This window comes from Zea mays, chromosome 5, assembly GCF_902167145.1.
Source record: "Zea mays cultivar B73 chromosome 5, Zm-B73-REFERENCE-NAM-5.0, whole genome shotgun sequence".
NCBI classification, from domain to species: domain Eukaryota; kingdom Viridiplantae; phylum Streptophyta; class Magnoliopsida; order Poales; family Poaceae; genus Zea; species Zea mays.
The window spans coordinates 103,167,836-103,312,014 of record NC_050100.1 but is presented as its reverse complement, the minus strand read 5'-3'; positions in this window follow the sequence as shown (position 1 = coordinate 103,312,014).

Here is a 144,179-nt window from a genome sequence, read left to right as displayed (position 1 = left end):
TAATATTTTCTTTTTATAAAGAGAGAATAAAATAAAACTAGTAAGATGGAAAATAGATTTTTACTAGCCAAATAAACATGTTCGCAAATATAGCACCTAAATTTTTAGAGTTAGTAAGGTACTAGTTTATGTCAAAATAACCTGCTTATGTTATAAAAAGTCCAATTTGTAATTTATATGGATTTTTAGAATATTAAACTCATTTTGGCTATACTCAATAATTCGAGTTAGAAATAAAAAGGATAAAAGCTATTAATTAATTTATTTAAGACGATAACTATTATTGATGATGTTAATACGTATTAAGATTAGTTAAAACTGTATTTACTGCACCTACTCATAAATTCATCATTTAGGACTCACAATAATAACTATAATTGAATTAATAAGTATTTACGCGTTTAGGACGTATTTAAGGTGTGATAAGTGCGATATGTTAATGTGCATGTAATGTTGTATGTTTATGTAATGGTGCGTGTTTATTTATTGGTGTATGTTTTATTTTTGTATGTGCGATGTGCGACTCTATTAGAAGCCGACTGTGTGGTAGAGGATTCGAATACGTTCGAAGACGAACCACGAGACACGTTTGAGCAAGGCAAGTGGATTCTCCCTCTGCATATTCTTTTTGTACCCAATCATTGCATATAATAATGTTTACTTTTTGATATACTGCATAATTTGATGGGTTTTACCAATTTAAGGATTTCCTTGATTTACCAATTGCATTCCTTGTTTAACCTGGGAAATTATTAAGCTGTGCAAATTTGTGCTACCGCTCAACTTAATGATTTTAACGTCACTCATTAATTGGTATTAATGTTCCAAAATTTAAATTGGCAATTACGACATTAACCCGATGGTTAAAACGACATTATTTCAAATTAATTGGAACATGGAGTGACCACCCAGAATAACAGTGCAACCACGAGTGCTATCATGGCTCTGGCTTTGGTAATTAGTTTTATATGCTTAGTGCCTGGCAACCTTACCTGAAATATGGGCAAGAGGGGGAGCGGTAGGTGTTGGCAGCCCACGTTAACATGGGGACGTATTCTTGGCTAAGGTACCTCACTTAGGGGGCCACCACCATAGTCTTTAGAAACCTTAGCGGGTTGCTTCGTATTAAAAGTATTTTGTGAAAGCCTCATAATGGATCCCTAGCCATTCACCTCGGCAGTGTTTAAGGGTCTGATCAACCCGGGCTAGATGGGATACATGGCTTGTGGGTAAAGTTGTACCACCTCTATAGAGTGTAAAACTGATATATCAGCCATGCTCCCGGTTAAGAGCGACTTGGACTCCTCACATGATAATTGAACTTGAAGATGGAATCAAATTGAGATCTGATGATCTGCCAATGGTTTGCTTAAGAGGTTTCACTTAAGTGTTTTTGTTATATTCATATTCCTTTGTTAAAATGGGATATTTGGGATTCACACTTATTAGTAAGACAGGTGTTGTTAATAAAATATTGACCAACTAAAATGCTTACTGCTCAACCTTAGCCTCACCTTGTTATACCTGCATTAATTTTTCCCCCACTTGCTGAGCCCCGACCATAAGTGAGCTCACCCTTGCTAATATTTCGATCAGAGGGTGATGCTGGAAACTTTGATGGAGATTTTGATGACAAGGAATTCTAAGTCTAACGATGCACCGGTCATCTTCTTGTGGGAGATTGCCCCTGTTATTTAAATTCCGCTTTACTTTGATGTGATACATGTTCAAGATACAATGATTCAGATGATGTAATAAAGTATTCTACTCTCTTTACGCCTCTATTGCATTGTCTTTTGATATATTACACTTGTGACGTCAACATATGTGTGGAAATGGATCCTGGCACACATATGGTATGCACTCGGTTCTACCCCCTTGAACCGGGTGTGACAGTTACTTTGGGGAATTTATTAGCTAAGTGTGTCGCCTACTTTCGGGGACCATAATTAGGGGTACCCCCAAGACTCTTAATCTCAGCTGGTAACCCCATCATCACAAAGCTGCAAAGGCCTGATGGGCGCGATTAAGGTCAAGGCTCAGTCCATTCAAGGGACATGATCTCGCCTCGCCCGAGCCCAGCCTCGGGCAAAGGCAGCCGACCCCGGAGGATTCACGTCTCGCCCGAGGGCCCCCTCAAGCAATGGACACACCTTCGGCTTGCCCAAGGCCCAGTCTTCGCAGAGAAGCAACCTTGGCCAGATCGCGACGCCAACCGACCGTATCGCAGGAGCATTTAATGCAAGGATCGCCTGACACCTTATCCTGACGCGCGTTCTTCAGTCGACAGAGCCGAAGTGACCGCAGTCACTTCGCCGCTCCACTGACCGGCATGACAAGAAAACAGCGTCGCATGCGTCGCTCCGACTGCTGTGCCACTCGAAATAGTGAGGCTGACAGCAGCTAAGTCCAGCCTCGGGCGCCATAGGAAGCTCCGCCTCGCCCGACCCCAGGGCTCGGACTCAACCTCGACGCTGGACGACGGACTCCGCCTCGCCCGACCCCAGGGCTCAGACACAGCCTCAGCCTCGGAAGACGGTCTCCGCCTCGCCCGACCCAGGGCTCGGGCTCAACCTCGACGCTGGACGACGGACTCCGCCTCGCCCGACCCAGGGCTCGGACGCAGCCTCGGCCTCGAAAGACGGTCTCCGCCTCGCCCGACTCGGGGCTCGGACTCAACCTCGACCTCGGAAGACGGACTCGACCTCGACCTCGGAGGAGCCTCCGCCTCGCCCGACCTAGGGCTCGGACCGACCACGTCACATGGGGGCCATCATTACCCTACCCCTAGCTAGCTCAGGCTACGGGGAACAAGACCGACGTCCCATCTGGCTCGCCCCAGTAAACGAATAATGATGGCGCCCCGCGTGCTCAATAACGACGGTGGCTCTCAGCCCCTTACGGAAGCAAGGAGACGTCAACAAGGACTCGACAGCCCCGACAGCTGTCCTTCCGCAGGGCTCCAGCTCTCCTCCGACGGCCACGACATCACATGAACAGGGTGCCAAAACCTCTCTGACTGCCACGACGGCATGTACTTAGGGCTCTAGCTCCTCTCTGCTAGACACGTTAGCACACTGCTACACCCCCCATTGTACACCTGGACCCTCTCCTTACGCCTATAAAAGGAAGGTCCGGGGCTCTCGTACGAGATGGTTGGCCGCGCGGGAGAACGGGCCGACGCATAAGGCTCTCGCCCCCCCTCTCTCTCCCACGCGAACGCTTGTAACCCCCTACTGCAAGCGCACCCGACCTGGGCGCAGGGCAACACGAAGGCCGCGGGTTCCCCCTTTGCCTATTTCTTCCCCCCTTCGTGCTCCGTCTCGCGCCGACCCATCTTGGCTGGGACACGCAGCGACAATTCACTCGTCGGTCCAGGGACCCCCCGGGATCGAAACGCCGACAGTTGGCGCGCCAGGTAGGGGCCTGCTGCGTGTTGACGAACAGCTTCCCGTCAAGCTCCAGATGGGTAGTCTCCAGCAACATTTCCAGCCCAGGACGGTGCTCCGTTTCGGGAGTCTTGAGTTCATGTCCCTCGATGGCAGCTACGACATGATACTCCTTCCTCCGCCGCGTGACAGCGACAATGGCGGCCGTCAGCCCGCCCGCCGGCGGCGGAATCAACGACATCTTCCCCACGTGGCGGAAGAACAACATCCGGGTTTGTCCCGTAACCTCCCCCACCGACGGAGGAGGAGGCGGGGCAACCATGGCCAGGCAGGAGGCGGCACCTCGTCGGCTGTCGAGCAAGTCGACGACGCCGGCGCCCCAGCGGGGGACACGTCGGGCTTCGACCTTGCGTCTGAGACGAAGACGAGCGTCGTTTCCCCGCAACACGCCAACCCCAAGCAGACGAACGACGCCATCACGCTCGCGAAGGACTTGCTGGGCGTCGCCCTCGTACCTGAGACAACGGTGCAGTCCGCCCCTGACGCGACTTCGTCACCGCCTGTCGACCAAGAGGTACCGACCGATTCCCATCTCGTGCCTTTTGGATTCAGCTTCGTCCCACCAAGCGACCTCGCTTCGGTGGAAGCTTTCATAGAGGCATGTACCAACCCTCCGGGGTACCGTATGAGGTCGCCCTGGGACAGACTGACGGCCGTCTCGACCTACGGACCCTCGGGTTCCGAGGAAGATGACGAGCCCGACTTTTGTTGGGATTTCTCCGGGCTCGGTAACCCAGTGCCATGCGGGACTTTATGACCGCATGCGACTACTGCCTCTCCGATTGTTCCGATGGTAGCCGCAGCTTCAGCGACGAGGACTGCGGCCCAAGTCGTGAATGTTTCCACGTCGATCTAGGGGGTCCCGGTGAAGGCAACCATCTTGGTGTGCTGGAAAACGGCGATCCCCCTAGGCCTGCGCCTCACGTTGACGTCCTTCGGGAGCTAGCTGTGGTCCCAGTCCCTGCGGGGGTCAGGACACACAGCTCGAGCAAATCCACGAGATGCAGGCCAGGCTCGACGAGGGAGCAGGAACACTTGAGCAGTTCCGGCGAAACATCGGGCAGGAATGGGCAAACCAAGCTCCGGCCGGAGAAGCGCATCATCTACCCCAGGGCATCCAGCACCGCATTGCCGACGACGTCAGGGCAAGGCCGCCACCGGCTTCCAGTGGGGTCGGCCAGAACCTGGCTACAGCAGCAATACTACTCCGCGCGATGCCGGAACCATCGACCACCGAAGGGCGGCGTATCCAGGGAGAGCTCAAGAATCTCCTGGAGGATGTCGCGGTCCGACGGGCCGAAAGCTCTGCCTCCCAAAGGCAGGGGTACCCCTCGGAGCATCGCGCCGCGACTTCCCGATTCATGCGGGAAGCCTCGGTCCACACCGGGCGCACGCGCAACATGGCGCCTGCGGCCCCGGGTCGCCTCGGCAACGAGCACCGCCACCGCAACCGTCAAGCCCACCTTGACGAGAGGGTGCGCCGAGGCTACCACCCCAGGCGTGGGGGACGCTACGACAGCGGGGAGGATCGGAGCCCCTCGCCCGAACCACCTGGTCAGCAGGCTTTCAGCCGGGCCATACGACGGGCGCCGTTCCCGGCCCAGTTCCGAACCCCGACTACCATCACAAAGTACTCGGGGGAGACGAGGCCGGAACTGTGGCTCGCGGACTACCGACTAGCCTGCCAGTTGGGTGGAACGGACGATGACAACCTCAGCGTTCGCAACCTCCCCCTGTTCCTCTCTGACACCGCTCGAGCCTGGCTGGAGCATCTGCCTCCGGGGCAGATCTCCAACTGGGACGACCTAGTCCAAGCCTTCGCCGGCAACTTCCAGGGCACGTACGTGCGCCCTGGGAACTCCTGGGATCTCCGAAGCTGCCGCCAGCAGCCGGGAGAGTCTCTCCGGAACTACATCCGGCGATTCTCGAAGCAGCACACCGAGCTGCCCAACGTCACCGACTCGGACGTCATCGACGCGTTCCTCGCCGGCACCACCTGTCGCGACCTGGTGAGCAAGCTGGGTCGCAAGACCCCCACCAGGGCGAGCGAGCTGATGGACATCGCCACCAAGTTCGCCTCTGGCCAGGAGGCGGTTGAGGCCATCTTCCGAAAGGACAAGCAGCCCCAGGGCCGCCAGTCGGAAGATGTCCCCGAGGCGTCCGCTCAGCGCGGCACCAAGAAGAAGGGCAAGAAGAAGTCGCAAGCAAAACACGCCGCCGCCGACGCGGACCTTGTCGCCGCCGCTGAGTACAAGAACCCTCGGAAGCCTCCCGGAGGCACCAACCTCTTCGATAAGAACCCTCGGAAACCTCGTTGTCGACCCCGTCATCGGCAACGTCAGGCTCACTAAGGTCCTCATGGACGGAGGCAGCAGCCTCAACATCATCTACGCCGAGACCCTCGGGCTCCTGCAGATCGATCTGTCCTCGATCCGGATAGGCGCGACGCCTTTTCACGGGATCATCCCTGGGAAACGCGTCCAACCCCTCGGACAACTCGATCTGCCCGTCTGCTTCGGGACTCCCTCCAACATCCGAAGGGAAACCCTCACGTTCGAGGTGGTCGGGTTCCGAGGAACCTACCACGCAGTAGTGGGGAGGCCATGCTACGCCAAGTTCATGGTCGTCCCCAACTACACCTACCTCAAGCTCAAAATGTTGGGCCCCAACGGGGTCATCACCGTCGGCCCCACGTACTGACATGCGTACGAATGCGACGTGGAGTGCGTGGAGTACGCCGAGGCCCTCGCCGAATCCGAGGCCCTCATCGCCGACCTGGAGAGCCTCTCCAAGGAGGCGCCAGATGCGAAGCGCCACACCGGCAACTTCGAGCCAGCAGAGATGGTGAAGTCCGTCCCTCTCGACCCCAGCAACGACGCCTCCAAGCAGATACGGATCGGCTCCGAGCTCGACCCCAAATAGGAAGCAGTGCTCATCGACTTTCTCCGCACGAACGCCGAAGTCTTTGCGTGGAGTCCCTCGGACATGCCTGGCATACCGAGGGATGTCACCGAGCACTCACTGGATATCCGAGCTGGAGCCCGACCCGTGAAGCAGCCTCTGCGCCGATCCGACGAAGAAAAGCGCAGAGCCATAGGCGAGGAGATCCACAAGCTGATGGCCGCAGGGTTCATCAAAGAGGTATTCCATCCCGAATAGCTTGCCAACCCTGTGCTTGTGAGAAAGAAAGGAGGGAAATGGCGGATGTGTGTAGACTACACTGGTCTAAACAAAGCATGTCCGAAGGTTCCCTACCCTCTGCCTCGCATCGATCAAATCGTGGATTCCACTGCTGGGTGCGAAACCCTGTCTTTCCTCGATGCCTACTTAGGGTATCACCAAATCAGGATGAAAGAGTCCGACTAGCTCGCGACTTCTTTCATCACACCCTTTGGCATGTACTGCTACGTTACTATGCCATTTGGTTTGAGGAATGCGGGTGCGACGTACCAAAGGTGCATGAACCACGTGTTTGGTGAACACATTGGTCGAACGATCGAAGCTTACGTCGATGACATCGTAGTCAAGACGAGGAAAGCCTCCGACCTCCTCTCCGACCTTGAAACGACATTCCGGTGTCTCAAGGCGAAAGGCGTGAAACTCAATCCCGAGAAGTGTGTCTTCGGAGTCCCCCGAGGCATGCTCCTGGGGTTCATCGTCTCCGAGCGGGGCATCGAGGCCAACCCGGAGAAAATCGCGGCCATCACCAGCATGGGCCCCATCAAAGACTTGAAAGGAGTACAGAGGGTCATGGGATGCCTTGCGGCTCTGAGCCGCTTCATCTCGCGCCTCGGCGAAAGAGGCCTACCTCTGTACCGCCTCTTGAGGAAGACCGAGCGCTTCACTTGGACCCCCGAGGCCGAGGAAGCCCTCGGGAACCTGAAGGCGCTCCTTACAAACGCACCCATCCTGGTGCCCCCCGCTGCCGGAGAAGCCCTCTTGATCTACGTCGCCGCTACCACTCAGGTGGTCAGCGCCGCGATCGTGGTTGAGAGACAAGAAGAGGGGCATGCATTGCCCGTCCAGAGGCCGGTCTACTTCATCAGTGAGGTACTGTCCGAGACCAAGATCCGCTACCCACAAATTCAGAAGCTGCTGTACGCGGTGATTCTGACGCGGCGGAAGTTGCGACACTACTTCGAGTCTCATCCGGTGACTGTGGTGTCATCCTTCCCTCTAGGGGAGATCATCCAGTGCCGAGAGGCCTCGGGTAGGATTGCAAAGTGGGCGGTGGAAATCATGGGCGAGACAAACTCGTTCGCCCCTCGGAAGGCCATCAAGTCCCAAGTCTTAGCAGACTTTGTGGTTGAATGGGTCGACACCCAGCTCCCGACAGCTCCGATCCAGCTGGAGCTCTGGACCATGTTTTTCGATGGGTCACTGATGAAAACAGGGGCAGGCGCGGGCCTGCTCTTCATCTCGCCCCTCGGGAAGCACCTCCGCTACGTGTTGCGCCTCCATTTCCCGACGTCCAACAACGTGGCTGAGTACGAGGCTCTGGTCAATGGGTTGCGCATCGCCATCGAGCTAGGGGTCCGATGCCTCGACGCTCGCGGTGACTCGCAGCTTGTCATCGACCAAGTCATGAAGAACTCCCACTGCCGCGACCCGAAGATGGAAGCCTACTGCGACGAGGTTCGGCACCTGGAAGACAAGTTCTATGGGCTCGAGGTCAACCACGTCGCTCGACGATACAACGAGACTGCGGACGAGCTGGCTAAGATAGCCTCGGGGCTGTGACGGAACCTCCCAAGTAATTAGGCCCACCTACAGTTGTCCTTGTCCAACAGACATCAGACACCCTGTAGATGTTCCTAAGTCACTTGACAAGTTCGGTATCTTTCCTTACCTCACCAGGAACGTTTCACCCGTCTTGCAGACATTACAGAACATCGGAGATATAGAAGTGCGGAAGCAATTACATAAACTTACATTTATTTAGAAAGTAAGATCAAGTTACTTATTACAGACCAGAGCTATAAATGAGTGCTGAGTACACATATCAAGGGAGGCAAAAACTCCTCCCAAGTAATTATCAAACAAAAAGATCCTATGTGGAGGACCAAGTCCTCCCGTATCTTCATTCTTGTTTTTCTTCATTAGATACCACCTTGGAGCAAAAGCAACAAAACTTTGTCGCTTCCTCACCTAAAAACAACAAAGGGATAAACCCTGAGTATGGAATTACTCAGCAAGTCTTACCCGACTAAGGAAAAGACTCTCAAGGGTATGCTGGATAAATAGGAGTCAAGGAGAGGCTTTAGCAAAAATCAACATATACTTTTGCAGAAGCAGCTTACTAAAGTGAGTTCTTACTTTCAATCTTTTAACGCCATATTAAGTATTAATAGACTCTATTTGCATCTAGTCTAATTTCAACATCTCATCCATACAACATCATTTTTTATCCATAGTGTTCACATCCTGACTTTAGGTTGCAGGGCAGTGACCAAGTCTTCATAACCGCGAAGGTACGGCGATCCGAATCGATTATACTCAGCTGAGGATCTCCAATCACACGACATATGTAGCACTTAACCCTTGCATATGTCAACCCGCCACCGGGGTTCTTAAGACCGGATCAGGTTCACGCAAACCGAGAGCACAGATATACCACCGTCCAGCCTCTTGCCACGGAGGGTACACGCTACTCTCGCCACCGCTCCACGCCCATTTCGTGTTATCTTATTCCGGCCTTAGTCTGCCCGAGGCAAGGCTTACCCATGACGAGGCATGTGACCAGTTAAAGGGTCCTCGATCATCAAGCCTACATACGCGTTAATCCTTAATCAACCTGGGTAGAACATCACCTGTTCCTAACCCAAGTCTCGATTTACATACTTCCATCCTTAGGATTGTTTCTGTTCCCAAGGATGAAAAGAGCATCACAGGGAGCTTTGCAGTAAGATCCCACCATTGCTCCAAATGAAAATATTCTTGCAGGTAGAAGCCATCCTTTCTCGAGTTAAATTAAGGACAACCTCTAACCACAAGATCTAAGCAAGGCTAAGCATTTTTGTAAATCATATTTTGATACTTCACAGAAGTATCTATAAAGGTATGGATATCAAGGAAAGCAATGCATCAAAGGGTTTCAAGCAATTCCTATGAACCTAATGCACATTTCACTAGACTTAAGTGTGCGAAAAGTATTTAAAAACACAAGGAAAGGGGTTGCATGCACCGGGGCTTGCCTTTGTTAGTAGGTGAGTCAGGCTCGGACTCGCAGATGTCAAAGTAGAGCCAAGTCTCTGCCTGAGATTCCAAAGGTGGTGATGTCTTCTCTTGAGTCACTTCACTCTCTTCTTCGTTTTCTAAATATAACCATATAGGTATATATATAAGAATGAATGCCATGTCATGCTCATGAGAGTGCAAAGATAATAAAGATTTATTAACTAAGTCTTGAATACAACTTTCCTTCACGGAATTCCGGGAACTTAGGGTTTCCGGAGTCGGTAAAGGAGTTCATCGGGAAGGGGGGTGGTTTTGGGTTTGGTGATCAAACAAGGTCCAAAACAATTCAAACTCTACCCAAGGCTTCTAAATAATGTTTTAAGTTCCCATAAAAAGTTTGGGCATTTTTAGAATTACCATTTATTTTCTAAAAATCCAAAACTAATGTTTTAAGCTACTTTAAATACCCCAAAATTCCTTATTTAATCTAAAAATCATGAAATTATTTTTATTAAATACTATGAGAAATAAGGAATCTAGGAAAATTAGTTTGACATTTTTAGGATTTTTCTACCATTTTCTAGAATTTATTTGGCTCTGGAAGAAAAAGAAAAGGGAAATCTGTGAATAGTACTGGGCCCAATCTAATCCAGGACGGCCCAACCACAGCAGAAGTGCGCTCGCGCGTGTGCCCGCGTGGAAATCTTGCAGAAGGACCCTCGGGCTTTTAACTAACTGGGAAGGGGCTCGGTTACTATTTCTTTGCGTCACTGACAGATTGCAGAAAGGTCCTTAAACTTCTATTCCTTCGCAGACCAAGGTCCACGACGAGGAACAGCTCTCGCCGCACCCCGACGAGCCAATTCCGGCCGGCCAACGCCATGGCTGGAGCTCCCGGGCGACAGGAACACAATTGAACCTCCACCGAACACTTCCCCTAAGTTAATTCCAGGAACGGCACACAGAAACGCCCTGACCATGGTGACCGCGGGTAAGGCGGACGACCACAAGCGTTCATGGTGATCTAAGGCAACCCAATTCAATTGAGCGGGTCGACGAGCATGATGAGGGCCTAGGGATGCTAGAACAAGCGACAGAGAGCCTTGGACTAACCTGAGTTAGGCTGGCCACGGGGAGGTGTTCATCGCGGCGGCGGAAAAACAATTTGGGGGAAACGAGAAATTTGCGAGCTCTAGGGGGTGATTCGAAGCACGAGTTGCTTCACTGGTTGCGTAATTACCTAAAGGAGCGGATGGTGGCGGCAATTTATAGCCTCTAACGGCGGTGGCGCCCAATTTTACCGGGATGTGCTGGCGGTCGGAGAGAACAATGGTACTGGCGCGTGGAAGATATGGCTTTCACGGTGGCGGCTCCTCCGGCGATCACCGGCCAGGTATAGGATGGTTAGCTGCGACGTGGTAAGGTGTTTGGACACGCGGCGGACGGCGGGGATGACTCAATAGCGGTGAGACCTCATCCGCGCGATCGGTGAACAAGGAGAGGAGTACCACGGCTGGCCGAGGTGGTACCCAGCTCACCGGCGGCAATGATCCATTTCCCTGCGGCGTTATCCACACGGTCCGCACGAATCACGGTGACCCAATACGCGAACCCGCGCCCGGTGGTCGTCGGCGGTGAGATTTTTTTGGTCGCGGCGATCTGATCCCCAATTGAGTTACTGTACCATGGCGAAGTTCAGTTCAGACGCCTGACAGAGCCTTTTGAAGCTTAGTTTTCTCTCAATTTTGAATGGCAACTTAACCCAAAATCTGCATCAAAGTTGTAAAGCAACATACCCTCTATAATATTGCCATATGATGCTGCCACAAAAACTCATTGGATCATGCTTGAATCTAGGCTTGAAGTTGATGTCAGTTCATTATTAGTCTGAAAATTCAGACCAAACCAGTCTGACAGCCTGACTTCAGGCTTAAATATCTCTGGATTTTCCTTAACAAGTGAGCTTACAACCTTAAGCAAAGTTGTTTTCCATTAATTGGTCTACAAACTTGTTGTGGTGACCTAGGGCAAAAACCCTATAATTTGAAAGATGCAAAGCTCCAAAGTTGAGCCAATTCTCTGATTTTCAGACTTAGAATAGAACTCAAATGAGGTCCATTTTGCATTTAAGTCCAAAACTTAGGGTTTGGCTTTCAAGTCCACATATTCGTGAACCAAATGACTTTATATGTTTAAACATAGTAGTTTTTACACTTTAGTCCAAAGGTTCATCACTTTTGCACATAAGCCCCTAGGGTTTGGTTTTAGGGTTTTCCAGGGTTCCAATTAGGGTTTCTGGTATCCCAGGGGTATAAATGTGATTCAACTTTATTTTTGGGGTCATTTTATAACTTTTACCCTAAGGTCTTTAGGTTTTCTTATCTTAGGTTAAGTTTTACCCCTTTAATCCCTATTTAGGGTTAAGTTCTTTAACCAGGGTTCTATTTGCAAAAACATTAAAACAATACAACTTGTTTGAAATTTTTGCCTAGTGAATGCACTCTAGGTGTGTCAAACATATGCAATGCCAATGCTCATGATGCCATGCTCAAGTTTTAGTTATAGTAACACCAGGGGTGTTACATACTTCCCCCCATAAAAGAATCTCGTCCTGAGATTAAGATCCTAGGTTAGATAATGGTAAAGGAAACACATCACATTTTTATTTCCTAAGTTTTGGTGCAAGGCAGGGGTGATGTGGGGGTTACTTCTTTATTACAACAGCTATACAGGCTTTACAATTTACATGAGGCTAGGAAGCCTGGGAAATTCTTATTCAAGAAGTCTTGAGTTTCCCAAGTAGCTTCATCTTCAGAATGCTGGTTCCACAGTATCTTGTAGAACTTGAGAGTCTTTCTTCGGGTAACCCTGTCCTTTTGATCCAGAACTCGAATAGGATGTTCCAAGTATGTTAAATCTGGTTTCAGGACAACATCAGTCACTTCAACGGTTCGATCGGGAATCCGAAGACACTTCTTCAATTGTGACACGTGGAACACATTATGCACAGCAGACAATGTTTCGGGTAGTTGAAGTTGGTACGCCACTGGTCCACATTGCTCAATCACCAGGAATGGACCAATGTACCTGGGTGCAAGCTTCCCTTTAACCCCAATACGCGATACTCCTTTCATTGGTGAAACTTTTAAGTAGACATAATCGCCTACTAGAAAGCATAAGGGTTGTCGTCGTCGGTCTGCATAACTCTTTTGTCGAGTCTGAGCTTTCTTCATATTATGAATAATTCTCTGAACCTTTTCTTCGACCTCTTTCACCATATCAGGCCTAAAGAAGTATCTTTCTCTAGGTTCAGACCAATTTAGCGGAGTTCGACATCGTCGCCCATACAGAGCTTCAAAGGGTGCCATCTTGATACTTTCTTGATAGCTATTATTGTATGAAAATTCCGCTAAGGGCAAACATTTATCCCATTTCTGTGAGAAGTCCAGAACACATGCTCGCAGCATATCTTCCAGTATTTGATTGACTCTTTCAGTCTGTCCACTGGTTTGAGGATGATAGGCCGAACTGTGGAGCAGTTTAGTACCCAGGGATTTATGAAGTTCTTCCCAGAATTTGGATACGAATTGCAATCCACGATCCGGCACTATGGTTTTCGGAACACCGTGCAGACTAAGAATACGAACAATGTACAATTGGGCATAGACAGTAACTGGGTAATCGGTCTTGACTGGCAGAAAATGAGAAATTTTCGTAAGCCGATCAACAATAACCCAGATAGAGTCATACCCTTTTGTAGTCCTGGGTAATCCCATGATAAAGTCCATACAATATCTTCCCATTTCCACGTGTGCAACTTGCTTTTTCTGATGACACTGTACTATCTGAGTCTGTTGGGTGGCAATTATGCAACTTTACCCAAATAGAATCAGATGCACCATCTTGGGTAAAACACACAAGAAGAGGTTTACCAACAAGTGGTTACAGTAAGTTCATAGCACACGAGACGAGTGTGAATGTCGAATAACATCACGGTCAACTCGTGTTAGCCAGGGAATCCAAATTCACGAAAGGTGATATTGATTCAAGAAAAATCACCAGTGGAGGGATCTAAAAATGCGGACTTTGCAACTAGTCCATTTTATCCAGCACTAGTCATGGATCGGCATGACCATACACACAGGAAAAGCATGTGTGAGGTGGTCGAGGCGCGACTAGAGCGATGATTAGGTGGCTATTGGCTGACTTAATCTCGATTCTTGAAAATTCTTCCTTAAGAGGGGTTGTACAAAAGTGAGCTTAGACAACTCGATAAAACGATCTCTAAACTCAACCTTCGTTCACCAGGCAGTTGCACGTTAGTGAAACCAACTTGTTGAACTACTTTTGACATTGAGCAAGTCCTCTCAGTACCATCGGTAAGCTAAGGGTTGAGAGTTCACATTTGCAAGCCAAAGGTCATGCATTTGGATAGAAATCCATTTGGTCAGGTTGTTCATCCGTTTCTTCAAGCGAGATGAATTATCCACTTGGTTAGGGAATACATAGATTAATTAGGAAAGCGAATGAACAAACTCCTGCATTTCAGCAGCAGGGAAAACCAGTCTCCATTTTGGGAGCTAATCAGTTGTTATTCAACACTAAAAAGATCCAAGGCTTCACCTTTACACAAAGAATGCAAAGGGAACTTGTGTAAGTAGTCACTACCAAGATCAAAAGAAATAAGACCACACATGAAAGTGGTATGGCCTTTTGATCCAATGGAAATGACAGATGTTGCTTGATCTCTTTACAAACAACAAGAAACTGTTTTAAGGAAGGAGTCCACAGAAGATCACACATTAGTGTAGTTTCACAATGGATCATGACCAGAGACTTCGATACCAACATGCGCCAAGCAGCAGAATCCTGTGTGTACATTCACAGGAGGCTCTCAGTTTCGCCGCGGTACCATAAGTTCTTAACCATGACACCATTACAAAACTGGCACCAATAATGGATCTCACGTGATAAGAACGATTTGCGTAGAGATAACATATTGATATAATCTCATAATGGATTATGACTACTAACTGTGATACAAGTGTGCATCGAGCAGCACAACCTTGTGTGTATACCCACAAGAGGCCCTCGGTTTTGGCGCAGCATCATCAATTTTAGTCATAACGCCAATACCAGACATAACCAATAAGGAATCTCACACAACACAAATAGACTGATCAAGGATGACAAGGTACAAAAGAGACTCCACCTGTAAGTACGATCACAAGTAGAGATCCAAATAGATCATGGCCCAAGGAAGTGAACAAGGCATGGCCATAACCTAAACTTGATGAAAGAAGTATGATGGGAGACTGTTAGTTCAGCCCAAGCATATTTCTATGCCCATCATAGGAATCACAAGGTCAAGACTTAAGTTGGTATGCCTTCGATAGATAACATGTCTTTCCTAGGTTAGGTTAATAAGGCAACATGGTGATCCACATGGAATATCCAAAGGAATAGCCATCTTAACTCTTGAATTTTGAGAAACTACTATAGATATTAATAATTGCTTTATAAACCGGCAGTCGTTTCTTACACCATAGTCATATAAAAGCTCACATGTTACATGATCCAGGTGAAACAGGAAAACTCTTTCCAACAAAGTTTAACCTGTTTTTATTACCAAGCTGGTCTATCTACACCTACCTTATTACATGGATTTACTACATCTTCTCTAGCTACACCATCTGCCAGATGTTTGTTGCCATTCTTCCAAGGAACCCTTAGTCCGCCGGTGCAGGAGTAGGATAAAAGGCAACATTAAGCCTATGCACTGCTTGCTGCAGATGGTTGACAAGTCGTTGTGCTACTTGAAACTCCATGGGATGAGCACGATTCAATTCTTTGATCGCCTGATCCTGATGGCTTATGAAGCTCATGGTTTCCTTAAGGTCTTCTCTAACAGCAATAGCATACAGACAAATTTCTTCTTGTTGCTGACTCAAAATTTTTAATTTAGAATGAGCATTAGTTAGCTGATGCTCAAGCTCCTTAATGCGATTCTGATCAGCTTGGTGTTGCATCTGAAGTTCTGTCACCTGATGCTCTAGTCCAATAACCTATTCCGCTTGAACCCTCGTTTCCTCAAGTCATTCTTGTGCTTGAGTACAAGCACTATTCTTGGCTATTTCCATCATCTTAAATGCTGCATAACTCCCAGTGTACAACTGCTGCCACTTTTGACGACTGTGCCCTCGAGTAAGTTGCAACTCTAGCACGGCCATCAAAACTCGAGCAGATGGCGATTCAACAGAATCCTGCCCAATAGGAATGCTTTCCATTAATCGGGCCTGGTGATGATACACCAATGGGTCACTTAAGGCAACTGCAGGGAACAACCTCATAGATGTGGCTTGTATTTCTTCCCTTTTCTGGTAACAAATGGTTGTTAGTACCTCTAAGGCAGCTACCTGAGCACCCTCCCAAGGAGTCATTCCTTCGGCATGGAACATCCAATACGGCCAAGATGGTTTTCTAGCACGTTCTGGAATACGCACTATTACCTTATACCATGGTTGTCCTCTAAGAACAGTGCGTGACCACTGGTACTTGGGTGCTTCGGTATATCCGACCTCTTGAAGTAGTCGCCACAGGACCACTGGAACACCAAAATCTCGTAGAAACTCTCCAACTCCTGTAGGAGCTTCTTGTTGATTCATCTATAGAGAAGGGCAACAGATACACTCTATTCACTAAGGATGTATGAACAAGGTAGATGAATCATGTACTAAACTAGCTACGCAGGGGGTTTAACTTAAAGTTTGTATGACATGATGCATGTGTAATTACAGAATCAACCTTAGTTGATTCATACCTTCTATACATTGCACTCTTCCTATCTGGTCTTTAAGATAGACTCTTCAGAATACTCAGGTAAGAAGAGAAAAGAGTTTTTAGGTAAGACTTTTAAAAATCCTTTTGAAGATGCCTCATAATATCTACAAAGAAGGGCTACGCTCCGATACCAGCTGTGACGGAACCTCCCAAGTAATTAGGCCCACCTACAGTTGTCCTTGTCCAACAGACATCAGACACCCTGTAGATGTTCCTAAGTCACTTGACAAGTTCGGTATCTTTGCTTACCTCACCAGGAACGTTTCACCCGTCTTGCAGACATTACAGAACATCGGAGATATAGAAGTGCGGAAGCAATTACATAACCTTACATTTATTTAGAAAGTAAGATCAAGTTACTTATTACAGACCAGAGCTATAAACGAGTGCTGAGTACACATATCAAGGGAGGCAAAAACTCCTCCCAAGTAATTATCAAACAAAAAGATCCTATGTGGAGGACCAAGTCCTCCCGTATCTTCATTCTTGTTTTTCTTCATTAGATACCACCTTGGAGCAAAAGCAACAAAACTTTGTCGCTTCCTCACCTAAAAACAACAAAGGGATAAACCCTGAGTATGGAATTACTCAGCAAGTCTTACCCGACTAAGGAAAAGACTCTCAAGGGTATGCTGGATAAATAGGAGTCAAGGAGAGGCTTTAGCAAAAATCAACTTATACTTTTGCAGAAGCAGCTTACTAAAGTGAGTTCTTACTTTCAATCTTTTAACGCCATATTAAGTATTAATAGACTCTATTTGCATCTAGTCTAATTTCAACATCTCATCCATACAACATCATTTTTTATCCATAGTGTTCACATCCTGACTTTAGGTTGCAGGGCAGTGACCAAGTCTTCATAACCGCGAAGGTACGGCGATCCGAATCGATTATACTCAGCTGAGGATCTCCAATCACACGACATATGTAGCACTTAACCCTTGCATATGCCAACCCGCCACCGGGGTTCTTAAGACCGGATCAGGTTCACGCAAACCGAGAGCACAGATACACCACCGTCCAGCCTCTTGCCACGGAGGGTACACGCTACTCTCGCCACCGCTCCACGCCCATTTCGTGTTATCTTATTCCGGCCTTAGTCTGCCCGAGGCAAGGCTTACCCATGACGAGGCATGTGACCAGTTAAAGGGTCCTCGATCATCAAGCCTACATACGCGTTAATCCTTAATCAACCTGGGTAGAACATCACCTGTTCCTAACCCAAGTCTCGATTTACATACTTCCATCCTTAGGATTGTTTCTGTTCCCAAGGATGAAAAGAGCATCACAGGGAGCTTTGCAGTAAGATCCCACCATTGCTCCAAATGAAAATATTCTTGCAGGTAGAAGCCATCCTTTCTCGAGTTAAATTAAGGACAACCTCTAACCACAAGATCTAAGCAAGGCTAAGCATTTTTGTAAATCATATTTTGATACTTCACAGAAGTATCTATAAAGGTATGGATATCAAGGAAAGCAATGCATCAAAGGGTTTCAAGCAATTCCTATGAACCTAATGCACATTTCACTAGACTTAAGTGTGCGAAAAGTATTTAAAAACACAAGGAAAGGGGTTGCATGCACCGGGGCTTGCCTTTGTTAGTAGGTGAGTCAGGCTCGGACTCGCAGATGTCGAAGTAGAGCCAAGTCTCTGCCTGAGATTCCAAAGGTGGTGATGTCTTCTCTTGAGTCACTTCACTCTCTTCTTCGTTTTCTAAATATAACCATATAGGTATATATATAAGAATGAATGCCATGTCATGCTCATGAGAGTGCAAAGATAATAAAGATTTATTAACTAAGTCTTGAATACAACTTTCCTTCACGGAATTCCGGGAACTTAGGGTTTCCGGAGTCGGTAAAGGAGTTCATCGGGCAGGGGGGGTGGTTTTGGGTTTGGTGATCAAACAAGGTCCAAAACAATTCAAACTCTACCCAAGGCTTCTAAATAATGTTTTAAGTTCCCATAAAAAGTTTGGGCATTTTTAGAATTACCATTTATTTTCTAAAAATCCAAAACTAATGTTTTAAGCTACTTTAAATACCCCAAAATTCCTTATTTAATCTAAAAATCATGAAATTATTTTTATTAAATACTATGAGAAATAAGGAATCTAGGAAAATTAGTTTGACATTTTTAGGATTTTTCTACCATTTTCTAGAATTTATTTGGCTCTGGAAGAAAAAGAAAAGGGAAATCTGTGAATAGTACTGGGCCCAATCTAATCCAGGACGGCCCAACCACAGCAGAAGTGCGCTCGCGCGTGTGCCCGCGTGGAAATCTTGCAGAAGGACCCTCGGGCTTTTAACTAACTGGGAAGGGGCTCGGTTACTATTTCTTTGCGTCACTGACAGATTGCAGAAAGGTCCTTAAACTTCTATTCCTTCGCAGACTAAGGTCCACGACGAGGAACAGCTCTCGCCGCACCCCGACGAGCCAATTCCGGCCGGCCAACGCCATGGCTGGAGCTCCCGGGCGACAGGAACACAATTGAACCTCCACCGAACACTTCCCCTAAGTTAATTCCAGGAACGGCACACAGAAACGCCCTGACCATGGTGACCGCGGGTAAGGCGGACGACCACAAGCGTTCATGGTGATCTAAGGCAACCCAATTCAATTGAGCGGGTCGACGAGCATGATGAGGGCCTAGGGATGCTAGAACAAGCGACAGAGAGCCTTGGACTAACCTGAGTTAGGCTGGCCACGGGGAGGTGTTCATCGCGGCGGCGGAAAAACAATTTGGGGGAAACGAGAAATTTGCGAGCTCTAGGGGGTGATTCGAAGCACGAGTTGCTTCACTGGTTGCGTAATTACCTAAAGGAGCGGATGGTGGCGGCAATTTATAGCCTCTAACGGCGGTGGCGCCCAATTTTACCGGGATGTGCTGGCGGTCGGAGAGAACAATGGTACTGGCGCGTGGAAGATATGGCTTTCACGGTGGCGGCTCCTCCGGCGATCACCGGCCAGGTATAGGATGGTTAGCTGCGACGTGGTAAGGTGTTTGGACACGCGGCGGACGGCAGGGATGACTCAATAGCGGTGAGACCTCATCCGCGCGATCGGTGAACAAGGAGAGGAGTACCACGGCTGGCCGAGGTGGTACCCAGCTCACCGGCGGCAATGATCCATTTCCCTGCGGCGTTATCCACACGGTCCGCACGAATCACGGTGACCCAATACGCGAACCCGCGCCCGGTGGTCGTCGGCGGTGAGATTTTTTTGGTCGCGGCGATCTGATCCCCAATTGAGTTACTGTACCATGGCGAAGTTCAGTTCAGACGCCTGACAGAGCCTTTTGAAGCTTAGTTTTCTCTCAATTTTGAATGGCAACTTAACCCAAAATCTGCATCAAAGTTGTAAAGCAACATACCCTCTATAATATTGCCATATGATGCTGCCACAAAAACTCATTGGATCATGCTTGAATCTAGGCTTGAAGTTGATGTCAGTTCATTATTAGTCTGAAAATTCAGACCAAACCAGTCTGACAGCCTGACTTCAGGCTTAAATATCTCTGGATTTTCCTTAACAAGTGAGCTTACAACCTTAAGCAAAGTTGTTTTCCATTAATTGGTATACAAACTTGTTGTGGTGACCTAGGGCAAAAACCCTATAATTTGAAAGATGCAAAGCTCCAAAGTTGAGCCAATTCTCTGATTTTCAGACTTAGAATAGAACTCAAATGAGGTCCATTTTGCATTTAAGTCCAAAACTTAGGGTTTGGCTTTCAAGTCCACATATTCGTGAACCAAATGACTTTATATGTTTAAACATAGTAGTTTTTACACTTTAGTCCAAAGGTTCATCACTTTTGCACATAAGCCCCTAGGGTTTGGTTTTAGGGTTTTCCAGGGTTCCAATTAGGGTTTCTGGTATCCCAGGGGTATAAATGTGATTCAACTTTATTTTTGGGGTCATTTTATAACTTTTACCCTAAGGTCTTTAGGTTTTCTTATCTTAGGTTAAGTTTTACCCCTTTAATCCCTATTTAGGGTTAAGTTCTTTAACCAGGGTTCTATTTGCAAAAACATTAAAACAATACAACTTGTTTGAAATTTTTGCCTAGTGAATGCACTCTAGGTGTGTCAAACATATGCAATGCCAATGCTCATGATGCCATGCTCAAGTTTTAGTTATAGTAACACCAGGGGTGTTACTGGGGCGGACAACGGTTCCCCCAGACGTCTTCTCCCGGGACCTACATCAACCCTCAGTCAAGACAAACGACACGCCCGAGCATGAGAAGGTCTCGGCCCTGCCCGAGGCGCCCTCGGCCCCCGAGGGTGAGGCACTGCGCATCGAGAAAGAGCGAAATGGGGTCACACCTAATCGAAACTGGTAGACCCCATACCTGCAATATCTCCACCGAGGAGAGCTACCCCTCGACAGAGCCGAAGCTCGGCGACTAGCGCGGCGCGCCAAGTCATTCGTCTTGCTGGGTGACGGGAAGGAGCTCTACCACCGCAGCCACTCCGGCATCCTCCAGCGATGCATATCCATCGCCAAAGGCCAGGAGCTCTTACAAGAAATACGCTCGGGGGCTTGCGGTCATCACGCAGCGCCTCGAGCCCTTGTTGGAAACGCTTTCCGACAAGGTTTCTACTGGCCAACCGCGGTGGTCGACGCCACTAGAATTGTCGGCACCTGCCAAGGGTGTCAATTCTACGCAAGGCAGACGCACCTACCCGCTCAGGCTCTGCAAACAATACCCATCACCTGGTCGTTTGCTGTGTGGGGTCTGGACCTCGTCGGTCCCTTGCAGAAGGCACCCGGGGGCTACACGCACCTACTGGTTGCCATCGACAAATTCTCCAAGTGGATCGAGGTCCGACCCCTAATCAGCATCAGGTCCGAACTGGCGGTGGCATTCTTCACCAACATCATCCATCGCTTCGGGGTCCCGAACTCCATCATCACCGACAATGGCACCCAGTTCACCGGCAGAAAGTTCCTGGACTTCTGCGAGGATCACCACATCCGGGTGGACTAGGCCACCGTGGCTCACCCCATGACGAATGGGCAGGTAGAACGTGCCAACGGCATGATTCTGCAAGGACTCAAGCCGCGGATCTACAATGACCTCAACAAGTTCGGCAGGGGATGGATGAAGGAACTACCCTCGGTGGTCTGGAGTCTGAGGACAACGCCGAGCCGAGCCACGGGCTTCACACCGTTCTTTCTAGTCTATGGGGCCGAGGCCATCTTGCCCACAGACTTAGAATACGGTTCCCCGAGGACGAGGGTGTACGACGACCAAAGCAATCAAACCAACCGAGAAGACTCACTGGACCAGCTGGAAGAGGCTCGAGACATAGCCTTACTACACTCGGCGCAGTATCAGCAGTCTCTATGATGCTACCACACCCAAGGGGTTCGGTCCCGAGACCTCCAGGTGGGGCGACTTGGTGCTTCGACTATGACAAGACGCCCGAGGGCGGCACAAACTCACGCCTCCCTGGGAAGGGCCGTTCGTCATCGCCAAGATTTTGAAGCCCGGGACGTACAAGCTGGCCAACAGTCAAGGCGAGGTCTACAGGAACGCTTGGAACATCCGACAGCTACGTCGCTTCTACCCTTAAGATGTTTTCAAGTCGTTCATATACCTCATTTACATATGAAGTCTAACCATCAAGGAAGGGTCAGCCTTGCCTCGGCAAAGCCCGACCCTCCCTCGGGGGCTAGAAGGGGGAAACCCCCTCTGCGTCAAAATTTTCCTGGGAAAAGGTCTTTCTGCCAGAATATCTTTCGTGCTTTTCGACTACTTCGGTAGTGGGATCATGAAAACGACAGAGTACACGTAAGCAGGCAAGGCCGACCGAGCCGAGGGACTCCTACGCCTCCGGGATACAGATACCTCACTCATCGCCTTCTATGAGAAGTAACTCGCATTCGGATGAGCGATCCCGCTGACCGAACAAGCCTGAACGCTCAAAAGACTTTCTGCTGAAACGGTTTTTCGGGTTTTCTCGCTACGTCGATAGTAGAATCCCGCGGACGAGCAAGGGTACACGTAAGCGGTAAGGCCGACCCAGCCGAGGGACTCCTACGCCTCCAAGATACGGATACCTCACTCATCACCTTTCGTGAAAAGTAACTCTCGCTCGGACAAACAATTCTATTACCGACAAATAAGTCCAGATACTTGAAACAAGAGGAAAAGAAACGCAGCTTTACAACGCGACGACAGTATGTTTGGGCCTCGGCGGCCGCAAAAAACATATACATACTACAGGCGAACCGATCCTGCAGGCTCAGATGTCGATGGAGGGGGAGCAGCAGCACCCTCGGCGTCAACTCCACCTTCGGTGAAGTCCGCCCGAGCCTCGGACGGCAACACGGGCAAAGGATCTCCGCTCCGAAGGACGACGTCAGCACCACGCCCGGGCCATCGCCGCCAGGGTCTCCTCCAGGAACCCGGCCCGAGCAGACGGCTCAGTCGGTCGCCCCGAAGCCTCATCCAGCTGTCCCCCGAGGACACCAGCCAGGCTCATGGCCTCGGCAACTCGACTCCGGCGCTGGTCCCGCCAGTGGACGGCCCAGCCAGGTTCCGGCCGACGAAGCTTCCTTTTTCAAGCCAACTCTGCCTCTGTCCATGCTGACACCGCTGCCTCCGGCTCCGGCTCATCGCAGAGCGGCCGAGGGTTCCTTTAACTAAGCAAGAGAAGCCTCGGGCGGCAAGGCCGACCGAGCCGAGGGACTCCTACGCCTCCGGGATACGGATACCTCACTCGTCACCTTCGCACGAGGCAAATCACACTTGGTTAAGCGGTTCAGTTAGCCGGCAGGCGAGTTCCAGTGCTCGAAAATGAGGAAAAAACACAGTATTACCCCAAAAATACCTACATGTTCAGGCCTCGACAGCCACAATGAACAAACACTGGCCCTCAAGGTGCCATTACAAACGGAACTTCGGTTCCACCCCCACAGGTACGAACAACCCCCCACATTGGAGGGCCTGCGGGGCGACGAAACCCCAGGTGGCTCACCGCCGCCCGCTCCGGCAGCAGCGACAACGACCTCCGCTCCAGGTGGCCAAACAGCAGCAGCGATGGCCTCAGGGCGGACGCTGCTGCAACAAGGCCCTCGCCCACGTCCCCACTCATGGGGCGAGGACAAGCTATCAAAGCCAAAGAGCCGGAGGCCCAGAGCGCGGATGGTGGCGGTGATCCCGTCGGCGACGAGGACTTCTTCAGCCGCCACCACCTCAGCACCGACGACGGAAGCCATCTGCCCACCGGCAGATCCCCACTCGGATCCTCCCGGACGGGCGAGCACCGACCTCCGCGCAGAGGCGCCGTACCGGAGCAAAGGCAGGACAGCCCAAGAACACGAACGCCGCCCTAGCAGCGCGCAACGCCTTGGGCGGTCCTCCGGTGCGCGCGGCACAACAACCGCTCTCGCGGCGGGAGGGGGAACCGGGAGCCGAGCCTGAGCCAGCTGAGCCAGCGAGCCCAACATGCTGAAGCTGACGACGCTTGCCGCCGACCACCCCCGCGTTGTCGAAGTCCGACCCTCCCACTAGGCCAGTGAGCACCCTCTCTCCTGACTGCTGAAGGAGAGGGTGACCCACGAACCCGTGCGGGAGGTAGAGCTCCGGCTCGGCCTCGCCCTCCGCCCCAGCCAGAATGATGAAGATCCTTGAAGCTGAGGGTGGGGCAGAGGTCGCATCCTGGCTTGCTTCTCCCCACCATCAAACTGGTGGTCACCGTTTTGGGTGACCACCGGCGAGGGGATGTAGCCGGGCTGCCTGATGAAAATCCTAGAAGCCAAACGATGGCTGAAAGGTACCAACTTCCACGAAGTTGCGTTCCTCCAACGACGACAAGACGAAAGCAACGCGAGCGCTCCCCATCCGGGGGCTCGGAAGGTGGAAGGGTGCGATGCATGAGGAGAGTGCGAAGACATGGTTGCCATCCAAGGGGGTCACCCTCCTTTTAAAGGCGACTCTCCCCACTTGCGTCCTCAGCCGACGCGGACTGAGTCTTCTCCAACACGCTCCAAGGTCCTCCCCCTACGACACGGGGGCTGGGTCCCACGCGTCATGCAAGCTGGCCCAGGACAGAAGGAGCCAAACTGCCGCGCGCGGAGCGCACAACAACCCAGCGGTTACAAGCATTCCTCCACTATCGCCCAGACCAGCGGGTGAAAGGGCGGACCGCCATGCAGGCGGCATGCAACCGCACCAAGGGGGCGCACCCTTTCGACTTCGACGCGTCCAGCATGGAGGCCCAGGCCCACACATCATGTAACCGGCACGCCGGTTACTACGTGTAAGAAACTGCACCGCCACTCGCGCCAGTACCGCGCCTTCTCGACTGCGGAACCGGTACCGCGACTCGAGGCCACCCTGCGCATGACCCGACAGTGCCAACCGAGCACATCGGTCACGGGTCAGTCAGCCGCGGGAGAAGGCGCGACGGTCGATACGGCCAGAAATGGACCGGCAGTAATGGCGGTGGCAGGCGAGCGGAAGCAGCAGTCAAGTCGTCAGCAAGCTCACGCCCCCTCCTGGGACAGCGAGAGAACCCTCTCCCACGGCGTGAAGACGACGCGCCCGTGTTCCATTCCTCGAACGGCTCACGCACGCACTATGGCTGCCCCGCGAACCACTCGTCCCGTCGCATTAACTCTGCGGCAGGACATGCAGCACCTTTGGCAGGCGAAGCAGGCAACGCTTCACCTCCGCCATAATGACCGCGTCAAAAAAAAGGTGCGCCATGTCGTTCGATTTCGTATCCTTTTCCACTTCCTCTTTCTCTCTCTTGCCACAGGGACCGGGAAAGGGGATACTCCGAAAGGGATCCTTCTCCGCGAAGGAAGCGGGCCCTGAGCCCCCCTACTGATCAGAGGTTCAAAGGCTGGCCCCTCGGAAGGGTTCAATAGCCGCCTCAGAGCACTTGGGTTCCGCGCCCACTACTGGTCAGAGGTTCGAAGGCTGGCCCCTCGGAAGGGTTCAACGGCCGCCTCAGGCCACTCGGGCTCCGCGCCCACTACTGATCAGGGGTTCGTAGGCTGGCCCCCGAAGGGTTCTGATAGCCGCCTCAGAGCACGCAGAGCGAGGGATGACCCTGGGTATGTTCGATACATAACCAAGGCTCAGGCTACGCTCCCGAGGTACCCTAGGACATTTCCGAGACCGACGGGAACGATTTTGTAACGGAATCCCACCAGAGGGAGGCATCGAGCCCTCGGACCCCGTCAAAAGGGGACCGGGTCCGGTGAATCACCCGCAGGTACTTTTGGAGCGCGCCTCCGGGCCACTAGCCGACCCCTAACGAATGGGGCACGGGCGTCCACTCGGATTACCCATTAGCAACTCACTGGAGACACCATGTTCGGCGCCCTCTGAGGGCAACATGGCGCTTTCCCCCCTCCTCCTTGCGGAAAGGCGACGCAGGGGCATATGAAAAAAGCTGAGTCTGTCCTTGACTGTCCTCTCGCTCTGTGCGGAGGCTCGGGGGCTGCTCTCGCAAACCCGGCTCCGACCAAACCATTGACAGCGTCAACATACCAGCCCGAGAACTTGGGACTCGACTATGCACCCGGGCTACGGCCAGTTCGCATGAGGGAACAACCAGACCGGCCGAAGCATCACAAAACGCGCTAAGACCTCAAAGGAGTCAAACCACTCCTCCGAGGCCTCGGGGGCTACACCCGGCGGGTGCGCTCGCGCGCACTCACCAGAACGAAATGCAACCGAGAAGGGCCGGTCCCCTTGCAAAAAAGTGCGACAAAAGCCTCCAAGCGAGTATCAACACTCCCTTCGAGGCTCGGGGGCTACTGTCGGGGACCATAATTAGGGGTACCCCCAAGACTCCTAATCTCAGCTGGTAACCCCCATCAGCACAAAGCTGCAAAGGACTGATGGGCGCGATTAAGGTCAAGGCTCAGTCCACTCAAGGGACATGATCTCGCCTCGCCCGAGCCCAGCCTCGGGCAAAGGCAGCCGACCCCGGAGGATTCACGTCTCGCCCGAGGGCCCCCTCAAGCAACGGACACACCTTCGGCTCGCCCGAGGCCCAGTCTTCGCAGAGAAGCAACCTTGGCCAGATCGCCACGCCAACCGACCATATCGCAGGAGCATTTAATGCAAGGATCGCCTGACACCTTATCCTGACGCGCGCTCTTCAGTCGACAGAGCCGAAGTGACCGCAGTCACTTCACCGCTCCACTGACCGACCTGACAAGAAAACAGCGTCGCCTGCGTCGCTCCGACTACTGTGCCACTCGACAGAGTGAGGCTGACAGCAGCTAAGTCTAGCCTCGGGCGCCATAGGAAGCTCCGCCTCACCCGACCCTAGGGCTCGGACTCAACCTCGACGCTGGACGACGGACTCCGCCTCGCCCGACCCCAGGGCTCGGACACAGCCTCGGCCTCGGAAGACGGTCTCCGCCTCGCCCGACCCAGGGCTCAGGCTCAACCTCGACGTTGGACGACGGACTCCGCCTCGCCCGACCCCAGGGCTCGGACGCAGCCTCGGCCTCGGAATACGGTCTCCGCCTCGCCCGACCCGGGGCTCGGACTCAACCTCGACCTCGGAAGACGGACTCGACCTCGACCTCGGAGGAGCCTCCGCCTCGCCCGACCTAGGGCTCGGACCGACCACGTCACAGGGGGGCCATCATTACCCTACCCCTAGCTAGCTCAGGCTACGGGGAACAAGACCGGCGTCCCATCTGGCTCGCCCCGGTAAACGAATAATGATGGCGCTCCGCGTGCTCCATGACGACGGTGGCTCTCAGCCCCTTACGGAAGCAAGGAGACGTCAGCAAGGACTCGACAGCCCCGACAGCTGTCCTTCCGCAGGGCTCCAGCTCTCCTCCGACGGCCACGACATCACATGAACAGGGTGCCAAAACCTCTCTGACTACCACGACGGCATGTACTTAGGGCTCTAGCTCCTCTCTGCTAGACACGTTAGCACACTGCTACACCCCCATTGTACACCTGGACCCTCTCCTTACGCCTATAAAAGGAAGGTCCAGGGCTCTCGTACGAGAGGGTTGGCCGCGCGGGAGAACGGGCCGACGCATAAGGCTCTCGCCCCCTCTCTCTCTCTCTCCCACGCGAACGCTTGTAACCCCCTACTGCAAGCGCACCCGACCTGGGCGCAGGGCGACACGAAGGCCGCGGGTTCCCCCTTTGCCTGTTTCTTCCCCCCTTCGTGCTCCGTCTCGTGCCGACCCATCTGGGCTGGGACACGCAGCGACAATTCACGCGTCGGTCCAGGGACCCCCCGGGGTTGAAACGCCGACACCTACTAAAGCTAGTTCATTACCTTATGGTGGTACATGCTAAAATGCCCGTCTATACTATTTCAATCAATCAAAGAAGCAAATCAGGCATTGATCATCAGAACAATCAACCAACATTTTTAATAGAGAAAATAATTTTAATTTTCTTTGTCTTAGATCTCCTATCTCTTAAAAAGTTCATAAATGTAGGATTCAAAGGTGTGAAATTCTTGTCTTAGAGTAGAAAAGATAAGAATGATCAGAGTAGAACAGTAGAAGGTGAGACAGGATCAAGATAAGTATAGAGAGAATCGAAGTAAGGTAAGTATAGAATGAATCAGAAGAAGTTAAGTAGGTAAGGGTTTTGTCCATTTCTATCTAGGTTTCGTCCTACAGTCAACATTTCCTCTAATACCACTTCTGTCACACCTAGATTTAAGGGACAAATCCGGGTGCATCTCATATGTGCGCCAAGGAAGAACAACACACATAATAACAGAGTGCATAGAGATAAATGTCATAAATATCATAAATGTACTTATTACATAGCGGAAGTCTTACAAAAATAAATTATAAAGTAAAGCGAACTAAATATTATTCCCTGGCGCCACAAAGATGATTGGGAGACGCCACCTAGATCAAGTCGAATGCCTGAGTGTTAGGCGGCTCCTCTTCGACCACCTGTTCTTCTCCTGTGTGGGGTGTGAGACAGCAAGACTGAGCTCACATACGTTCATAGCTCAACAAGTCGTAGGGAATAATGTGCATGAACTCACCAAAGGTGGGAGTTCATGTGAAGTGTAAGACTGATCAATAAAATAAGGGATGAAGTTGAGCATTGCTTTTATAAGTTGGTCAAAATTTTATTAGCAATTACTAAGTGTAAGTAAATACGAAACCTTAATAATAATAAAGAAAAGTAATAATAAAATAATCCCAAATGCGATGCAAATGTCAAATTAAATTTAAGTTCCATAAATTAATCATGTGAGGGTCTGAGCTGCTCATGACCGTGAGCACGACTAGTATACCAGTTTTACACTCTGCAGAGGTTGCGCATCTTTACCCACAAATCATGTTACCCATCTGCCAAGAGACGGCCAATCCCATACACCTCTACCGAAGAGGCAAGGCAGGGTAACACTACGAGGACTTTACAAAGTTCCACTAGCTTCAGAAATCCCACTACACTTTATAGGAAGCTCCAGTGCAGGAATCACTTGCCTGACCACCATCGAAGCAAAATCAACCCAAGGACCTCCCTACACTGGCCACTCCCCTACTGCCCTTGCCCCTTTCGGGTAAGGAAGACATCCACTAGCTTTCCTAGTTAATCAGCCAAGGGCGTCCCATTAAACCCTTGTGGTAGCACTGTTTTCCCGGGTGGTCACAACATGTTCCCATTAACATAATGATCTTTACATGAACAGTAATAATAAAAAGATAATAAAAGAGTAATCATGAATAGTGTATCTCCATACCCCCACAATAAGCGATAGCATGTACTACCTAAAAATATTCAGTGGCAAAACAAGGTATAAAGATAGCCAAAACTGGGGTAACCTATTGGGTCCCATCAAAATTAACCTATGCAGATCATTATAATTAATAAGAACATGGCTGGGAAAAAGTAAGTGATCAAGGGGACAACTTGCCTTCAATGAGCTCCTGCTCAGCTACTTCTACATGCTGAACCTCAGGATCCGCAGTGGCTTGCTCGTCTACTCGCATCAACACAATACATACATAGTGTTGGGGGCCTTCGGCTTCCAAAGGTCCTCAAAAACATAATTTGACAATGTTTTCCAAGTGAAATATGTGAACAGGCATCTTCGGAATCGGGTCATGAGTATACAAGAGCTTGGTCAGGACGAAGCGTGAGCGAGACGTAAGGCGATTATGACGAAGGATAAGGTGATCACGAAGCTGTGCATAGAAAAGCTTCGGCATAACAGCAGAGAAGGGGAACCGACTTAAAGATGAAAAGGCAAATTAGACCTCGAAGAATTACTATAGAGTTATTGATAAATGTAAAGGGCATGAATGTAATTCTACATGGGCTGTGTCCCTTACCTATAAATAGATGAACAGTACTCCCGTAGTGTTCAGACTGACTTTGCATTTGCCCTCGCGTCACACTTGTACCCTTGCTTTCTCTTAAACCGAAGGTACATTTGTAATTTGTTATTGTTTGTACAAATATCATAAATAAAAATAAATTGATAATAATGTTTAAAGTGATTATGCCATTTTTTCATATTCTGTATATAAATTTTTCTTCATCATTTATCGTGCTTATGAAGGTACGTCCTTCATAACCTTCGTCCGAAATTCATTATATCCGAAGGGAGATAATGCTTTAAAGGACGAAGGGATTTAATGTTTAACACTTTTTATGTTGCCTTGTTCTTAACTATTAGCTTTTGAGAACAAGTCCCCAACACATAGTATAGCAAAAATTAACATCACACCAAACATGTAATTAAAATACACAATAATAATCTAGACATTAGAATAAGATCATAGGAACTAGAATCATTAAATTTGGAGTTATATATTTTAAGTTATGAATTTCTAAAGGTTTAATGTGCTTGAAATGGAATTACATGAGAAATAAATTTTCTTTCTTTTTTCATGTCAAAATAGAGACTCTAGGTGATAGAAATCAATATTACAGAATTTTAGAAATTAGAATGGATCGATTTGGATTAAAAATGAATTTTCTATGCATTTTACAAGTTTCTAGATTTGTTTTTGTATTAAAAACGAATTTCTATAATTATTTCTCTGCTTTAAATCATCTCTGGATTGGGCGCATAATTACATAAATCGACAGGGGTCTCGGTGCAATGTGTACTAAGACTTAGGCTACTATTCACTAGATTGCGGGTTGATTATTAAATAATACGGGGGCTTTTATGCAAAGTGCTATGGCCGAAGGGGTATTGTTTATTCCCAGCCGCCCGATCAACATTCTACGGTTAAGATTAGATTCTGATTTCATCGAATCGGTACGCAATAGTAACCATCGGATCGGAATTCAATGGTGCCGATCACATCGCCTTTCATAACTGCGCTGATCCGTCCGATCGCTGATCAGCGGTACATATTAGAGAACCCAAGCGATATCTGACCAACAAATCTGGACCCTTCATCCCGACACGGACGGCACAGGAGCCATAGTTCCCTCGCGACGCTCAACACGACGGCGCCGCCAGTCAGTGCGGCGGCGCCATGACCGGTGCTTTCCCGCCCGCGCAGCAGGGCATTAAACCCTAGTTTGAATCGTGCTACGCTACATCGAGAGGACAACAAACAAACTGGTACTCAACTTACTTCGGTTTACGGTGAAGATCCCTCCTGTCCTCGAGGTGGCGCGAAACTGCGGAAGGTCTTCAACCACGGCGAGAAATTCCCCCATTACGACCGGCTCCCAAGTTTCGTGACTCCACGTACGTGCTCCCAGGAGGTTGGTGAAGCTACGAGTCCGAACACCCGAGATGCGGATGCGACACAGACGGATGTCACCGGCGGCGACGTCCTTAGTGTCTCTTCTTCTTCTCAATAGACGACGGCGACTGCGGGAGCGATGCACTAGCTCGAGTGGTGAATAGAAGGGGGAAAGGGGGTCGCGGAGCCCTCGAGCCTTTAATCCCCAGCGCCTAAAACGCCCTGCTCACATTGCTCGGCCGTGCTGTGGATGCGACGGGTTCAGCCATGTAGGGGATCTCGCGTTCTGTTATGCGAACTCCGCGGGGAGGAGGAAGATCTACAGGGTGTGCAGCGGTTGACACACGGGACCCGCGGGTAGAGGCAGCGGTAGACTCGCGCGCGAAAGCAGTGACTGGCGCGCGGGCGCGCCCTGTCGGCGAGAGCAGGCGTGACAGCGAAGGGGAAGATGGGCCGTGCAGGAAATTTTTGGCCCACGCGGGGTGAAGGCAGGCGCGCGCAAGGTTGTGGAGATGGGCCGCGACTTCCGAAATCTGGCCCAGACACAGGCTGAGGTCCACTCTTCCTTTTCTTTTTATTTTCTTTTGCCCCTTTCTTTTCCCCAATTTTACAAGGATTCAAATTGAATTCAAATAATCCACTGAATTCAATTCTTTGTGAATTTGTAACTTAGGTTAAATATTCAAATCAATGATGCTAGTATGAGAAGGCACACTTATGTATATTTTCTTTATAGTGAATATAGAGTTCTCCTTTCCTTTTTCCTTTCCACTTGATTTCATAATTTGAATTCCAAAATTTGTTATGAGTTTTTCCCATTTATTTTAAATATGCAAATTCAAATACTGGTCTAAATTAGTTTCTTTATTTGTATTTTTATTTTCTCTATATGCTATAGTATTTTCCTTCTCTTATCAAATTATAGAATTTCCTTTAGAATTCAAATTCCAATTTGGGTACCAACAAAATTCTTTTTACATTATTTCTATATTGTCACAAAATGCACACAAAGCAAAACCTCAGCATGATGCATATTTCATTTTAGTATCTTTTATTTTAACTAATCACTCTTAATTATAGGTATGCTCTTGTTATGATGAATATATGGCATACAACATAAGGAGATTTACTATATCCTCATCGTATACATTTTTGGGTATTACAATGGGTGGCGTCGACCGTGTGTTACCGCCATCCACCGGAGTCATGCAGAGTGACCTATCGTTGTGGGGTGACCAACGCAAGCGTGGGGTTTGGGGTTTCAGCTGCACTCGGGCAGGACGCGCATGGCATCCTCGTATGGGATTGGATCGGAGGGCATGGCAATTCCTCGCCGTGATGGATACACCACCGCCGAGCCACCATACGACGACAACCGAGCATGGCGCAACATCATTTCAAGGTCGTGTCCCGGCGACCGTTGATCGCTTGATTCGTAGCGGCCGTTGATCGCTTGATCGGCGGCACTGATCGTGTCCCGGTACTTTATGTTGTGAGGGTCGATCGGGGCCATTGAAATCTGATCGGTTGGCTCATATGCCACGACACCTCTTCAGCCGACTCTTTTGCAAAAGAGCCCCTATTCTTTTGCATATTAAACCCGTCATCCCCACATGTATGAAGATAACTACACTTAGGCCCTGTTTTTCACGAGTTAGCTCCTGAGCCTTGGTAAATTAATAGAACTAAGTCGGAGATTGATTTTTATTGCCAAAATAATACTAAAACCTTAGAAAATGCATAACAAATCCATTTTAACTCCGATTAATTCATTCTGGTTGCAATAAATTTATATTAATATTGTTTTTCACCTAGTAACTTTATTTTGTTATGAAACCTAAACTGAAATTGTGTACTTAATTTCTTTTGTACATCACTACTAAATCTTTACAAATTCGTAACTTTTTAACCATAACTCTGATTTAACTCGTTTTAGTGGCGTTAGCTTCGTAACAAAATTATCTACACTTTGGTAACCTTATTTAATCACGAGCCATGTTGTAAATAATTAATTTGTTCATCCTATGTTAATTGGATTAATCTATGTTTATTGGATTAACTTCTTTAATATTAATATAGTATTCTGATCTTATGGTTATAATTTGACTAGATGATCTTTAATCAAATAATGACTTAGATTAAAGTTGAGATAATTATTTATAGAATGATCTCTCATATGATTTACACTAACCAATTTATAATATAGTTTAATCACATAGATTTTCTATAAATCATAACTCCTTAATCTAACCCTGGTTTTAGTGGTTCACGAACCCACGATCTCGTATCGACGCATAGATTATTATTATGCAGTTTATTCTTATGTTTGGTACCTGGAATCTCAAGTCCCACGCAAGTTGTGCCCTTGATCACTTTTATTTACCCAATAATGTTCTTTATAATCATTTATTCATGCATAGGTTTAATTTTGATGGGACCCAATAGGTCACCCTAGTTTGGTTATCTTTTTACCTTGTTTACCCCTGAATCTTTTGGGTAGTTTTGCTATTGCTCTGTATGGTTTTGGGATTAATATTTCATTATGTCCATATTCCAATTATTCTGTTATTCTATTTATTGTTCATGTCAAAATCATTATTTTTAATTGGAACATGAAGCTTAAATTGAGAAATAGGTGCCACCACAAGGGTGGAATGGGATGCCCTTGGCTGACTAATTAGGAAAGCTAGTGGAAGACTACCTTACCCGAAAGGGGCAAGGGCAGTAGGGGAGTAGGCGTGTAGGGAGGTTCTCGGGTTGATTTTGCTACGATGGCGGTCAGACGAGGGATTCCTACATTACTCTTCCTAGAAACTGTAGCGGGTTTTCAGAAGCCAGTGGAACTTTGTAAAGGCCTCATAGTGGAGCCCTAGCCATTCACCTCGGAAGTGTCTAAGGGCCTTGCAAACCCTGACGACATGGGAGACACGACTTGTGGGTACAGGGTACAACCTCTACAGAGTGTAAAACTGGTATACTAGCCATGCTCGCGGTCATGAGTAGCTCAGGACTCTCGCATGATTAAATTATGGAGCTAAATTCAATTTGTCATTTGCATTGCATGGGATTTATTATTAATTTTGTTCTATTATTATTATGGTTTGGTATATACTTACATCTAGTAATGCTAATAAAATTTTGACCAACTTTAAAAGCAATGCTTAACTTTAACCATTCTCTTTGGTAAGCCTTACACATCACATGAACTCCCACCTTTGGTGAGTTCATACACATTATTCCCCACAACTTGTTGAGCTATGAATGTATGTGAGATCACCCTTGCTATCTCACACCCCCCCCCCCACACACACATGTCAAGAACAGGTACCACAGGATGAGGCGCATGGAGGATGCTGCGATGTGTTCCTGAGAGGTCTAGGCCGTCGTCTCCCAGTCAACTTTGGGTTATTGAATTGTTGTCTCCTTACGATGTAATAATTTTTTTATTTTGTATAAAACTCCTATTATATAGTAAAGTTGTAACATCCGTTTCTGTACCATGATTCATCATATGTGTGAGACTTGGTCCCAGCACCCCTGGTGATTATGTTCCACGCCCGGGTCCCTAAAACTCGGGTGTGACAGAAGTGGTATCAGAGGAATGTTGACTGTAGGACGAAACCTAGATAGAACTCGACAACCATTATCTACTTACCTTTGCTACTCTGATCCTTTCTAAACTTTCCTTAATCTTTTCTCATCCACTACTACTTTACTCTGATTACTCTTACCTTTTCCTTCTAAAGACGAATATGGATTTCACACTTTGAAATCATGTGCCTAAAGTGACCTTTAGGACTAGGAGACCTACTCTTAGGAACAAAATCAAAACTATTTTTTTTAAAAAAAATATTTGTATGCTTGAATGTTAGTTCTTGTGATACATGTCTGGTTTGGATCTTTGATTGAGTGTGATGAGTTGTGGAGTAATGTCCACAATTACATCTGCATATACATAGGCGCATAAATATAAATATATAAAATTCATAAGATAACTAAACAACCTATATTATCCTCCATTAAAGTGTATCTATTTTAAATAGATCCCTCTTATCTTAAAGAAATCTATCTTAATAGGTTCATCTTATGTTAAGAAAACAATTATCTTATCCTCATAAATTGTTTATGAGATAAACTAGACCAACTAAGAATACCCCATTAGAATATATCAAGCCTAATAGATCCATCTTATCTTCAAAGACTCTCTCTTATCTTAATAGATCTATCTTATCTTAAAAGATTCTTTCTTATCTTAATTTATTCATCTTATCTTGAAGGATTCATCTTATCCTAACCACTTTACTTATCTCATCCTAAAGTGACAACCATGATCTAATTAATGAGATCTTATCTAGTCTATCTAGTCATAACAATCTAACCTAGATCTGATCTAATGTGATAGATTAATCTAACCTAACGAAGGCTAACCTTAAGTTGAGCTAATCTAATGTAAATTACTTAACAGGAGAGTTAGTACTGATGAAATAGATTAGACCTTACACCCATAAATAGGTGTTAACCTAAATTGGTGCCCTATACTAACTTGACCACATGCAACTACCTTAACCACCAAATAACTGCATAATCCCTCTATTTTAACCCATCAAAGAATCTGACTTACCTACACCATATAATTTATCCTATCTCAAAAGATTATAACATATCCTAATAGTATTTATTCTATCTTAGTAGATCTATCTAACTTAAACTAGTCTAATCTAGTTATATCCAATCTAATCTAGACCCTACCTAATCTAAGGTGATCCAATCTAAAGAGAGTTACTTAAACAAGTTAGTTAATACTGGTAACATAGATTAGACCATATTCCTATAAATAGGTTTTAAAACCTAAATTGGTATCTTAGACCAACTTGTCCATGGAACCACGACCTAGCCTATGTTATAGGTTGCCCAACCCATTTATCCCAAAAGAAAAGTAAAATTCTGTTTAATCTACCTACCCCATATACCCGCAATTATTATCCCAACTGGGATAATAGCATCTAACACCACAACCGATGGTCCCTAAATCAGACCCAAAAAGAAGGTTAACCTTGACAATGAAGGAGATATGTAGAAACTGAACTTCATATGAATCAAGATCTACCACCCAGAATAAAAGTCTCCCTTACCTAAATTTCTCTTACCCCAAATCTTCTCTACACTCACCTAATAGCTAAAACCTGGTGTGCCCTTGTTTTCTATGCCACGCCTGCCTATGGCATGAACAATTTTAGGTGTATAAAAAATACTAATGGGAAGTTCCACTTAGATAAAAAAGGATACTAGAAGTTCATAAAGATAAAGTCAGCTTGATATGCTTAACTGAATGATATTCTTAAATAGGATTATAGAATCTAGTGTGGTCTACTTAAACAGATTAGTGATACTGGTAGTGGAGATTAGACCCTACTAGCCAAGTGTTAACTTAACTTAGCACATTAGACCAACTCAGCCATGAGCATAAGAGCTAACCCAACCAATAAGAGTCATGATGGATTGCATGATCTGTCTATCCCCACCTGACATCAAACAAGATTTTGACCTACATCATGTAGTCCATCTCACCCATAACTATTTCAACCATATTTCCCAACCCCGATGATAAACACCAACCTCGAACCGATGAGACCAAGACTGGAGAAGGACAAGATCAACCTCGTCAAGGAAGGAGAGGAAGTTGAACTCGATTTTCGGATGCATTACCACTCAACACAGAGTTCTTCCTGACCATAAACTTTCTTACCCCAAGTTATTCTTGCCCTAACCTATCCATCTCTTATCCCACATAATATGTAGCTGGTTACCTATGCTCTCCTAATCACCCACTATTGACTATATAAAAAAACTAGACTCTGGATTTTTGAACCAATTATAGACTAAAAGCCGAATTACAAACCAATCCTTTTGTATTCCTTTCTTACAAATCTCGAGGACGAGATTTCTGTTAAGGGGTGTAGGATAGCCCAAAATTCGTATAAGGGAAAAATAATAAATAAATAAATAAATAAATAGTGAATTCAGATATCTCAAATCATACTTGAGTTTTGAAAATTGAGGACTGAATTTTGAAACCAAGAATTATTTTAGAAAAGAAGTAATAGAAATGTTTTCTATTCAACTAAATGATTATTCATTTCATTGAATGATACACTATAAACACTTATTTAAATGAGTATTGATATGTAAAGATAGTATTAAATTTAGACAACTCAAATCTAGACGGGACTTTTAAAATTAATTTTAAACTTAGAAAAATAAATAAATTGGAGGATTTTCTATTTATTTGAGTAAATACCCCCTTCATCAATATTATATTGAGAGGCATTAATTAAAGTAAGAAGTAAATAAACTTTGCACTCATGCTTGGAGTTTTGACTGTGCATTTAAAAGTTGAACTCAAACCTTGAGTGTGAACTTCAAGCTAAATTTGAATTTGAATCAAGAAAGGAAATAAAGAAAATAGAAAAGGATTAGAAAAAAAGAAAAGGGTTACCTGAGCGCTTGGGCCGATTCCAACTCGCTTGGCCCACTAAACCACGTTACTGCGTGGCCCACCTCCCTCCATCCCGCCTCGACCACGCTTGGCTCCTATCTAGGCGCTGAATGGTGGGCCTGCTTGCCTATTTCCCCGCTAGGTGGGTCTAGGACGCTAGACTCATCGTCCACCTCCGTAACAGAACAATGGAATCACCGCTTAGGGCCGGTGCGGACCCTGATCCCCATCCAACTCACGTTATCCTCGGCTCCCATGCAATCCTCGGGCTATATAAGGGCGTAGTCACAACCTCCTCTACTCGTCCATGGGTGGCATCGACCGTGTGTTACCGCCATCGCCGTGGAAGGGGGGAGGGCATCCACCGGAGTCATGCGGAGTGACCTATCATTGCGGGGTGACCAACACAAGCGTGGGGTTTGGGGTTTCAGCTGCACTTGGGCAGGACACACATCGCATCCTCGTATGAGATTAGATTGGAGGGCACGACAATTCCTTGCCGTGATGGATACACCACCGCCGATCTGCCATACGTCGACAACCGAGCATGGCGCAACATCATTTCAAGGTGAGAGCCTCTCCAATTGCATCACATTCACTTGAACGTCGCGTAGAAGCTCGTGAATTGAGCGTTTGGTATCCCTGTCATTGCGCCACTATGCTATGGGCGTGGCGCGCCGCCGTAGGTGACTGTGCCGCCGTGCTGGGTGGCTGGTGGGAGAAGATGGCTTGTGTTGAATCAGAGACCGATAGATCTGTGAGGAACGGTGTAGATTGGCCGATGTCGTACCCGTTCGCGTCGGTGTAGATTGACCGATAGATCTATGAGGAACTGTGAGGAACGTTGTGCTGTCCGATCTGGTGGACGGTCAGGATTTGATCTGCGCACCGATTCGTACCGGTCGTTGATCGCTTGATCAGCGGCACTGATCGTGTCCTGGTACTTTATGTTGTGAGGGTCGATTGGGGCCATTGAAATCTGGTCGGTTTGCTCACATGCCACGACACCTCTTCAGTCGACTCTTTTGCAAAAGAGCCCCTATTCTTTTGCATATTAAACCCGCCATCCCCACATGTATGAAGATAACTACACTTAGGCCCTGTTTTTCACGAGTTAGCCCCTGAACCTTGGTAAATTAATAGAACTAAGTCGGAGATTGATTTTTATTGCTAAAATAATACTAAAACCTTAGAAAATGCATAACAAATCCATTTTAACTCCGAGTTAATTCATTCTAGTTGCAATAAATTTATATTAATATTGTTTTTCACCTAGTAACTTTATTTTGTTATGAAACCTAAACTGAAATTGTGTACTTAATTTCTTTTGTACATCACTACTAAATCTTTAGAAATTCGTAACTTTTTAACCATAACTCCGATTTAACTCGTTTTAGTGGCGTTAGCTTCGTAACAAAATTATCTAAACTTTGGTAACATTATTTTATCATGAGACATGTTGTAAATAATTAATTTGTTTATCCTATGTTAATTGGATTAATCTATGTTTATTGGATTAAATTCTTTAATATTAATATAGTATTCTGATCTTATGGTATAATTTGACTAGATGATCTTTAATCAAATAATGACTAAGATTAAAGTTGAGATAATTATTTATAGAATAATCTCTCATATGATTTACACTAACCAATTTATAATATAGTTTAATCACATAGATTTTATATAAATCATAACTCCTTAATCGTAACCCCGATTTTAGTGGTTCACGAACCCACGATCTCGTAGCGACGCATAGATCATTATTTTGCAGTTTATTCTTATGATTGGTGTGATGTTATTTTTGCCTATACCATGTTTGTCTGTATTGTGACGTTTAGCAGTGAGGACACGAGTCACTTGAGGATCATCCTGTTACCTAGAATCTCAAGTCCCAGGCAAGTTGTGCCCTTGATCACTTTTATTTACCCAATAATGTTTTTTATAATCATATTCATGCATAGGTTTAATTTTGTTGGGACTCAATAGGTCACCCTAGTTTGGTCATTTTTATACCTTGTTTACCCCTGAACTATTTGGGTAGTTTTTGCTATTGCTCTGTATGGTTTTGGGATTAATATTTCATTATGTCCATGTTCTAATTATTCTGTAATTCTATTTATTGTTCATGTCAAGATCATTATTTTTAATTGGAACATGGAGCTTAACTTGAGAAACAAGTGCCACCACAAGGGTGGAATGGGACGTCCGTGGCTGACTAATTAGGAAAGCTAGTGGAAGACTACCTTACCCGAAAGGGGCAAGGACAGTAGGGGAGTAGGCGTGTAGGGTGGTTCTCGGGTTGATTTTGCTGCGATGGAGGTCAGACGAGGGATTCCTACATTGCTCTTCCTAAAAACTGTAGCGGGTTTTTGGAAGCTATTGGAACTTTGTAAAGGCCTCGTAGTGGATCCCTAGCCATTCACCTCGGAAGTGTCTAAGGGCCTTGCAAACCCTGGCGACATGGGATACACGACTTGTGGGTACAGGGTACAACCTCTACAGAGTGTAAAACTGGTATACTAGCCGTGCTCGCGGTCATGAGTAGCTCAGGACTCTCGCATGATTAATTTATGGAATTAAATTCAATTTGTCATTTGCATTGTATGGGATTTATTATTAATTTTGTTCTATTATTATTATGGTTTGGTATTTACTTACATCTAGTAATTGCTAATAAAATTTTGACCAACTTTAAAAGCAATGATCAACTTTAACCATTCTCTTTGGTAAGCCTTACACATCACATGAACTCCCACCTTTGGTGAGTTTATGCACATTATTCCCCACAACTTGTTGAGCTATGAACGTATGTGAGCTCACCCTTGCTGTCTCACACCCTCCACACTGGTCAGAACAGGTACCACAGGATGAGGCGCATGGAGGATGCTGCGATGTGTTCGTGAGAGGTCTAGGCCGTCGTCTCCCAGTCAACTTTGGTTTGCTGAATCATTGTCTCCTTACGATGTAATAATTTATTTATTTTGTATAGAACTCCTATTATATAGTAAAGTTGTAACATTCGTTTATGTACCATGATTCATCATATGTGTGAGACTTGGTCCCAGCACACCTGGTGATTATGTTCCATGCCCGGGTCCCTAAAACCCGGGTGTGACACAAATATAGTGTTAGTAGAAAGCACCCACTAAGCCCCCAAACTTTAGAAAATCACCATTAAATAACCATTAGGTATCTTTGGTTGCAATTTGGCATAGGTGCATAATATTACCCATAAACATCAGCAAAAATAAGTTATAGGGCAGAAGCTACTTCTACACAAGGGTTGTAGTTTAAAGTGCCCTCTCTGCCCTAGACGTTGTCATTCTTGTATAGAGATAACCACTTCCACTTTACACCCCATATTTTGAGAAAAGCTTAAGTAAGCCAACAAGAAGCCACTGTAATTTTTATAGGATTTTTGGAAATTTCTAAATCAGAAGTGTAGTTCAACCTACCCCATAAAAGCCCTTAAAAATAAAAGAGGAAAGAAATCCTTGAATCCTAGTATACACCATGGACATGTACAAATGTATATAAATATGTTGCATTCATACTCATGCATTTGCATTCATTAGATTGCAATCTCGTGGATGGAGAGTATATCTTGATCCAAGACCAAGAGGCACAACAAGAAGAAGCCTGGGAACTAGCTCCCGAACTTGTCGTCGAAGAACCTCCTGCCGCACCCGCATTTGAAGGCAAGCCCCGGTTTTATGCATAACTATTATATATGCTAATTTACTGCACTTAATATTTGTATGCTTGTATCGTGCACTTAAGTGTAGGAATTGCTTGAAACCCTAGTTGCATGAATTCAGGATTCCTTTGAGATGGATACTAGTATGCTAGGTCGAGTAGCCGCTATGCTAATTGAGGATCTCAGTAGAAGTCGAGTGATTTTTCTAGCTATGGTGGGTGCAAGTGCAGCCATTGCACGGCGGTGGGCGGGGTCAGTGGGGCATTGCATGCCAAGGCGGTGAGCCCTGACCGCGAACGGGGGATCGATGGGGACGGTTGACGTGTGTGGGGATGGAGTGCCCCTACATGTCCTGTGTTTAGGTTTACCTTGCAAGGTTAAAACTCGATTCGAATCGTTTGCTTCTCGCAGCTAATGAGACTGCTTGACCCCTTGTACTACATCGAGTAAGAAGTGAAATGAGGTTCCTTGAGATAATATGTTGATTTTCATAAATGATTGTTACCGTGTATGCTTAGAAAAGGGCAAACCTAGTGTAAAATGGATATGATAGAACTTGAAAAGTTAAAACTTGTTTTAGACTCAGCTAGTGCTTTTGGCAAACCAAACCCCCTCAGCCAAATAGCTTCATAGTCTAGAGGTAGAGGAGTAGACTCCTCACACCAGGTAAGTCTAGCTGAGTAGTATACTCAGCCTTGCTTGTGGCACCATTTTTTTACAGGTACACTGCAAGACATGGTTGATGGTGTGACTTGGCTAGCCACCCTGCCACCGTGTTGGACAGTCGAGTGGGATGCCGCCTCGACAGGAGAGGACCAGGAGTAGTGGGCTAGGCCTTGCCCTATTCCTCAGTATCGACGTTACCATTATCCACTGCAATATTAAGAACATTGTTATCTTTTGGTAAAACTCTGATTTATGTAATAACTTAAGTACTTTAACTTGTGGTTTCATGTTTATTGCACTCTCTCTGAGTCTCACCATCGCGCGAGCTAATGGTACTTGATCCTTGGTAAGTGGCTCTATCGGATTAGATCCGAAGAACTGACGAGTTATTCTGATTTAAGTGTGTTGCTGCCTTCAAGGCGTGACTCGAGCACTTAAGCTAGAATAATCTGGGTGGTTCTACCACAGCAATAGCGCCAGGGGCTATCCTTGCACCGCTGGACATCAACCAAGAAGGGTTTCCTATGAGAGAAGCCCGAAACTAGAAAAGGAAGGCCATTATCCCAACACCAGAGGAAGAGCAGCTAGATCAAGAGATCAGAGATTTAGAGGTCATCCACCAACAAGTGGAGAAAAGAAGGGAGAAAATGCTTCGGCTAGCTGAACTCCAGAAGAAGATTGATAAAGCTGCCGAAGAGATGCGCCATATCACACAAGACAATGAGCAAGGACGAAGGCCGCAACAAATAGAGCTTCGTCAGGAAATCCCAAGCTATGATGATGGGTGGTATGACAGTTTCAATCATGGTAACTTTGCTTTTGATGATGCTTCTCCCTAGCAACAGAGTTGCAGGCTACCACATGGCCACCTTCGTACAAACCACCATAACTCCCCATGTATGACGGGCATTCCGACCCGAAGCAGTTCCTCATGAGCTACGATGCAACCACACCGCCAAGTTCAACAATAATGCGACACACGCGAAGAGTCCAAAGCTCGTACAGTCAACAACACTGTACTAGAATCGAGACACATTTACTGAAGCAGCAGAGGGGCTCAATCAAAATATTTTCATACACACTCAATGTAATTTTTACTTCTATTGCTTTTATGTATCTATCCTAAAGGCAATTTGAGAAGGTACAACATTCGGCCTGTTGTAAAAAAATTGGAGTTACACCTTCGAGTGTAACAGAATAAGTGACAAAGCTCCAAAGTCGTTCCTACAGGGATGCAGAGCAAAAATACCACCTAAAGTAAAAGGTGAAGAAGCTCCAAAGTCATTCCTAAGGGGATGCAGGGCTTAGCTCCAAAGTCGTTCCTACGGGGATGCAGAGCTAAAATACCACCTAAAGTAAAAGGTGAAGAAGCTCCAAAGTCGTTCCTAAGGGGATGCAGAGCTTAGCTCCAAAGTCGTTCCTAAGGGGATGCAGAGCTAAAATACCACCTAAGTAAAAGGTGAAGAGACACCAAAGTCATTCCTAAGGGGATGTAGAGTCTTACTTTTATAAAACATTTATGCATTAACATCAGTTGCATCATTTCATCATATCATACTGCATAGCATCACATCATTCATCATCTTGCATCATCCAAAACAGTGGAAAAAGAAGGGAAATTTCTCCTTCAAACATGTTGGCTAACCAATAAGGTTAAGTCTTTCTTCGACAAAGAGTTATGAAAGGATGTATCAACAATGCAAGATCTATGCCTTCGGCAGCGGTATTTTTATGCAAGATCTATTCCTTCGACAACGGTATTCTTATGCAAGATCTACGGCAAGACCTTCGAGTCTAATATGTCGCTTCGACAGAAAAGGGGATTTTTTTTCTTTATGAAGCATGAAAAAAGGGGAGGTGTTTCTTCGCCTGCGGCTTAGAAATGGTACGTACGAAGATTCCACGCTCCACAAAGAAATATATTACATCATCAGATATACATATAGTTGACAATTGTTTCTTACATAAGAAAATAGCATACAAAAAATTCTACAATTCTTTTAATAAACAAGGTCTAATCATCCTCTTTTAAGATTTTATTTGTAGTTTCATTTAGAAGTCTATTCACAGCTTCGTCAATAGCTTCATTGGCTATTCTGATTATATCAAGAGCCCCCTTCAGGGATGGATCGGCCTCAGTGTCGTACGGCTTCGGAAGAGGAGAAAGTTCGGCTGCACCACAGTATAAGTGTTCATTAGTTACGAAGCTAAAACAATTCACGAAGCTAAATCACGACAAGTATACCTATAAGCCTTTCATGCTCTGCAGCTTCTTTGGCTTTCCTTACTTCTTCCAAAGCAGTATGAGACTCTTTCTCATTTTGTCTAATAGCTTTGACTGCTATTTCTCGGCCACCTTCCAACCAAACTTCGGAATAAAATTTTCTGCTAAGAGCAATGGCTTCAGCTGAAGGGTCCTTGGTGTCACTCGCTAAGACCAAGAATTCTAGCTGAATTACAACATTTGCATGCTCGCAACCATCTTTCTCAAGGAGTGAGATGGCTCCTCGGACGCCGGCAAAGGCGCAAAAATCTCCTCTATCACTAAGAATTTCATCAAAAGCTTCGGCTTCGTTACTGATCCATCGGATAACCCCGTCAGGATCACCATGAATAAAGTTCTACTCCGTAGAGAATGCGCCAACTTTAGCAAAACTATTTTTCAACTTATTGCAACATTGTAGCATTCCTCTTTCGCCTGACGAAGCTTCTCGACATTTTTCTGAACTCTTAACCGTTCAGTATCAGATATATCATGTTTTGTTTGTTCGACATTAAAATTTTCAGTGATTTCGTCGAGCTTCTTCTCCAATCCTTGCACTTTAGATCTATGCAATCCCACTTGAATAGATAGAGCGTACTAACAGCAATACGCTTCTCATTTGCTTCTTGCTTCTTTTTAAATTTCTCCATTTTCTGTTCCACTTCGGAAAGACTAGCTAGTCTAGTTTTGCTAGACATTAATCTCTCAACTAAGGAGAGCATGATTTTGTCCTTCTCAAGGGCTTCATTCTGAAGTGTTATAACTTCCGAACGTAGGTTTCCAAAAGCTATCTGAGTGCTTTTGTCTTCTGCATCCTTCTGGGCCTTCAAAGCTTTGCTAAACATAAGACCGTGACAAATAAAAAACATACAAATAATAATAATAATAATTGCCACAAAACGTTTACCGCAAACCTGCCTAACAAAAATCAATAAATGCAAAAATAAAAATATACAAACCTTCAAGTTGTTATAAGCAAGGCTATCTGCAAGTTGTTCCTTCGTCATTGCAGATATTCCAAGTTCAAGCTTCGGATAACCCATGTTGTCCGTCATTTCTCGATAAACATTTATCTCCTTGTTGTCTGGTAGATAGTAAAGGAAGTCATCTTTGTCATTTCCTCCATAAACTAAGGACCCTCGAGAGTATTTTAGGTCCTTTGCGTAATGTTGAACTTCGGCAATTCACTCTTCTGGTAGTTGTTTCCCTAAAGCATGGCGAACAATAAATTCCAAATCGTCTCGAGACGATGCTTCGGGTGTAGGCGATGTCGGCTTCTCCAGAAGATCTTCCTTTTGTTCTTGCACTGGCTTGAATCTCGAAGGTCCAGCTTCAACGCATGTAGGAGAAGCGCTAGTAGTAGTTACCACTAACTTTTCAATATTATCCTCCGAAGCTTCAACAGAAATAGGAAATGAAACCTTTGAAGATTTTAGAACAGCATCCAAAACACTGGCCATTCTCCTCCCTTTCCTAGGAGTAATTGTTGTAGCAGTTGTTAACTTCGGAAACCCCGTCGTGGTTGGGGGATTGCAATTTCGGACACTCCTCTGTCTTTGAGTTTTTTGCTTCTATTTCTTTTACCGGACCGACAGTAGCTTCGGTGGTCGCAACAGGTATTACCTCTGAAGTCGAGGGGGCAGCTTCGGCATACTCAATTTCCATCTTCTCTAAAGCAGGCGCTGCAGCAGCCTTCTCCAAAGAGTGCAGGTTCGGCCGGTGAGTCAGAAATATAATGTTTTTTGGCTTTGGTTCACCGGAAGGGGTCGAAGTCGTGATTTCCCTCTTCGCTCCTTGTTTCCGAATGGGAAAGCAGTAATCGGGATAAATGAATCCAATCACATCAAAAACTCTGTTCAGTCTCCTTTTGCCTTGAGCGCCGAAGGCAGTGTTCATGGCTTCGTCCTCTGCCTTCGTATAAACCCCCAATAGCTTGTCACTGATCACCTCAACAGCTTCAAGCCAGTCATCATTCGGTTCGTCAAATTGACTTCTGTAGCGATAGGTGTACCTTAGATAAACCAGTCCACCTTCGCTTGAGCCAGCAGTGGTTTCCTTCGGCATCTCCCAGTCATTAACAAGCTGCCATACCTTATAAGCAATATGCTCCTAAACCAAATCTCTGGTGCCGATGTAAGTGCACACTGTGTTGAAGGCCATCAAACATGCTTGTACTTCGTTTCCACTTGCGATCGAAGGCCTCCTAATGCCGAAGTGTGAACGGAAGGGGCATTGGATTATGCCCTTCACATCCTCTCTCTCATTCAAATCATTTTTGACATAAAACCATTGCTTCATCCATGAGGCCGGCCATTTTTTCCAGAACATTGGCACAGGACACCTCACATCAGACCGATACACAAACCTATAGCATCCGAAGTTGTTATGATACTGCTCTTTCCCAACTGCCTTCGTCTGGTAAGACAATTCGTGAATGTTGCAGAAGCACTCGACATCAGGCTCCAGCCCTTGGCTCCTCATAGCCCAAATAAAGACTCCAACTTTTAATTAATGCTTCGAGAGTAAACTGATGAAGGTATATCTCAAATGTCTTTAGCACTTCGACTAGCATCTTATGCAAGGGAAAACGAAGCCCAGCCTTCATAAAACTTTTAAATACTATCACTTCATCTGCTTTAGGAAGAGGAACAGTGCTTTCTCCTCCAGCCCTCACTATGGATATATCATGGAAATATCTGCCCTTCATCGCTTTAATTTTCCCTTGCTTAACAGTGGATTTCTCCAAAACAACATGACTTGGCCTCCATGGTCGATATTCAGCATCTTCGTCCTCACTTTCAACATCAAAACTCTCATTGTTGCTGTAGTCCCCAAATAGCCCAGCTAACATTTCATCAGTGATTTTCTCAGCGTTGGTCCTCTCCATGGCTTCATAGAAACCAGCGAGCACGGGGTCTACGCTTTTCTTATCTTCGGCCATTTCAATGATGATCACAACAGAAAATTGAAGCTCAAAAAACAATTGCGTTCGCAGAGGAAGAAAACTAAAACAACAATCATAGCACAAAAGCTAGATAGCACAAAAAATATTCTCAGCGCGAGCCCTTGTATATATACACAAAGCACCACTGCGCGGTGGGGCCCATAATACAGAATGTTTCGCTATACTAGCGAAGGGAAGGTGTTTTTTCGGACCTTCAGCTAAAGGTCTTCATTCATTTTGCAGTCTGAATTTGTTGCAACAAAACAAAGTAATACTGTGAGGGGCTACTGTTGGGGGCCTTCCTCTTCCGAAGGTCCTCAAAAACACGACTGACGATTTGTTTCTAGCGTACTACTTAATATTACAAGAGCTTCGTCATAAGAAAAGCTTCGTGACATGGGTCTTCTTCTCCGCCGAAGGTCCTCGAGATGAAGACATTGTCTGAAAGCGACAACGACAAATGCTGAAGGTACATCCAAAGAGAGACAGCTTCAGCTTAAGGTAGCAATGAAGGTCAAACATGATGCTGAGTCGAAGAGGAAAAGACTAGCTAATCCCTGATGATTTATGTTACGATTATGAATATATGTTAAGGTCATAAATGTATTTTTACTCGGGCTGCGTCCCATGCCTATAAATAGGTGAACAGTACCCCCATACCGTTCACGCTGGATTGTAATTGCTCTCGCGTCAACACCTTAAATCAAGCCGAAGGTATCAATGTAATATAAATTCTGTTAATGTTCATGTATAAATATATTATGAAATAGATATATGGATGAATGAATGGATGAATAGATAACATATGTTATCTCCATAGACTCTTATTCCCATAAATGATGAAAGTGTGTTCTTCATGACCTTCGTATGAAGATCATTATATCCGAAAGGAGATAATGCTTCAGAGGACGAAGGTCCTTAATCTTTAACAATTGTGTTGCCTTGTTCTTGATTCGAAGCATTTAAGAACAAGTGACCAACAACTGGCATGAAGTCGGAAGGAGCACGTCTTGACCCCTCTAAGAATGGTGATCAAAATAGAGCCGATACGTAGGCGGTGGGGGAGTCACTTCACCGTGAGGGCGACGAAGTGGGTCAGCTGATCTGTAACATAGGTTGTGGAGCTTCATGATGTAATCAGGTAAACTAAAAAGGGCATAGACCTCACTAGCATGTAAGGTCACATCCTCTCCCTCAAACCAAAAATGAAGCAATTAACGGTCTGGGTCAATCTAAATTGTAGCATAAAACACTCGAACCCACTACTCGACATACAATCCAAACTATGTCAAAAAGGTGGAAAGTCCAAGGAAGTATGTGAAGTGTCCCTCTACCACCCTGCCAGCTGCTTAACGCACAACATCCAAGTTTATCAATCGATGCTTTCTAATAACAATCCTAGTTTTTGACTGAGCTCTATAAAACAACTCCAGAAGTTTGACACATTTTAAGCTAAGTTGAGCTAAAACCAGAATATGAGTTCGAATAATTAAAATGATCGATGTTGTTTGCTTGTTCTCAAATGTTGTGAGTCAAGAACAAGACAACACAATTGTTAAATGTCAAGGAACTTCATCCTCCGAAGCATTATCTCCTCTTGGATATAATGAGCTTCAGATGAAGGTCATGAAGGACATGCCTTCATAATTCATAATAATAAGAGTACATAGAAATTGTGAATGTAGTCTTCCAGTTCATTCACATATGTGTTTCATAATGTACATATGGATAGAGTTTACATTACATTAATACCTTTGGCTTGCTCGAAGGTGCTCACGCGAGAGCGGTTACAATTCAGCGTGAGGGACGCAGCCCGGGTGAAAATACATTTATGACCTTAACTTGTATACATGATTGTAACATAAACATAAGGGATTAACTGGTCTTTTCCTCTTCGGCTCAGCGCCATGCTTGACCTTCGTCACCACCTTAAGTCGAAGTTGTCGTCCTTCGGTTAGAAGCTTCGGTATTCGTCATTATGGTTCTCAGATAGTATCTTAATCTTGAGGACCTTCGAAGAAGAAGACCCCCAATAGTAGCCCCTTCGCGGTGCTAGATCGTTTTTTCACAACGAGCTCGATCCGCGAAAAGTACGAAGGCTTCGGGATGTCGAAGGTTCGAAAAACCCCTTCCCTGAGCTTGTTATTAAAAAACAAATATAAAATTCACAGCGCTTATCGGTCCACCGATCAGTCAGTACGCATGTCCTGGCGGTTCTCCTTCTTCTCCTGCAGCGCTATATAAACAGACAAGTCGGTGAGAAGTTACCACAACATTCATTGCTATTACAACGTCATGCTGCTGAAAATTTTCACTGAAGCTGAAGCTTGCTGCTTTATACTTCAAACAAACGTTTCACCGCTCAAGTGCAACTTCGTCTGCTAGAGTCTGAACATCGAAATGGCCAGAGTAAGATCGACTGCTAGGGTGACAAGCGAGGGAGATGAGGTTGGAACCACTGAGACAGCTCCCATCTCAGAAGTGATGAAGTGTTCTGGGTTAGTTGTGCAGGAAGAAACTATTGGCGAAGGTGTTGCTGATGCCGAAGCTCAACAGACCGTTGCCGAATCTAAAAGTGAAAATGAAAGTGAGGATGATGACAGTATCCTAAGCCCGAGCAAACCCAGCCATGTCGAGTTCGGAAAATCCACAGTAAAGGAAAAGGATCTAGTTTTAATGAAGAAACTAGGATACTTTGAGGAAAATGATGATGAACTGGTTCGTTTTGCTGGAGAGGAGACGATTCCCGAGCTGAAAGAGGATGAAGTTGTAGTCTTCAAAAGCTTCTTCAGGGTTGGACTTTGGTTCCCTCTTTATGAGATGATCAGTGAGGTTTTGAAGAAGTTCGAAATCTACCTACACCAGCTGACCCCCAATGCCATTATTAGGCTCAGTGTGTATATTTGGGCTCTTCGAAGCCAAGGAAAGAGTACCAATGCCGAAGGGTTCTGTCGAGTGCACGGGCTTCATTATCGGACGAAGGCAAGAGCCGATGGTCTGCACAAGAACTTCGGGTGCTATAACTTTGCATACCAAGAGGATACCAAGGCCCCCGTGATTGGCTACCGCACTAAATGGCCGACCGAGTGGACAAACGAGTGGTTTTATGTGAAGGCCGATGAGAAGAAAAGGGAGAAGCTCATGAGCATGGTAATGAGTCCTTTGAGACTGAACTTCAGTATGACCTGACCCTTGTGCAACATGCAGCTCGGGTCTCCTTGCCAAATGGCCGAAGTGGAGTTTAGGGTCGTGGCTAAGCACATCAGCACTAGAGACTTGGTGCAAGAATACTTGGAAAACATGACATTTTCGACCTCTGGTGGTTGGGGAATGCCGAAGAAAAAGGAGGAAGGCAAAAAGTATGGACTTGTTAGACTTCCTTACCGGTTTAAGTTCTAGAAAAGATTCAGCAACCCGTGCAATGAATGGTTGGAATTAATAGAAATGATGTGTAATGAGATTCTCAGGAATTACACAAAGAAAGAAGATCAGTTGATGATAGCTGCCTTCGGCACCCATGAAAAATGAAGGTTAAATCGTGTGATGGATGCTCTAATTTTGAGTACCCAGGTTACGAGAGACTTGACGAAGGGGCCGGAGGAGCTAAAAGGAAAAGATTTGTTAGCATTCTGAATAGACAGGCCATTCGGTCAGTCAAGGAAGACCAGAAGGCTATGAAGAAGCAAAAAACTCTATCGGACCCGAAGGATTTAGCTCCCAAGAAACAAAAGCTCGTCAGGATATCTCTTGTAGGGACGAAGGTACAAGATGTGCCAGACAAGACTACATGCCCTTCTTCGCCTTCTTCTGCTGATGTTTCAGAAATTCTAAAGGTAATGGATGAACCTATCCCATTCGCAATGCTAAGTCCTCTAAGGTTAGATTTGACTAGCCTCTTGCAGTCAAAGGAAACAGCTTCGGCTACCGGGGGGAAAGCCCGGGGGCAGAAGAAACGGCAAATGATGAACGTGATGCAAGCTATTGAACAGACCTCGCCCCGAGCCTCGGTAGAAAAGACTATTGTGTCTGCTGATGCTGAAGATACTATTGGGGCCGAAGTTAATGAAGCTACACCTGAAACTGATAATCTCGCTACCACAATGTCAGAAATTGATAGACTCATAATCGATGTGGTTCCTAAGAAAGACACAGCCGAAGCGACTACTGATAAGGGAAAGGGAATTGAAGAGACCTCTTTGGAAGATAAAAATTTCGACCTTCGGCACCTGGGTGGCCAACAGCTTTCCGAAGAGGATATATCGGAGCTGAAGGAATTTGCCATATCTTGCGGCTATCAGTCCGGATCCATGCTTTTTGGCGGCGTTGATGAAGAGATTTTAGGATGTATTCACGACCGCGCCAGAGCTAAAATCATAAGCACTTTATCAAAGAGCATCGGATTCCCGAAACTGAAGAAGGACATCAGCTGCTACAGAAGACAACACATTATTGGCAGCTTATTTCACTCCAACTTTAAAGTAAAGTTCCTTTGCTATCTTTTATTTCATCATGCCGATTTAAGTATTTCAATAATGAGATTCTGACTTTAATTCGTCTTTTAGAGTCTGTTGCTGAGCAAGGCCTTGAAAATGCAGTAGGATGACGAAGACAGAAAAAATGAGATCGTTATCGAAGGCTTGGAAGATAAGATTAAAAAACTTGAAACTTCTCTGAAGGAAAAAGACAGCCTGTTGCATTCAGTCGAAGGCTCTCTCACCGAAGCTCAATCGCAGAATGAAAAATTAAGCAAAGAGCTTGGAGAAGCTCGAACACTTTTGGAAAGGAACTCGAATCGCTTTAATCGCGAGTCTGAAGCGCTGAACGCGACAATCAAGGTCGAAGTTGAAAAGAATGTCAAACTGAACGAAACAGTGAAAATTCTTTGAGATAAATGTTTTAGTTTTGCTAGTCAATGCATTGCTCGGTTGAAGGGTAACTTCAATTCTGTTGGAGCCACATCTAAAGAAATTACCCTTTCTGCTGAAGATATTCCTAGGGCTCTTGAATGTGTTGAAAAAGAGGTTGACGTCCTCGACGAAGTTATAACTGGCCACGGTGATTTCTGTGCGCTAGTGGCTTCTCGTGGTACGGCTACTGCTTTCATGAAAGCTGGATGCAATCATATAAGAGCCATCAACATGCCAAACTTTAGCCTTTCGCCGTTCGACCTAGTTGACATTCCAACTGAAGCTCCAAGTATAGGCAACAAATTCATCACTCAAATCTAGGCAAAGGGCGGCCGAGAGATGGCTGGAGATGAAGCTCGAAATTTACTCAACAAAGTATAGAAAACCTCTTTCACCTATATGCTTTTACTTTTCCTTAGCATACTCCTTAATACCTTTGCTTTTGTCATTTTTCAAGGTAATACTACCGAAGGATAAAGAACTGAAGCTTGCTCTAGAGCACTGAAGAAGACTTTAGAGGCTTCTCATGTTAATATCTATAGAAACACTTTTGGAGGTTCTTTGTACAAGGAAATGTATCATTTGGCAAAGAATTGTAATCGAAAGTGAACAGATTTTTGTAAGTATTTGTAAATGCTTCGTAATGCTGCTTTACCGTTTATTCGACTGTTGTCTGCTTTGCTGTGGACGAAACTGTAAAACCCAGTAATTCTCAGGGTTCTTCTCAGTACTAACTCAAGATCATTATCACATGTAAATCCAATTGAGCAAAAGACACCAAGAATTAGAAATAAAGGTTTAATTAAGTCTTTTTCATTTTAAGGATCAAGCCTTAATCATGTCATGCACCTCAAAGTGAGAAGAATTCACAAACCCTAAATAACCCTAAGTAGGCCATTTAAGTGCAAAAAGGGAAAACTTGTAAAAAGATTATGAAAAACACAAAATCATGAGGAGAACCAAATAACAAAGTTAAAGTGCACTAAATAAACTACAAAATGTAGTAAGAAAGTTTGATCAATGGAGCTTTGCAAAATTCCCAAAAAGACCCCTCAAGCTAAAATCTCAAAAAGGGAAATTCAGAAAATTCAGAACTGAATTTTCACCTCTTCATGAAGTTCAGCCGTGTTCTCTATGAAAGCATCTAGGCCCCTGGTTGGTTTTAGTGATTAATGACAACGTAATATTATATGTGACTAACGTGTGTTTTGTAGAGACAAATGGTAAGTTAGGTCGCATGACAGGTAGAAGTACTACAACGGTGAAAACAATCCCGTAAATAAGAACTCGAAGCGACGGCTAAAACGACGGAACAAAAGGTGAAGGTCTACGGAGTCCGAGTGTCAAGGAGATGTGGACACTCGCGATTTAGTTAGGTCTTTTATTCTCTTTTAGCCGTACTATAAAGAGGGGTTGTCGATGAGTAGTTTGACCAAGAGAGTTCTAGTGTAGTGTTGGTGCACAATCACACTCATATACAGTGCTAGGTGTCACTCTAGAACTCACACACAAGTTAGAGCGAAAACCGATTTGAAAATCAGCTGAAAACAAGATTTAGTGTTTCTGGCTTAGGGGCACCGGACTGTCCGGTGTGCACCGGACTGTCCGGTGCACCCTCTACCAGGTGGGGCCAGGCTGGTCCACGGCAGAGTTTTCCCCGTCGCAGAAACCCGAGAGCGCAGCCTTCAGAGATGAATTTTAGTGGCACACCGGACACCGCACCGGACTGTCCGGTGTGCACCGGACAGTGGACTGTTCACTGTCCGGTGCGCCATGAGTCCAACGGCTCTGTGTCAGAACTAGCCGTTGGAAGTGACCGTTGGCGCACCGGTGGCGCACCGTTGGCGCACCGGTGGCGCACCGGACAGTCCGGTGCGCCATCGCGCAGCACATTGCCTGTAACGGCTAGTTGGTGGGTGAGGGCTATTTATACCCCCTCCACCCACCATATTCAATGTCTTGCACTCCACATTTATTCCAGCACATTGGTAGAGCATTGCAAGCACCAAAAGCCTAGTGAGGAGATTAGAGAATCATAATCCGCGCTTGTTCCTCATTAGAGCTAGTGAGAGCCACCTAGAGCACACACCACTTGCATTAGGCTTCTCTTGGTCAAGCGAAAGTCTACGGCTTGTTACTCTTGGTGATCGGCATCACCTAGACGGCTTGGTGGCGTTGGGAGCTCGGTGATCACCGTGAAGATCTTGTTGGTGACCCGACTCAAGTTTGTAAGCGGTCTCGAGGGATCCACCGCGCCGGAGTGGCAAAGGATCATCTCGTAGTGAGCACTTGGTTCTTGCGAGGATCAAGGGGGAGTGATACCCTTGTGCGGGTGCTCCAACGAGGACTAGTGGAGAGTGCCGACTCTTCGATACCTCGGGAAAAATTGGAGGAGTCTTCTAAACTTTGCTTTACATTCCGCACTTAATTCAAGCTCTTTACTTTGTGTATTTGTTTAGCAAGTATTTGAAGCATTGTCTTAGCCTAGTTACATCTCTAGTATTATTTTCTTAGTGCTAGTTGTTGGGGTGAAGTTGGGCTCTTGTTTAGCTCTTGCTTAGGTTTTAATTAGTGTTGATTTTTAGAAAAGCCCAATTCACCCCCCCTCTTGGGCATCGTGATCCTTTCAATTGGTATCAGAGCCTTGTTGCTCATAGATTAGCTTAACCGCTAGAGTTACGATGTCCGGTGGGGATGGACCTCCTCCCGTTTTTGATGGTGACGATTTTCCTTATTGGAAAATTCGTATGGAAGCATACTTAGAGGCTATAGACATTGGTGTCTATAAAGCCGCCACACAAGGGTTTCCCCAACCTAGAGATCCCACAAATCTTGTAGGTGATGAGTTCAATTATGAGAAATGGAATGCGAAGGCCAAAAACACTCTTTTTAGAGGCCTTTGCAAAGATGTGTTCAATAGAGTTCGGAATCATAAAAATGCTCATGATTTGTGGATGGACATTTGTGCTCTACATGAAGGAACTAGAAGTGAACGTGAGGAAAGATATCACATAGCCATGCGAAAGTTAAATTCTTTTGAAATGCTTACTAATGAAAATGCAAACGCTATGTACTCACGACTTAATATTCTTGTAGAGGAAGTCAATGGATTGGGGCTTACTCAAATCTCACAACCGGATGTTGTGAGGAAGATTCTCAGTGTCCTCCCAATAGACAAATATGGACACATTGTCACTGTGCTACATCAAATGGATCTTTCAGTTACCACACCTACACAAATTTTGGGAAAGATCAATGCCCATGAAATGTACATGCACATCAACAAAGAAGAATCATCTTCCAAAAGAAAGGATTTGGCTCTCAAAGCAAATCATGAAAGAAAAGGAAAAGCAAAAATACAGGTTGAGGAAGAGTCCTCAAGTGATGATGACCTTGATGCAAACATTGCCTTGATGGTAAGGAAGACCACCAAGATGTTGAAGAAGCTAAATAGAGAAGGCATCAAATTTGATTCAAGAAAGAAGAAGTTCTTTTCCAACAAAAGAAAGCCCATTTCTGAGATGGACTGCTACAACTGTGGTGAGCTTGGTCATCTTGCTCATCAATGCAACAAGCCCAAGAAGAACAAGTTCAAGGGCAAGAAGGAAGATGACAGCGATGATGAAAAGAAGGAAAAGAAATTCTTCAAGAGGAAAGATGGAAAGCAAAAGAGGTTTCACAAGAAGAAGAATGGAAAGGCATATATTGTTGGCGACTGGCTCACCGACATCGAATCATCAAGTGGGTCTTCTTCAAGTGAAGAAGAGAATGATGAAAAGTTGCGGCCATCGCCGGGGATTTCTCTTCACCACCACCATCGCCATCATCCACTTCTCACCTATGCCTCATGGCTAGGGGTGAACGAAAGGTACAAAATGATATTAATATTGATGATGATAGTGATAGTGATAGTGATGAAGAATTTGCTTCACCTTCATATGATGAGTTAGCTGACTTACTTAAAGAATATACTCAAATCATTAGAAAGTCAAAAGCTAAATGTGATAGGTTGAAAAATGAAAATGAATCTTTAAATGCCAAGTATGACATAGTTATAAAGGCTAGTGATGAAATAAAAGAAGAAAATAAAACTATGTCATCAACTGTAAATGAGCTCACAAACTCCCTAAAAGATGCTAAGGAAAAATATGACAAATTAAATGAAGCTAATAGGGAGTTGCAAAATAGACTAGTAAAGATCAAGGAAGACTATACTCAAATTAAATTTGATCATGACAATCTTCTTGTTGAAAATGAACTTTTATCTTGCAAAACACATGAGGCTATTAACCCTGTTGTTAAGCTTGATGTAGCAACCTCATGTGATGATTTGATTCAAGAAGAGCAAACTAGTCTACATGCTGAATTGACTGAAAAAGTTGAAGTCCTAACTTTAGACAACCAAAAATTGAAGAATTATTTGACTGATGCAACTACTAGAGGAAAAGTTGCTATTGAGAACAATGATTTCAACAATGAGTTGGCAGTGGATAATCAAAGGCTTAAGAATGAGGTCAAGAAACTAAAAAGTGAAAATGAACATCTTGCAACAAGTGTGCAAAAGTTCAACAAGGGTCAATACCTCCAAAATGAGCTGCTTATGAACACTGTTATGAAAAATAACAAGAGTGGTATTGGATACAATGCTTTTGTGCAAAAGAAAGCTATCACTCAATACAAGCCAAAGCAGACTCACAAGCCTATCAAATGTTTTGAGTGTGGAAATGAAGGTCATTTTGCCCACAACTGCAAAGCTAAACCACCAACTCCCTTGCCTAAGCACTCAAGACCATTTGCTTTCAATGCTCACTATGTTCTAAGAAAGGTTGCAAATGGAAAGATTAAGGTTACATTCCTAGGTCCACCAAATAAGAGTAGACCTAGACAAATCTGGGTGGCAAAGTCCTTAATTGAGAGAGTCACTGGTCCTATGCAATATAGGGCTCTCAAAACTCAAGCTTGAATTGTCTGTGAATGTAGGTGAACTACAAGACCGGTGGGAGCCATTGGGTTATTGACAGTGGATGCACACAACATATGACAGGCAACCCACGGATGTTCACCTCATTAGATGAGAATGTTGATGGTCAAGATAAAATCACATTTGGAGACAACTCAAAAGGAAAAGTGCAAGGACTTGGCAAGGTGGCAATCTCAAATGATTTATCAATATCAAATGTTCTCTTAGTTGCACCTTTGAGCTTCAATTTATTATCAGTGGGACAACTCTGTGATCTTGGACTTCAATGCTTATTCACTCCATCAGAGGTTATTGTAACAAAAATGGATGATGAATCAATGGTATTCAAGGGATTTAGATACAACAACCTCTACTTAGTGGATTTCACTTCAGAAGATGCAGACTTAAGAACTTGCCTCTTCACCAAAGCTTCTCTTGGATGGCTTTGGCATAGGAGGCTTGCACATGTTGGGATGAGCACACTCAAGAATGTATTAAAGAAAGATATGGTTAGAGGTTTAAAGGATGTGGTGTTTGAAAAAGACAAGCCATGCAGTGCATGTCAAGCTGGAAAGCAAGTTGCTAATACACATCCTACTAAAGCTTTCATGTCAACATCAAGGCCACTGGAACTACTTCACATGGATTTATTTGGACCTACAAATTATGTCAGTGCCGGTGGCAACCTCTACTGTCTAGTGATTGTTGATGACTTCTCAAGATACACTTGGGTGTTCTTTCTCCATGACAAATCTGAAGTTGCATCTATATTCAAGAAGTTTGCCAAGAAAGCACAAAATGAATTTGATTGCAAGATTAAGAAGATTAGAAGTGACAATGGCAAAGAATTTGACAACACCAACATTCATGAGTACTGTGATGAAATTGGGATCAAGCATGAAGTATCTGCCACATATACACCTCAACAAAATGGAGTTGTTGAAAGGAAAAATAGAACCTTGATCACCCTTGCAAGAACAATGATTGATGAGTATAACACACCGGAGAGGTTTTGGGCCGAAGCTGTCAACACTGCTTGTTATGCATCAAACAGGCTATTTCCTCACCGGCTACTTGCAAAGACTCCTTATGAACTGCTAAATGGGAAAAAGCCAGACGTCTCTTTCTTCCGGGTGTTTGGGTGCAAATGCTACATCTACAAAAAACGCCATCATCTAGGGAAGTTTCAAAGACGTTGTGATATTGTTTTTCTTTTGGGTTATTCATTAAAGTCCAAAGCATATCGAGTATTCAACCATGCCACTGGCGTGGTAGAAGAAACATATGATGTGGAATTTGATGAGACTAATGGCTCCCAAGGAGCACTTGAAAATCTTGATGATGTAGGTGATGAGCCACTTAGGGAAGCAATGAAGAACATGCCTATTGGAGCTATCAAACCAAAAGAAGATGGAGAAGAGGTGCAAATCATTGACAGGCCTTCTTCATCAAATGTACCACAAGATGATGAAAAAGATGAGAGGCATGCAAATGAAGATACATTTGTCTCTCATGAACAAGCAAGGGTACAAGCCGAAGATGTTGATGCTCCAGGATCTTCTTCCCAAGTGGTTGACAGGAGAAACTCATCACTACTTCAAGCTCATCCTCAAAACCAAATCATCGGAAGTCCTTCACAAGGGGTTATTACTCGATCACATAAACATGCTAATTTTATTGAACATCACTCTTTTGTTTCTTGTGTTGAGCCTACTTGTATAGATGAGGCGCTACAGGATCCGGACTGGGTGAATGCCATGCATGAAGAACTTAACAACTTCACCCGTAACGAAGTTTGGACCCTGGAGAAGCCCCCACAAGATGCAAGAATCATTGGAACAAAGTGGGTGTTCAGAAACAAACAAGATGATCAAGGTGTGATTGTAAGAAACAAGGCAAGACTTGTCGCAAAGGGATTCTCTCAAGTTGAAGGCTTAGATTTTGGAGAGACCTTTGCCCCGGTTGCTCGACTGGAAGCCATCCGTATCCTACTTGCATATGCATCATGTTATGATATAAAACTTTATCAAATGGATGTAAAAAGTGTATTTTTAAATGGATTCATAAATGAACTTGTATATGTTGAGCAACCGCCTGGATTTGAAGACCCTAGATATCCTAACCATGCTTACAGGTTGTCCAAGGCGCTATATGGGCTAAAGCAAGCTCCAAGGGCTTGGTATGAGCGTCTTCGCGACTTCCTCATCGAAAAGGGCTTCAAAATCGGGACCGTCGACACAACTCTCTTCACAAAGAAACATAACGGTGATATTTTCATTTGTCAAGTATATGTTGATGATATAATCTTTGGCTCAACAAATGACTATCATTGCAAGGAATTTGGTGAGTTGATGTCGAAGGAGTTCGAGATGTCAATGATTGGTGAGCTAACATACTTCCTCGGCTTTCAAGTCAAGCAAATGAAAGATGGGTCTCACCTATCTGCCTGGCCTCCTGTCCCTTCTGACTATCAGCGGCAGATATGTTGAGGAGTGGGTCCACGTCTTCTACGCCTCTGTTTGGATTGACCCGGATCATCATTGGATGAGGTTCCGCTTTGAGCGCGAGGATGTCACGATCACTGCCAGTCAGATCCGACAGCTATTTGGATTCCCTGAGTCGACGACTCGCCTTCACAGCCTCTGCTACGGCACTTCAGATCCTCCTCGTCGCCCTCACGGCGGTGTTGCTCTAGGGACAGCTCACGTCGCGGCTCTGTTCCGCCCGCCTTTCTCAGATGGGTCGCGACGTTCACCAGCAGACTTCACTACCGCAGCGAAGTATTTATATGAGCTCATCAGACAGACACTCCTGCCGAGGATGGGATACAGGGAGGCTACCACTCATATTCAGCTTTGGCTCCTTGGTGCCCTGGTATCCCACTCACAGTTTGATGTTGTGGACTTTCTGATCTATGAGATCGAGGACACTGTTCTGGATGGGATTCGTGCTCGTCGGCAGCTACCTTATGCTCACTACCTATGCCACATCTTTGCGCAGCTGATTCAGCCACCTCGTTTTCAGAGCACCCTTGAGGCCTCTCGCCTTGTATTTGGATCTTACCGTCCTGCTCCTGAGATTCCAGTGCCAGCTTCTGCTTCTGTGTTCGACTCTCAGGCCGAGGATGCAGCTCTTCGTCAGTTTGACACTCAGGGTACAGCAGCTGATGATGATGATGATGATGATGATGATGATTTTGGGGTTCCTCCTCCGCCTCCGCCTCCACGCTCACATGATCATGAGGCTGGGAGTTCTAGTGCTGCCCCTGCTACTCCTCAGGCTATGGACCCTGCTCTTGCTTCGATTCTCCAGACTCTCACTCAGCAGCAGGCTCACCTGGCAGCCGAGCAGGCCCGTTTATCCGATAGGATGCTCTCGATGTTTCAGAACATGCAGGATAGGCAGGATGCACTTCAGCAGCAGCTTATTCAGGATAGGGCAGAGAATAGGGCATTCATGGCCCTCATGCTTCAACATTCTGGTATCTCAGCACCTCCGGTTCAGTCTGCTCCGCCTCCTCCGCTTCACGCTCCAGTGGTGCCTTCGATCTTGTCTGGACCCCCTGCTGGTTCCTCTCCGCTCCGGCCGGTCACTTTGGCGTTCACCTCTCCGGCTCTCAGCTCTATCTGTCCGCAGCCGTCAGTGCCACCAGCATCTGCTGTTACCACTACCGCTGTGGCAGTTTCTGTGACCGCTTCTGTTCCGGTAGCTCCTGCAGCGCGGCCTCCGTCCGAGTCAGTACTAGCTCCAGCTTCTACCGCAGATCCTGGATCCGAGACTGACTCTGACCCTCCGTCGGCGTTCGCTCTGCTACCTCGACCTCGACCGGATGTGCCCCCGCCGCCTCCTCCTGCTTCAGGCGTTTAGATTCAGGTCCCTTTTGGTGTTTGACGCCAAAGGGGGGAGATATGAGTTGTGAGAGCTAGGGGGAGTTAGAGAGTTAGTAGAGAGTCAGAGTCATTTTGATGTAATATATGTGCTTGCTACTCTCTGTACTAGCTTGATGTTTTTTGGCTCACAAACTCGTCATATACTCTCGTTGCGTATGATTGACTGGTTGTATTATGTTTTCACCTTATATCATATCACCAGTCTTCTAGCTCTTGTTTCATTAATTTACTCTCTTATATGAATATCTTATGATGTGTATGCGCTCACTCTTATTATTATGGTACACATTCCTTCTGTCAAAGATTACTGAGTATAACTAACCATTCTTTCTATTGACAGAATCTTCAAAACAAACTACTCTCACAAAACTTGTAGGGTTGTCATCAATCACCAAAAAGGGGGAGATTGAAAGCATCTAGGCCCCTGGTTGGTTTTAGTGATTAATGACAACGTAATATTATATGTGACTAACGTGTGTTTTGTAGAGACAAATGGTAAGTTAGGTCGCATGACAGGTAGAAGTACTACAACGGTGAAAACAATCCCGTAAATAAGAACTCGAAGCGACGGCTAAAACGACGGAACAAAAGGTGAAGGTCTACGGAGTCCGAGTGTCAAGGAGATGTGGACACTCGCGATTTAGTTAGGTCTTTTATTCTCTTTTAGCCGTACTATAAAGAGGGGTTGTCGATGAGTAGTTTGACCAAGAGAGTTCTAGTGTAGTGTTGGTGCACAATCACACTCATATACAGTGCTAGGTGTCACTCTAGAACTCACACACAAGTTAGAGCGAAAACCGATTTGAAAATCAGCTGAAAACAAGATTTAGTGTTTCTGGCTTAGGGGCACCGGACTGTCCGGTGTGCACCTGTAACGCCCCGAATTTTTTGCAGTTGAATTTTTTCTTTTCTTTACTCGCCAAAATTCGGGCGTTACCTTTTCTTTTCCTTTTTCCCTCGCTAAACCTTGACCTTTTCCAAAGTTCTAGCGGGATTCGGTTCGGATTTCCCGTGTAAGAAAACCCTAAATACTTTATATTGTTTGATGCACCATGCCGAACCTTGCATTTCTTTTGATTGCTTTGAAAGTGCAAATGCATTCATGTAGAAAGATCGGATTTCGAAAATGAGGAGGAGATCTTTTCTTTATTTTTTTCTCTTTCTCTCTCCTCTTTTTCTCTCTGTCCCGCGCCGTGGGCCGACCCCGGCCGGCCTAGCCGCCCCTGGCGCCCCCTCTTGGGCCCAAAAAGGCCCATGCCGCCCCCCTCCCTTTATTTTTTCCCCAAAACCCCCAATCCCTCTCCCTCTCATTTTCTCTCATTTTCTCTCCCTCACCCTAAGCCGCCGCCGCCCCTACCCCCTGCCCTAGCGCCGCCCCTCCCCGTCGCCGATCGGCCGCCCCGCTCGGCCGCCCCGCCCCGTCCCCGTCCCCGGTGAGGCCCCCTCCCCTCCCCCTCTCCTCCCTCCCCCATCCCCCCCTCCTCCCCTTTCCCCTCGCCGCTCGGCGCCATGGCCGCCGCCATGGCCGGCTCGCCCTGGCCGCCCGGCCGCGCCCTGGCCGCCCGGCCACCCGCCCTGGCCGCGCCCCCTGGCCGCGCCTTGGCCCCGGCTCGCCCTGGCCGCCCGGCCCGCCCTGGCCGCCCTGGCCGCGCGCTCGCCTGGCCGCTTGGCCGGCTCGGCCGCCTGGCCAGCCCGACCCCCCCCTCCCCCCCCCCGCGCGCTCGCCTGGCCGCCGGTTCAACCGGGCCGGCTCAGCCGCCCCGGCCGCCCAGCTCGCCGCCCTCGCCCGCGCCCGGTTCAACCGCCCCTAGGGCCGGTTCAACCGCCCCCCCTCTGTTTTTTTTATTTTTTTTATTTTATTTTATTTACTTTCTGTGATCATAGTTACTTTATTTTAGGTAGGCTAATCATTGTTAATGTTATTGAAATATGAAGCTTAATTTAAAATTCCGTTATGCTAATTGATTCATGTAGTTAACTGTTTATCTCGTTCAATGTTGATCAACTTAAAATGATTAGGTTTCCACTAGTGCATACAACAGAATTCTTTTGTTAAGAACCAATTGTAATTGACCGTTAGTGCATGAGATTTAACCCCCTGCGAGACCCTTTCCCGCTTCTTTCTAACCATAACAAATGCAATGTCAAATGTCATACTTGATGCATATTCGCTTTATTTGTTCCCTTGTATGGTGTACTGTTCTTTTGTATTAAATGTGGATGGATGTATGTATGTTTGCGCTCGCATAGAGAACGATCCGGTTGAAGAGCCCGAGGAATTCGCAGGAGAAGCCCCTGAGCAGCAGTCGGTTGGTGGAGGCAAGTGTCCTTTGACCTATCTCTGTCCTATTCATTATTTAATTCACCTCCCGCTTTACACATTTATGCCTAAGGATTGACTAGCTTTTGTTATCCATGTCCTTGTTTACCTATCTGGGTTGGATTATTACTATTTAGCTTTATGCTATTGCTCAACCTCTAATCAATGAACATGATGAGATTATCTATGATACGCTGTTTTCCCCTTCTCTTATTATGATGTGGTACTTGTGGTCTTCAAGGGGGCTCGAGCGGTTTCTCGAGTGCCTCTCCGTAAGGACCTGTTCTATGGATGACCGCCCGGGAAAACAGTGCAACCATGAGGGTGGAATGGGGTGCCCTTAGCTGAATAATTAGAGGATCCGGGGTGTAGTTCACTTAGCCGTCGTGCCGTCAATGGGGCTCGGTGTATGCGGCTCGCTCTGCCAAGTTTGGGTTCGCCCCTTGGGGAGGAGTGCGGTGCATTTAGGAAACCTAACGGGTGGCTACAGCCCCGGGGAATCTTTGTAAAGGCTTCGTAGTGAATCCCTGGCCATTCACCTCGGGAGTGAATAAGGGTCTTGCAAGCCCGGGTCAGAGAGGGAATCACGGCTTATGGGTAAAGTGCACAACCTCTGCAGAGTGTTTGAAAACTGATATATCAGCCGTGCTCACGGTTATGAGCGGCCAAGGGAGCTCCAGTGATTAGTGGTACTTGATCAGAGATGTTCGGATTACAGGTGGTGATGAGATTGATGGTTTTGATTATGATTATGGTGCTGGTAAGTGGTACTCTTTCCGTTTGGAAAGGAGTACGTTTGGGTTAATAACTTGGGTTAATGCTAAAACTTGGCTTTCTACTAGTAAGTAATAATCTGACCAACTAAAAGCAACTGCTTGACTTATCCCCACATAAAGCTAGTCCACTACAGCCAAACGGGATGCTTGCTGAGTATGTTGATGTGTACTCACCCTTGCTCTACACACCAAACCCCCCCCAGGTTGTCAGCATTGCAACCACTGCTCAGGCGAAGATGAAGCTGTGGAAGGAGACTTCCAGGAGTTTCAAGATTACGACGAGTTCTAGGTGTGGGTTAGCGGCAACCCCCAGTCGGCTGCCTGTGAAGGCCGCGTTATCTACGTTTCTTTTCCGCACTTTGATTTATTGTAAGACCTATATGGACGTCTCAGACGTATGATGTAATCGACTATTTCCCTTATTAATACTATTTTGAGCACTGTGTGATGATGTCCATATTATGTAACTGCTGTGTACGTGAATAACTGATCCTGGCACGTACATGGTTCGCATTCGGTTTGCCTTTTAAAACCGGGTGTGACATAAGTGGTATCAAAGCCGTGCTGACTGTAGGACCGCTAACCTAGAGTAGAATGGTCGTTCTAAGGACTATGGACCTCTGTCTCTGCCTTGACTTTGATATCCCTTCAAAAGTTGGTCCTACCGACCAAACCTATGTTCTACTATATATTATACCTTGCTGAAAATTATGTTTTATTCTAATCCTTCATTTACTTATGATTCATTATTTGCTGGTCATATTAATTCTGTTCTCGCCCTTTTGCTTGCGATGTCTTTTGTAGATGGCTCGACTTAGACACACTGCACGAAAGTCAGTCATCCCCTTCTTACCCTCCCGCCTTGCTGAGCGTCCGCTTCGCCGTCCCGTGGCCGGACAGTCCAGCCACTTGGAGAGACTACACCACCGCCTGCGTGAGGAGCAGGAACGACAACGACAGGAGCAGCAGGGCTCTTCTTTCTCGCTCCACCAGGAGATAGAGTCTGTGAGGAGCTGCTCCCCTGTGCTTCCTCTGGAGCCGCCCCCTGCATCACCACTGGGCGCCCCAGCTTCTGGAGTAGCTGCTGGAGGAGACCCAGACGACGGAGATGGCGACGACAGCTCGAGCCACGACACCGACTTCTCTGCTAACCCTGAGCCGGAAGGATGGGTTGCTCGACCCATCACTCGCGACGCTGCTCGCGGGTGTCACTTCCACGATGCGCTCGACACCCTGCTACGTCGGGCATTTGGCCGGCATACTTGGTCCGTCGAGTATCGCTGTGTGGTCTACCAGCATAGTCGCGGGGTCTACCCGGACCGCTGGGAGGCAACTTGCTTGGTGCGCTGCCCGGAGAACAGTCTCTAGGGTGCAGAGGCCTGCTCAGAGCACTATTCTATCTCTGAACGGGACTCAGCTGAGGCAGCCATGCAAGATGCTGCACGGCGTGCGCTTTCGCACTACTGCTCGGTTTTCGGTGGGGCAGCTGACGGTCTTGACCTGAAGTATTACCCCCGCCGTCCATCTGGCAGCACAGGAGGCGTGATTGTCTCACCTGTCGGTGAGGGCAATCCTAGGTTGAGCAGCACAGTCAACCTAGCCGCCGTGCTAAACACGGAGCTGGACCATGCATTAGACGAGCTGAGTAGGGCTCGTGCTGAGATCGCCCTGCTTCGGGCTGAGCGCGCGGAACGTCGTCACTTGGATGGTGGTTCCCCCGCTCCCGTCGGGACTCAGCACCCGTACCGCTCACCTCAGCGTGGACACCAGTCTTATGGCAATCCCGCCTGCAAGACCAAGATAACTCTAGAGCCATAGATCGTTAGAGTTGGATCTTGTAATTAATACGAAATATATACATAGAAGCTTCAGCTTTAGCTTTAGTCTCAGTCTTAGTTAGTTTTAGTTAGACAGGGTAGTTTGCTATATCCTGTGCATTTATGTTTGTCATGATGAACTATGTTTGGTTTGGATCTTTGTAATGATTGTCACCAGAGTGTGGGTATCCCCTGCATTTTGGTTTATCTATTATGTTAATGGAGTTAGTTATATAGTTGGGAAACCCCTTTTATTCCACTTTCCTTTCTATCTGAGAAGCTGTGTGGTCTGTGTTGGAGATCAGTGAAGATGCTCATCTGTTCAGTGCTGTTGAAGAATTCTATTCTCTTTTCTTATGCTGCAAGATCTGCCAGATCAGTTCTGATTTGTGGTTGCATTCTGCAGATGTCAGAGAACAGGCGCAGAGGAGGAAGGCGTGCTCAGCAGGAGCGAGCCGCTCAACAGGAGGAGGTGCCCCAGCAGCAGCACCTGCCGCCCCCGCCCCCGATGTCCATCGAGCAGATGTTTCTGATGCAGACTCAGGCAGTTCAGGCCATCGGTCAGACTTTGGCCGCCATTCAGCAGCAGCAGCAGCAGCAGGCACCACCCCAGCCTCATATGCCTCAGATGCCCAGAGACAAGCGTGCTGAATTCATGAGAGGTCATCCACCAACGTTCGCTCACTCTTCTGACCCCATGGATGCTGAAGATTGGCTGCGCACTGTGGAGCGGGAGTTGCATACCGCTCAGTGCGATGACAGGGAGAAAGTTCTGTATGGTCCCCGTCTGTTGAGAGGAGCAGCCCAGTCATGGTGGGAGTCTTACCTCGCCACCCATGCCCATCCTGACGCCATCACCTGGGAAGAGTTTAGAGGTAGCTTTCGTCAGTACCATGTCCCCGCAGGTCTGATGACTGTGAAGAAGGAGGAGTTCCTGGCCCTCAAGCAAGGGCCATTGTCTGTCAGTGAGTACCGGGACAAGTTTCTGCAATTGTCTCGCTATGCTCCTGAAGATGTCAACACTGACGCCAAGCGACAGTACCGTTTTCTGAGAGGCTTGGTTGACCCTCTGCAGTATCAGCTGATGAATCACACCTTCCCGACATTCCAGCACCTGATTGACAGAGCAATCATGACAGAAAGGAAGCGCAGAAGAATGATGGGAAAATCAGTGAGATTCGGCGACTGATTCTGGAAGGCAAAGGCAAAGATTTTCGAGAAGATGCAGAAGGCGTGATATGGTTCAAAGACCGCTTGTGTGTTCCCAATGTCCAGTCCATTCGGGAGTTGATTCTTAAGGAAGCTCATGAGACAGCTTATTCGATTCACCCTGGTAGTGAGAAGATGTATCAGGATCTGAAGAAGAAATTCTGGTGGTACGGAATGAAGAGGGAAATCGCAGAGCATGTGGCTATGTGCGATAGTTGTCGAAGAATTAAGGCAGAGCACCAGAGACCAGCTGGATTGTTGCAACCGTTGCAGATCCCTCAGTGGAAATGGGATGAAATTGGTATGGATTTCATAGTCGGATTGCCTCGCACTCGAGCCGGCTACGATTCCATTTGGGTAGTAGTGGACCGCTTGACCAAGTCAGCCCACTTCATACCTGTTAAGACCAACTACAACAGTGCAGTATTGGCAGAGTTGTATATGTCTCGGATCGTTTGTCTTCATGGTGTGCCAAAGAAGATAGTGTCAGACAGAGGAACGCAGTTCACCTCTCATTTCTGGCAGCAGTTGCATGAAGCTTTGGGCACGCATCTGAATTTCAGTTCAGCTTATCATCCGCAGACAGATGGCCAGACTGAAAGGACCAATCAAATTCTCGAAGATATGTTGAGAGCTTGTGCGTTGCAAGATCAGTCCGGATGGGACAAGCGATTGCCTTATGCAGAGTTTTCCTATAACAACAGTTACCAGGCCAGTTTGAAGATGTCACCGTTTCAAGCGCTTTATGGAAGAAGTTGCAGAACTCCGTTGCAATGGGATCAGCCTGGAGAGAAGCAAGTGTTTGGGCCAGACATTTTGCTTGAAGCCGAAGAGAACATCAAGATGGTCCGAGAGAATCTGAAGATAGCGCAATCAAGACAGCGAAGCTATGCAGACACAAGAAGAAGAGAGCTGAGTTTCGAAGTCGGAGACTTTGTTTATCTGAAAGTGTCACCGATCAGAGGAGTCAGAAGATTCGGAGTGAAAGGCAAGCTAGCACCCCGCTACATTGGTCCGTATCAGATTCTTGCAAGACGAGGAGAAGTGGCCTATCAGCTCAGTTTGCCCGAGAATTTGTCTGCTGTGCATAATGTCTTTCATGTGTCTCAGTTGAAGAAGTGCTTGCGTGTGCCAGAAGAGCAGTTGCCAGTGGAAGGTCTGGAAGTCCAGGAGGACTTGACCTACGTTGAGAAGCCAGTGCAAATCCTTGAGGTTGCAGACAGAGTCACCCGAAGGAAGACCATCAGAATGTGCAAAGTCAGATGGAATCACCACTCTGAGGAAGAAGCAACCTGGGAGCGTGAAGATGATCTAGTGGCCAAGTACCCAGAACTCTTTGCTAGCCAGCCCTGAATCTCGAGGGCGAGATTCTTTTAAGGGGGATAGGTTTGTAACGCCCCAAATTTTTTGCAGTTGAATTTTTTCTTCTCTTTACTCGCCAAAATTCGGGCGTTACCTTTTCTTTTCCTTTTTCCCTCGCTAAACCTTGACCTTTTCCAAAGTTCTAGCGGGATTCGGTTCGGATTTCCCGTGTAAGAAAACCCTAAATACTTTATATTGTTTGATGCACCATGCCGAACCTTGCATTTCTTTTGATTGCTTTGAAAGTGCAAATGCATTCATGTAGAAAGATCGGATTTCGAAAATGAGGAGGAGATCTTTTCTTTATTTTTCTTTCTCTTTCTCTTTCTCTCTCCTCTTTTTCTCTCTCTCCCGCGCCGTGGGCCGACCCCGGCCGGCCTAGCCGCCCCTGGCGCCCCCTCTTGGGCCCAAAAAGGCCCATGCCGCCCCCTCCCTTTATTTTTTCCACAAAACCCCCCAATCCCTCTCCCTCTCATTTTCTCTCATTTTCTCTCCCTCACCCTAAGCCGCCGCCGCCCCTACCCCCTGCCCTAGCGCCGCCCCTCCCCGTCGCCGATCGGCCGCCCCGCTCGGCCGCCCCGCCCCGTCCCCGTCCCCGGTGAGGCCCCCTCCCCCTCTCCTCCCTCCCCCATCCCCCCCTCCTCCCCTTTCCCCTCGCCGCTCGGCGCCATGGCCGCCGCCATGGCCGGCTCGCCCTGGCCGCCCGGCCGCGCCCTGGCCGCCCGGCCGCCCGCCGTGGCCGCGCCCCCTGGCCGCGCCTTGGCCCCGGCTCGCCCTGGCCGCCCGGCCCGCCCTGGCCGCCCTGGCCGCGCGCTCGCCTGGCCGCTTGGCCGGCTCGGCCGCCTGGCCAGCCCGACCCCCCCCCCCCCCCCCCCGCGCGCTCGCCTGGCCGCCGGTTCAACCGGGCCGGCTCAGCCGCCCCGGCCGCCCAGCTCGCCGCCCGCGCCCGCGCCCGGTTCAACCGCCCCTAGGGCCGGTTCAACCGCCCCCCCTCTGTTTTTTTTATTTTTTTTTATTTTATTTTATTTACTTTCTGTGATCATAGTTACTTTATTTTAGGTAGGCTAATCATTGTTAATGTTATTGAAATATGAAGCTTAATTTAAAATTCCGTTATGCTAATTGATTCATGTAGTTAACTGTTTATCTCGTTCAATGTTGATCAACTTAAAATGATTAGGTTTCCACTAGTGCATACAACAGAATTCTTTTGTTAAGAACCAATTGTAATTGACCGTTAGTGCATGAGATTTAACCCCCTGCGAGACCCTTTCCCGCTTCTTTCTAATCATAACAAATGCAATGTCAAATGTCATACTTGATGCATATTCGCTTTATTTGTTCCCTTGTATGGTGTACTGTTCTTTTGTATTAAATGTGGATGGATGTATGTATGTTTGCGCTCGCATAGAGAACGATCCGGTTGAAGAGCCCGAGGAATTCGCAGGAGAAGCCCCTGAGCAGCAGTCGGTTGGTGGAGGCAAGTGTCCTTTGACCTATCTCTGTCCTATTCATTATTTAATTCACCTCCCGCTTTACACATTTATGCCTAAGGATTGACTAGCTTTTGTTATCCATGTCCTTGTTTACCTATCTGGGTTGGATTATTACTGTTTAGCTTTATGCTATTGCTCAACCTCTAATCAATGAACATGATGAGATTATCTATGATACGCTGTTTTCCCCTTCTCTTATTATGATGTGGTACTTGTGGTCTTCAAGGGGGCTCGAGCGGTTTCTCGAGTGCCTCTCCGTAAGGACCTGTTCTATGGATGACCGCCCGGGAAAACAGTGCAACCATGAGGGTGGAATGGGGTGCCCTTAGCTGAATAATTAGAGGATCCGGGGTGTAGTTCACTTAGCCGTCGTGCCGTCAATGGGGCTCGGTGTATGCGGCTCGCTCTGCCAAGTTTGGGTTCGCCCCTTGGGGAGGAGTGCGGTGCATTTAGGAAACCTAACGGGTGGCTACAGCCCCGGGGAATCTTTGTAAAGGCTTCGTAGTGAATCCCTGGCCATTCACCTCGGGAGTGAATAAGGGTCTTGCAAGCCCGGGTCAGAGAGGGAATCACGGCTTATGGGTAAAGTGCACAACCTCTGCAGAGTGTTTGAAAACTGATATATCAGCCGTGCTCACGGTTATGAGCGGCCAAGGGAGCTCCAGTGATTAGTGGTACTTGATCAGAGATGTTCGGATTACAGGTGGTGATGAGATTGATGGTTTTGATTATGATTATGGTGCTGGTAAGTGGTACTCTTTCCGTTTGGAAAGGAGTATGTTTGGGTTAATAACTTGGGTTAATGCTAAAACTTGGCTTTCTACTAGTAAGTAATAATCTGACCAACTAAAAGCAACTGCTTGACTTATCCCCACATAAAGCTAGTCCACTACAGCCAAACGGGATGCTTGCTGAGTATGTTGATGTGTACTCACCCTTGCTCTATACACCAAACCCCCCCCAGGTTGTCAGCATTGCAACCACTGCTCAGGCGAAGATGAAGCTGTGGAAGGAGACTTCCAGGAGTTCCAAGATTACGACGAGTTCTAGGTGTGGGTTAGTGGCAACCCCCAGTCGGCTGCCTGTGAAGGCCGCGTTATCTACGTTTCTTTTCCGCACTTTGATTTATTGTAAGACCTATATGGACGTCTCAGACGTATGATGTAATCGACTATTTCCCTTATTAATACTATTTTGAGCACTGTGTGATGATGTCCATATTATGTAACTGCTGTGTACGTGAATAACTGATCCTGGCACGTACATGGTTCGCATTCGGTTTGCCTTTTAAAACCGGGTGTGACAGCACCGGACTGTCCGGTGCACCCTCTGCCAGGTGGGGCCAGGCTGGTCCACGGCAGAGTTTTCCCCGTCGCAGAAACCCGAGAGCGCAGCCTTCGGAGATGAATTTTAGTGGCACACCGGACACCACACCGGACTGTCCGGTGTGCACCGGACAGTGGACTGTTCACTGTCCGGTGCGCCATGAGTCCAACGGCTCTGTGTCAGAACTAGCCGTTGGAAGTGACCGTTGGCGCACCGGTGGCGCACCGTTGGCGCACCGGTGGCGCACCGTTGGCGCACCGGTGGCGCACCGGACTGTCCGGTGCGCCATCGCGCAGCACATTGCCTGTAACGGCTAGTTGGTGGGTGAGGGCTATTTATACCCCCTCCACCCACCATATTCAATGTCTTGCACTCCACATTTATTCCAGCACATTGGTAGAGCATTGCAAGCACCAAAAGCCTAGTGAGGAGATTAGAGAATCATAATCCGCGCTTGTTCCTCATTAGAGCTAGTGAGAGCCACCTAGAGCACACACCACTTGCATTAGGCTTCTCTTGGTCAAGCGAAAGTCTACGGCTTGTTACTCTTGGTGATCGGCATCACCTAGACGGCTTGGTGGCGTTGGGAGCTCGGTGATCACCGTGAAGATCTTGTTGGTGACCCGACTCAAGTTTGTAAGCGGTCTCGAGGGATCCACCGCGCCGGAGTGGCAAAGGATCATCTCGTAGTGAGCACTTGGTTCTTGCGAGGACCAAGGGGGAGCGATACCCTTGCGCGGGTGCTCCAACAAGGACTAGTGGAGAGTGCCGACTCTTCGATACCTCGGGAAAAATTGGAGGAGTCTTCTAAACTTTGCTTTACATTCCGCACTTAATTCAAGCTCTTTACTTTGTGTATTTGTTTAGCAAGTATTTGAAGCATTGTCTTAGCCTAGTTACATCTCTAGTATTATTTTCTTAGTGCTAGTTGTTGGGGTGAAGTTGGGCTCTTGTTTAGCTCTTGCTTAGGTTTTAATTAGTGTTGATTTTTAGAAAAGCCCAATTCACCCCCCCTCTTGGGCATCGTCATCCTTTCACTCTGTTTTCCGAAACTCAAATCTACAAAACCCAAATATGAAAGTGGCACCAAATTACCTTGAACATACTCTGGTAAAGTTTTAAATCAAACAAAAACCGTTTGACATATTTTGACTCAATCTTAGTCTTGGTTTTCAGCCGAGCGACAAACCCAACTTCGCCCCCTCGCATCTCGCGAATCCAAGATCAAATCCACTCAAGTGTTGTAAGAGAAACAAAGAGTAAACAACAACGGAGAAATCGTGTGCAGGGATTTGGGAGAGTTACGAGAAGATCACGAGCCAATTAGCGTTTGAAAATGGCCAGACCGAGCGAGGCCACGTGTTCGATCGCTTGCCTGACCGGCCGAGCACGGACTGGCCGTGGCAGCGCGTACCCCGCGCGTGGTCGCCCCGCCCCGCGCGTCTGCACTTTGCCCTCGCCTATAACTGCCCCCAGAGGCCGTAGACGAATGCACTTGTGCACCCAAAGCCCCGCCCGAGCTAGAGATCACCGGAGTTCACCGTTGAAGGCGAGCGCCACCGCCTGCCACCACTGCATGAGCACGGCCATCGTGGCCAGTCTTTTCGGACGACCCCCAGCCTCGCCCTAGCCCCTGGACAGCTTCCCCGAGAAGCCGTGAAGCTTCTACAAGCTTGAGTTGAGGCATTGCCTCACCGGAGAAGTGGGATCGCCCTCGCCGGACTTCGACAGCCTGCCGCCGCGCGTAGACCGAGCTATCTGGTGAGCCATTCTTCAATTCCTCGCGCCTATGTCTTCCCTGACCTCTAGTGAAGCTCACTGACCGGCTGAATCAAACTCTACCGCCATGGATAGGCCGGAGCCCTCGCCGCCGACGAGCTCTCTCGCCTGCGCACGTGGACCGGCCTACTCCGACCATCCCTAGAGACGATCCACACATCGGCGTGACTGTCACGACCTCCCCTACGCCCACGACCACCTCACCGAAGCAATCTCGCCGCCGGTAAGCCCCTCCGCCCTTTCCTCCGCCGTGGGTACTGTTTAATTGGGAGAAGGACCTCGGGTTAGGTTTAGCAAAACTGATGAGGACATCCTCCACTATTACCCGTTGGCAAAGACGCAATTGGCCCAGTTGGCCCAATTGTAGTCGGACGGTGACCGTGTGAGCCTCAGATTTATCCCACCTCGCTTAACTTGGGAGGAGGAAGCCACTTTAGAAGGGAGAGCCACCCTTCCCCATTGGACTAGTCTTTTGGGGTGATTGGGCCTTTTCCCTGAGTTGGGTGTGCTTAATGAACTGTTGGGCTCAGGGCAACCCTAATTTGTTGGGCCTCGGCCAACCCCACCTGGGCTGGGTGTATCATCTGGTATCAGAGCTAGGGCCCATTTTAAGAAGGTGGGAATGATGAGGACATCCTCCACTATTACCCGTTGGCAAAGACGCAATTGGCCCAGTTGGCCCAATTGTAGTCGGACGGTGACCGTGTGAGCCTCAGATTTATCCCACCTCGCTTAACTTGGGAGGAGGAAGCCACTTTAAAAGGGAGAGCCACCCTTCCCCATTGGACTAGTCTTTTGGAGCGATTGGGCCTTTCACTGAGTTGGGTGTGCTTAATGAACTGTTGGGCTCCGGGCAACCCTAAATTGTTGGGCCTCGGTCAACCCCACCTGGACTGGGGGTATCAAAAACCCTAGGGGTTTTCTGAACTATCAGTGGCACATTTGAATAGTGACCCGAGGACTAGTCTGTAAGGAAATCTGAAAACAATCGCCTAGGACCCTGATGCAAAGTTAGTTTCCATTTAACCATTTCTGATTATTCTTTTTAATGAACAGAGAACTTAGGAAATTCATAACTTGAAGAATATTTATCAAAAATTAGTCAAACTAATTTTGCTGGATTCAAATTAATATGAACCTTCAACCAAAAATACTGAACCCCATGGTTTCTGTATTAATTTTTAGAGTTTTAAATTAAATAGAGAAACCGCCCAAACCTTATTAATATAAGGAAAAAATAGATACTCTTATGTCCTAGGCTTAAGAAAATTTGTAGAGATACATACCCAACTTAGGCACTGTTTAAAAATACTGAGCACCCCAGTATACAAGATTAACTCAAGTTTTGCTATTAAAAACTATATCTGTCCAAAACTTAGAAAATTAAGAAAGTAGTGAAAAATAATAAACAGAGAAGGAGCATATTTGTCCTAGCATACTTAAGTGATGAGGAACCTAGGAAAAATACAAAGAACCCTAGTCCAGAGCTAATCCAAGGTTAGTTATTTTATTAGGCACTAAGATATCCAGAAAAGCCATAATTAAAAATATAAGGACCATTTAAAAAATGGTAAGAAAAATTCAGTAGACTCCTAACTACTAGAACACCACTACAAAAATAATAAACATCCCAACCCCTCATAATAAGTGAGCTAAACAATTCAAATATGGTTTTAGCCCATGTTCTAATTAAATCATAAGAAAGTCTAAAATTGTGTAACAGTAGGCAAATGAATTTTTACCCAATTAGACCACCAGAGAAAAATACAAAACCTATTCAAAAATACAAGATAACACACATTACCCCCTACCCTATGAAAAAGACCATATAATCCAACAATTTCTACCCCCTCTTCCCTTAAGCAAAAAATTGCCAAATTCTAGAATGATTGCTCTTACACAAAGAAGAAGATTGGAAAAATTAGGAATCTGTTGTTTGACATTTTTCAAGTATAGTGGTAGTAGAAAGCACCCCTTGGGCCAAAAACTTCAAAAAACCACAATAAAATAACCAATAAGTATTAGTGGCTAAAATTTGGCACAAAGTCATATTATAGCACCTAAATACCAGCAAAAATAAGACTTAGGGAATAGTCCACTGATAGAGGAGAGTTGTAGTTCAAAGCACCCTCTTTACCCTAAAGTTAATATTTTTGTACAGAGAGAACCCTTAACTTTTTAAGCCCCAATTTTTGAGACAGAGAACTATACTTCACTGAGAAGCTACTGTAATTTTTACAGAATGTTTTAAAATTTATAAAACTAGATTGTAGTTCAACCCACCTTAAAACATAAGAGAAAAAGAGAAGAGAGAATTAGTAAGGAAAATGAATCTCATCCCAATGAATTCAGTAAGGATCATAATAAACTTTCACTGAGACACTAAAACGAAATCTGGAACACTAAAATAATCTGACCATTTAACCTAACCAAACTTGACCTAAATGGCTAAGTGTACCACCAAAATTCCTAGTAGTAAGATTAAGCTTTACCTTATTAATTTAATCATTCACCATCCAATTATAATTGCTAAATTGCATATCATGCCATACATACATCTTACTCATTCATTCGTTAGATTGCAACCTCACTGACAGAGAGTACGTGCTCATTCCCGAGCAAGGAGATGTCCATGAGGAAGACCAGGAGCCATCTCCCGAGCCTGCCATAGAGGATCTCCCCGTAGCCCCAGCATTTGAAGGCAAGCCCCGGTTTTATGCATAACCAGTTTATATATGCTACTTTACTACACTTAATGTTTGTAGGCTTGTAATGTGCACTTAAGTGTAGGAGTTGCTGGAAACCCTTAGTTGCATGAACTCAGGATTCCTTTTGAGATGGATACTATTATGCTAGGTCGAGTAGCTGCTTTGCTAATTAGGATCTCGGTAGAAGTCGAGTGATTTTTCTAGCACTCACGCGAGGTCAGGAATTGATTGTATTCATCTTGATAATGGGATCTATGATGGTCTATGGACTTGGATCTAGGGTTGATGCCTTGTCCATGAGACGGGAAAAGGGAACTAAGGATTAATGTGTGGATACCTGAGTCAAGCGTTTGAACGTACTAAACACATGTCGGGAAATATGGTAACCGATAAACCTAGCACCTGAGTGAAGCCGGGCGCGGACTTTCCCCCTCACTTGTCATGAGACTGGGTCTCCCATGCTAGCTATGGTGGGTACAAGTGCGATCACTGCACAGCGGCAGCCGGGGTCAGTGGAGCATTGTATGGCAAGGCTGTGAGCCCTGGCCGTGAACGAGGAATCGATGGGGACGGTTGATATATGTGGGGACAGAGTGCCCCTATATGTCGTGTGTTTAGGTTTACCTTGCAAGGTTTAAAAACTCGATTCGAATCTCCTGCTTCTCACAGCTAATGAGACTGCTTGACCCCTTGTACTGCATCGAGTAAGAAGTGAAATGAGGTTTTACTTGAAATAACATGTTGATTGTACTAAGTGATTGTTACCATGTATGCTTAGAAGGAGCAAACTTAGCTAAAATTTATGATACTAGAATTGGAAAAGCTAAAATTGATTTTTAGACCCAGCTAGTGCTTTTGGTAAACCAAACCCTCAGCCAAACAGTTGCATGGTCTAGAGGTAGAGGAGTAGATTCCTCACACCGGGTAAGTCTAGCTGAGTATTAGTATACTCAGCCTTGCTTGTGGCATAATTTTTGCAGGTACGCTTCAGGATATGGTTGATGGTGTGACTTGGTCTACCACCCTACCACCGGGTTAGACGGTCGAGTGGGATGTTGTTCCAGCAGGAGAGGAGCAGGAGGAGTAGTGGGCTAGGCCTTGCCCGATTCCTCATTATTCGATGTTACCGACTATCCGCTGCAATTTAAATTATGAACTTATTTCAGTTTACTTGAAAAACTCCGATTCATGTAATAACTCCAGTACTTTAATTTGAGGTTTCCTGCTTTATTCTATTTTCTCTGTGACTCACCATCGAGTGAGTTAGTGGTATTTGATCCTGGATAAGTGGCTTTATCAGATTAGATCTGAGGGACTGACGGGTTATTCCGATTTAAGTATGTTGCGGCCTCTAAGGCGTGACTTGGACACTTAAGCTGGAATAATTCGGGTGGTTCTGCCACAGCTGGTATCGGAGCAAATACCACCACAGAGAAAGCAATAAATCATGAATACCAATTTTTCAAAAATAAAACTTTCTTAGAAACCAGTATTGGAATCGTCAGAACTAGAACGCTAGACCTAGGATGAAAGGCCTTAGGAATAGTGGGGAAAATAGGTGGCTAGATAAGTAGGCCCTATGGGCCAGTTTTAGAATTTCAAGGATGCCCTAAAAGCACCATTCTGATTCGATGAGGAGACGTTCTTTTCAGCATGCATGCATTTTAAAACACGAAAGGATTAGAAATTAAAGGAGTAAAATGAAAATTTGATCTAACCCATTTCATTTTAACAACCCAGGCTCTCTTATTTTCTTTCTTCTACCATAACCTTTACGTCTGATCCTCTTCCACAGATGACTTCACCCACCCCCGCCAATGGAGGAGACACTCATTTCAGTTCCGATTTTCTTTCTCACGAGGGTTTTCCTTCCATCTTGTGGGAGGTGCTCAACTCCACCGGTTACCCTACGCCCCCTTTGTACATGGTGCAGCTGTACGAGGAGCATCGGGTGCCACGTTGCCGAGTCTGGCTGACTTTGGAGGCACACCCCCTTCAGCCTGGTTGGCGTTCCCTTGACTCCGAGACTATTGGATTCAGGACGGACGACACCACCGAGGCAGCAGCTATGAAGACTTTGACGACTTTCTGCGGCTACCATCCCCTGGAGATGGTGATGCACCCACTGGGACTCTTCCCCGCTGAGAAGAGGGATGACCCCATGTGGTGCAACCGTGTGAGCCATGTGAAAGACGTGTGGGCTATGTATCTCGACTTAGTTGGGAGGATCATTGTTCAGTGCATGAGCGCACTGTACCGCCTACAGGACCTATAGAGCGACGCTATGGCACATCTTGCTAACCTCGCTCAGACCACTAAGCTCACCCTCGACAGCCGAGAGGACTTCGTGGTCGACTTGTCCTCAGAGATGGTGGAAAAGGATCTACAGGTAGAACAGCTGAGACAGTGCATCGCCACTCTGGAGCAGCAGGTGGAGATCCGGGACAACACCATTGATGTCCTGGAAAACCAGCTCGACGATGTGCAGCAGGAGCTTGAGGAAGCTAACGACCACCTGGACATGCACCACCTAGAGATGGAGGCCAATGAGGCTGGAAGCGAGGGAGAGGAGGCTCTCGAGGAGTTAGGACCAGCCCCTGGTACCAATGTGACTGCCTCCGAGATGCCCCCTTCGCCTGTATCCAATGTCGCTTCCACTACTCAGGGTTGATGGGTCATTTTGACGCTTTAGGAGGATAGAAACCCACGCGAGCTTAGATGACGCCAGATTTTGGACTAGGCTTACGGGTACTTTCCCCTAACTGATGTAACTCATGAGAACTTTTGCGAGCAATGAAGTGATTGTAATCATGGTATCCTCGTTCAAATTGATGTGATGTTATGATATTTTCTTTCTGTATGATATAAAGCATATTGTTCGGAATTATGAATTGGGATAACAAAGGTGGCAATCTCTGTTTTCAGATGGCAGCTAGGCAGCGTCGTGGGCAGAACGAGCAAGTTCCCCCGCCACCTCCTCTAGCTCTCACGGTGCAAGAGCTGATGGCTCAGCAGAATGAAATTCTACGACAACTCTTGCAGCGCCAGCCCCACCCTCAGCAGCATGGTGGAGGCTAGCCGCAGCGACCTCCGGCCGCGGCGACCTATTAGGAGTTTCTGAGCATGCAGTCGCCCTTGTTCACCAAGGCAGAGGATCCACTGGACACCGACGTGTGGCTACGCGTCGTGGAGTCCAAGTTTCCCCTCCTCACGGGAGACTGCCTTGATGACACCAAGGCTCGCTTCGCCGCGCAGCAGCTTCGTGGACCCGCTTTGACATGGTGGGACCATTTCTGCGCCATGCTACCTGCTGGTCATGAAGTTTGTTGGGAGGAATTCAAGACTGCCTTCAGGGGACACCACATTCTAGCTGGGATTCTTGACCGCAAGTTGAATGAGTTCCTGGCACTCAATCAAGGGACCCGCACTATGTTGTAGTATGCCTAGGCCTTCAACGACCTGTGCCAGTATGCGGGTTATCATGCTGACTCTGATGAAAAGAAGAGAGATCGCTTCCGCATGGGTCTCAACACCAAGCTGCGTGAGCGTCTCAACACTGTCCGGGCTTATAGCTTCAATGAGTTGGTCAACCTGGCCATATCATAGGAGGACTGTATTGTAGCTCACCGGGTAGAGAAGAAGAGGAAGGCACCATTGTCAGGAATCTCCACTCCACCCCAAAGGTTCAGAATTGTTTCCAACAATCAGAGCAGAGGATTCTAGTAGCAGGCAGGCAGATGGGTGATCAGGCCAGCTCAGCAGCAGCAAGCACCCAACCGCTTTCCAGCTCCCGCCCCAAGGAACAATCAACCCCAGCAGCAGCAGTTCTGCAAGGAAAATGGGAACAAGTGCTTCACTTGTGGCAATGTGGGCCATTATGCCAAGAATTGCCCAAGGAATCAGCAGAGGCAGATGCTAGCACCAAATCAAGACAGAGGAAGGAAGCAGAAGGGGCAAGTCAAGCAAGGGAAGCTCAATTTCACTACTCTGGAGGAGTTACCTGAAGGAGCCCCCATCATGACTGGTATCTTTTCAGTTTTTAATCAACTTGCATTAATTTTGTTTGATTCTGGTGCATCTCATAGCTTCATTAGCCAGAGGTTCAGTGCTAAATGTCAAATGCATTTCTATCATACCAAAGGATCTTTCATGATAGCAATGCCTGGGGGCAAAATTGCAACAAACCAATTAAATAGAAGTGTGCCTATCTCACTGGGAAGTAAGATCTTCAAAACCACACTCCTGACTTTGGGATTAGAGGGTATGGACATCATTCACGGAGCTGACTGGATGACTCAACACCGAGTGGTGTTGGATGTAGCTGCCAGAGCTCTGGAAATCCGTTCTCATACCTTCGGAGACCTTGCATTGTATCTACCCAACCAAGACTCTACTCGATCATGTACTTTTGCTATGATAGAGTTACCCTTGAAGAAGATTCCAGTGGTCTGTGAGTATGCAGATGTTTTTCCTGATGAATTGCCAGGAATGCCACCAGACTAGGATATTGAATTCGCCATCGAGTTGCAACCGGGAACGACACCTATTTCCAAGAGGCCTTACCGGATACCACTCGCTGAATTGGCAGAATTGAAGAAACAATTGCAAGAATTGTTGGACAAGGGTTTCATCCGCCCAAGTACTTTGCCTTGGGGATGTCCAGCCTTGTTTGTGAAGAAGGATGAAAGCTTAAGGCTATGTATAGATTACCACCCACTTAATGCGGTGACTATCAAGAATAAGTATCCTTTGCCTTGTATTGATGTTCTTTTCGATCAATTGGTCGGAGCTAAAGTGTTTTCCAAAATAGACCTTCGCTTTGGCTATCATCAGATCAAGATACAAGCAAGTGATATTCCGAAGACTGCCTTCTCAACCAGATATGGGTTGTATGAGCATTTGGTGATGTCATTTGGACTGACTACTGCACCAGCATACTTCATGTATCTGATGAATTCTGTCTTCATGCCTGAACTGGACAAGTTCGTGGTGGTTTTCATTGATGATATCTTGGTGTACTCAAAGAATGAAGAAGAGCACGCCGGTCATTTGCATATAGTGCTCCAATGTCTGCGAGAGCACCGCCTTTATGCCAAACTGTCAAAAGTGATTTTTGGCTAAAGGAAATCAAATTCTTGGGTCACACTATCTCTCAAGCGGGCATAGCTGTTGATCCGGATAAAGTGCAAGAGGTGATGAACTAGAAGCCACCAACAATTGTCCATTAGATTCAAAGCTTTCTGGGATTGGCCGGTTATTATCGAAGATTCATTCCGGACTTCTCTTGAATTGTGAAGCCCATGACTAAATTGTTGAAGAAAGGAGCCAAGTTTGATTGGGATTAGAAGTGCGAAGATGCTTTCCACACCTTGAGGCAGCATCTGACCACAGCACCAGTGTTAGCGCAACCCGACAACAGCAAGCCATTAGATGTGTATTGTAATGCCTCTGGCACTGGAATGGGTTGTGTTTTGATGCAATACAACTGGGTCATTTCCTACACATCCAGGGCACTCAGGCCTCACCAACAAAATTATCCCACTCATGACTTGGAGTTAGCAGTCGTGGTTCATGCATTGAAGATGTGGAGACACTATTTGATGGGAACTCACTGCAACATTTTCATAGATCATAAGAGCCTCAAGTACATCTTTACTCAGGCTGATCTTAACATGAGGCAGAGAAGATGGCTAGAGGTGATCAAGGACTATGACTTGGAGGTACACTACCACCCGGGGAAAGCCAATGTGGTAGCTGATGCCTGGAGTTGGAAGTCGCAATGCAACTGTGTTATGATGGATTCTAGCATCAACACCCTGTGTGATGAGTTGAGCAAAATGAAGATTGAAGTGATTCCTTCTGGTGCTTTGTCTCACATTTCCGTTGAGCCAACTTTGCGAGACCAGATAATCATGGCCCAACTCAGTGACAAGGGAGTGCAAATTATTAAGGAGAACCTCCATCAGAAGACAGAGAAGTATAAGTGTTTCCACCAAGATGGGAAGGGTATATTGTGGTTTGGAAGCAGATTGGTGGTTCCTAAAAACAAGGATCTCAAGAAGAAAATCTTGGATGAGGCTCATCTCTTCAAATTCTCCATGCATCCAGGAAGCACCAAAATGTACCATGATCTGAAGCCCTTATATTGGTGGACCAGAATGAAGAGGGAGATAGCCCAATATGTATCAGAATGTGACACATGTCAGAGGATAAAGGCAAGCCACTTAAAATCAGCTAGTGCCTTGCAACCCCTATCGATACCTTCATGGAAATGGGATGACATCAGCATGGATTTTATTGTGGGTCTGCCCAACACCTCTCGGCATCATGATTCGATTTGGGTCATCGTGGACCGATTGACAAAAGTGGCACATTTCCTTCCAGTGCAAACCACCGATAAGGCTCAGAAGTATGCAGAGCTGTAGATTGACCGAATCATGTGTTTGCACGGATTACCCCGGACCATTGTTTCTGACCGAAGAGCCCAATTCGTTGCCAGATTTTGGGAATAATTGCAAGAGTCTTTGGGAACCAAGCTAATAAGGAGTTCAGCTTACCACCCACAGACTGATGGTCAGACCGAAAGGGTAAATCAAATTCTTGAAGACATGCTAAGGGCTTGTGCGATCGATTGTGGCAAGAACTGGGATAAGTACCTCTCTTTGGCAGAGTTTGCTTATAACAACAGTTATCAATCTAGCCTAAAGATGGCACCTTTAGAAGCCCTATATGGAAGAATGTGTCGAACACCCCTCAATTAGTCTCAGCCTGAAGAAAGAGAAATTTTTGGACCTGACTTAGTGACTGAAGCCGAAAGGAAAGTCAAACAAATCAAGAAGAATCTAGAAGCTGCTCAGGCCAGGCAAAAGAGTTACCATGATAAGAGAAGAAAACCCCTATAGTTTGAAGTGGGAGATTTTGTATATCTGAAAGTACCACCCACCAAAGGGGTGCAAAGGTTTGGGATCAAAGGCAAGTTAGCCCCTTGCTACATTGGACCTTATGAGATCGTGGAAGCATGTGGACCCGTGGCATACAAATCGAAGCTACCTCTAAAAATGTCTGCCATCCACAATGTATTCCATGTGTCCCAACTGAAGAAATGCGTTCGATTGCCGATCGAGATCATAGCAGAACCAGAAGTGGAGATAGAGCCAGATCTATCATACCAAGAGTACCCTTCCAAGGTTCTGGATTGCAAAGAAAGATCAACTCGGGCTAAATTGATCAAAATGTATAAGATCCAATGGAGTAATCACTCAGAGGAAGAGGCTACTTGGGAGACTGAGGAATTTATACGTTCGAATTTCCCCGATTGTCTACCTAAGGGAATTGGTACGTAACCATGCCCAACCCCTCCCCCTGCCCTTTGAATCTAAATATAAGAAAAATGACCTTAACATAAAACGAGTCAGTTGTAAGACTAAAATTAAGAGGACTTCCCTCTGAAGTTGCAAAGAAGATGACATTCGAAGAGCAGTTTACTAAGAAGAACATTAACGATCAAACCACCAAATTCAAGCAAGCCTTAACCTTCACTTCACCCCGAAGGACCCCAACCCGAATCTCGGGATGAGATTCCTTTAAGGGGGAAGGCTGTAACACCCCAGTAATTCTTAGAGATCTTCTCAGTACTAACTCAAGATCATTATCACATGTAAATCTAATTGAACAAAAGACACCAAGAATTAGAAACAAAGGTTTAATTAAGTCATTTTTCATCTTGTAACACCCCGTCCAATCCCTGGACCGGCGGTACTTACACCTGGCAGCTCGCTACGATTATATATTGTCCCCACAAACCAACATGAGTCTGTTGTGTGCACTTTATCCTCACTCATGCGCACCCGGGAAAACTTCCCGGTCGGTCACCCATCCTAAATTGCTACAAGCAAAGCACGCTTAACTTGGAGGTTCTTTCGAGATAGGCTTCCGAAAAAGAAGATGCACCTTCTTGATATAATTACTCTATTAATTCTATTAAGCCTTGGGCCAGGACATCCCATCCTAGGGGCCAGGATATCACAATCCACCCCCCCTTAGAAGACCGACGTCCTCGTCGGTCAACCCCAATCCAGGAACCTCCCCTCTTAGCCACGTCTATGTGTCTAGTGTCGTCATATGCCATGCCATGTGACCACTCTAGGCCCACATGCGCCATGCGCCATTTACCCGAACCCCCTAGCCCACACACGCCCGTGAAACCTCGAGGGTTAGCTCTTATACCACTTGTAACATCACGTCCAATCCCTGGACCGGAGGTACTTACTCCTGGCAGCTCTCTAGAATCATATATTGTCCCCACAGATTAACATGGGTCTTTTGTGTGCACTTTGTCTCACTCATGCGCACCTGAGAAAATTTCCCGGTCGGTCACCCATCCCAAATTGCTCCAAACCAAGCACGCTTGACTAGGAGGTTCTTTCGAGATAGGCTTCCGAAAAAGAAGATGCACCTTGTTGGCATGGATACTCTATTAATTCTATTAAGCCTTGGGAGGATATCGCCATCACAGGGGCCAGGATATCACAATCCACCCCCCTTAGAAGACCGACGTCCTCATCGGTCAACCCCAATCCAGGAACCTCCCCTCTTAGCCACGTCTATGTGTCTAGTGTCGTCATATGTCATGCCATGTGACCACTCCGGGCCCACATGCGCCATGCGCCATATACCTGAACCCCCTAGCCCACACACGCCCGTGAAACCTCGAGGGTCAGCTTTGATACCACTTGTAACACCTCGTTCAATCCCTGGACCGGTGGTACTTAATCCTGGCAGCTCTCTAGAATAATATATTGTCCCCACAGACCAACACATGTCTTTTGTGTGCACTTTGTCCTCACTCATACGCACTTGAGAAAATTTCCTAGTCAGTCACCCATCCCAAATTGCTCCAAACCAAGCACGCTTGACAAGGAGGTTCTTTCGAGATAGGCTTCCGAAAAAGAAGATGCACCTTGTTGGCTTGGATACTCTATTAATTCTATTAAGCCTTGGGCCAGAATATCACCATCCCAGGGGCCAGGATATCACACATCTTAAGGATCGTGCCTTAATCATGTCATGCACCTGAAAGTGAGAAGAATTCACAAACCCTAAATAACCCTAAGTAGGCCATTTAAGTGCAAAAAGGGAAAACTTGTAAAAAAATTGTGAAAAACACAAAATCATAAGGAGAACCAAATAACAAAGTTAAAGTGCACTAAATAAACTACAAAATGTAGTAAGAAAGTTTGATCAATGGAGCTTTGCAAAATTCCCAAAAAGAGCCCTCAAGCTAAAATCTCAAAAAGGGATATTCAGAACTGAATTTTCACCTCTTCATGAATTTCAGTCGTGTTCTCTATTTTCCAAAACTCAAATCTACAAAACCCAAATATGAAAGTGGCGCCAAATTACCTTGAACATACTCTGGTAAAGTTTGAAATCAAACAAAAACTGTTTGACACATTTTGACTCGACCTTAGTCTCGGTTTTCAGCCGAGCGACAAACCCAACTTCGCCACCTCGTATCTCACGAATCCGAGATCAAATCCACTCAAGTGTTGTAAGAGAAACAAAGAGTAAACGACAAAGAAGAAATCGTGTGCAGGGATTTGGGAGAGTTACGAGAAGATCGTGAGCCAATTAGCGTTTGAAAATGACTAGACCAAGTGAGGCCACGTGTTCGATCGCTTGCCTGACCGGCCGAGCGCGGACTGGCTGCGGCAGCACGCGCCCCACGCGTCTGCGCTTTGCCCTAGCCTATAAGTGCCCCCAGAGGCCATAGTCATATGCACTTGCGCACCCAAAGCCCCGTCCGAGCCAGAGATCACCGGAGTTTGCCGTTGAAAGCGAGCGCCACCGCCCGCCACCACTGCCCGAGCACGGCCGTCGTGGCCAGTCTTTTCTGACGACCCCCAGCCTCGCCCTAGCCCCTGGACAGCTTCCCCGAGAAGCCGTGAAGCTTCTCCAAGCTTGAGTCCAGGCATTGCCTCACCGGAGAAGCGGGATCACCCTCGTCGGACTTCGACCGCATGCCGCCGTGCGTAGACCGAGCTATCCGGTGAGCCATTCTTCAATTCCTCGCGCCTATGTCTTCCCTGACCTCTAGTGAAGCTCACTGACCGGCTGAATCAAACTCTACCGCCCTAGATAGGCCGGAGCCCTCGCCGCCGATGAGCTCCCTCGCCTGTGCACGTGGACCGGCCTACTCCGACCATCCCCGGAGACGATCCGCACATCGGCGTGACCGTCACGACCTCCCCTACGCCCTCGACCACCTCACCGGAGCAATCTTGCCGCCGGTAAGCCCCTCCACCCTCTCCTCTGTCGTGGGTACTGTTTAATTGGGAGAAGGACCTCGGGTTAGGTTTAGCAAATCCCCAGGGGGTTTTCTGAACTGTTAGTGGCACATTTCAATAGTGACCTGAGGACTAGTCTGTAAGGAAATCTGAAAACAATCGCTAGTGTGACGGAACCTCCCAAGTTTTTAGGCCCACCTACAGTTGTCTTTGTCCAACGAACCTTGGACAACCTTGTAGATGCTCCTAATCACTTGACAAGTTCGGTATCTGTATTCTTTTCCTCGCCTAAGAGTGTTTCACCCGTCACGCAGATATTACAACACATTGGAGGAACGAATAAGTGGAAGCGAATTACAATAAATTAATTTACATTTCTCAAAATATAGAAAGAGTATTATAGTTATTACAAAACCAGGGGTATGAGTGCATAAGTATTATTATTACAAACTTGGGAGGCAAAAACCCCTCCCGCATAAAAGTTTTTCAAGTGGGAGGTCATCCTCCTCCCGTGGCTTCACTGCTGAGATTCTCCTTTGGGCACCACCTTAGTGCAAAAACAGCAAAAGTTTGTTGTTTCCTCACCTACAACAACATGGGTTCGAAAACCCTGAGTATGGAGTGTACTTTCGCAAGTCTTACCCGTCAAATAAAAGACTCAAGGATATGCTGGCTTAAGGGAGTCAAGGTAAGGCTTAGTCAAGAATCAAGACTCTGTTTGCAAAAATGCTTACTAATAGTGGATCCTTAAAAATCCAGTTTTATTAGCAAGTTAAGTCATTACCTGTCACTAGAGTTCTTTCTACCCTAGTTCAAGCATTGGCCTATACTAGCCATCCTTTTATCAACCCTTTTTGTTCACTGGAATGCTACGTGTAGGGTAGTGACCAAGTCTTCATGTCCGAGAAGTAATGGTGATCCGAAACGATTAATACCTAGCTGGGGATCTCCAATCACACGACATATGTAGCACTGAATCCTTACATATGTCAACTCGCCACCGGGGTTCTTAAGACCAGACCGGGTTCACGCCAACCGAGAGCACAGATACACCACCGTCCAGCCTCTTGCCACGGAGGGTACACGCTACTCTCGCCATCTCTCCACTCCCATTGCGTGTTTTGGCCTTTCTGGTATTAGTCTGCCCGAGGCAAAGCTTACCCATGATGAAGCATGTGACCAGTTAAAAGATCCTCGATTAGCAAGCCTACATCAACACGGTCCTTAATCGACTCAGACGGAGACACTACACCGAGACTCTCTTCTCGTGCAAGTCACCCATCTGGTCTCAGCTTTATCATTTCAAACCCAAAGTTTGGTACCTAGCAGAGGTACATCTTTTACGATGTTGAACCCATCACGACCATGATGGATCCACCATCAAGTTTTACTTTTGAAAACATCCCATCCAATGTGAAGCATCACCTTTTGTTTTGAAACAAAACATTTGTTTTTCTAAAGCAGGACTAAGCATCAAAAAAACTTTTAATAAAACAAGTAATCAAGGAATGGTAAACAGTTCCAAGGAAAGAAATGCAGCAATTGGTTTAGCACCCAACTCCTATCACCTAATGCATCATTCAAGTGATAAAGAGTTTAAAACAGCAAGGAGGTGGCAAATGCACCGGGGCTTGCCTTGTGTTGTAGGAGAGTTTAAAACAGTTCCCGACAGGTGGATTTTCTTTTGATAGAGTAGTTTCTTCCTCTTCAACAGTCACTTCTTCTTCGTTTTCTATATATAACCATATATAACCATGAATGCTCATGTAATGCTTATTAAAATGCAATAATAGAAAAGATGCACTAAGTTGTATCTTGAATATAACTTTCCTTCACGGTGTACTAGGGTAACAATGGTTTTCGAAGTCAGTACTTCATTTTCATAAGGCACACACTACCTAGAAGACTAGGCTTTTAGGTTTGGAAATCAAACAATGTCCAAAATAAATCAAACTTCACTCATGGGATCTAAATATCATATTAGGCTTATCCAAAAAGTTTGGTGATTTTTGGAGTTATTAAATAATTCCTAAAATTCCAAGAGACTAGGTTTTGGCCTTCTTAAATACTAAATAATTCCTGATTTGGGCTAAAATTCTTGGAACAATTTTTATTAAATACTAAAGAAATTTAGGAGTCCAACAAAATTAGTCTCATATTTTTATCATTTTTCTATAATTTTCTATGGATTTCCTAAGTCTGGCAGAAAAAGAAAAAGGAAAAGGATGAATAGTGATGGGTGAGACTAGCCCAAACCGGCCCACACACAGGCGAAAGCGCGCCCGCGCGCGCCCGCGGTGTTCACTTTGCGCAGAGGACCTTGCTCTTTTAAATAACTTGTTAAGACTCTTGCGCACTATTCCTATGTGTCGCTGACATCTTGCGTCGAGGCCCCTCACTTTCTATTCCTTCGCGAATTGAGGTCCCCGACCATGGACGGCGGAGCAGCGGCTCCGGCGAGCCTATACTGGCCGGAAAATGCAACGACCGGTTCTCCGGTGTGGCTGACACTTAATTCTACCCCTAACGACTATTTCCCCTCAATCAATTGCAAAGTTCTAGCTCCTAATCTCTCTGTCCACGTTGATAGCGCAAACTACGGATGAACCGAGGCATTCCTGGCGATCTAACGTGGTCTAATTCAATTGGTCGGGTCGAGAAGCATCAAGAGAACATAAGAGAGCTGAAACAAGAATGAGGAGGGCATGATCGGACCTGTAGAGCGCTGGCCACGGCGAGCTCACACACTGCGGTGTTCTGGACAGATTTGGGGGAAATCCCAAATTGGGGAGCTATGGGGAACGATTGGAGGTGAGGGCTGGTTCACTGGATGCACAACTACCTAGCGGAGCTCACTGGGGCGGTAATTTATAGGTTCCATCGGCGGTGGCGGTTAATTTTGGAGAAGACGCGCAGTGGCCGAGAAAGAGAGTGAGTCACCATGGTGGTCTGCCGTGGCGATCACTGGGCAATGAGCTACGACGGTCACTGGGCAGTCACTATGGCTTGCAACGACGTGGTAACTGGCCTGAGGCGTGGCGCAACCGCGGTGAATGGTGCATATTCTGGTGACGGCCGCTCGGCCACGTCGCCGGCGCAAGTGGGCACACGCAACAGGGCGAAACAGTGGCCCAAGTTCATCCTCAATGCGATATTTCTTACCCCGAGCAGTTACCTGCACTTTACTGAGCACAATTCTCAACGGTGGCGAGGATCACGCGTAGAGCTCACCGGTGGCATGTTCACTGCATCTGAAGATCTTTTGTTCACTGTACCATCAGGTTCTTATTTAGTCTGCCTGACATGGCAATTTGCAGGGCGATTTGCTCCAAAATTCATGTAGCAACCTGACCATCTCTCTGTATCAAAGTTGTAGCTCTATAAACCAGCTATAAATTGACTATAGAGACCTGGCTCATTTTCTTACTCTTTCGAGCTTAAATCGAGTCCAAAGTTTAGCAGATCTCACTGTCAGACCAGTATAAGACTATATGGGTGACTGACAGCAATACTTTGAGTCCATTTAACTCCAACTTTTGTACATCACTTATGTCTGATGACTTAAACAAAGTTATACTACTTTAGTAACTCTACAAATTTGATGTATTTACTCTAGGCAAATTCCTTGTAGATTTAGAAATATAGAGCTCCAAAGTTAGCCCTATTCAACTGAATTTGGACTTAAGAATATGAATTACATGGGGTGCCTTTTTGCAAATAAGTCCAAATCCCACAATGTGACTTGCAAATCCTCAAATGTGAGAAACACGTGATTTGTGGTGTTCTATTACTTTGGTATTTGCACTTGGGTCCAAAAGTGCACAAAATTTACACTTAGCCCCCTAGGGTTCCAATTTAGGGTTTTCCAGGGGTCTTTTCAGGGTTTTTAGCACTTTACGGTTTTAGTGTCACTAAAGTCCATCAAAGATGATATCTTTTGATCATTTCTCATGTCTTTTGAGATTTTCACATATTTGGGCTTCACTTATGTCCATAAGTCCTAATTTAGGGTTAAGAAGTCTACCCTAGGGTTAATCACATATCAAGTCACATCATTACAACTTGTTTGAAATTTTTACCTAGTGAATGCACTCTAGGTGTATCAAACACATGATATGCCAATGCTCATGATGTTATGCTCAAGTTTTAGTGACAGTAACACCAGAGGTGTTACATCCTTCCCCCCATAAAAGAATCTCGTCCCGAGATTTAAGGTCCTAGGGCAAGTAGTGGAAAAGGAAACGCGTCATATTTTTATTTCTTTATTTCTTGTACAAAGCAGGGGGTGGTATGGGTCTATTTCATCTTTACAACAATTATACATATCTCACAAATTACATGAAGCTAAAAAGTTAGGGAAATTCTTTTCTAAGAAGTCTTGGGTTTCCCATGTAGCTTCATCTTCAGTATGTTGGTTCCATTGTATCTTATAGAATTGGAGAACCCTTCTTCGGGTGACCCTGTCCTTTTGATCCAGGACTCGAATAGGATGTTCTAAATATGTTAAGTCTGGTTCCAAGGCAACATCCACCACATCAATGGTTCGATCAGGAACCCAAGACACTTCTTCAATTGGGATACATGGAACACATTGTGCACTGCAGACAATGTTTCAGGTAGTTGGAGTCGGTATGCCATTGGCCCACATTGTTCAAGAATTAGAAACGGACCAATGTACTGTGGTGCAAGCTTTCCTTTTACACCAAAACGAGTCACACCCTTCATTGGTGATACTTTCAGGTACACATAATCTTGGACTTGAAAGTACAAGGGTCGGCGTCGTTTGTCTGCATAACTCTTTTGTCGAGCTTGTGCCTCTTTCAAGTTATGTATGATTCGTTTAACCTTTTCCTCCATCTCCTTAACCATATCAGGCCTAAAAAACCACCTTTCCCTGGTTCAGACCAATTCAAGGGGGTACGGCACCGTCGTCCATACAAAGCCTCAAATGGTGCCATCTTAATACTTTCTTGATAACTATTGTTATATGAAAACTCTGCTAGTGGTAAACAGTCATCCCATTTCTGCGGAAATTCTAGAACACATGCCCGTAACATGTCTTCGAGTATTTGATTCACTCTCTCAGTCTGTCCACTTGTTTGAGTATGATATGCCGAACTGTGGAGCAACTTAGTACCCAGAGCTTTGTGGAGTTCTTCCCAGAATTTGGATACAAATTGTGGTCCACGGTCCGACACTATGGTCTTTGGAACACCGTGCAAATTGAGAATACGGGCAATATATAGTTCCGCATATGTGGCCACTGTGTACTTTACTTTGACTGGAAGAAAGTGGGTGATCTTTGTAAGTCGATCAATTACAACCCAGATAGAATCAAATCCCTTTGCTGTCCTGGATAGTCCCACAATGAAGTCCATGCTAATGTCCACCCATTTCTAAGTTGGGATGGGCAAAGATTGCAGTGGACCAGCAGTCTTCATATGTATGGCTTTGACACGTCTGCAAGTGTCACACCTTGCCACATAGCGTGCAATCTCAACCTTCATTTTTGTCCACCAATAATGTTGCTTTAGATCTTGATACATCTTAGTGCTTCTGGGATGAATGGAATATCGACTAAGATGAGCTTCACCCAAAGTTTGCTGGCGGACTTCATCATTTTTAGGCACAACTATGTGATCATTAAGCCTTGCTCATCCTTCCTAAAGCAATTAGCTTTGTCGGCTTTTATTTTCTCATGAATATGTTTCATACCCTTATCATTCCTTTGGGCATCAATAATTCTTTACAGAAGAATCGACTCAAGCTTCAATTGGTTCAAGGTTCCATGTTGTATCATCCCCAGGTTTAATTTCTCCATTTCTTGACATAATGTGGTGTCCGGAGTCTTTATTGTAAGACAATGGCAGGAAGCCTTGCGACTTAGTGCATCTGCCACCACGTTGGCCTTTCCTAGGTGATAGTGGATTTCTAATTCATAATCCTTCATCAGCTCAAGCCATCTTCTCTACCTCATGTTTAGTTCTGACTGGGTAAAGATATACTTCAACTTTTATGATCTGTATATATATGGCAGATGTTGGTGACTTGTTCTCAAATGCTATGAGTTAAGAACAAGGCAACACAAAAAACGTTAAATGTTAATGCCTTTCGTCCTTCGAAACATTATTTCCCTTAGGACATAATGATCTTCAGACGAAGGTCATGAAGGACATACCTTCGTTATTACAGTACATGTTAATGAAAGGAGAAACATATGAAATGTAAGAGATAACATGAGCAATTATACAACATTATCAACTCATTTTTATTTTATTATCATGGAAAAATAGAAACAATATTGAATTACAAGTATACCTTCAACCTGACAGAAGGTAGAAGTACAAGCGTGACGCACGAGCAAGTACAAGTCAGCGTGAACAGTACGAGGGTACTGTTCATTTATTTATAGGCACAGGACACAGCCTGTGAGAAATTACAGTCATGCCCTTTACATTTACTATTGGCTTATAGAAAAATCTCTGAGGACTGGATAGCCTTTTCCCCTTTAAGTTGGTTCCTTTCCCGCGATTGAGCCAAAGCTTCTTTACGCATAGCTTCGAAGTAACGACAACCTTCGTCACGATCATGCCCTTCTCATCGTATATGCCTTTAATCCTGAATCCGAAGGTACCTGTCTATAAACCATGCTTGGAAGACATTGTTAAATTACGTTTTTGAGGACCTTCGGAGGACGAATGCCCCCAATAGTAGCCCCTCGCAGTATTAATTTGTTTAAGATAACAAATTCAGACTGCGACATGGACGAAGGCCTTAAGCCAAAGGTCCGAAAAAACACCTTCCCTTTGCTAGAATAGCAACAGTCAATGATAGACGGGACCCTCCAATTCGGGGCATGCCGAGCGTATAAATAAGAACTTGCACCAACCACATTTGGTACGCTGCTTGTGCCATTTGCTTTGTTTTCTCAATTTTATAGCTCTTGCTCACCAACGCTTGCTAGTTTCTCAAGCTTTCTAAGCTTCGGTTTGAAGGACACGTTTTTGTCATTTCTGAAGAAAAGATGTCTCAAGACAAGAAGGTTGTTGCTGAGACGAAGCTGTCTGAAGAGGAGAAGCTCTTTGAAGAGAAGAAGGTTGCAAATCCTTACATAGCTGGGTTTATCGAGTCAATGGTGAAGTCAAATACAGAGAAAATTACTAAGGAGATCCTGGAAGGCCTGTCTGAAGATACTGGTGATAGTGATGATTATGATGCTGAAAGCGGGGGAGAAGATTCTGAGGATCGGCCGTGGAGGCCAAGTCATACAATTTTTGGGAAATCGACAATTAAACAGAGTCATCTTGACAATATGAGAGGAAGGTACTTTCGAGATATGTCTATTGTGAGAGTTGGTGGAGACAACAACGTCCCTTCCCCTGAGGAAGACGAGGTTGTGATTTACCGAAGTTTCTTCAAAGCCGGGCTTCGGTTTCCATTGAGCAGGTTTGTGGTCGAAGTGTTGAAAATTTATCAGATTTACCTTCATCAGATAACCCCCGAAGCTATTATTAAAATGGGGATTTTTGTTTGGGCTGTAAGGAGCCAGGGGCTGGAGCCAAGCGCGAAATGTTTTTGCAGCATGCATGAACTTGCATATGAGACGAAGGCCATGGGCAAGGAACAATATCATAACAATTTTGGCTGTTATGGATTTATCACCCACCCCAACGCAAGCTACCTGGTGCCAACATACCGGAAAAGGTGGCCCGGAGCCTGGATGGAGGAATGGTTTTACGTGAAGAATGACTTGAAGGCAAGAGAAGATATTAAGGAAGTTATTATGCGCCCCATTTGGTCCCGCTTCGGCCTCCGAAGGCCGAAGGTTGAAATTGACAAAGCCACCAAACCATGTCAGAAGGCATTTGGTACTGTCTGCTTCTTTATTGGTACCAGAGACTTGGTTCAAGAGCACATAGCATACAGAGTATGGCCGCTTATAGAGAGCTGGGAAATGCCGAAGGAGACCATCACCGAATCTAGTGAAGGTGAACTGGTCTGGCTGAAGTACGCATTCAGATACGGAGATAAATTCGATGAACCAAACGATGACTGGCTAAAATGCATCAAAGTTACCAGTGGTGAACTGCTTGGATCATACTCCAAGGCAGAAGACAATGCATTATCCACAGCCTTCGGAGGTCGGGTGTTCGGGACTTGTTCTCAAATGCTATGGATTAAGAACAAGGCAACATAAAATGTTAAATATTAATGCCCTTCGTCCGCTGAAGCACTATCTCCCCAAGGATTTAATGAACTTCGGACGAAGACCCTGAGTAGAATATCACGAAGGTCACACCTTCGTGATCAGATTTACAAAATAATATGAAATAAAATATAAAACATGAAACATTAGAGATAGATGTATCAAAAAATAGATAACATTATTCATATATTTTATTATATGAACCTAAATATCAGAACATAATGTTTAGGTTCATTTATACCTTTGCCTTGATAGAAAATAATAATTCCCGAGCAATGCGCTTGCAATTACAGGATTGCGTGAACAGTAAAGGAATACTGTTCACTATTTATAGGCACAGGACACAGCCTGTAAGGAATTACAATCATGCCCCTTATAAAAGTTTACAACAATGACTCAGACCCTTATGGACTAAAAGGTCATTCTATCTTTAAGTCGGTTCGACCCTTCATCTTCGGATACGCTATAACACCGAAGCTTCATGAGTGGTAGCTTCGGTCATCATGTATAAGCAGCTTTAGCCGAAGCTGTTTCTTCCTGCAGGACCTTCGGCGACGAAGCATGGTCCCAACATCGGGGAAAAAAGAGATTGAACAGAGTTTTTGACGCTATTGGCTTTGTCTACCCCGACTACCGTTATCCACTGCGAGGTCAGGGAAAGAAGAGGAAAACTGCTGCTTCAGCCACTCCAGTCGAGCCTGCACCGAAGGGCAAAAAGTTGAAGGTCCTTACCCACCGGCCACGCTATATTGAACTGGTCGTGGTGCCTGAGTTTGGCGGGGAGACTTCTTCAGCTGCTGAACCAAAAGAGCCCATTCCTCCTACGCAGAAGGCTGAAGAGCTAGCTACAATGCCGAAGGAAGCTTCAGTTGAACATGTTGAGTCGAAGACTGAGGAAGATAAAGCTGAAAAGCCAAATATTGAAGAAACAAAAACGCTAGAAATTGTAAGCCCTTCATCGGAAGTAACAGTGTCGAAGGCACAAAAAAGTTATGCTGCAACTCCTAAGAGGAGAAGGATGGCAAATGTACTAGATGTGTTAGAAACAGTAAAGGCTTTAAGCTCTACTCCTTCAGGGAAAATCGGTGAAGCTTCAAAAGTGCAAACCGAAGCTGAAACAAAGTCGGCCGAAATTGAAGCTGCAGTAATCCAAGCTAGTATCGAAGCTGGGCCTTCAGAGCTCACCGAGAAAAAACCTTCGGAAATTGAAGAAAGGGCAACAAAAGAAAAGGCGACAAAGCAAGTTTCGCCTGAAAAGGTTGCCACTCCTGCTCCCAAAGCTTTAAAAGAGAGCATTGAATACATCATCTGCCATGCTTCGGGAAAAGGACTCTCTAAAGAAGAAGAACGAGAAGCTCAACATTATGCCCAAAAACTGAAATACCTGAAGGGGGCATTAGTGTTCAATGGCAGCGGGGAGGAAGATTTTTTGTACTGTCTCCCTGATAGTAAAGAGATAATCGTCTGCCGAGAGATGGGTGGAAGCTTCGGATTTCCGAAACTAGAAGATGGGCTCTCATTTTTGTCAAAAGATGAATTGGCTGATAGTTTAGCATATAATAGCATAAAGGTATAAAAGTTAATTTTGTATTTTGAAAACGAGTTGTTTTATTTGCTTATATCTAATCATGTCCTCCTCTTGCAGGGCTTAATCCTTAGCAATGCTCTTAGAGCACAGAAAAACATTGAAGATGAAGGGTATACAATGGCTCTGAACAACCTTCGTTCGGAGGTGCTTGAACTAAGGAACGAAGGTCTTGAGAAAGACAAGATATTAATTTCATTGGTAAATAAAATAAAAGAAGACGAAGCTAGTTCCAAAGCTCAAGCTGAGGCCCAGAAGAATGAAATCGAAGACCTTCGGAAACAATTAGCTGAGGCCAAAGAAAAATGTGTTGTCGCTGAAGCTAATCGAGATGCCAGCGAATATTGGAAAAATTATTTAGAAAAAACAGTTGTAGAGCTTCGCGCATCCAAGGAAAGATGTTTTGAAAAATCTACGGGGTGCGTGAAGAAGATGAAGGCTAGCTTCGCCAGCGTGGGCGCCTATTCAAACAAAGACAACTTCATACGAGGAGACCCTGAGAGTGTTATCAAGTAGATCAGCGGAGAAGCCAAAGCTTTTGTGGAAATTTTAAGTGATCGTGGGGATGTCTGTGCGTTCTCTGGTGCGAGAGGGGTTTCAGCTATCTTGGAGAAGGTAGGTTGCAATCATGTCAAATCCCTAGCTCAGGTCGAAGCTGTCTTCTCCATGGATGACACAAAGGATCCCTCGGCCGAAGCAAGTTTAATGGGCGGTAAATTTTTCACTGATATTTGGGAAAATGGCGGCTGAGAAATGGCTCATGAAATAATGAAGAAGAGCGAAAAAGATATTCATGACGCTCGAGAAGCAGTGAAAAAAGCTGAGAAAGCTGCAGAACTCGAGAGACGGATATGTATCGTTTAATGGCTTTTAGCTTCGTCGTTTGTTTTTGTGGCTTCGAACTGATTGATTTTTTCTATCTTAGCTGAATTACCTCCTCCACCGGAGCTGTTCGACCCCCTGGCCGATCCGGAGACGAAGAAAGCAATAGAAATTATTAACATAGCCAAATCTATTGTTGACAAAGTCGTCAACAAACTGCTTAACGAAGTTGCGGAGAAAGTTCTGAAGGAAGAACAGTAGTTGCTGTAAAAACGTTCTTAAGTGATTAATGTAACATTTGTTAAACTAAGCCTATAATATTTGATGTGTATAGTTTTGAATCTAACATGTAAACTATTTTGCAATGCACTTCTTTGCGATGCATGAAACTTTTATATACATACCGTTTTTGAGCCTTCGGCGAAAAAACACCTTCCCTTCTTTTCATGCTTCGTAAAGAAGAATTTTTATGCCTCGTGAGAACATCCACACTTCGTAAAGAACATCCAAATTCGTAAAAACATCAATGCTTCATAAATAATAGATCCCTTCTTCTGCATCAGAACTGATGAAGCTACAATTCTCAGCTTACTTTGTGCCTTGGCACCTTTTCATTTTTGTAAAGCATTCTCCGAAGATCAGCTTCGTTTCCAATTCATGTCATTGATGTGATATGATGTATGATGTGATGCTATGCGATATGATGTGATGATATGATGCAACGAATGATGCTAATGCCGAAGACACATACCCACACTGAAACACAATCTCTGCGTCCCCTTAGGAACAATCAAAATCTCTTTGACGTTTATTTTTTGGCTTCACTGCTTATTTTTCGGTGTAAGTTCTGTATCCCCTTAGGAACGTCTTTTGAACTTCTTAGCCTTCTATTTCGGCGGTATTCGCGTTGACTTTTCACGCTTCGCCTTATATTTCAGCGGTATTTGGCTCTGCATTCCCTTTGGAACGACTTTTGAGCAGAAAACTTACACTACGCTCCCTTAGGAACGAATTTTTGTAGCTTCGGCAAACTTACGCTGTGCTCCTTAGGAACGACTTTTTGTAGCTTCGACAAACTTACGCTGTGCTCCTTAGGAACGACTTTTTGTAGCTTCGGTAAAACTTGCAATGCGATTTTTAGCTCTGCATTCCCTTAGGAACGTCTTTTGAGCTTCAGCATATTTTTGAGCTTCGTGAGTCTATGGAGAAGATATATTTCACTCTGACAGGAATGAAGCTATTACAAGAAATTAAAACTAGGTTTACATTGATTGTTCCTTATTAAAAACAAAATGACAATGAACGTAAAAATGTTTCGGAGGTAGGATATCTCTCAATAGATGTGTTTTGATTCTGGCACAGTACTGTTGACTGTGCGAGCTTCGGATTCCTCCCTGAATTCCTGTTGCTGAGTGCTGATGCCCTTCTGGCTACTGGCTTCGGGAATAGGTCGGTTGTAGTGGTGGCGGAGGCGGGAGTTGTGGCCAAGAGGCCTGTGAATGGCTAGCCGAAGCGACAGAAGCTGCAGGATGATTGTTCACATACTCTGGTATGTAAGGAGAGTGACACGACACAGTGTGTAAGACCTGCTTCGGTTAGTTCTGCTGGGCTTCGGCTTCTGCTATTTCCTTTTGTTTCTGAATGGTGACATGGCACATTCTTGTAGTATGGCCCTTGTCCTCACCACAGAATAAGCAGTAAATCATTCTAGGTTGATCCCCAAACCTTCCTCCGAAGCCCCTAGCGCCTCTGCCCCTTGGAGCTGGTGGCCTGAAGGAGCTTTGTTGTTGCCCCGAAGATTGTGAGGTATATTGTGACCTCTAAGACTGACTTCCTTTGTCATCAATTTGAGTGGAGTTGTGGATTGACCTGACGTGCCTCGGATGGACTCTTCCTCCGAAGCCCCTGGTCATTTCAGAGAATCTATAAGCTTCCTCCCTTCTTTGGCGGAAGTCGTTGTCAGCTCGGATGTACTCATCCATCTTCTGAAGTAGCTTCTCCATAGTTTGCGGGGGCTTCCTTGTGAAGTACTGAGCCGTAGGTCCTAGCCGAAGGCCCTTAATCATGGCCTCAATGACAATCTCATTGGGCACTGTAGGCGCTTGTGCCCTTAGTCGCAAGAACCTTCGTACATAGGCCTGAAGGTATTCTTCATGGTCTTGCATACATTCGAACAGAGCCTGAGCTGTGACCGGCTTCGTTTGAAAGCCTTGGAAGCTGGTGACCAACATGTCCTTAAGCTTCTGCCAACGCCGTGATGGTCCCTGGCCGAAGAGAAGAATACCATGTTTGGGCTACATTCCAGACTGCCATGACGAAGGACTTCGCCATGACTGCAGTGTTGCCCCCATACAAAGATATAGTTGCTTCATAGCTCATCAGAAACTGCTTTGGATCTGAGTGTCCATCATACATGGGGAGCTGAGGTGGCTTGTATGATGGGGGCCATGGGGTAGCCTGCAGTTCTGCTGCTAAGGGAGAAGCATCATCAAAAGTAAAGGCATCATGATTAAAATCATCATACCATGCATCCTCGTTGAATAGGCCTTCTTGACGAAGCTCTCTGTGTTGGTGCCTTCGATCTTGTTCATCTTGAACAAGATGACACACTTCTTAAGTGGCTTCATCGATCTTCCTTTGAAGATCAGCCAATCGCGCCATCTTCTCCTTCTTCCTTGTACTTGCTGATGGATTATCTCCATATCCCTAATCTCTTGGTCCAACTCCTCTTCCTAGAGTGTTGGACTGGTGGCTTTCCTCTTTTGGCTTCGAGCCTCTCGAAGAGAAATAGTTTCTTGGTTTGGGTCCAGTAGCTGCAGTGCAGTGGTTCCTGGTGTTGAAGCTTTCTTCGGCGACATGACGAAGGTCAGTGCTTGCCGAAGGTGGTCGAAAAGGGTTCACCGGAGGTGGGCGCCAATGTTGGCGACTTGTTCTCAAATGCTATGAGTTAAGAACAAGGCAACACAAAAAAACATTAAATGTTAATGCCCTTTGTCCTTTGAAACATTATTTCCCTTAGGACATAATGATCTTCAGACGAAGGTCATGAAGGACATACCTTCGTTATTACAGTACATGTTAATGAAAGGAGAAACATATGAAATGTAAGAGATAACATGAGCAATTATACAACATTATCAACTCATTTTTATTTTATTATCATGGAAAAATAGAAACAATATTGAATTACAAGTATACCTTCGGCTTGACAGAAGGTAGAAGTACAAGCGTGACGCACAAGCAAGTACAAGTCAGCGTTAATAGTATGGGGGTACTGTTCATCTATTTATAGGTAGAGGACACAACATGTGAGAAATTACAGTCATGCCCTTTATATTTACTATTGGCTTATAGAAAAATCTATGAGGACTGGATAGCCTTTTCCCCTTTAAGTCGGTTCCTTTTCTCGCGATTGAGCCGAAGCTTCTTTGCACATAGCTTCGAAGTAACGGCAACCTTCATCACGATCATGCCCTTCTCATCGTATATGCCTTTAATCCTGAATCCGAAGGTACCTGTCTATAAACCATGCTTGGAAGACATTGTTAAATTACGTTTTTGAGGACCTTCGGAGGACCAAGGCCCCCAACAACAGATATTTCCCATCATATAATGACGACATATTTTAAGGGCATGAGCCACAACAGCTAATTCCAAGTCATGAGTTGGATAATGCTCCTCGTGCCAGCGCAGCTGTCTTGAAGCATATGCTATAACTCGGCCCTCTTGCATTAAGACACATCCGAGGCCACTGCCCGATGCGTCATAGTACACATCAAAAGGCTTTTCAATGTTCGGTTGAGCCAATACCGGAGCAGTGGTCAATAATACCTTCAGCTGCTTGAAGGCTTCATTGCATCTTGAGGACCAGTTAAATTTGGTATCATTCTTCAACAGACTTGTGATTGGTTTCACAATTTTGGAGAAATCCATGATAAATCTGCGGTAATAGCCAGCCAGCCCAAGGAAACTTCGAACTTGATGTACAGTGGTTGGCGGTTTCCACTCTAGAATATCCTTGACCTTGCTGGGATCAACCGCAATCCCATTTGCAGACAATACATGTCCCAAAAATTGGATTTCCTCCAACCAAAACGTGCATTTGCTGAATTTAGCATATAATTGGTGTTCCCTTAAGCACATTAATATGATCCGTAAATGTTTAGCATGCTCCTCTTCATTCTTGGAATAGATCAAGATATCATCAATGAAGACCACCACAAATTTATCCAACTCGGGCATAAACACCGAGTTCATTAGATATGTTTAGTGGGCATGAGCATTTGTTAATCCGAAGGACATAACCAGATATTCGAATAATCCATACCGTGTAGTAAATGCGGTCTTGGGTATATCTTCGGGTCGAATACGGATCTGATGATAGCCCGATCTGAGGTCAATCTTGGAGAATACCCGAGCTCCAGTAAGTTGATCGAACAAGATATCGATCCGGGGAAGAGGGTACTTGTCCTTAATGGTGACCTCATTAAGGGGTCTGTAGTCCACGCACATTCGAAGTGTTTGATCCTTCTTCTTGACAAAGATTGCGAGACATCCCCAAAGTGATGAGCTGGGCCGAATGAATCCTTTCTCAAGAAAGTCTTGTAATTGAGTCTTGAGCTCCGCCAATTCATTTGGTGGCAGACGGTACGACCTTCTAGAAATAGGAGTTGTACCGGGCTTTAGTTCGATCACAAACTCTACATCCCTTTCTGGAGGCAATCCAGGCAGATCTTCAGGAAAGACATCCAGAAATTCACATACTACCAAAATATCCTGGATTTCTGGGATGATAGCTTCATAGACCCGTCCAAATGGTTTGGCTGGAATAGCTACAGGGATGGACAAGAGAACCTCTTCATGGCCATGGCTCAACTTGATAGTCCTTAAGTCAGTGTTGAGGATAGCTTTATGCTAGGCTAACCAATTCATGCCCAGAATTACATCTATATCTTGGCCTTTCAAAACAATCATGTTGGTGGGAAAGTCTCGTTCAGCCAATGTTACTGGCACATGAAAGGCTACTTCCTTAGTAAATATTTGTCCCCCGGGCGAATAGATAATAAACCCTTCCCTTGATTCAGTGCAAGGAATGCAATGTTTTTCACGAATTTCTTGCTTATAAATGTATGTGAAGCACCAGAATCAAAGAGAATAATCGCTGGGTGATTGGCCACAAGGAACGTACCCATCATTATCGGCTTTCCTTTCGGTGTAGTGGCCACTTGAGTATAATAAATTCGCCCAGTCTTCTTGACATTTTTGCTCGCTGAATTATGAGCCATGTTCCCTTTGCCTTGATTGGAACTCCTAGAATTCTGTTGATTGTTGAACTTATTCTGCTTCGGATATGGACAATCTTTTAAAAAATGACCAGACTTCCCACAGTTGAAGCAGCCAGTTGAAGAACTAGGGAGGGCGGGGAAACGAGCACCAGGGGCACTCGGCTGATTTGTCGAAGTGGGGGCAGTGGTAGGACAAATTAAAACAGGCTGTTTGAACGGATACGAGGGTGGACGAGGCGAAGAACGATTCTGATTGAAAGGTCGGATTACCAACCTGGTTCGCTTCTTAGGTCCCTGATTGGACCTGTCACCTCCAAATCCCTTTGATTTTCCTTGGCCTGTATTCTTGGCTTCTACTGCCAGCGCCGTGCTGAGAGCTTTGATGTACGTAAGATCCAGGCAAGTGGCCATTTTCCATTGGAGTCGGTCGTTAAGTCCTCTCATGAAGCAATTTTTCTTCTTCAGGTCAGTGTTTACTTGGTCAATCGCATATTGGGATAAATGATTAAACTTGTTGAGATACTGCATCACAGTATCCCCTCCTTGTTTTAGTCGAATAAATTCCTCTTATTTCATGTGAAGCACTCCTTCTGGAATATAGTGTTCACAGAATGTGAGCTTAAATTCATCCCAAGTGACCTGATGTCCGGCTGGTTGAACTGCCACAAAATTTCCCCACCAGGTACTGACAGGGCCTCTCAGTTGTTGGGCAGTGAACAACGGCTTCTGTGTTTCTGTGCAACGGATTAATCCGAACTTCTGCTCCATTACCCTTATCCACTCATCAGCTTCAAGAGGGTCTTCTGCTTTAACAAAGAGTGGGGGATGCGTTTTAGAGAATTCCAGATACGAGGTTTCACGCGGTCCCTATGGAGGAGCTCTTCTGCCATGCTGCTGGAATTGATTACCCGCTATCTCACGTAAGAAGCGGGTATTATCGGCAGTAGCATTGACCAAGGCAGCGATAGCCTTGGCTAGCGTTGGTGGTACATGTGGCGGATTAGGAGTATCTTCCCGACCACGGGAAGTCCCTGCACCGTCATGCGCACGAGTCCTTGATGGCATCTGGGCAAAGAAACATTTTGGGAAAAATATAACATGTTGATACATACCATCATTTTACATTACCAAAATGTAATGATACAGACTCAAGTGTACAACATGACTTCATTACTTATTTTACATAGGTATAGTTTCTAAACTATACTAGTCTAGTCTTCGTCGTCCTTGGTTTCTTCATTTCCTGCTGTGGGAGACCGATCGTCAGCCAGGTTCATGGAAGGAGGAGGCCTAAAAAGGTCCAGCTCCCCATCAGGTCCTTCACCTGCTATCCCTGATGGTTCGGCTCCCATTGCAATAGGGTCGGCAGGCACGTCCGGGTGCAGTCGCGAATACAGTACATGTACTTCCTCATGTAAAGTATTGCAGTACACATGCAAGTTGTCAAGGGCCGCACTAAGCTCTGCCACACGAGCACGAGCTTTGGCTTCCCGGTCCCAAGCAACCGAACATGAGTTGACGGCCCAATCGACCGCTAAATCCTGTTCAGCAAGCTCGTCTTGCAGGCGTCTGACGTCAGCTGCCAACTCATTTATACGCTGACCGTCTTGTGCCCACACCTTGTTCCGGTGACGTAGCTCAGTCCGAAGCTGTTCCACTTGGGCTTCCAAATCTCCGATTGGATCGTTGCTTCCGCTACTACTGCCTTCAGGTTTTGGAGCCAACTGATGACAAGGCACGCCAATAGGTCCAGTGGACTTGCGCACGGTTTTCCTCGTACGTGGCATATCTCCATAAGGGGGGAAAATTTATTAGTATAGTTTTTAAACATGATGCATGCATAATTACGGAATCAACCTTCGTTGATCCTACTTCCTATATTTTGCACTCAATTACTTGGTCTTACAAGATGAGAACTACTAGAAAGTGGTAAGGTAAGAATAAAAGAAATTTTCTTGGATAAGTGTTTGAGAATTCTTTTTGAAATGCTTCATAATATCTGAAGAGATGGGCTTCACTCCGATACCAGCTGTGACGGAATCTCCCAAGTTATTAGGCCCACCTACAGTTGTCTTTGTCCAACGAACCTTGGACAACCCTGTAGGTGCTCCTAATCACTTAACAAAATCTGTATCTGTATCCTTTTCCTCGCCTAAGAGCGTTTCACCCATCACGCAGATATTACAACACATCAGAGGAACGAATAAGCGGAAACGAATTACAATAACTTAATTTGCATTTCTCAAAATATAGAAAGAGTATTATAGTTATTACAAAACTAGGGGTATGAGTGCATAAGTATTATTATTACAAACTTGGGAGGCAAAACCCCCTCCCGCATAAAAGTTTTTCAAGTGGGAGGCCATCCTCCTCCCGTGGCTTCACTGCTGAGATTCTTTTTTGGGCACCACCTTAGTGCAAAAACAGCAAAAGTTTGTTGTTTCCTCACCTACAACAACATGGGTTCGAAAACCCTGAGTACGGAGTGTACTTTTGCAAGTCTTACCCGTCAAATAAAAGACTCTCAAGGATATGTTGGCTTAAGGGAGTCAAGGTAAGGCTTAATCAAGAATCAAGACTCTATTTGCAAAAATGCTTACTAATAGTGGATCCTTAAAAATCCAGTTTTATTAGCAAGTTAAGTCATTACCTGTCACTAGAGTTCTTTCTACCCTAGTTCAAGCACTTGGCCTATACTAGCCATCCTTTTATCAACCCTTTTTGTTCACTGGAATGCTACGTGTAGGGCAGTGACCAAGTCTTCATGTCCGAGAAGTAATGGTGATCCGAATCGATTAATACCCAGCTGGGGATCTCCAATCACACGACATATGTAGCACTGAATCCTTGCATATGTCAACTCGCCACCGGGGTTCTTAAGACCAGACCGGGTTCACGCCAACCGAGAGCACAGATACACCACCGTCCAGCCTCTTGCCACGGAGGGTACACGCTACTCTCGCCATCTCTCCACTCCCATTGCGTGTTGGCCTTTCTGGTATTAGTCTGCCCGAGGCAAAACTTACCCATGATGAGGCATGTGACCAGTTAAAAGGTCCTCGATCGGTAAGCCTACATCGACACGGTCCTTAATCGACTCAGACGGAGACACTACACCGAGACTCTCTTCTCGTGCAAGTCACCCATCCGGTCTCAGCTTTATCATTTCAAACCCAAAGTTTGGTACCTAGCAGAGGTACATCTTTTACGATGTCGAACCCATCACGGCCATGATGGATCCACCATCTAGTTTTACTTTTGATAAACATCCCATCCACTGTGAAGCATCACCTTTTGTTTTAAAACAAAACATTTGTTTTTCTAAAGCAGGACTAAGCATCAAAAAAAACTTTTAATAAAACAGGTAATCAAGGAATGGTAAACAGTTCCAAGGAAAGAAATGCAGCAATTGGTTTAGCACCCAACTTCTATCAACTAATGCATCATTCAAGTGATAAAGAGTTTAAAACAGCAAGGAGGTGGCAAATGCACCGGGACTTGCCTTGTGTTGTAGGAGAGTCGGGCTCTGTTCCACAGATGTCAAAGTAAAAACAGTTCTCGGCAGGTGGATTTTCTGTTGATGGAGTAGTTTCTTCCTCTTCAACAGTCACTTCTTCTTCGTTTTCTATATATAACCATATATAACCATGAATGCTCATGTAATGCTTATGAAAATGCAATAATAGAACAGATACACTAAGTTGTGTCTTGAATACAACTTTCCTTCACGGTGTACTAGGGTAACTATGGTTTTGAAGTCAGTACTTCATTTTCATAAGGCAGACACTACCTAGAAGACTAGGGTTTTAGGTTTGGAAATCAAACAATGTCCAAAGTAAATCAAACTTCACTCATGGGATCTTAATATCATATTAAGCTTATCCAAAAAGTTTGGTGATTTTTGGAGTTATTAAATAATTCCTAAAATTCCAAGAGACTAGGTTTTGGCCTTCTTCAATACTAAATAATTCCTTATTTGGGCTAAAATTCTTGGAACCATTTTTAGTAAAGACTAAAGAAACTTAGGAGTCCAACAAAATTAGCCTCATATTTTTATCATTTTTTATAATTTTCTATGGATTTTCTAAGTCTGGAAGAAAAAGAAAAAAGAAAAGGATGAATAGTGATGGGCTGAAACTAGCCCAAACTAACCCACGCACAGGCGAAAGCGCGCCCGCGCGCCCACGGTGTTCACTTTGTGCAGAGGACCTTGCTCTTTTAAATAACTTGTTAAGACTCCTGCGCACTATTCCTATGTGTCACTGGCATCTTGAGTCGAGGCCCCTCACTTTCTATTCCTTCGCGAATTGAGGTCCCTGACCATGGACGGCTGAGCATCGGCTTCGGCGAGCCTGTACTAGCCGGAAAACGCAACGACCGGTGCTCCAGTGTGGCTGACACTTAATTCTACCCCTAACGACCATTTCCCCTCAATCAATTGCAAAGTTCTAGCTCCTAATCTCTTTGTCCACGTTGATAGTGCAAACTACGGATGAACCAAGGCGTTCCCGGCGATCTAATGCGGTCTAATTCAATTGGCCGGGTCGAGATGCATCAAGAGCACATAAGAGAGCTGAAACAAGAATGAGGAGGGCATGATCGGACCTGCAGAGCGCTGGTCACGGCGAGCTCACACACTGCAGTGTTCTGGATAGATTTGGGGGAAATCCCAAATTGGGGAGCTGTGGGGAACGATTGGAGGTGAGGGCTGGTTCACTGGATGCACAACTACCTAGCGGAGCTCACTGGGGCGGTAATTTATAGGTTCCATCGGCGGTGGTGGCTAATTTTGGAGAAGACGCGCGGCGGACGGGAAAGAGAGTGAGTCACCGTGGTGGTCTGCCGTGGCGATCACTGGGCAATGAGCTACGGCGGTCACTGGGCAGTCACTATGGCTTGCGACGACGTGGTAAATGGCCTGAGGCGTGGCGCAACCGCGGTGAATGGTGCATATTCCGGTGATGGCCGCTCGGCCACGTCGCCGGCTCAAGTGGGCACGGCAACAGGGCGAAACAGTGGCCCGAGTTCATCCTCAACGCGATATTTCTTACCCCGAGCAGTTATCTGCACTTTACTGAGCACGAATCGCAACAACGGCGACGATCACGGCGTGGAGCTCACCGGCGACATGTTCACTGCATCCAAAGACCTTTTGTTCACTGTACCATCAGGTTCTTATTCAGTCTGCCTGATAGGGCAATTTGTAGGGCGATTTGCTCCAAAATTCATGTAGCAACCTGACCATCTCTCTGTATCAAAGTTGTAGCTCTATAAATCAGCTATAAATCGACTATAGAGACCTGGCTCATTTACTTACTCTTTCGAGCTTAAATCGAGTCCAAAGTTTAGCAGATCTCACTATCAGACTAGTATCAGACTATATGGGTGACTGAAAGCAATACTTTGAGTCCATTTAACTCCAACTTTTGTACAACACTTATGTATGATGACTTAAAAAAAGTTATACTCCTTTAGTAACTCTACAAATTTGATGTATTGACCCTGGGCAAATTCCTTGTAGATTTAGAAATATAGAGCTCCAAAGTCAGCCCTATTCAACTAAATTTGGACTTAGACATATGAATTGCATGGGGTGCCTTTTTGCAAATAAGTCCAAATCCCACAATGTGACTTGCAAATCCTCAAATGTGACAAACACATGATTTGTTGTGTTCTATTACTTTGGTATTTGCACTTGGGTCCAAAAGTGCACAAAATTTGCACTTAGCCCCCTAGGGTTCTAATTTAGTGTTTTCCAGGGGTCTTTTCAGGGTTTTTGGCACTTTAGGGTTTTGGTGTCACTAAAGTCCATCAAAGATGACATCTTATGATCATTTCTCATGTTTTTTGAGATTTTCACATATTTGGGCTTCACTTATATCCATAAGTCCTAATTTAGGGCTAAGCACTCTACCCTAGGGTTAATCACATATCAAGTCAAATTATTACAACTTGTTTGAAATTTTTACCTAGTGAATGCACTCTAGGTGTATCAAACACATAATATGCCAATGCTCATGATGTTATGCTCAAGTTTTAGTGACAGTAACACCTGAGAGCACCTAGAGGTGGGGGTGAATAGGTGATCCTGTAAAACTTGAAACTTAATGCCACAAAAACTTGATTAGGAGTTAGCACACTAAAGCCAAGTGGCTAGAGAGGAGTTCTTGCAAGACACGATAACCACAAGAACATCAATCAAAGATAGACACAGTGGTTTATCCCGTGGTTCGGCCAAGTTCAACACTTGCCTACTCCACGTTGTGGTGTCCCAACGGACGAGGGTTGCAATCAACCCCTCTTAAGCGGTCAAAAGACCCACTTGAATACCACGGTGTTTTGCTTTGTTTACTATATCCCGCTTGCGAGGAATCTCCACAACTTGGAGCCTCTCGCCCTTACAATATGATGTTCACAAAGAAGCACTGAGTAAGGGAGGAATGAGCAACGCACACAAGACACAAAAACAGAGCGACAATACGCACACAAGTCACAACTCAAGCTCTCAACAGAACTCAAAGAGTTCTCTACTCAAATGGAGCTCTAGTTGCTATCACAAAGAATCGAATGCGCAGAATTGAAGTCTTGGTGCTTAGGAATGCTTAGAGAATACTTGGTGTACTCCTCCATGCGCCTAGGGGTCTTTTTTATAGCCCCAAGGCAGCTAGGAGCTGTTGAGAGCATTCCAGGAAGGCAATTCTTGCCTTCTATCGCCTGGCGCACCGGACAGTCCGGTGCGACCGTTGGCGGTTCAGAGCCGTTGGCGCACCGGACACTGTCCGGTGCACACCGGACAGTCTGGTGCCCCCTTCTGACCGTTGGCTCTGCCACGCGTCGCGCGCGGATTACGCGGCCGACCGTTGGCTGGGCCGACTGTTGGCTCATCGGACAGTCCGGTGCACCACCGGACAGTCTAGTGATTTATAGCCGTACACCATCGTCGAAGTCCCTAGAGCAGCCAGTTGACAGACGCCAGCCTGGCGCACCGGACATTGTCCGGTGCACCACCGGACAGTCCGGTGCACCCAGACCGAGCATCCTTTTTGTTGTACACAGCCAACTTCTCCAAAATTGTTTCTCCTATTTCTAGCACTTAGACACAATACTTTAGTCTTCAAAACAATGTACTAAGTCTAGAAACATACCTTTAATCTTGATTTGCACTTCTCGAGTCCTTGGCACACTTTAACACTTAGGCACTTGTGTTGGACACTTAATCACCAAAATACTTAGAAATGGCCCAAGGGCACATTTCCCTTTCAATCTCCCCCTTTTTGGTGATTTATGCCAACACAATAAAAAGCAACTAAAAGAAGTGCAATATCAATGCAAATGAAAACTCAAATTTGTTTTGATTCAAATTTGGCATATTTGGATCATCCTTTGCCACCACTTGGTTTGTTTTTGCAAATCAACCTCAATTTCCTATCTCTAAGTCAAACACACTTGTTGAGACATAAAGAGAGTTGTTCCAAGAGAAATTGATCAAAGATTTCAAAAACTCCCCCTTTTTCCCATAATCAACCATTCTCCCCACAAGAGGCCAACTTTTGACAAAAGAGATAATAATAGAATTTTGATCAGCCAAAAAGCTCTATTCTACTATTTTCAAAATTCTCAAGTGGTAGCTGATCCATTTGTTGCTTTGGCCTTATTTTCTCCCCTTTGGCATCAAGCACCAAAACAGGATCAATCTTGGCCCTTTAACCCCATTGCCTCACCAAAATCTTCAACTAAGAGTAAAAAGGCAATAAGAGTACAAAGATGAACTTGGAATCAGTTACTCTTTCATCGGAATGCAGTGGAAGTCTTACGTGGTCCAAGTCCACATTTTCCCTTTCAAACCTCCTTTGAGACTAAATTAAGCAAACTCAAGCACACAGTTAGTCTCAAAGGGTCAAGTTGTAGCACATCTCCCCCTAAATATGTGCATCACTTGCAAATGGACTTGTGAGGTCCGGGGAGTGCTTGTACAACTTGAGCACCATAAATAAACAACAAAATGCATTAAGGAACATGATCAAAGCATGAAACACATGTATGCTATAAATCAATCCAGGTTCCGCGAATCTAAGACATTTAGCTCACTACGCAGCCTGCAAAAGGTCTTCTCATCTAGAGGCTTGGTAAAGATATCGGCTAACTAGTTCTCGGTGCTAACATAAAACACTTCGATATCTCCCTTTTGCTGGTGGTCTCTCAAAAAGTGATGTCGGATGTCAATGTGCTTTGTGCGGCTGTGTTCAACAGGATTATCCGCCATGCGGATAGCACTCTCATTATCACATAGGAGTGGGACTTTGCTCAGATTGTAGCCAAAGTCCCTGAGGGTTTGCCTCATCCAAATTAAAGTAGTTGTGCGCAACATTGTCCTGCAGCAACATACTCGGCCTCAGCGGTGGATAGGGCAACGGAGGTTTCTTTCTTAGAACTCCACGACACCAGGGACCTTCCTAAGAATTGGCACGTCCCTGATGTACTCTTCCTATCGACCTTACATCCAGCATAATCGGAGTCTGAATATCCAATCAAGTCAAAGGTAGACCCCTTTGGATACCAGATCCCGAAGCAAGGCTTAGCGACTAAATATCTGAGAATTCGCTTTACAGCCACTAAGTGACACTCCCTTGGATCGGATTGAAATCTAGCACACATGCAGACGCTAAGCATAATATCCGGTCTACTAGCACATAAATAAAGTAAAGATCCTATCATAGACCGGTATGCCTTTTGATCAACGGACTTACCTCCTTTGTTGAGGTCGGTGTGTCCGTCGGTTCCCATTGGAGTCTTTGCGGGCTTGGCGTCCTTCATCCCAAACCGCTTGATTAAGTCTTGCGTGTACTTCGTTTGGGAGATGAAGGTGCCATCCTTGAGTTGCTTCACTTGGAACCCAAGGAAATAGCTTAACTCGCCCATCATCGACATCTCAAACTTTTGAGTCATCACCCTGCTAAACTCTTCACAAGACTTTTGGTTAGTAGAACCAAATATTATGTCATCGACATAAATTTGGCACACAAAAAGATCACCATCACAAGTCTTGGTAAAAAGAGTTGGATCGGCTTTCCCAACCTTGAAAGCATTAGCAATTAAAAAGTCTCTAAGGCATTCATACCATGCTCTTGGGGCTTGCTTAAGTCCATAAAGCGCCTTAGAGAGCTTACACACGTGGTCGGGGTACCATTCATCCTCAAAGCCAGGGGGTTGCTCTACGTACACCTCCTCCTTGATTGGCCCGTTGAGAAAAGCGCTCTTCACATCCATTTGGAACAACCTGAAAGAATGATGAGTAGCATAGGCTAACAGTATGCGAATTGACTCTAGCCTAGCCACAGGAGCAAAAGTCTCCTCAAAGTCCAAACCTGTGACTTGGGCATAACCTTTTGCCACAAGTCGTGCCTTGTTCCTTGTCACCACCCCGTGCTCATCTTGTTTGTTGTGGAACACCCACTTGGTTCCCACAACGTTTTGCTTGGGACGAGGCACCAGTGTCCAGACTTCATTTCTCTTGAAGTTGTTGAGCTCTTCCTGCATGGCCAACACCCAGTCTGGATCTAGCAAGGCCTCTTCTACCCTGAAAGGCTCAATAGAAGAGACAAAGGAGTAATGCTCACAAAAATTAACTAATCTAGAACGAGTAGTTACTCCCTTGCTTATGTCACCCAATATTTGGTCGACGGGATGATTCCTTTGAATCGTCGCTCGAACTTGGGTTGGAGGTGCCGGTTGCGCTTCTTCCTCTATCACATGAACATCTTGTGCTCCCCCTTGATCACACGCCTCTTCTTGATGAACCTGTTCATCGTCTTGAGTTGGGGGATGCACCATTATTGAGGAAGAAGGTTGATCTTGCTCCTTTTGTTCCTGTGGTCGTACATCACCAATCGCCATGGTACGTATTGCGGCCGTCGGAACATCTTCTTCATCTACATCATCAAGATCAACAACTTGCTCTCTTGGAGAGCCATTAGTCTCATCAAATACAACGTCGCTAGAGACTTCAACCAAACCCGATGATTTGTTGAAGACCCTATACGCCTTTGTATTTGAGTCATAACCTAACAAAAACCATTCTACAACTTTGGGAGCAAACTTAGAATTTCTACCTTTCTTCACTAGAATATAACATTTGCTCCCAAATACACGAAAGTAAGACACATTGGGTTTGTTACTGGTTAGAAGCTCATAAGAAGTTTTCTTGAGGAGGCGATGAAGATACACCCGGTTTATGGCGTGGCAAGCCGTGTTTACGGCTTCCGACCAAAACCGCTCGGGTGTCTTGAATTCTCCAAGCATTGTCCTCGCCATGTCTATGAGTGTCCTGTTCTTCCTCTCTACCACACCGTTTTGTTGTGGTGTGTAGGGAGCAGAGAACTCGTGCTTGATCCCTTCCTCCTCAAGGTACTCCTCCACTTGAAGGTTCTTGAACTCGGACCCATTGTCGCTCCTTACCTTCTTCACTTCGAGCTCAAACTCGTTTTGGGCTCTCCTTAGGAAGCGCTTGAGGGTCCCTTTGGTTTCAGATTTATCCTGCAAAAAGAATACCCAAATGAAGCGGGAAAAATCATCAACTATAACAAGACCATACTTACTTCCTCCTATGCTTAGATAGGCGACGGGTTCGAAGAGGTCCATATGAAGTAACTCCAGGGGTCTTGATGTTGTCATCACATTTTTGGCATGATGAGAGCTTCCCACTTATTTACCTGCTTGACAAGCTGCACAAGGTCTATCTTTTTCGAAAGTTACATTAGTTAGACCTATCACGTGTTCTCCCTTTAGAAGCTTGTGAAGGTTCTTCATCCCCACATGTGCTAAACGGCGATGCCACAGCCAGCCCATGCTAGTCTTAGCAATTAAGCATGCATCTAGACCGGCCTCCTCTTTTGCAAAATCAACTAAATAAAGTTTGCCGTCTAGTACACCCTTAAAAGCTAATGAACCATCACTTCTTCTAAAGACAGACACATCTACATTTGTGAATAAACAGTTATATCCCATATTACAAAGTTGACTTACAGACAACAAGTTATATCCGAGCGACTCAACTAAGAACACATTATAAATAGAGTGCTCGGATGAAATAGCAATTTTTCCTAACCCTTTCACCTTGCCTTGGTTCCCATCACCGAATATGATTGAATCTTGGGGATCCTTGTTCTTGACGTAGGAAGAGAACATCCTCTTTTCCCCCGTCATGTGGTTTGTGCATCCGCTGTCGATAATCTAGCTTGAGCCCCCGGATGCATAAACCTGCAAGGCAAATTTAGGCTTGGGTCTTAGGTACCCAACTCATGTTGGGTCCTACAAGGTTAGTTACAACAGTCTTACGGACCCAAATGCAAGTCTTGTCTCCCTTACATTTGGCCCCTAATTTCCTAGCAATTACCTTCTTATCATTTCTACAAATAGCAAAGGAAGCATTGCAAGCATAATAAATTGTAGAAGGTTCATTCATTACTTTACTAGGAACATGAACAATATTTTTCCTAGCCAAATTTCTATCATGCATAATAGAAGAACTAGAAGCAATCATGGCATGAGAATCAAAAGCATCATAACTTCTATAAACATTCCTAGAATGTCTCCTATCATGATACATGAAAGCATGGTTCTTTTGAGCACTACTAGCCATAGGGGCCTTTCCTTTCTCCTTGGCGGAGACGGAAGCCTTATGGCTTGTTAAGTTCTTGACTTCCCTCTTGAAGCCAAGACCATCCTTAATTGAGGGGTGTCTACCAATCATGTAGGCATCCCTTGCAAATTTTAGTTTGTCAAATTCACTCTTGCTAGTCTTAAGTTGAGCATTAAGACTAGCTACTTCATCATTCAAATTAGAAATTGAAACTAGATGTTCACTACAAGCATCAACATTAAAATCTTTACACCTATTGCAAATTGCAACATGTTCTACACAAGATGTTGATTTATTAGCTATTTCTAACTTAGCATTCAAATCATCATTTATGCTCTTTAAGCTAGAAATAGAGTCATGGCATGTAGACAATTCACAAGAAAGTATTTCATTCCTTTTAATTTCTAAAGCAAGGGATTTTTGTGCCTCTACAAACTTATCATGTTCTTCATACAAAAGATCCTCTTGCTTTTCTAATAACCTATTCTTATCATTCAATGCATCAATTAATTCATTAATCTTATCAACCTTAGTTCTATCTAGGCCCTTGAATAAACATGAATAGTCTATTTCATCATCGCTGGATTCTTCATCACTTGAGGAAGCGTAAGTACTAGTATTATGAGTGCTTACCTTCTTTTCCCTTGCCATGAGGCAGGTGTGATGCTCGTTGGGGAAGAGGGCCGACTTGTTGAAGGCGGTGGCGGCGAGTCCTTCGTTGTCGGAGTCGGACGACGAACAATCCGAGTCCCACTCCTTTCCAAGGTGTGCCTCGCCCTTAGCTGTTGGGGGCCTTCAGCTTACGAAGGTCCTCAAAAACAGGATTTAACAGTATTTCTGGAGTATAATGTGTGAGCAGGTACCTTCGGACTCAAGTCGGTATCGCAGCAGGAGAAGACCAGAATAATACGAAGGTTGATACAGCGCCGAAGATGTGAGCAGGAAAGCTTCGGCGTGGTAGCAGAAAATGAAACCGACTTAAAGATGAAAAGGCTATTCAGACCTCGATAGATTACTATAGAATTATTATCAAATGTAAAGGGCATGAATGTAATTTTGTATGGGCTGTGTCCCGTGCCTATAAATAGGTGAACAGTACCCCCGTACTGTTCACGCTGATTGGACATTCGCTTTTGCGTCACGCTTGTACTTTCATCTCCTTCCAGCTGAAGGTACATTTGTAATTCGATGTTATTTCTGTTTATACATAATAATAATGCAAAAATAAGTTAATAATAATATACAATTGTCTATGTTATCCTTCATATTCATTATGATTCATCCTTCGTCACTGTATAGTGTATTTATGAAGGTATGCCCTTCATAACCTTCGTTCGAAAATCATTATATCCTAAGGGAAATAATGCTTCGAAAGACGAAGGACTTTACCGATTAACATTTTCTATGTTGCCTTGTTCTTAACTCATAGCATTTGAGAACAAGTCCCCAACATTGGCGCCCACCTCCGGTGAACTCACTTCCACTCTTTGAGTTTTTGAACACCTTCGGCGATCATAAACCTTCGCTATGGCACCAAAGAAAGCTTCAGCAACTGGGGCTGCAGCTCTCCAACCGCTGGACCACAATCAGGAGACTGTCTCCCTTCGGGAGGCCCGAAGCCAGAAAAGGAAGGCTGTTAGCCCGACACCACCAGAGGATGAGATAGATCAAGAAATCAGAGACATGGAGATGCTTCATCAACAGGTGCAGAGGAAGAAAGAAAAGATGGCCAGGCTAGCTGAACTGCAAAGGCAGATAGACGAAGCCTCTGAAGAAGTTCGTCATCTTACTCAGGATGAGCAACACCGAAGGCCTCAGCACCAAGACCTTCATCAGGAGGGTTTCCCCAACGAAGATGACTGGTATGACAATTTCCATCATGGGAATTTTGTTTTTGATGATGCTTCTCCTCTGTCCGCTGAGCTGCAGGCTACACCTTGGCCTCCGTCTTACAAGCCGCCTCAGCTTCCCATATTCGATGGCCACTCAGACCCGAAGCAGTTTTTGATGAGCTACGAAGCAACAGTATCTTCATATGGTGGCAATGCTGCAGTCATGGCCAAATCTTTTGTTATGGCTGTCAGGAGTGTTGCTCAAACCTAGTATTCCTCCCTTCGACCAGGAACGATCACTTCATGGCAGAAGCTGAAGGACTTGTTGTTAACTAGCTTCCAAGGGTTTCAGACGAAGCCTGTCACTGCTCAAGCTCTATTCCAGTGCACCCAGGATCACGAAGAATACCTTCAGGCGTACGTCCGGAGGTTCTTGCGTTTGAGGGCACAGGCACCAACAGTGCCCAACGAAATTGTCATTGAGGCCATGATCAAGGGGCTTCGGCCAGGACCGTCAGCTCAGTACTTCGCTGGGAAGCCTCCTCAAACTTTGGAGAAGCTGCTCCAGAAGATGGACGAGTACATTCGGGCCGATAATGATTTTCGCCAAAGAAGGGAGGAGGCTTTCAGGTTTTCTGAAATGACCAGGGGCTTCGGAGGGAGGTTCTATCCGAGGCACGTTAGATCAATTCATAACTCTACCCAAAATGATGATAGAGGGAGCCAACAGCAAAGGCCACAGTGTTCCTCACAGGCTTCGGGGCAACAGCAAGGCTCCTTCCGACCACCAGCTCCGAGAGGCAGAGGTGCCAGGGGCTTCGGCGGAAGATTTGGCGATCAGCCAAGAAGAATTTTTTGCTTGTTCTGTGGTGAGAACAAAGGCCATACCACCAGGATGTGCCATGTTACCATCCAGATGCAAAAGGAAATAGCCGAAGCTGCAGCACAACAGGCTCAGCCGAAGCAGGTCATGCACACTGCTTCGTATCATTCGCCTTACATCCCAGAGTATGTAGGCAATCACCCTGCAGTTTCTGTTGCTTCGGCGAGTCAACCTCAAGCTTCCTGGCAACAGCCTCCGCCTCCACCACCGCTGCAACAAGGCCAGCAGCCAGAAGGGAGCCAATATGCTCCACACCAAAGGGACTTCAGAGAACAGTCCGAAGCTCGCACAGTCAACAGCACTGTGCCACAGTCAAAGCACGTCTATTGACAAATATCCTACCTTAATAGCAATCTTTTTCATTCAGTTTTATTTTCTGTGTAATAAAGGACATTGTTTAGGTTTCATGTAAATAGTTTCGTTGATTCCCACAAGGAAAATATATTTTCTTCACAGGCTTAAGTTGTTGAAGTTTAAAGATTTGTGATAATAAAGAGGACCTTCGAATTATCGAAAATTCTTCGAAGCAACAAAAAGTCGTTCTAAGCAACACAGAGTAAGTTTGCCGAAGTCACAAAAAGCCGTTCCAAAGGGAGCGCAGTGTAAGTTTTCTGCTCCAAAGTCGTTCCAAAGGGAATGCAGAGCATACAGCGAAAAGTCAACGCTGATACCGCCTAAGTAAAAGGCGAAGCGTGAAAAGTCAACGCGAATACCGCTGAAAGTAAAAGGTGAAGAAGCTCCTAAGGGAGGCTTACAGCGAAAAATAAACGCTGATTCCGCTGAAGTAAAAGGCGAAGAAGCTCCTAAGGGAGGCTTATAGTAAAAAGACAACGCTGATTCAAAAAGATTATGTGTTTTATCGCAGGAATGTGTGTGTATCTTCGGAATAAACACCATCTTACATAACATAACATCATCGCATCATTTCGCATAGCATAAGCATCATACATCATGTTGCATATGGCACAAGAAGGGGACATGATATCGATCTTCGGAAGAATGTTTTGAAAGGGGAAAATCATGCTAAGTCGCAAGCAGATACACTATTGATCTTCGGAAGTGTAGCTTCGGAGAATATCTTCACGAAGCTTGGATATTATTCATCAGAACACTACGAATATTGTTGTGACAAATGAAAATTATTCTTCACGGAGCATGAAAAGAAGGGAAGGTGTTTTTTCGTCAAAGACTCAAAAACGGTACGTATGTAAAATTTCATGCATCGTAAAGAATTAAACAATAAAAGCAGGTATATTACATTCAGGGCTGCAAGATGTCACACATATTACATTTCAGAAGTTTTTTACAATAGTATTTAATCTTCTCTCAGAACAACTTCTGCAGCCTCATTCAGGAGCCGATTGACAACTTCGTCCATAATAGCTTCAGTCATCTTTTTAATTTTGTCGTCTCCTTTCGGGTGAGAGCCCGGAACGCTTTAGCAGGATCTGAAGGAGGACAGGATACGGCTACATTGCTATTACAAATTGCAAACGAAGTTTAAAACCAAAAATTACAACACAATAAAAACCATTAGTTAATACCTAGTTGCCCTTCGGGCTCTGCGCTCTTCTCAGCAGCCTCAGCTACTTCTCTAGCATCGTGAATGCCCTTTTCGCTTTTTCGAATAATTTCTCGGGCCATTTCTCGGCCACCATTATCCCAGACATCGGTGAAAAATTTTCCACAACCATGCTAGCTTCGGCCAAGGGATCTTTTGCATCTTCGAAGGACAAGGCAGCTTCGGATTGCGCTAAAATCTTTACATGCTCACAGCCTTTTTCTCTAAAATGGTGGCAATTCCCCTGGCACCCGAGAAAGCACATATGTCTCCGCGGCTATTTAAAATCTCTTCGAAGGCTTCAGTTTCGTGATCGATCCATTCGATGGGACCTTCGGGGTTGCCTCTTGTAAAGTTTTCTTCGCTCGAGAATGCGCCGACGCTGGCGAAGCTAGCTTTCAACTTCTTGACACACTCCATAGATTTGTTGTAGCATCTTTTCTTGGACGAACGAAGCTCTTCAACAGTTCCCTCTAAATGATTTGCCCATTGGTCGCTAAGTTCTCGCTTCGTTTCTTCAAGTATGCGTTCTTCTTTGGCTCTGGCCAGTTGTTTTCGAAGATCTTCAATTTCACGTTTCTGAGCCTCAGCTTGACCCTTAAAAGTAGCCTCGTCCTCTTTTATTCTATTTAACAATGAATGTAATATTTTATCTTTTTCGAGACCTTCGTTCCTTAGTTCAATTACTTCGGAACGAAGGTTGCTCAGGGCAATAGCGCACCCTTCGTCTTCGGCATCTTTTTGGGCCCTGAGGGCATTGCTAAGTATAAGGCCCTGCAAGGAACGATATGTATATGTCAATATATTTAAGCAAACGAAAAATTTTGGTTTCAAGAAAAAGTACAAAGATCTCATTTTTTGTACCTTTAAGCTATTGTATGCCAGGCTGTCGGCCAGATCGTTTTTTGACAGCACCGAAAGCCCGTCTTCTAGTGTTGGGTATCCGAAGCTCCTGCTCATCTCCCGACAGACAGAAATCTCCTTGCTGTCAGGGAGACAATACAGAAAGTCCTCTTCTCCACTGCCGTTGAATATTAACGCCCCCTTTGGGTACTTCAATTTTTGGGCGTAAAGCTGGGCCTCTTGCTTTTCTTTTTCCGATAATTTTTTCCCCGAAGCATGACGAACGATATAATCAAGGACTTTGGGGGGTGCTTCGGGGTCAATAGCGCTGATTTCTTCAGCAGGAACTGGCTCTGTTATTTTTTCTTCTTCGGTTTCCAAGGATTTTACTTTCGTAGGCTCTGAGGGCCCAGCTTCAGCTTCAGTTTCTTGCTCTAGCGCCTTGGTATCAGAAATTTCAGATTTTGCTTCGGAAGTTGCAACAGTCTTCTTCGGAGTTGTGCTTGAAGATTTAATTGTTTCCAGAACATCTAACACATTGACCATTCTCTTCCTTTTCGGAGTCACAGCTGGCCCCTTTTGTATTTTTGTTGTCTCAACATTTGCTGAAGGACTTAAAACTTCTGATATTTTTGATCCTTCAGCTGATCTTTTTGCTTCTTCCATTTTTTCTGACGATGGCGCTTCGGCCATCTCTTTGGTTTCTGATAACAAAATCTTTGGCTTTTCCAATTCCGTTTTTGTTGGCGCTTTGGCCATTTCTGCGATCTCTGGCAGCAAGGTTGGCTCGATTGGCTTTTCAGCTTCGGTGGCCGAAGAAGTCTCTCCGGCGAACTCAGGCACCGAGGCTGGTTCAATATAGCGTGGCCGATGTGTGAGGACCTTTATTCTTTTCCTTTTTGGTTCTGGCTCACTAGAAGCAGTTGCAGCTTCTTCTTTCGTAGAGGTTGTATTTTTTCTTTTTTGCCCTCGAATGGGATAACGATAGTCAGGGTAGACAAACCCGACTGCGTCAAACACCCGGTTCAGTCTTTTCTTTTTTTGGCCTTCGAAGGCTGCTGACAATGCAGTATCTTCAGCCTTCGAGTAAACCCCAAGCAGCTCGTCACTTAAATTTTCAATGCTCTTTAACCAGTCATCATCTGGCTCAACGAATTTATCTCCGAACTTGAAAGTATACTTCAGCCTGATAAGTCCACCTTCGTCGGCCTCCTTTATGGTTTCCTGCGGCATTTCCCACTTCTCCGCGAGCGGCCATACTCTGAAGGCAATATGCTCTTGTACTAAATCTCTCGTTCCAATAAAAGAGCAGATAACACCGAAGGCTCTCTGGCAATCTTCGGCAGCTTCATTCATTTCAACCTTCGGCCTCCGCAGGCCGAAGCTTTGCCAAATAGGGCGCATAATTATACCTTTGATATCTTCCCGTACTGTCAGGTCATTCTTCACATAAAACCATTCTGTCATCCAGTCGCCGGGCCATCTCTTTCGAAAGGTTGGCACGGGACAGCTTGACCCAGACCGAGAAACGAAACTGTAGCAACCAAAATTATTGTGATACTGTTCCTTACCCCAAGGTTTTGTTTCGTATGATAATTCGTGTATATTGCAGAAACTTTTCGCATCAGGCTCCAGACCTTGGCTTCTCACGGCCCACACGAAGATATTCAGCCTTATGATTGCCTCGGGGGTAAGTTGGTGAAGATAGACTTCGAATATTTTCAGCACCTCTACGACGAAGCTGCTCAGGGGAAATCGTAGTCCAGCTTTCAAAAAGCTTCGGTACACCACGACTTCATTCTCTTCAGGGTGTGGACAAGTCTTTTCCCCTTCGTCGGCCCTCACAACGGACAAATCCCAGAAATACCTTCCTCTCATGTTGACAAGATGATTTTCTTTGATAGTTGATTTGCCGAAAACCGCATGGCTTGGCCGCCAAGGGCGATCTTCGGAGTCTTCACCACCACTGTCCACGTCATAACTGTCGCTGTCACCAGTATCTTCAGACAAACCTTCTAGAATCTCCTTGGTGATTTTTTCTGTATTGGTCTTCGACATTGCTATAAGAAACCCCAGATTCTTCCCTTCTTTGAGACTCAGCTTCATCTCGGTAGCAGCCTTCTTATCTTCAGACATCTTCGGAAACACTAAAAAACTGTTTTCAAAGCCGAAGCTTCAAAACTTAAAAGCTCAGCAAATCTTGGTGCGCAAAAGCTAAAAATTGAGTGAGCGGGAGCAGATGGCAAGAGAGCGTGCCAAATGAGTTTGCGGTATGATCTTATTTATACGCCCAGTGCGTTGAAAATTGAAAGACCCCGCTTGTCAGTGAATGTTGCTATTCTAGCAAAGGGAAGGTGTTTTTTCGGACCTTCGGCGTAAAGCCTTCGTCCATGTCGCAATCTAAATTTATTATTTTAAACAAATTAATATTGTGAGGGGCTACTGTTGGGGGCCTTCGGCTTACGAAGGTCCTCAAAAACAGGATTTAACAGTATTTCTGGAGTATAATGTGTGAGCAGGTACCTTCGGACTCAAGTCGGTATCACAGCAGGAGAAGACCAGAATAATACGAAGGTTGATACAGCGCCGAAGATGTGAGCAGGAAAGCTTCGGCGTGGTAGCAGAAAATGAAACCGACTTAAAGATGAAAAGGCTATTCAGACCTCGATAGATTACTATAGAATTATTATCAAATGTAAAGGGCATGAATGTAATTTTGTATGGGCTGTGTCCCGTGCCTATAAATAGGTGAACAGTACCCCCGTACTGTTCACGCTGATTGGACATTCGCTTTTGCGTCACGCTTGTACTTTCATCTCCTTCCAGCTGAAGGTACATTTGTAATTCGATGTTATTTCTGTTTATACATAATAATAATGCAAAAATAAGTTAATAATAATATACAATTGTCTATGTTATCCTTCATATTCATTATGATTCATCCTTCGTCACTGTATAGTGTATTTATGAAGGTATGCCCTTCATAACCTTCGTCCGAAAATCATTATATCCTAAGGGAAATAATGCTTCGAAAGACGAAGGACTTTACCGATTAATATTTTCTATGTTGCCTTGTTCTTAACTCATAGCATTTGAGAACAAGTCCCCAACATTAGCCTTCTTGTAAGCCTTCTTCTTTTCCCTCTTGTTCCCTTATTCCTGGTCACTATCATTATCGGGACAATTAGCGATGAAATGACCAATCTTACCACATTTGAAGCATGAGCGTTTCCCTTTTGTCTTGTTCTTGTTGGGATGCTCCTTACGACCCTTTAGCGTCGTCTTGAAACGCTTGATGATGAGGGCCATTTCTTTATCATTAAGCCTGGTCGCCTCAACTTGTGCCACCTTGCTAGGTAGCGCCTCCTTGCTCCTCGTTGCTTTGAGAGCAATGGTTTGAGGCTCTTGGATTGGGCCGTTCAACGCATCGTCAACGTATCTTGCCTCCTTGATCATCATCTGCCCGCTTACAAACTTTCCAAGTATCTCCTCGGGCGTCATCTTGGTGTACCTAGGATTCTCACGAATATTGTTCACAAGATGTGTGTCGGCGTTTCGAGACCGGGGGGTCCCTAAGCCGACGAGTGAGTGTGCCGCGTGCCCCAGCCCAGATGGGTCGAGCGCGTGGGCGAGCGCGAAGGGGGGAAGGCGAGGTGGCCGGAGACGGGCGTGAGAGAGGTGGAAATCCCGCGGCCTTCGTGTTCGTCCCGCGCCCAGGTCGGGTGCGCTTGCAGTAGGGGGTTACAAGCGTCCACGCGGGTGAGGGAAGCGAGCGGCCCCAAGAGAGCGCCTGTCCCGTCCTCGCTCCCGCGCGGCCAACCTTCTCTAAGAAGGCCCTGGTCCTTCCTTTTATAGTCGCAAGGAGAGGATCCAGGTGTACAATGGGGGTGTAGCAGAGTGCTACGTGTCTAGTGGAGGGAGAGCTAGCGCCCTAAGTACATGCCAATGTGGCAGCCGGAGAGATCTTGGCACCCTGCTGGTGTGATGTCGTGGCTGTCGGAGGAGCAACGGAGCTTGGCGGAGGGACAGCTGTCGGAGCGGTCGAGTCCTTGCTGACGTCCCCCTGCTTCCGTAAGGGAGCTGAGAGCCGCCGTCGTCACAGGGCACGCGGGGCGCCATCATTGCCTATCTGGCGGAGCTAGCCAGATGGGACACCGGTCTTGTTCTCTGCGGCCCGAGTCGGCTCGGGGTAGGGTGATGATGGCGCACCCTGCTGTCGTGGCGGGCCCGCGCCCGAGGCCGGGCGACGTGAGGGCTCCTCCGTAGATGGGGTCGAGTCTGTCTTCCGTTGCCGAGGCCGAGCCCGAGCCCCTGGGTCAGGCGAGGCGGAGGTCGTTCGGCAGAGGCCAGGGCGGAGTCCGAGCCCTGGGGTCGGGCGAAGCGGAGTTCGTCGTCTTCCGGGTCTTAGCCCGAGTCCGAGCCCTGGGTCGGGCGGAGCGGAGTTCGCCGTCTTCCGGGTCTTAGCCCGAGTCCGAGCCCTGGGTCGGGCGGAGCGGAGTTCGCCGTCTTCCGGGTCTTAGCCCGAGTCCGAGCCCTGGGTCGGGCGGAGCGGAGTTCGCCGTCTTCCGGGTCTTAGCCCGAGTCCGAGCCTTGGGTCGGGCGGAGCGGAGTTCGCCGTCTTCCGGGTCTTAGCTCGGGGGCTACTGCCTGTCAGTCTCACTCTGTCAAGTACACTACAGTCGGAGTGGCGCAGGCGGCGCTGTCCTTCTGTCAGACCGGTCAGTGGAGCAGCGAAGTGACGGCGGTCACCTCGGCTCTGCCGGGGGGCGCGCGTCAGGATAAAGGTGTTAGGCCACCTTTGCGTTAAATGCTCCTGCGACTCGGTCAGTCGGTGCGGAGATTTAGTCAGGGTTGCTTCTTAGCGAAGGCAAGGCCTCGGGCGAGCCGGAGAGGTGTCCGCCGTAAAAAGGGGGGCCTCGGGCGAGACGGAAATCCCTCGGGGTCGGCTGCCCTTGTCCGAGGCTAGGCTCGGGCGAGGCGTGATCGAGTCACTCGTATGGACTGATCCCTGACTTAATCGCACCCATCAGGCCTTTGCAGCTTTATGCTGATGGGGGTTACCAGCTGAGAATTAGGCGTCTTGAGGGTACCCCTAATTATGGTCCCCGACAGTAGCCCCCGAGCCTCGAAGGGAGTGTTAGCACTCGCTTGGAGGCTTTCGTCGCACTTTTTGCAAAGGGACCAGCCTTTCTTGGTTGCATTTTGTTCCGGTGGGTGCGCGCGAGCGCACCCGCCGGGTGTAGCCCCCGAGGCCTCGGAGGAGTGGTTTCACTCCTTCGAGGTCTTAATGCCTTGCGTAATGCTTCGGCTGGTCTGGTTGTTCCCTCATGCGAACTGGCCGTAGCCCGGGTGCACGGTCGGGGCCCAAGCTCTCGGGCTGGTATGTTGACGCTGTCAACGGTTCGGCCGGAGCCGGGTTTGCGAGAGCAGCCCCCGAGCCTCCGCACAGGGCGAGAGGACGATCAGGGACAGACTCGGCTTTTTTACATACGCCCCTGCGTCGCCTTTCCGCAAGGAGGAGGGGGGAGAGCGCCATGTTACCCTCGATGGGCACCGAACATGGTGTCTCCGGTGAGCTGCAAGCGGGTAATCCGAGTGGACGTCCGTGCCCCGTTCGTTGGGGGTCGGCTGGGGGCCCAGAGGCACGCCCAAAAGTACCTGCGGGTGATCTGCCGGACCCGGTCCCCTGGCGACGGGGTCCGAGGGCTCGATGCCTCCCTCCGATGGGATTCCGTTACAAGATCGTTCCCGCTGGTCTCGGAAATGTCCTAGGGTACCTCGGGAGCGCAGCCCGAGCCTCGGTTATGTATCGAACGTACCCCTGGTCATCCCTCGCTCGGCGTCTGAGGCGACTGTGAACCCTTCGGGGGCCAGCCTTCGAACCCCTGATCAGTAATGGGTGCGGAGCCCGAGTAGCCTGAGGCGGCCATGGAGCCCTTCGGGGGGCCAGCCTTCGAACCCCTGACCAGTAGTGGGTGTCGGGCCCACGCGATCTGAGGCGACTGTTGAACCCTTCGGAGGGCCAGCCTTCGAACCTCTGATCAGTAGGGGGGGCTCGGAGCCCGGTTCCTTCACAGAGAAGGATCCTTTTCGGGGTATCCCCCTTTCCCGGTCCCTGTTGCAAGAGATAGAGAAAGAGGAAAAAGGAAAAGGATACGAAATCGAATGACACGGCGTACCTTTTTTGGCGCGGTTATTACGGCGAAGGCGAAGCGTCGCCCGCTCCTCCTGCCAGAAGCGCCGCCTGTCCCACCGCGGAGTTAATGCGACGGGGTGAGTTGTTGGCAGGGCGGCCGTTGTGCGTGCGCGAGCCATTTGAGGAACGGATCACGGGCGCGCCGTCTTCACGCCGTGAGAGGAGGCTCTCTTGCTGCCCCTGGATGGGACGTGAGCCTGGCTGACGACGTGATCGCTGCTCCCGCCCGCCTGCCACCGTCATTACTGCCGGCCCACTTTCGGCCGCATTGACCGTCGCGCCAGGCTGGCGCCGCTGGGTCGCGCGCTGGGTCGCCTCGAGTCGCGGTATTGGTTCCGCAACCGAAGAGGCGCGACGGTGGCGCAAGTGGCGGTGCAGTTGCTTGCATGCAGCAACTGGCGCGCCGGTTACGCGACGCGTGGGCCTGGGCCTTCGTGCTGGCGCGCTGGGAGTTGGAGAAGCGCGTCCACTTGGCACGGTTGCATGCCGCCTGCATGGCTGCCCACTCCTTCCGCCCGTTGGTCTGGGCAAAAGTGGGGGGTCGCTTGTAACCGCTGGGCGGTTGTGTGCACCACGCGCGGCGCTTTGGCTTCTTCTGCTCTGAGCCGGTTTGCGTGACATGCGGGACCCAGCCCCCGCGCCGCAGGGGAGGGCCTTGGAGCGTGTTGGAGAAGACTCAGCCCGTGGCGTTTGGGGGCGCACGCAGGGAGAGTTGCCTTTAAAAAGGGGGGGTGACCCCTTTCGAAAGGCGACCATGTCTTCTTCCTCCCTTATGCATCGCGTCTTTCCACCTTCCAAGCCCCCGGATGGGGGGCATCCGCCGTCTTTTCGCCTCATCGTTGGAGGAACGCAACTCCGCGGGAGTTGGTACCTTTCAGCCATCGTTCGGCTTCAAGGATTTTCATCATGCAGCCCAGTCGCTCCCCCCCCCCCCCCGCTGGTGGTCACCCAAGACGGTGACCGCCAGTTCCTGGGTGGGGAGAAGCAAGCCGGGCTGCGATCTTGGTCCCACCCTCAACTTCAAGGATGTTCATCATCCTCGCTGGGGTGGGGGCCGGGCTGAGCCGGCGCTCTACCTCCCACGCGGGTTCGCGGGTCACCCCTTCCCGCGGTGTTCGAGGGAGAGGGCGCTCACTGGCCCTGCGGGCGGCCCGGACTTCGACAACGCGGGGCTGGTTGGCGGCGGGCGTCGTCACCTCCAGCGTGTCGGGCCCGTCGGCTCGGCTCCCGGCGGCCCCTCCTGTCGGAGGGCGGCTGCCGCGCCGTGTGCACGGGGGGACCACCCAAGATGTCGCGCGCTGCTAGGGCGGCGTTCGTGTTCTGGGGTGGTCCTGCCTTTGCACCGGGATGGCGCCCTCACGCGGAGGTCGGTGCCCCACTCGCCCGGGAGGATTTGAGTGGGGATCTGCCGGGGAGCCGGTGGGCCCTGCCGTCGGTGCTGAGGCGGAGGCGGCTCGAGAAGTCCCCGTCACCGACGGGGTCACCGCCACCATCCGCGCCTCTGGCCTCCAGCTCTTCGCACTTGTCCTCGCCCCTCGAGCGTCGGTGTGGGCGAGGGCAAGATTGCAGCAGCGCCCACCCTGAGGCCTGCGCTGCTGCAGCTCGACCATCCGGAGCGGGGGTCGTTGTCGTCGTAGTCAGAGCGGGCGGCGGCGAGTCGCTCGTCGTTCCTCTGTTGCTCCGCAGGCCCACCCCCATGGAGTGGGGTTGTTCGTACCTGCGGAGGGGGAACCGGAGTTCCGTTTGTAATGGCACTTTGAATGCCAGTGTCTTTGTTCATCGTGGCTGTCGAGGCCTGAACATGTATGTAGTTTCGGCACGGAGCCGTGTTTTTTCCTCATTTCCGAGCACTAAGTCTCGCCTGTTGATCATCTGAACCGCTTCACCAAGCATGAGTCGCCCCGTGTCAAGGTGACGAGTGAGGTATCCGTATCCCGGAGGCGTAGGAGTCCCTCGGCTCGATCGGCCTTGTTGTCTGAGGCTCCTCTAGCTTAGTTAAAGAGACCCCTCGGCCGCTCTTCGATGAGCCGAGGCCAGCGGTGGCGATATCAGCACGAACAGAGGCGGAATTGGCTCGAAAATGGGAACCTGGTTGGCCGGAGCCTAGCCGGGTTGTCCGTCGGCGGGACCGACGCCGGAGTTGGCCAGCCGAGGCCTCGGGCCGGGCTGGCGCCCTTGGAAGATGGTTGGCCGAGGCCCCACGGGTAACCGGCCGAGCCGCCTGCTCGGGCCGGATTCCCGAAGAAGTCCCTAGACCGCGTCGCCGTCCGAGGCTAGGTCGGACCTTGCTGAAGGTGTCGTCGATGCCGAGGGTGCTACAGCCCCCTTCAGCGTGAAGACCCGAGCCTGCAGGATCAGATTGTCTTGTAGCGTGTGCCTTCTGTGGCCGCCGAGGCTAGAAAACACACCCTCGCTGCGTTGTAAAGCTGCGTCTCCTTTCCTCTTATTTCGAGCATCTAGACTTTTTGTCGGTAACTGGGATGTTTGTGCGGGCGAGAGTTGCTTCTCGCGGAAGGTGATGAGTGAGGTATCCGTATCCCAGAGGCGTGGGAGTCCCTCGGCTCGGTCGGCCTTGCCACTTACGCGTACTTTCGCCCGTCCATGAGGCCCTGTCTCCGACTCAGTCGGGAAGGCTCGAAGGATCCGCTTTGGCAGAAGAGCTTCCGAACGTGAAGACTTGTTCGGTCCACGGAGTCACTTTATCCGAACGCGAGTTACTTATCGCAGAAGGTGATGAGTGAGGTATCCGTATCCCGGAGGCATAGGAGTCCCTCGGCTCGGTCAGCCTTGGCTGCTTACGTGTACTCTGTCGTTTCCAGGATCCGCTTTTCGAAGTAGTCAAAAAGCACGAAAGAAATTCTGCTAAAAAGAGATATTTTTTCGAGGAAAAATTCGACGCAGAGGGGGTCTCCCCCCTTTTAGCCCCCGAGGGAGGGTCGGGCTTTACCGAGGCGAGGCCGACCCTTCCTTGATGACTAAACTTTTGCGTGGGCGCGAGGTATATGAACAACTTGAAAACATCTTAAGGGTAGAAGCGACGTAGCTGTTTGATGTTCCAAGCGTTGCCGTAGATCTCGCCTTGATTGTTGGCCAGCTTGTATGTTCCGGGCTTCAGAACTTTGGCGATGACGAATGGCCCCTCCCAGGGGGGTGTGAGCTTGTGCCTCCCTCGGGCGTCTTGCCGCAACCGAAGCACCAGGTCGCCCACCTGGAGGTCTTGGGACCGGACCCCTCGGGCGTGGTAGCGTCGCAGGGACTGCTGGTACCGCGCCGAGTGTAGTAAGGCCTTGTCCCGAGCCTCCTCCAGCTAGTCCAGCGATTCTTCTCGGCTAGCTTGGTTGCTTTGATCGTTGTAGGCCCTCGTCCTCGGGGAGCCGTATTCCAGGTCAGTGGGCAAGATGGCCTCGGCCCCGTAGACCAGGAAGAACGGCGTGAAACCCGTGGCTCGGCTTGGCGTTGTCCTCAGGCTCCAGATCACCGAGGGGAGTTCCTTCATCCATCGCTTGCCGAACTTGTTGAGGTCATTGTAAATCCGGGGCTTGAGCCCTTGTAGAATCATGCCGTTGGCACGCTCTACTTGCCCATTCGACATGGGATGGGCCACGGCGGCCCAGTCCACCCGGATGTGGTGATCCTCGCAAAAATCCAAGAATTTTTTGCCGGTGAACTGGGTACCGTTGTCAGTGATGATGGAGTTTGGGACCCCGAAGCGATGGATGATGTTGGTGAAGAACGCCACCGCCTGCTCGGACCTGATGCTGTTCAGGGGTCGGACCTCGATCCACTTGGAGAATTTGTCGATGGCGACCAGCAGGTGCGTGTAGCCCCCGGGCGCCTTCTGCAAGGGACCGACGAGGTCCAGACCCCACACAGCAAAGGGCCAGGTGATGGGTATCGTCTGCAGAGCCTGAGCGGGCAGGTGGGTCTGCTTCGCATAGAATTGGCACCCTTCGCAGGTGCGGACAATTCTAGTGGCGTCAGCCACCGCCGTTGGCCAGTAGAAGCCTTGCCGGAAAGCATTCCCGACAAGGGCCCGAGGCACTGCATGATGGCCGCAAGCCCCCGAGTGTATTTCTTGCAGGAGTTCCTGACCTTCGGTGATGGAGATGCATCGCTGGAGGATGCCCGAGGGGCTGCGGTGGTAGAGCTCTTCCTCATCGCCCAGCAAGACGAACGACTTGGCGCGTCGCGCTACCCGCCGAGCCTCGGCTTGGTCGAGGGGTAGCTCTCCTCGGCGGAGATATTGCAGGTACGGGGCCTGCCAATTTCGATCAGGCGTGGCCCCGCTCTGCTCCTCCTCGACGTCCAGTGCCACGCCCTCGGGGGCCGAGGGTACCTCGGGCTGAATCGAGGGCGCCTCAGGCCGGGCCGAGGGTGCCTCGGGCTGTGCCGAGGGTGCCTCGGGCTCGGGCATGTCGTCGATCTTGACAGAGGGTTGATGCAGATCCCAGGAGAAGACGTCCGGGGGAACCATTGTTCGCCCCGAGGCTATTTTAGCCAGCTCGTCCGCAGTCTCGTTGTAGCGCCGAGCGATGTGGTTGAGCTCGAGCCCGTAGAACTTGTCTTCCAGGCGCCGAACCTCATCGCAGTAGGCCTCCATCTTCGGGTCGCGGCAGTGTGAGTTCTTCATGACTTGGTCGATGACGGGTTGCGAGTCACCGCGGGCGTCGAGGCGTCTGACCCCTAGCTCGATGGCGATCCGCAACCCGTTGACCAGAGCCTCGTACTCAGCCACATTGTTGGACGCCAGGAAATGGAGGCGTAGCACGTAGCGTAGGTGCTTCCCGAGGGGCGAGATGAAGAGCAGGCCCGCGCTGGCTCCTGTCTTCATCAGCGACCCGTCGAAAAACATAGTCCAGAGCTCCGGTTGGATCGGAGCCGTCGGCAGCTGGGTGTCGACCCATTCGGCTACGAAGTCCGCCAACACCTGGGACTTGATGGCCTTCCGAGGGGCGAACGAGATCGTTTCGCCCATGATTTCCACCGCCCACTTTGCGATCCTGCCCGAGGCCTCTCGGCACTGGATGATCTCCCCCAGGGGGAAGGATGACACCACAGTTACCGGATGAGACTCGAAGTAATGTCGCAACTTTCGCCTCGTCAGGATTACTGCATACAGCAGCTTCTGAACTTGTGGGTAGCGGATCTTGGTCTCGGACAATACCTCGCTGACGAAGTAGACTGGCCTCTGAACGGGCAATGCATGCCCTTCTTCTTGCCTCTCGACCACAATCGCGGCGCTAACCACCTGAGTGGTCGCGGCGACGTAGACCAAGAGGGCTTCTCCATCAGCTGGGGGCACCAGGATAGGCGCCTTTGTAAGGAGCGCCTTCAGGTTCCCGAGAGCCTCCTCGGCCTCGGGGGTCCAAGCGAAACACTTGGCCTTCCTTAAGAGGCGGTACAGAGGCAGACCTCTTTCGCCGAGGCGTGAAATGAAGCGGCTCAGGGCCGCGAGACATCCCATGACCCTCTGTACGCCTTTTAAGTCCTTGATGGGCCCCATGCTGGTGATAGCTGCGATCTTCTCCGGGTTGGCTTCGATGCCTCGCTCGGAGACGATGAACCCCAGGAGCATGCCCCGGGGCACCCCGAAGACACACTTCTCAGGATTGAGCTTGACTCCTTTCGCCTTGAGACATCGGAATGTCACTTTAAGGTCGGAGAGGAGGTCGGAAGCCTTCCTTGTCTTGACTACGATGTCATCGACGTAGACCTCGACCGTGCGATCGATGTGTTCGCCGAACACATGGTTCATGCACCGCTGGTACGTCGCGCCCGCATTCCTCAGACCAAACGGCATGGTGACGTAGCAGTACATGCTGAAGGGCGTGATGAAAGAAGTCGCGAGCTGGTCGGACTCTTTCATTCGGATTTGGTGATACCCTGAGTAGGTATCGAGGAAGGACAGGGTTTCGCACCCAGCAGTGGAATCCACGATTTGATCGATGCGAGGTAGAGGGTAGGGAACCTTCGGACATGCTTTGTTGAGACCAGTGTAGTCTACGCACATCCGCCATTTCCCCCCTTTCTTCCTCACAAGCACAGGGTTGGCAAGCCATTCGGGATGGAATACCTCTTTGATGAACCCTGCTGCCATTAGCTTGTGGATCTCCTCGCCTATCACTCTGCGCTTCTCCTCGTCGAATCGGCGCAGAGGCTGCCTGACGGGTCGGGCTCCGGCCCGAATATCCAGCGAGTGCTCGGCGACATCCCTCGGTATGCCGGGCATGTCCGAGGGACTCCACGCAAAGATGTCGGCGTTTGCGCGGAGAAAGTCGACGAGCACTGCTTCCTATTTGGGGTCGAGCCCGGAACCAATCCGAATCTGCTTGGAGGCGTCGCCACTGGGGTCGAGAGGGACGGCCTTAACCGTCTCCGCTGGCTCGAAGTTGCCGGCATGACGCTTCACGTCTGGCACCTCTTTGGAGAGGTTCTCCAGGTCGGCGATGAGGGCCTCGGATTCGGCGAGGGCCTCGGCGTACTCCACGCACTCCACGTCGCATTCGAACGCGTGTTTGTACGTGGGGCCGACGGTGATGACCCCGTTGGGGCCCGGCATCTTGAGCTTCAGGTAGGTGTAGTTGGGGACGGCCATGAACTTCGCGTAGCATGGCCTCCCTAGTACCGCGTGGTAGGTTCCTCGGAACCCGACCACCTCGAACGTCAAGGTCTCCCTTCGGAAGTTGGTGGGCGTTCCGAAGCAGACGGGAAGGTTGAGTCGTCCGAGGGGCTGGACGCGCTTCCCAGGGATGATCTCGTGGAAGGGCGCAGCGCCTGCCCGGACGGAGGACAGATCGACGCGCAGGAGCCTGAAGGTCTCGGCGTAGATGATGTTGAGGCAGCTGCCCCCATCCATCAGGACCTTGGTGAGCCTGACGTCGTCGATGATGGGGTCGACGACGAGCGGGTATTTCCCCGGGCTCGGCACGTGGTCGGGGTGGTCAGTCTGGTCGAAGATGATGGGCTTGTCGGACCAGTCTAGGTAGACTGGCGCCGCCACCTTCGCCAAGCAGACCTCCCGGCGCTCTTGCTTGCGATGCCGAGCCGAGGCATTCGCCGCATGTCCACCGTAGATCATGAAGCAGTCGCGGACCTCGGGGTACTCTCCTGCTTGGTGATCTTCCTTCTTGTCGTCGTCGTGGGCCCTGCCACCCTCCGCGGGTGGCCCGGCCCTGTGGAAGTGGTGCCGAAGCATGACGCACTCCTCGAGGGTGTGCTTGACGGGCCCCTGATGATAGGGGCACGGCTCCTTGAGCATCTTGTCGAAGAGGTTAGCACCTCCGGAGGGCTTCCGAGGGTTCTTGTACTCGGCGGCGGCGACAAGGTCCGCGTCGGCGGCGTCGCGTTTCGATTGCGACTTCTTCTTGCCTTTCTTCTTGGCGCCGCACGGAGTAGACGCCTCGGGAGCCTCTTCCGATGGGCGGCCTTGGGGCTGCTTGTCCTTTCGGAAGATAGCCTCGACCGCCTCCTGGCCAGAGGCGAACTTGGTAGCGATGTCCATCAGCTCGCTCGCCCTGGTGGGGGTCTTGCGACCCAACTTGCTCACCAGGTCACGGCAGGTGGTGCCGGCAAGGAACGCGTCGATGACATCCGAGTCGGTGATGTTGGGCAGCTCGGTGCGCTGCTTCGAGAATCGCCGGATGTAGTCCCGGAGCGACTGTCCCGGCTGCTGCCGGCAGCTCCGGAGGTCCCAGGAATTTCCGGGGCGCACATACGTGCCCTGGAAATTGCCGGCGAAGGCTTGGACCAAGTCATCCCAGTTGGAGATCTGCCCCGGAGGCAGGTGCTCCAACCAGGCGCGAGCAGTGTCGGAGAGGAACAGGGGGAGGTTGCGGATGATGAGGTTGTCGTCGTCCGTTCCACCCAGTTGGCAGGCCAGGCGGTAGTCCGCGAGCCACAGTTCCGGCCTCGTTTCCCCCGAGTACTTTGTGATAGTAGTCGGGGGTCGGAACCGGGTCGGGAATGGCGCCCGTCGGATGGCCCGACTGAAGGCCTGCGGACCGGGTGGTTCGGGCGAGGGACTCCGATCCTCCCCGCTGTCATAGCGTCCCCCACGCCTGGGGTGGTAGCCTCGGCGCACCCTTTCGTCGAGATGGGCCCGACGGTCGCGACGATGGTGCTCGTTGCCGAGGTGGCCCGGGGCCGCAGGCGCGGTGTTGCGCGTGCGCCCGGTGTAGACCGAGGCTTCCCGCATGAATCGGGAAGTCGCGGCATGAGGTTCCGAGGGGTACCCCTGCCTTCGGGAGGCGGAGCTCTCGGCCTGTCGGGCCGCAGCGCCTTCCAGGAGATTCTTGAGCTCTCCCTGGATTCGCCGACCCTCGGTGGTTGATGGCTCTGGCATCGCGCGGAGGAGCATCGCTGCGGCCGCCAGGTTCTGACCGACCCCGCTGGATGCGGGCGGCGGCCTGACCCTGACGTCGTTGGCGACGCGGTGCTGGAAACCTTGGGGCAGGTGACGTATTTCTTCGGCCGGGGGTTGGCCCGCCCATACCTGCCCGACGTCCCGACGGATTGGCTCAAGCGCTCCTGCTCCCTCGTCGAGCCTGGCCTGCGCCCCGCGGACTTGCTCGAGCTGTGGGTCGTGACCCCCCGCCGGAACGGGGACCACAGCTAGCTCCCGCGGGATGTCAGCGCGAGGCACCGGCCTAGGAAGATCACCGTCCTTCGGCATGCCAAGATGGTTGCCTTCGGAGGGATCCCCTAGCTCGACGTGGAAACATTCGCGGCTTGGGCCACAGTCCTCGTCGTCAAGGCTGCGGCTACCGTCGGAACAGTCGGAGAGGCAGTAGTCACATGCGGTCATAAAGTCCCGCATGGCACTGGGGTTGCCAAATCCGGAGAAATCCCAACAGACGCTAGGATCGTCATCTTCCTCAGACCCAGAGGGCCCGTAGGTCGAGACGTCCGTCAATCGGTCCCAAGGCGACCGCATACGAAACCCCAGTGGGGTTGCACTCGCCTCAACGAGGGTGCCCGCCAAAGCGAGGTCGCTAGGCGGGTTGAGGCCGAGTCGAAATGACGTAAGATGGGAATCAGTCAGTACCTTTTGGTCGACGAGGAGCGACGTAGTCACATCGGGGACTGGTTGCACCGTCGTCTCAGGTACGAGGGCGACGTCCTGCAAGCTTTCCGCGAGCGCGCTGGCGTCGTCTTCTTGCTCGGGATCGGTGTGTCGCGGGGGGACGGCGCTCGCCTTCATCTCGAACGCGAGGTCGACGTCTGGCGTGCCTTCCGTTGGGGCGTCGGGGACGTCGACTCGCTCGACGGACGACGAAACGCGGCCTCCCGCTTGGCCTTGGTTGCCCCGCGTCCTCCTCCGTTGACGGGGGAGAGGACGGGGCGAGCTCGAATGTTGTTCTTCCACCATGCGGGGAAGACGTCGTCGATTCCGCCGCCGGCGGGCGGGTTGTCGGCCGCCATTGTCGTTGTCGCGCGGCGGTGGAAGGAGTATCATGTCGTAGCTGCCGTCGAAGGACATGAACTCAAGACTCCCGAAACGGAGCACCGTCCTGGGCCGGAGAGGTTGCCGGAGACTGCCCATCTGGAGCTTGACGGGAAGCTGTTCGTCAGCACGCAGCAGGCCCCTACCTGGCGCGCCAACTATCGGTAGAGATGGCAATGGGTACCCGCGACCCGATACCCGATGGGTATTTACTCCATTAGGGTATGTATGTGGGCTAAATATTCTACCCGTGGGTCTGTTATTGGGCAAAAATCTTCACCCAATGGGTAAACGGGTATTAGAACGTTCCACCTTCACCTATACCCATTAACCCGTGGGTATAAAATACCCAATATAAACTTAGCCCAAGCATGAACTTAGATTTTAGTCATCCTTCTTTTTTACTATTTAATAACCTTTTAGGCCATTATGTCATAGAAGGCTTAACGACAATTTAATGACCATGTAATGAAACTTGTAATTCACCCAATGTGTGTTGAATGGATGGTTAAATGATGCTAGAAATTTTGTAATGGTATTTATATGGATATACTTGATATTTGTATAATATAATATTTTGATAGATGTTTAATTTTTGTGGATACGGGTGACCCGATGGGTGATTCATACCCACGTGGGTATGGGTATGGGGGTAAATCCATACCCACCAGTGTATATGGGTGACCCGGTGGGGTTATTTTTTTGTCGTGGGTATGGGTATGGGGTAGTAATACCCGGTGGGTATTTACCCATTGCCATCTCTAACTATCGGCGTTTCGAGACCGGGGGGTCCCTAAGCCGACGAGTGAGTGTGCCGCGTGCCCCAGCCCAGATGGGTCGTGCGCGTGGGCGAGCGCGAAGGGGAGAAGGCGAGGTGGCCGGAGACGGGCGTGAGAGAGGTGGAAATCCCGCGGCCTTCGTGTTCGTCCCGCGCCCAGGTCGGGTGCGCTTGCAGTAGGGGGTTACAAGCGTCCACGCGGGTGAGGGAAGCGAGCGGCCCCAAGAGAGCGCCTGTCCCGTCCTCGCTCCCGCGCGGCCAACCTTCTCTAAGAAGGCCCTGGTCCTTCCTTTTATAGTCGCAAGGAGAGGATCCAGGTGTACAATGGGGGTGTAGCAGAGTGCTACGTGTCTAGCGGAGGGAGAGCTAGCGCCCTAAGTACATGCCAATGTGGCAGCCGGAGAGATCTTGGCACCCTGCTGGTGTGATGTCGTGGCTGTCGGAGGAGCAACGGAGCTTGGCGGAGGGACAGCTGTCGGAGCGGTCGAGTCCTTGCTGACGTCCCCCTGCTTCCGTAAGGGAGCTGAGAGTCGCCGTCGTCACAGGGCACGCGGGGCGCCATCATTGCCTATCTGGCGGAGCTAGCCAGATGGGACACCGGTCTTGTTCTCTGCGGCCCGAGTCGGCTCGGGGTAGGGTGATGATGGCGCTCCCTGCTGTCGTGGCGGGCCCGTGCCCGAGGCCGGGCGACGTGAGGGCTCCTCCGTAGCTGGGGTCGAGTCTGTCTTCCGTTGTCGAGGCCGAGCCCGAGCCCCTGGGTCGGGCGAGGCGGAGGTCATTCGGCAGAGGCCAGGGCGGAGTCCGAGCCCTGGGGTCGGGCGAAGCGGAGTTCGTCGTCTTCTGGGGCTGAGCCCGAGTCCGAGCCCTGGGTCGGGCGGAGCGGAGTTCGCCGTCTTCCGGGTCTTAGCCCGAGTCCGAGCCCTGGGTCGGGCGGAGCGGAGTTCGCCGTCTTCCGGGTCTTAGCCCGAGTCCGAGCCCTGGGTCGGGCGGAGCGGAGTTCGCCGTCTTCCGGGTCTTAGCCCGAGTCCGAGCCCTGGGTCGGGCGGAGCGGAGTTCGCCGTCTTCCGGGTCTTAGCCCGAGTCCGAGCCCTGGGTCGGGCGGAGCGGAGTTCGCCGTCTTCCGGGTCCTAGCCCGAGTCCGAGCCCTGGGTCGGGCGGAGCGGAGTTTCCTATGGCGCGCTTGGCAGGGCCTGACTGCCTGTCAGTCTCACTCTGTCAAGTGCACTGCAGTCGGAGTGGCGCAGGCGGCGCTGTCCTTCTGTCAGACCGGTCAGTGGAGCAGCGAAGTGACGGCGGTCACCTCGGCTCTGCCGGGGGGGTGCGCGTCAGGATAAAGGTGTCAGGCCACCTTTGCGTTAAATGCTCCTGCGACTCGGTCAGTCGGTGCGGCGATTTAGTCAGGGTTGCTTCTTAGCGAAGGCAAGGCCTCGGGCGAGCCGGAGAGGTGTCCGCCGTAAAAAGGGGGGCCTCGGGCGAGACGGAAATCCCTCGGGGTCGGCTGCCCTTGTCCGAGGCTAGGCTCGGGCGAGGCGTGATCGAGTCACTCGTATGGACTGATCCCTGACTTAATCGCACCCATCAGGCCTTTGCATCTTTATGCTGATGGGGGTTACCAGCTGAGAATTAGGCGTCTTGAGGGTACCCCTAATTATGGTCCCCGACAATGTGGATCAAGGATGGTAAAAGACCTTAGCATTAGGCGGACGACGTCGTGGTCCGTCCATCGCGTGCTTCCATAGCTCCTTATTTTGTTGACGAGGGTCTTGAGCCGGTTGTACGTTTGGGTTGGCTCCTCGCCCCTGATCATTGCGAATCTTCCAAGTTTGCCTTCCACCAATTCCATCTTGGTGAGCATGGTGACGTCGTTCCCCTCATGTGAGATTTTGAGGGTGTCCCAAATCTGCTTGGCGTTATCCAAGCCGCTCACCTTATGGTATTCATCCCTGCACAATGAAACTAGAAGAACAGTAGTAGCTTGTGCATTTTTGTGAATTTGCTCATTAATGAACATGGGACTATCCGTACTATCAAAGTGCATTCCTTTTTCTACTATCTCCCATATACTTGGATGGAGAGAGAACAAGTGGCTACGCATTTTGTGACTCCAAAATCCGTAGTCCTCTCCATCAAAGTGGGGGGGTTTACCGAGGGGAATGGAAAGCAAATGAGCATTGGAACTTTGCGGAATACGAGAATAATCAAAGGAAAAGTTTGAATTAATCGTCTTCTTTTTCTCGTATTCGTTGTCGTCGTCCTTTTGGGAAGAGGAAGATTCGTCGCTATCGTAGTAGACTATTTCCTTGATGCGCCTTGTTTTCTTCTTCCTTTCGTCTTTTCTTTTGTGGCCCGAGCCTGAGTCAGTAGGCTTGTCCACCTTTGGATCATTGACGAAGGACTCCTTCTCCTTATCATTGACCACCATCCCCTTGCCCTTAGGATCCATCTCTTCGGGCGATTAGTCCCTTTCTTGAAGAGAACGGCTCTAATACCAATTGAGAGCACCTAGAGGGGGGGTGAATAGGTGATCCTGTAAAACTTGAAACTTAATGCCACAAAAACTTGATTAGGAGTTAGCACACTAAAGCCAAGTGGCTAGAGAGGAGTTCTTGCAAGACACGATAACCACAAGAAGATCAATCACAGATAGACACAGTGGTTTATCCCGTGGTTCGGCTAAGTTCAACACTTGCCTACTCCACGTTGTGGCGTCCCAACGGACGAGGGTTGCAATCAACCCCTCTCAAGCGGTCAAAAGACCCACTTGAATACCACGGTGTTTTGCTTTGTTTACTATATCCCGCTTGCGAGGAATCTCCACAACTTGGAGCCTCTCGCCCTTACAATATGATGTTCACAAAGAAGCACGGAGTAAGGGAGGAATGAGCAACGCACACAAGACACAAAAACAGAGCGACAATACGCACACAAGTCACAACTCAAGCTCTCAACACAACTCAAAGAGTTCTCTACTCAAATGGAGCTCTAGTTGCTATCACAAAGAATCGAATGCGCAGAATTGAAGTCTTGGGGCTTAGGAATGCTTAAAGAATACTTGGTGTACTCCTCCATGCGCCTAGGGGTCCCTTTTATAGCCCCAAGGCAGCTAGGAGCCGTTGAGAGCATTCCAGGAAGGCAATTCTTGCCTTTTGTTGCCTGGCGCACCGGACAGTCCGGTGCACCACCAGACACTGTCCGGTGCGGATTTCTTTCCTTCTTTGGCGAAGCCGACCGTTGGCGGTTCAGAGCCGTTTGCGCACCGGACACTGTCCGGTGCACACCGGACAGTCTGGTGCCCCCTTCTGACCGTTGGCTCTGCCACGCGTCGCGCGCGGATTACGCGGCCGACCGTTGGCTGGGCCGACTGTTGGCTCACCGGACAGTCCGGTGCACCACCGGACAGTCCGGTAATTTATAGTCGTACACCGTCGTCGAAGTCCCGAGAGCAGCCAGTTGACAGACGCCAGCCTGGCGCACCGGACACTGTCCGGTGCACCACCGGACAGTCCGGTGCACCCAGACCGAGCAGCCATTTTGATGTACACAGCCAACTTCTCCAAAATTGTTTCTCCTATTTCTAGCACTTAGACACAATACATTAGTCTTCAAAACAATGTACTAAGTCTAGAAACATACCTTTAATCTTGATTTGCACTTCTCGAGTCCTTGGCACACTTTAACACTTAGGCACTTGTGTTGGACACTTAATCACCAAAATACTTAGAAATGGCCCAAGGGCACATTTCCCTTTCAACACCAGAGTTGTTATAGCCAGGGACCCCGATTCAAAGTTAGTTTCCATTTAACCATTCCTGATTATTCTTTTTAATGAACAGAGAACTTAGGAAAATCATAACTTGAAGAATATATATCCAAAATTAGTCAAACCAATTTTGTTGGATTCAAATTAATATGAACCTTCAACCAAAAATACTAAACCCCATGGTTTCTGTATTAATTTTTAGAGTTTTAAATTAAATAGGGAAACTGCCCAAACCTTATTAATATAAGGAAAAAATAGATATGCTTCTGTGCTAGGCTTAAGAAAATTTGTAGAGATACATACCCAACTTAGGCACTGTTTAAAAATACTGAGCACCCCAGTATACAAGATTAACTCAAGTTTTGCTATTAAAAACTATATCTGTCCAAAACTTAGAAAATTAAGAAGGTAGTGGAAAATAATAAATAGAGAAGGAGCATATTTTTCCTAGCATACTTAAGTGATGAGGAACCTAGGAAAAATACAGAGAACCCTAGTCTAGAGCTAATCCAAGGTTAATTATTTTATTAGGCACTAAGATATCTAGAAAAGCCATAATTAAAAATATAAGGACCATTTCAAAAATGATAAGAAAAATTCAGTAGACTCCTAACTAATAAAACACCACTACAAAAATAATAAATATCCCAACCCCTCACAATAAGTGAGCTAAACAATTCAAATATGGTTTTAGCCCATGTTCTAATTAAATCATAAGAAAGTCTAAAATTGTGTAACAGTAGGCAAATAAATTTTTACCCAATTAGACCACCAGAGAAAAATACAAAACCTATTCAAAAATCCATTACCCCTACCCCATGGAAAAGACCATATAATCCAATAATTTCTACCCCTCTTCCCTTAAGCAAAAAGTTGCCAAATTCTAGAATGATTGCTCTTGCACAAAGAAGAAGATAGGAAAAAATAGGAATCTGTTGTTTGGCATTTTTCAAGTATAATGGTAGTAGAAAGCACCCCTTGGGCCAAAAACTTTAAAAAATCACAGTAAAATAACCAATAAGTATTAGCGGCTAAAATTTGGCCCAAAGTCATATTATAGCACCTAAATACCAGCAAAAATAAGCCTTAGGGAATAGTCCACTAATAAAGGAGAGTTGTAGTTCAAAGCACCCTCTCTACCCTAAAGTTAATATTTTTGTACAGAGAGAACCCTTAACTTTTTAAAGCCCCAATTTTTGAGACAGAGAACTATACACCAATGAGAAGCTACTGTAATTTTTACAGAATTTTTGAAAATTTATAAAACTAGATTGTAGTTCAACCCACCTTAAAACATAAGAGAAAAAGAGAAGAAGAGAGAATTAGTAAGGAAAAACGAATCTCATCCCAATGAATTCAGCAAGGATCATAATAAACTTTCACTGAGACACTAAAAGGAAATCAGTGGAACACTAAAATAATCTGACCATTTAACCTAACCAAACTTGACCTAAATGGCTAAGTGTACCACCAAAATTCTCAGTAGTAAGGTTAAGTTTTACCTTATTAATTTAATCATTCTCCATCCAATTATAATTGCTCAATTGCATATCATGCCATACATATATCTTACTCATTGCATTCATTAGATTGCAACCTCGTTGACGGAGAGTACATGCTCATTCCCGAGCAAGGAGCTGTCCACGAGGAATACCAGGAGCTAGCTCCCGAGCCTGCCACAGAGGATCTCCCCGCAGCCCCAGCATTTGAAGGCAAGCCCCAGTTTTATGCATAACCAGTTTATATATGCTACTTTACTACACTTAATGTTTGTAGGCTTGTAATGTGCACTTAAGTGTAGGAGTTGTTTGAAACCCTTAGTTGCATGAACTCAGGATTCCTTTTGAGATGGATACTAGTATGCTAGGTCGAGTAGCTGCTTTGCTAATTAGGATCTCGGTAGAAGTCGAGTGATTTTTCTAGCACTCGCGCGAGGTCAGGAATTGATTGTATTCATCTTGATAATGGGATCTATGATGGTCTATGGACTTGGATCCAGGGTAGATGCCTTGTCTATGAGACGGGAAAAGGGAACTAAGGATTAATGTGTGGATACCTAAGTCAAGCGTTTGAACGTACTAAACACATATCGGGAAATATGGTAACCGATAAACCTAGTACCTGAGTGAAGCCGGGCGTGGACTTTCCCCCTCACTTGTCCTGAGACTGGGTCTCCCATGCTAGCTATGATGGGTACAAGTGTGGTCACTGCACGGCGGCAGCCAGGGTCAGTGGAGACTTGTATGCCAAGGCGGTGAGCGCTGGCCACGAACGGGGAATCGATGGAGACGGTTGATATGTGTGGGGACGGAGTGCCCCTACATGTCGTGTGTTTAGGTTTACCTTGCAAGGTTTAAAAACTCGATTCGAATTGCCTGCTTCTCGCAGCTAATGAGACTGCTTGACCCCTTGTACTGCATCGAGTAAGAAGTGAAATGAGGTTTTACTTGAGATAACATGTTGATTGTACTAAATGATTGTTACCATGTATGCTTAGAAGGAGCAAACTTAGCTAAAATTTATGATACTAGAATTGGAAAAGCTAAAATTGATTTTTAGACCCAGCTAGTGCTTTTGGAAAACCAAACCCCTCAGCCAAACAGCTGCATGGTCTAGAGGTAGAGGAGTAGATTCCTCACACCGGGTAAGTCTAACTGAGTATTAGTATACTCAGCCTTTCTTGTGGCATAATTTTTGTAGGTACGCTTCAAGATATGGTTGATGGTGTGACTTGTCCTACCACCCTGCCACCGGGTTGGACGGTCGAGTGGGATGTTGTTCCAGCATGAGAGGAACAGGAGGAGTAGTGGGCTAGGCCTTGCCCGATTCCTCATTATTCGACGTTACCGACTATCCGCTGCAATTTAAATTATGAACTTATTTCAGTTTACTTGAAAAACTTTGATTCATGTAATAACTCCAGTACTTTAATTTGAGGTTTCCTGTTTTATTGTATTTTCTATGTGACTCACCATCGAGTGAGTTAGTGGTATTTGATCCTGGATAAGTGGCTTTATCAGACTAGATCTGAGGGACTGATGAGTTATTCCGATTTAAGTGTGTTGCGGCCTCTAAGGCGTGACTTGGGCACTTAAGATGGAATAATTCGGGTGGTTCTGCCACAGAAACCATCGCTCGCAGCTTTTTGAGCCGAAGGCGAAAAACACCTTCCCTTCTTTTCGTTCACATCAAAGCACCTTTGGGCCAAAATCAAAGAATGACCCCTTCATATATAACGAAGTGTTTCCCTTTTTCTAAAAAATAATCTTCATTTAAAACAAAGCATCTTCATTCACAACGAAGCATTTTCTCGTTGAAAGCTGAAGCCCTGGCTTCTTCTCCTGTTAATGCCTTATGCGTTATGCCATGATGCGATGAAGCTACAAATGCCTAATGTATGTTTGCATGAAATGCAAAATATGATGTGATGAAGTATGCAAATGTATGTCGAAGGTAAAAAACTCACACGAATACACACTCAGACTCTGCATCCCCTTAGGAACGACTTTGGAGTCTCTTCACCTTTTACTTAGGTGGTATTTCAGCTCTGCATCCCCTTAGGAACGACTTTGGAGCTATGCTCTGCATCCCCATAGGAATATGGGCTCACTGGACCATGGTCCATCACATCGGACCGTGCACGGGACAGGGTCTGATGCACAATGGATCCAAAGCATAGAGGGTATTTGGAAACCCAGTATGTAGATGGGCACCAGACAGGTCCGTTGAACAGGTCTTAGTGCGGCATCAACACCAATTTTTATTTCAATTTTTTTTCATTTTTGGACTTTGCACCAAACCTAATCCTAATATTTTAGCACACAATTAAACACTTAGGACTGGTATTGGCACCCTCACCAAAAAGACTCTCTCATTTTTTAAAGTACTTTGCCATAGGATACATAGCTAAATGTGAGATTTTGTGTTTGGTTACTTCTCTAGGGGTTTCAAGAGTGAATTGAGTGTTGAATACTCCCCTTGAATGTAGTAACATGTGCTCATCTAAAAAACAAAGAATATAAACAATAAATATAGAGAGGTACACATAAAGCTTAAAAGCTAAAACTTGTTAAGTTTGAGACAGAGTTAAGCTTTTTCACATGCATTTTGGGTGGTTATCATAACTAGGTTAGACAAGTCCTAGATGCAATACATGATAGTAAATATGGAATGCAACTTTCAAATCACCATTTGAAAACAATGTGAAATTGCTGAGATCAAGAATGTTAAGCTCATTCCTTAACTTACAAAAGCGGGATTCATCTAATGGTTTTGTGAAAATATCCACTAGATGATCATCCATCCTCACTCCTTCTAGTGAAATGTCTCCCTTAGCAACATGATCTCTAAGGAAATGATGACGGATGTCAATGTGCTTGGTGCGAGAGTGTTGAACAGGGTTGTTAGCAAGTTTTATCGCACTCTCATTATCACACAAAAGAGGTACCTTTTCTAGAACTATGTCATAGTCTACAAGGATGTCCTTCATATAAAGGATTTGTGCGCAACAAGCACCCGCTACAATGTGTTCCCCTTTGAATCACATACTAAACTTTAGTTAGGAGAACCAAACAACATATAAATTTATTATAGATGAGACGACGAGAATAGTAGTCTGCTAGCACAGTGGACAATTATCCACACGAAAGAGAGAATGTAATAGAGTAGCTCACGAGGCTCGCTCGCATAATTAGTGAGGAGAACAAGCCATTCAATTGCTTAGCCAATGCTCTAGTTCTCCAGTTTGTGATAGAGGGGAAGGCTCGATCTTGTGTGAGGTAGGATAACTTGATTGGGTGGAGATCTCGACGTTGATGATCTAAGGCTCTAAGCGAATAGATCCTCGCAATCACTACACCGTCGCTCTGTTGGTTATCACTTATGACACACGAGTGACCTCGCCACGAAGGCTTATCCTGCAAGCACAATCAAGAATATGAAGAATGCAATCAAAACTATATTGATCATGAGGTGGGGTCTCACAAACCAATGAATGATGACACTATTCGATGTTAGATATGATCTAAGCAAAAACCAAACCCTAATGTGTTGGTGGCTGCTAATAAAATACAGGTTAGGAGTGTGCAAAACCCTTGGAGGTACCCATAATGGGCTCCAACACGATACACGGGCCAACAACCCAACAAACGGTGTCTCATCACCGAAACAGAATCTTAACGCTGACTTGTTTTGATGGTTCCTATTGACTCCAGATTAATTTTAAGTTGGTTCTTGTTGGGTTGGAAAGCTTATCTCCTTAGCTTTCCATCCATATAAAGTCCAACCTA